At 40.8% G+C, this 144179-nt stretch overlaps 1 protein-coding gene across 2 annotated transcripts; it reads left to right on the top strand.

Moving 5' to 3' along the window:
• The first annotated feature begins 70217 nt into the window (after positions 1–70217).
• LOC134572906 (TSC22 domain family protein 3-like) lies at positions 70218–132212 on the top strand. 2 transcript variants are annotated; one of them, XM_063432202.1, is made up of 3 exons: positions 70218–70850; positions 129852–129903; positions 130901–132212. In XM_063432202.1, the coding sequence occupies exons 1-3, from the start codon at positions 70540–70542 to the stop codon at positions 131147–131149; spliced, it is 612 nt and encodes a 203-aa protein (XP_063288272.1). In that variant the 5' UTR covers positions 70218–70539; the 3' UTR covers positions 131150–132212. The 2 variants fall into 2 exon arrangements, with proteins under 2 accessions (XP_063288272.1, XP_063288273.1); XM_063432203.1 differs by lacking the exon at positions 70218–70850 and adding an exon at positions 128566–129017.
• The last annotated feature ends 11967 nt before the right edge of the window (positions 132213–144179 follow it).

The raw sequence follows: 144179 nt of genomic DNA, 5'->3' as shown, positions 1-144179 counted from the left end.
TCTGGGTGCCTGGTCCAGCTAGGATTAACCCTTTTTTCTATAAACATAGCAGTTTCAGAGAAACTGCTATGTTTATAAATGGGTTAATCCAGCTTCTAGCGTCTGTCTCATTGACAGCCGCTAGAGGGCTTCCGCGCTTCTCATTGTGATTTTCACAGTGAGAAGACGCCAACATCCATAGGAAAGCATTGTGAATGCTTTCCTATGGACTGGCTGAATGCGTGCGCGGCTCCTGCCGCGGATGCGCATTCAGCCGAAGAGGAGGAGAGGAGGTGGAGAGGAGGAGGAGAGCTCCCCGCCCGGCGCTGGAGAAAGAGGTAAATTTAACCCCTTCCTCACCCCAGATCCCGGCGGGAGGGGGTCCCTGAGGGTGGGGGCACCCTCAGGGCACTATAGTGCCTGGAAAACGAGTATATTTTCCTGGCACTATAGTGGTCCTTTAAGTGCTGGATTCTGAGCAGAGTAGGGGTTTACTATGAATAGCTTGTTTTCCCATACTCTTCAATGGGGCAATACAGTGTTATTCCCCAAGTATTACCAACACTCTATGAAGACTATGCTAAAAGATCATACGTAGGTTATTTCTGTGATTAAAAGGGCACTCTAAGCACCATTAACTACTTTACTTATTTTGAGTGGTTATGGTGCCTGAAATACCTGACAACATCCCATTGAATATTGTTAAATCGTTTCAGTGGATTAACAATAAATAAGGGTCGCCCTCCCACTGGGGTTATGGCGGAGTGTAACTCTGCTTTAGCCATACCAATCCATATAAGTGATGGAAGACAATGTTAGGCTCTCCATTGCTGGTCTGGCTAATGTGGCAAATTTAGAAGCATAAGCTCTAGAAGCAGAGAAGGCCAGGTTGCAGGCACCCAGGGACACTCATTTAGTGTTAAAGCATTTGAAAATGGTTAGACACTAAGCAGTGGGATGGCTATTTTTAAATCTGTTGGTTTTGTGTAAATGTCCTGATTGCAATTATATATAGCTGGGGGGCATGGATTGCTTGTGCACTAGGGATGTGCATTTGCAAAAAATTTGGTTCACTTCGGTTCGGAAATTTGGGTAAGTAAAAAAAATTTGGCACTTCTGAAATTCGGGACTTCGGCAATTCGGGACTTCGGCAATTCAGACATTCCTAAGCATCCCTCTCTTGCCACCACAACCATTTACACATCTGTAGGGTTCCCTAACCCTAACCACTAACTCTACCCCTAACCCTACCGCTACCCCTAACCATAACAACCACTTCCACATCTAGGGTTAGGGTTAGGGGTATGGATAGGGTTAGGTGCCCGAACTGCCACCACAATCACTTACACATCTATATGGCTACCAGTGCCAGGAATTAGCTTATTGGTCTAGATCCCTTTCATCATTCACATAATTTTCCCTCCCTCTCTTGATTTGCCACTTTTCATAAACCTGAAGCACTTCGGCACTTCAACAATTCGGTTTAGTTCGGCACTTCGGCAATTCGGTTTGGTTCAGCACTTCCGAAATTCGGCACTTCCGAAATTCGGCAATCCGGACTTTCGAAAGTAGCCAAAGGTCCGGATTGCCAAAATTCGGCCGAATTTACATTCAGAACAAAACAAATTGCACGTCTATTGTGCACAGAACATGTAAAATTTGAATATTAAACAATAAAATAATTTTAGAAGCTGTTCAACCTAAACGTTAAACTGAAAATAGCAAGTGTACGTATTCGGTTTGGATCTAAGAACATGCATTCTACATCTTACAACTATTAGAGTTAAATTAGTGTAATCCTTGCAGCGGATGCAGTGCCAAGCCAAAGGTTTATTAATCACAATGCGTGACTATCCTGTCTGTCAATGTTTTCCCATTGCTCCTCACAGCTTTATTCCTCTTCTTCACGTCTTACCCGTTCTTCCCCACTCCCGATTTTCCCCCCTGACTATATTAGTGATTTTCGATTCTGTTCTCAGGTCACAGCAATAGTCCATTGCTCTCCCCACTGGAAAATCAACTTAAACCCTGGAGTGTTGGGGAATTAGGGACTTCTCTTCCTACCCCCCAACCCCCCAAGTATTTTAAATCTCATTTTCTAGAACTACAACTTCCATGATTCTCTGCATGCCTTTAGAATGACAATGCATCATGGAAGCTGTAGTTTTAAAACATCTGGGGATCTACTTTTTGGGCAACCCTGGTCTACATTATCTTCTCTTTGCTATGGAGATTCTGGGGGTTATATATAGAAATATATGTCATTATAGGTGCTGACTTCCATCATTTGTTCCTGTTAAATATTTTAATACTTATTAGATCCACCACTGTCAAACGATGCCAACATTATTCCTGCTATCTAACAGACAAAATACATATTCGGGCAATGTAATATAAACATAATAAATCTGCTTCAATAGTACATACATTAATTTAATAATAGGCCCTTATAGCAGTTCATATGAAAAATGAAAATAGAACTTTAACACAGGGGATATACCCAGCTTCTATTAATGGTCAACGTTAATGTGATTGACTTAGGCTATTGCAATCATTCACATTTTCCCTTTCATTTACCATGCAGTGAATATTTAATAAATCTAACTTGTGTTGATTTATAGCTGTGCATCCACATCTTTTTCCAACCAGGTCTCGTGTTGTAAAAAAAAATGTCTAATTTAAAAAAGCCCTGTTTGGTAAAATACTATTATATTTAAGGTGGCCATTCTTTATATTTCCAACATAATTTATTTTTAAATTAAATTCAACTTCTATTACAGAGTTTCATTATTCATTATTCCACATCAGAATCACACTTTGTGCGGAAATACGGATAAATGAACATCTTGTTCTGAACATAGGAGAAGAAAAAAATAGATGTCTCTAGGGGATGTTGAAGAAGATTCTTTTGAAGTGGCCTAAAAAAAAACCCATTGCCGTTGCTATGGAAACTGAGTCATTTCACAACCCTGGGAGAGACAGCAATCCGGGAGAGAGAAGCTTTAATGAGTTTTTGTAACGATGTTATCCTTTGTTCCGTGGTTTTTGCTCCTTGTATGACTGTAAAGTCGTGATGGAATGGGAAACAATCGTAGATTCTTCATGAAAATTGATAAAAATAAAAAAATGTAAGCCTCTACAAGGATTAGATTTTCCACTCCTTTTAAAATAGATAAGGTAACGACCCTTGCATGGAGAGGGTTATTATTAGCTCGGAATAAGTTCTTCACTGGCCTTCATACAAAAATGACTGCAGTATAGCCTGACAAATCTAAAGACATTGCGTGACATCTCAGTTATTGCGTGGCACAAATCCCTACTTAAAAAGAATGTTTGCATACAATTAACTTGCTATGCATATTTTCCGATTTGTAAAGGTGTTGTTTTTCTACTTGTTATACACCCAAAGCTCACCTGTTTTCCTTACAATCGGTTTATTGGGTTCAACCCATGAAAACCAATGACATCAGGAGCAAGCCATTCTAGCATCTCGCGGGTGGCTCCCTTCCTATGGAATAGCCTGCCTGCCGCAATCAGACTCTCCCCTAGTCTTGCATCTTTTAAGAAGTGCCTTAAAACCCATCTCTTTAGGAAAGCTTATGGCCTCCAAGACTAACCCCTACCTCACATACCTGTCTCTTGCCCTCTCCTAAAGGGCAGCCCACCTTATTTGATTGCAAATTCCTGTCCTAATGTGTTTTACACCCCACCTCCTATAGAATGTAAGCTCGATTGAGCAGGGTCCTCTTCAACCTATTGTTCCTGTAAGTTTATTTGTAATTGTCCTATTTATAGTTAAATCCCCTCTCATACTATTGTAAAGCGCTACGGAATCTGTTGGCGCTATATAAATGGTAATAATAATAATAATAATAATAATAATAGCATGTTGCTATTTGAAATTAAAGAATAAAGCTCACAGCTTGGGCAGCAAACTATCTAAACCGATCGATTCAAATTTATCTCGAAAGGCATCATTTAAAGAAGATGTATTTCTGTTTTTTTCCCCTTCTCTGCATTTAATAATTGTGTAATTTAGTGAGTTTGGGGATTTTACTGGGAAAATATTTTACTTGACTTTTATCCCTCGTTGCTCCAGTCTCCATGCTGCCGTCCCGCCTAGTTGGATGAGAATATTGAGATCAATGAGCTCTGCCAATCCAATGCTTCCTCATAGAAAAGCATTGGGAGGCTAGTGCGCATGCACCCCTATTACCGGAAATCATCTAGGAATGATGTGTACGTGATTAGCGTCTTGAATGCGCTGTGGTAGTATCATGTTGGGTATTCCGCTCAAAGTCACTTGTATTATCAGTATAACAACCAGTATGCTAGTCACATTCACGTCATTATTGGGTGTCTTCTAGTGTTCCTAGTGAGATGGCTCAGTGGGCTAATGCATCATCAATAGAATCTGTTCACCCTTGGGGGTTGCAGGTTCAAGCCCTTCATCCTTCTGAGGTACCATCAAATTGGGCAATAGTAACATCCCCTGGATGTTGGGCAAAAGTAACATCCCCAGAATGTACTTGGAAACCAGAGTAATCTTTTTTTTTTTTTTTAATTCTTTATTTGTAGAATTTTGGTATTCAAGGGTAGGGATACAGAATGAGAAAAAGGGGGGGGGGGGGGGGGGGAAGGTTAGAGGGTCCATGCGTTATAACATCAAGTGTCAGATCAGCATTCAAAAATTACATAGTTATAATTTCATTGCTGTTTTAGCGTTGTTCCGAGTTGTTTTGGCCATATAGGGCCCCTTCTGTCACTGTGTCAGGATGGTCCTCGGGGGTGGGTGGTGGTTGTCTCGTGGGGGGGTCCTCGTCGGTGTAGGTGTGGTGTGTTGCGTCGTGGGTTCTCCTGTGATTAAAGGGGGGGATTGACTGGTGGGGGAAACCAGAGTAATCTTAATGTACCTTTCCTGGTTAAATACTCATTGTTATTTTATTGAGTACACTACACAGAGCACAAACAGTGTCACTCATTTTCTCTCTATATATATGCTATTTTGTCATGGGGGTTTTATCTGGATCCTGAAACATTGATTTTTGACTTCATACTTATAATTATTGATACCTTATAATTATTGCTTTTACAAAGACCAGTTGGTGTGCCAATTTCTTGTGGATATATATCCAATATATAGCCGGTGAGATAGCTCATACTTGAAAACCAGTATGTAATCTGAATGTACCTTTCCTGGTTAAATACTTTGTTGTTATTATATATATATATATATATATATATATATATATATATATATATATATATATTGGCATTCAAATGTTTGGGGGGTCACTGAGATTTTCCTTATTTTCCATGAAAACACATTGAATGAGTTTGAATGGGAAATATAGTAATTGACAAGGTTAGAAATAATGGATTTTAAGTAAAATAATAATTGTGTTCTTCAAAGTTTGCTTTCTTCATAGAATCCTCCATGTAGAGCAATCACAGCCTTGCAGACTGGCATTCTAGTTGTAAATTTGTTGAGGTCATTTGAAGTTATTTCATCACATGCTTCTTGAAACAACTCTGACAAGGTGGATTGGCTTGAGGGGCACTTCTTATGTACCATATGGTAGAGCTGCTCACACAACAGCTCAATAGGGTTGAGATCTGGTGACTGTGCTGGCCACTCCATTAAAGACAAAATACCAGCTGACTGCTTCTTCCCTTAATAGTTCTTGCATAGTTTGGTCAAGGCATTATGGAATAAGCAGGACAATTCCAATGGGGATTTACAAAAACACTGTATGCTGCAATGTAGTGTGAGCAAGGTTAAATCGCTTCTCTCATCAGGAAACGCGTTTTTAGCCTCATGATAGATACAGAACTGCTCTCAGGCACATACACAGATACATAATGCCAGACACAAACACACAAATACTAGTACACACTGCTAGACACATACATTTATATATGATCTTCCCCCTTTGCCTGCACCTTACCCCCACCCCAGTTAAACTTTCCACTGCACCTGGTTAAACGTATGAGTTAAATGCTATTAGTTCTGTACTCATTTTGCTTTGGGATTCTTCATTGTATCTTTAATATATTATTGTCTTTTGTTACATTGCACCATTTGACAAAAGCAAAAAACACGTGATCAGCCCATTAATGCTGCTCTGAGACTTTGCTGCTTTTGATTTTTTTGTTCCTCTATTTTTCTTTGGATTTATTTTTCTGACATTCTCCTTAAAGGGACACTATAGGCATCCAGACCACTACAGCTCATTGAAGTGATCTGGGTCTAGTGTCCCAGGTCCCCTAACCCTGCAATTGTAATTATTGTAGTTTTTGATAAACTGCAATAAATACCTTGCAGGTTTAACTCCACCTCTAGTGGCTGTCTACCAGACAGCCACTAGAGGGACTTCTGGGTTGTTAGGCGACTTTTGGTCACCTAACTGAAGCTGGACTTCCTCACACTATGCATGAGGAAGTCCAGCGTCACCCAAATATACAATGTTATACAATGTTTTCCTATGGTGGAAGTCCTAATGCAAGCGTAGCGCATGCACATTTGGTCCCCCCGCCGGGTGACGTTGGCAGAGGAGTTGAGGTGGAGCCTGAACCAGCACAGAGTGACATGGGCGCTGGTATCAGGTAGGTGACAGAAGGGGTTTTAAACCCCTTCTACACCATAGGGGCTGCAATGGAAAGGGGGCAATATGGGGAGCTATAGTTTCACTTTAAGCAAAGTTTCATTTCAGCTGCTGATTTATCCACAATCCATCAGTCAAAACTGCAGACATCACGGACAGATGAGAACATAATGGAGTTGCCCAGGTATTGAGATCTGACACAAGGAAGAAAATACAATAAATATAAGCATAGTCAAGTGGGGGGGGGGATACAAAGGGCATAAGCAAAGAAAAACTGAAAGGGAAAAAAACCCACGACAGCGCCACTTTAATGACATATTATACAAATGAAATCATCCATGCAATTATTCTCCTTAATGAATGGGTAATATTGCACGGATCACACATCCATGCTGTCTTGGGAGCCTAAGCTCAGGCAGAACTGAAATATACATCGGTCTTCCCAAGATTAATGAGATTTATACTCCTGAGCAGAACCTACTGCCATTTTAATTGTGCTAGCTGAAATAAAAGACCTCCTGGGACGGTAACTCCCACTAATCTCAGGCAGCACTGGGACACAATGCAAAGCATTAACCCCAACACTACACTTAATATGCTTTACTATACAATGGTATACCATCACTAATCATTACGCCTTCATACACTACGCTATCACAGTGTTGACCAACAATTAAAAATACCCTTAATTCTTGGCAGATACTAAGCCCTAAAACTTGTCCTAGACATTAGAACACTTTGACCTGTCGAGGGTCTAAATATATGTCTGTGCCATTAATAGGCTTTCGTTTTAGACACAGACACAATCCACACTAACAAGCTTTGGTAACATTGGTAACATTTGTCAGAATCAATTTGTTTATACTTTTACATGATAACATTTGCATTTCAAATATGCCTATGTGTTGCACAGATAATACATTAGAGATTGGTACAGGATGATAATCTGACAGCCTGTGTCACATCTCAGAACAAACAGTCTCTCATAGGCTTACTTGGCAAAGCAACACTAATGCTATTGTGAACTTGGTCTGACATCTGATCATTACAGAAGTAGCCACACTTCACATCACCACTTAGTATCAGCAAGTCAGCAGTGAGTTGGGTTTATTAGTATAATATATGTGAATATAATAAAACAGAACATAGCGTAATATAGTTAATAAATATATAATAACCCCTGCTAAAGATTGCACTCATGGGATTTGAAGTTAAATGCGCTCTAATGGTTCCTCCCCTGATATTTGGGGGGCTGGTATCTCCCTCTCAGGATCAGGTGTCACCCAGTTTCAGGAACCATACAGGACTCCAACAGGTGGATCAGTAGAAAAAAAAGATTTATTGATCACAATTTAAAAGTAGTGATTAAAAAGCAATTTTAGTCTTACGCGTTTCGTCCTTTAATGGGACTTCCTCAAAGACCAATATTCAATAAAAACAATAACAATAGTAATGCCTCCAAAAAAGCAGCCCGTGAGTTGGGTTTGTCAGCAATTATCTTGCTTATTGCTTACAGAATTAACATATAAGCTATTTTCCGTATAAACATTTTGTTTTTTGAAAACATTTATTGATATATATTTGAATTATTTTGTTGTTTGTAAAGGTCATTTTATTGCACTTTGGACATCAGTCAGCAAAGTTATTTATGTCCCAAAGACGTCATAGCTTTTTCCAGACATCTCATGAAGGGACATTCTAAGCACCATAACAACCTACGAGTGTCTCCTTGTACAATCAGTGGCTGCATGCATGTGCGGGTTGGTAGTTTGGAAGTACGCTGTGCATGGCTACACTCACAAATGGTGAATGGGGCTGTGAATGAACTGATAGATGCCGCAGTGTGGCTGCTCTCAGTTTATTTTGCAGTTTCAGTGTGGACAACTGGGAAGCAAACTTTCCCTGCACCCAGAACTTCCAACCAGTGGAGTGGGTCTCCATCCAGATTTCTCAGACAGCCCATCTGGGGGAAATCACAGATAGATCTGATAGCTTGATGGATGAATGCCAAGCATCCAGTTTGTTGCACAAGGAATAGGGTCCTCAGTTTTGATTTGACAGATGACCTGAATATTCAGTGGAATTTGTCCTTGATCATATAGTTATGCTCCAGCGACCCTCAATCTGAGGTCAATATTCATAAGGAATAGCCCCTTCCATGCTGGCAAGAAATTATATGCAATTCTGATAAAGATGTCTCAGGTTGGTCAGACCATCTTCTTGGTCTCTTTTGGCATTCTGAAGTTCAAACCTGGATATTGAATGAGACATGAAAAGACAAGCACTAACAGTTGACTGGATATTAAAAGTTTATTACATAATAGATTATTGTTGGGTAAATTTACTGATACTCTCGTACACGTTTAGTGTCACTGACAGTGTATACTAGACTTGTGCATTCGGTTTTGGGCGAATTGCAAATCATTTGAATTTAGTCCGATGAGCTGTTCGGCTGAATTTTGTATCTCTGAAGCCACCTATGGACATGTAAACGATTGAACAACTAGCGTGGTGGATGAGCATGTTCATTTGCTTTAGAATTCAGAGTTCCACCTTTGGCACCAAAAAAGAGAATGATTGATGGGAAAAAGATGAATTTATGGCCAGAGGACAACTACTGAATGTTGATTATAATTAAAGAAGGGCCGTGAAAAAAAAAACCTGTATTTATATATCATATATTTAAGAAATATAATAATATATAAATATAGATTTTTTTTACTGCTCTTCTTTTTCTCAATTATCAGTAAACCAATTTTCAGGAAAATCAGGCTATCGGAGTACTACAAAATATATACCTAAGATTTATTATTATGGATATATATTGCAGTACACTGATTGGCCCACGGACGAGCCAAACCTTCAAGTGAACAAATGCAGTACACTGATTGACCCTATTGACGGATTGGCCCAAAGGAATGAGTGTCAGAGGACTCCTGAATTTAATTAATTTTTTAAAACAAAAATGGTTCGGCCAAACTGAAGAGTACAAGGTTTGGTGGGCGTACCTTTCTTGGTGTTTCTCTCATGATTACTTATAAAACAATATTTGCCCATCCCACATATTGTGACTGGCTGCTTGTATCTCGAAAGAACAGATCTATGATCATTCCTAGATGCTTTGTTTGTTGTCCTGAAAGCTAGATCTTTTATGCTGACTTTGGATTGGATAAGACCAGTGATGTGTCCAGCCACCCGTCCTCGGAGTCTAAATGTATTGTGTTCAGAATTTTGCAGCAGACTGGTTTTCACCTTATGCCTTCAGTAGACTTGCAGTTACTGTCCTGGAGACAGAGGAGCAAAGCATTGAGAATTCTGCCTCCTCTCACCCTACTGTTAGATTGATTCTGACATCTCAGGTGTTATGGCTCAATGACTGTCACAATCACATAATTCATCATGAAAAATGACTGTTGTTTTCACATAGTACTTCATCACTTAGACATCAAACAGTCCTATTATGCATTGACCTAGGCCACATTGACAGGGTTATTTACAAAAGTGAATTAAAAGAAATGCAAAGTGACATTCAATTGTAAATTTAAAAAGTCAGCTATAATTTCATTTCAGCTAATCTGTCCTTATGTTTGAAATTCACGTTAAATTCTCACTTTACTAAATAGCACTGTTAGTGCGACTACTTTACGTATTACTATGTTATATCTGACAGGTAAATTATAATTAATGTACATTTACCTAAGAATGATAAAGGTGATCCTTTTGGAAGCATGCAAATTAGTCAGACATAAATGCTCTACAGTGGAACGCAGAGTGACAAAAATAGTTTTTTAAAACATCTCGTGTCACTTGACCCAAGCCGGAACTAACCTGCTCAATTCTTCAAATCCACAGACATCCACATTGTTTAGTTTCTACACCCACACAAAGCATGCACAAGAAAAGCCACAATGTGACTACACGAATACTCTAAGTAAAACAACAGGGAGCAGCAAAACTCTGTCCTGGATGTGAAATAATAACACAAAAACACATAAATATGATAACAAACGAGTTTGAGTTAGTTAAGACAACTACACTTGAAAAGTAGGACCCGAAACAACATCACACGGAAAAAACAAACAAACCACTAAGCAACCGGGGGTTGCCATTCTCGCTCCGTATATATGCTGATCTCTTATCAACCTAAGAAAGAAAATACCCCCCTCCATACACACATCCCAGTATATAAAGTACAAATAAACATGTATCTATAATATGTTCTTATCTACTTCTATGGAACAGATAATTGGGTCTTTCATGTTCTTTGAAAAATTATGAAAACATTAATATAAAATATTGTTGTATTTATATTTTCTAGTATTGCCAAGCAAAGTCTTGGGATTCAGAAGGTGTAGAAACGGCTTCAGTTTAATATTGCGGTATTATAACAAACTGTGATAACAGACTGCATTCTCAATTGCTGATTGACCCAGGAAACTGTTTTGCTGTATTGTGCCCATATGCTGACATATATTTTTTATATATAATGTACCTAATTGTATGTTAAATTTTATATATACTTCTATGTAAAATAAAATGTAAAAATGTGTGTATTTACTGCTTATTTGTCAAGCAGAATAGTAGTAGTAAAGGATTTAAAGATGTATACGCTGTAGAAACACAGAATTGAATGAAAGTGGCTTCATGACAATGTATTTACGCGTGCGGAGTTTGTTTGGGACAAGGCTGGGCACTTGATGTACAGCACAGCCCAGGCTGATTAAAGGTGTGCGTACACCTAACACATTATTTAATATTCATTTTACAAATAAAATGAACACTGGTAAGTGAAGCATAATCTACACACCCAATCCAAGTCCCTGAGGCATGTTTACATGACACAACTCTAATTTGTTTAATGTTTTAATCTACTTTCCTGCTTCTGTTTGTTTAGGCTAAAAGAACATCACGTTGACCTCAACCCTTTTTTGTTCAGTAGAATTAGGTCTTTCATTTCACATCAAATATTTATATATGTAACTCAATGTAATATGGATAAAATGTAAAAATGTGTGAGAAATTCGGAAATGTTGTTATTTTCCATGTTCTGCATGGCATTTTAAATGTGAATGTCATAATACTGTAATCTCATGCTGCAATTAAAACACATATATTTGTATGCTGTGATGTCCCACGTATATAGTGTTTTGGAAAGTTACATTGTCAAATAAAGTGCTTGACCATTCCATTTTTTTTACGTTGAAATCGACCTATGTTGTCTTTGAGATTGTTTGGCAGCTCAGGAATGAAAATTACCCCGAACTTGGAATACCATTTGCAAAATCCAGGTAGTCAAGGGGTATGTCCATGGGCGTTCACAGAATTTTTTCCAGGGGAGAAAATAAGTGTAATCTTACCCCCCCATCGCCGGCCCTTTAAATGTTGCAGCCGCCTGAGCGCTCTATAAAGAGCGCTCAGGCGGCTGCCGCACTGCCTCACCTCCCCTTCCTGTAGCGTAGCCGAGCTCCTCTCCGGTCCGCGACCCGGCCGGACTGACAGGAAGTGATTACAGGGAGGGAGGGGGGAGAAGAAGAGATTATAGGGAGGGGGGAAAGAAGAGATTACATGGGGGGGAGGGGGGAGAAGAAGAGATTACAGGGAGGGGGGAAAGAAGAGATTACAGGGAGGGAGGGAGAAAGAAGAGATTACAGGGAGGGAGGGGGAAGAAGAGATTAGACGGAGGGAGGCGGGGGGAGAAGAGATTACAGGGAGGGAGGGGAGAAGAGATTACAAGGAGGGAGGGGGAGAAGAGATTACAGGGAGGGAGGGGGGAGAAGAGATTACAGAGAGGGGGAAAGAAGAGATTACAGGGAGGGGGGAGAGATTACAGGGAGGGGGGAAAGAAGAGATTACAGGGAGGGAGGGGGAAGAAGAGATTACAGGGAGGGAGGGGGGAAGAAGAGATTACAGGGGGGAAGAGATTACAGGGAGGGAGGGGGGAGAAAAGAGATTACAGGGAGGGAGGGGGAAGAAGAGATTACAGGGTGGGAGGGGGGAAGAATAAGAGAAGATTACAGGGGGGAGTAGAAGAGATTACAGGGAGGGAGGGGGGGAGAAGAAGAAGAGATTACAGGGAGGGAGAAGAAGAGATTACAGGGGGAGAAGAGGAGAACACGGGGGGAAGAAGAGGAGAAGGGGAGGAGAACACGGGGGATGAGGGGAGATAAGAACACGGGGGGTTGAGAAGAACATGGGGGAGGGAGAGACAACTTAAGGAGGGAGGGGGTGGTGGAGAGACCACTGGAGGAGGGCGGTGAGGAGAGACAGCTAAGGGAGGGTGGGGGGAGAGCAGAGAACACTAAGGGAGGGAGGGTGTGTGTGGAGGATAGACCACTAGGGGAGGGTGGGGGGAGAGTAGAGACCACTAATGGAAAGGGGGCGTGAGAAGAGACCACTTAGGGTGTGGGGGAGACCACTAATGGAAAGAGGGGGGAGTAGATACCACTAATGGAAAGGGGGGGCAGAGGAGAGCAGAGACCACTAAGGGGGAGATGAGAGACCTCTAAGGGGGAGACGAGAGACCACTAATGGAAAGTCGAGGAGAGTAGAGACCAATAAGGGACAGGGGAGGAGAGGAGAGACCACTAAGGGGCAGGGGAGATCTCTAAGGGATGGAAGGCAGAGCTCTATAGGACAGGGGGCAGGACAGGGAGCTCTTTCACACTACGCACACACACACAATGCATCCCTACACACACAGAAACACAACATGCTTCCCTTACACACAGAGAAACACACAATGCATCCATTACACACACACACAATGCAACCCTTACACATAAAGACAATGCATCCTTTGCACACATACACAGAAACACACAATGCATCCCTTACACACACATGCAAACACACATTGCTTCTCTTACACACACAGAAACACAATGCATCTTACACACACTCAACGCACCCCCTTCAGCCACACACACTGCATCCCTTACATACACAAAAACACACTTTGCATCCCTTATGCATACAAACACAGATTCACACAATGCATCCCTTACACACAACGAGAAACACACAATACATCCCTTATACACAAACACACACTGCTTTCTATCCCTTACACAAAAACACACTGCTTCCACTACACACAAACACACTGTATCACCTACACACACTGTATCCCTATACACTACATTCTATAAGCACACACATTAGATCCTCTACCATAACACATCCCCTACACACTCCACTTCTTGTGAGCGAACATATAGGTGGAATAATAAAATATAGGTGGACATATAGGTGGACTTATGGGTGGACCTTATGGGCATACTCACCGTCAGGCTTCCCGTTCTCCCAGAACATTGAATTTTGTGACCACAGTTACAAACAGCCTCCAGAGATCCTGTTCTACACCAGACCAGTGGAGCCAGACTGCAGCCAGAGCCCATCACCATCCTCATCTGGTTGTAAGTAGGCAATCTAGTATATTATTAGTGACACTAATCTCTAATTTACCTCACATTAAAGGGACACTTTAGTCCCCAGAATCACTGCAGCTTAATGAAGTGGTTCTGGTGTCTATAGTTTGTCCCTGCAGGCATTTTAATGTAAACACACACTGTGTGCAGCACAGGCGTTAGTTCATATGGCAGATCATATGGGTAGGGCATTGTGATGTCACTGGGGGGGGCGGCAAATCTTTCTTTGCCTAGGGCGGCAAAAATCCTGTGCACAATATGGACACATACTGACACAAATGTCGATACACAGACACATAGAAGCAAACACTGCCACTCATTTAGATACACAAATACAGACACTGCCACACATGCAGATGCACAAACATATACAAAACACTGCCACACATGCAAATACACAGACAGACACAAACATTGATGTTAAACTTGCTTTGTGTTCATATAAATTGCAAAAAAACTAGAGTTACATCTCAGACTCTACAGGTCTCAGTTAGCATGATAAATGTCAAAGTTCATGACAGTAAAATTAGAAAAAGAGTAAACAAGTATGGTTTGTTTGCAAGGGTTGCCAGGAGTAAGCATCATCTCTATAAAAAGAACACGGCAGCACGATTTGGGTTTGCAAAGTTGCATCTGAACAAATCAGAAGATGTCTGGAACAATGTCCTTTGGACAGATGAGACCAAAGTGGAGATGTTTGGCCATAATGCACAGCCCAACATTTAGTGAATACCAAATACGCATATCAGCACAAACACTTCATACCAACTATCAAGCACGTATTAGAGGGGTGATAATTTGGACTTGTTTTGTAGTCACAGGACCTGGGAACTTTGCAGTCATGAAGTCAACAATGGAATACTCTGTATACCAAAGTATTCTAGTCAAATGTCCCTATAGCTAAAGAATGGTCGTAATTAATTCATGGACAAGGACAACAGAATGGGTGAAAAAGTAGCAAGGTATTGCAATGGCCCAGTCAAAGTCCAGACCTGAAGAGAGTTGTGTGTAAACAAATGCGAGCAAACTGAAACAACGTTGTAAAGAAAAGTGGGCCAAGATTCCTCCACAATAATGATAGAGACTGATAAAGTCATACATAAAATAATTACTTCAAGTTATTGCTGCTAAGGGTTTTTCTACAAGCTATTGAATAATAAGGTGTACTTACACGTTTTAGTTTTTTTTCCTATAAAATTATGTTTCATATTTAAATATTTCATTTGAAATGAAAGCCTTGTTTCTCCTGAACAAAATTATATATAATAAGTGTGGGTGCACGTAATATGAAAGAGGTAAATTATGGTTGAACAAACATATAGCTCAAATTCAAGATCAGAACTTGTACAATTCCCTTTGTCCTTAAGGTGTCCCTGTCCTCTTAGCCCTGCAATGTAAAACACTGCATTTTTGGGGAAACTACAATGTTTACATTGCAGGGTAAAGTCCTCCAGTTAGGGCCAAATTAAAAGCCCATTAGGCCTGACACTGATAATTGAGATAAATAAATGCAAATAAAGTGTATATCTGGAACTACTAATTAAAATAAAATGCTGCTACTAACCACCAAGTGCTGAGTCACTCCACACAAAATCCAGTGTGTGTGTATAAATAAACAACAATAATAGGTGAAAGTGCACAAGAAAGTATGTAAAATGTAATCATCGCTAGTGCTTGTATCACAGTCTAAAATACATACAAAGACAAATTATGGTGTAGTATGTCACTTATTGGAACTTAACACATTTAAAAGTGTATTTGTCCCACTTACATGATGATGAGCCACATATAGTAGGCTCAAACTAGACATGTGCAATTTGTTTCGTTCCGAATGTGAATTCAGACGAATTTCGGGCAATTCGGACATTCGGATGCTTCCGAATTGCCGAATTTCAGAAGTGCCGAACCGAATTGCCGAAGTGCCGAATTTCGGAAGTACCGAAGTGCTTCGGTTCTCTGAAAAGAGGCAAAACAAGAGAGGGAGGGAAAATTACATGAATGATGACAGGGGTAGGGTTAGGGGTAGGATTAGGGTTATGGGTAAGGTTAGGGGTAGGGTTAGGGATAGGATTAGGGAGCCCTACAGATGTTCCAAATTCCAAAGTCCCGAATTGCTGAAGTTCTGAATTTGGGAAGTGCCGAACCGAACCGAAGTGCCGATATGCGAAGTGACGAATTTTACCCAAATTTCCGAACCGAACCAAATTTTTGCCCATGCACATCCCTAGCTCAAACTTTAATGGCTTCTTATCAATCACATATGTTTCCAATACTCCTTCAGCCACTAGAATAAAAAAAAGGATCAGCGCTAATATACCTAACTAAAAGATATATATAAAAATACAAAAAATGAAAGTAGGCGACACACCTTAAAACATAAGGCTCCCTGTTTGACTCTCTCACTGCTTGAATTCTGGAATATTCTTTGTATTCCAAAAAAAAGCAGGTCACCATGGGTGTGGCAGAAGAGGTACTAGTTATTAGTAAAAAAGTTAAAAACAAATGGCAAATAAAATCATAAATCGCACCACACGTTTCTACTGGTAAGTCTTCTTCAAGATACACATTTACTGTGTCCCAAGTCTGTGTTTATATAGGTTCTTTTCTTGTTTTAGCACACATGTTTTTGTATATTTTTGTGTGGCTCCTTCCTGGTTCCTCACTTCTGGTTCTGTCATTGCGTCTCCACGTCCTGACATCATCTCGTATATGTGTGTAGCATCACTTGCTTTATCAATTTTTATTTCAGTTATAATGCAAAGTGTCCATTTTAAGTTCTGGCAAATTAACATTTAACCATTTCAAACCCCGAAGGTCTCTTATATAAACTTCGAGGGACCATTACTACTTATTTAAAACACATCCTATCCAAATGGAGATTCGCAAACAGTAAAAACAGTGCCATTGATGACTATAAGGACATATTAATACCTGGGAAAAGGAGACAAGATGTAGAAGAAAAGAAAATTAATTCAATGAGACCAATAACATTAAAAACATTATTTATTTTTATATATAAATACATATAGATATCTAAAAAATTAATATACATCTATTATTTCATACCTTTAGTTTATAAAAATGAAGTAAATTCAAAACCTATATTAAATCCCATACATCATATTGTGTCTTAGTAAAATAATCTATTATTTTAAATAATGGTCCTATTTCATGGGCATGGGCCTGGACAGGGCCGGATTAAGAGCCCAGTGGGCCTGGTGCTGATAATTATGATGGGCCTAATTACAAAATCTTATTGACCAAAAACACTAAAACAGTCCTACCTCCTAAGCGTCATGTATCTGATGGAGATGATGCTGTAGGGAAACTCATAGGATGCAACTATGAGAAAACACATACCCTTTGCTAATCTCATGCTTTCATCTTTCAAGTAAACCCATACCCCCTAACAGCAGTGTCCAGTAAAGCAGGAAGTCTATGGATGCGGTAAAAGGGTGGGCTACTGACACAAATCTCATAACCAGAACGGCCGAAAGGGCGAACATACACAAAAAGGGGGAATGTCTGTGTCCCTATGTCTCCTAGTCCCTTAGTGTTTGTGTCCTCATGTCTCCCAGTGTCCCCATGTCACTAGGGGACATTGGGAGACATTGGGACATTGAGAGACATTGGGACACTGGGAGACATGGGGACACAGATACTAGGGAACACTGGGAGACCTAGGAAATCTGAGACTCTTGGGGACACTGGGTGACAGACACGAGGGGACACGGGGAGACATGGGGCACTGAGATACTGTGATATATAGGGGACACTGGAGACTTGATAAAAACCTGGGTACAGGTCAAAATGTTGCGGTGTCCAATAAACCTGCTTAAAGCTATCACAGTGAGTGCCTGAGATTTTATTCTTTTATGCTAGGGGACACTGAGACACTACGGGCACAGAGACACTACAGGCACAGAGACATTATGGGCACTGAGAGACATGGGGCACTGAGACACTGATACATAGGGGACACTGATACATAGGGGACATTGGAGACTTGATAAAGACCTGGGTACAGGTCGAAACGTTGCGGTGTCCAATAAACCTGCCTAAATCTATCACAGTGAGTGCCTGAGGTTTTTTCTTTTATACTAGGGGACACTGAGACACTAGGGGACATGGGGACACAGAGACATTGGGAGACTAGGGGACTTTGGGAGTCTAGGGAACACTGAGACACTAGGGACACTGGCACACTACAGACACTGAGAGACACCAGGGACACATGGGGATACTGAGATACTAGGGACACTGGCTGGGAGACATGGGGACACTGCTATGTCTCCTATGTCTCAAAGTCGCCCAGTGTCCCCATGTCTCCCTGTGTCTCCATGCCTCTCAGTGTCCCCATGTCGCCCAGTGTCCCCTAGTGTTTGTATCCCCATGTCTCCCAGTGTCCCTTGGAGTCTGTGTCATCATGTCTCCCAGTGTCCTGATGTCACTAGGACACTAGGGGACACTTAGAGACATGGGGACACTGGGAGACATGGGGCCACTGAGACACTAGGGACAGTGGCTGGGAGACATGGGGACACAGATTAGGGGCCACTGGGAGACATGGGGCCACTGTGTCCCTAGTGTCTCAGGGTCATGGGCGTCCGAATGGGAGGGGTCAAGGGGGGTAACGGGGGGTACTTCCTCCCCCCTTCCCCTCCCCCTCCCCCCCCCCCCCCGATTTTTCAGCTTGTGCTGCTATTTTTCATTTTAGTGTGAGAATACAGTGCAATACCAGCGCTGGCCAGTAGGTGGCGCTGTGAATGGAGAAAGGCAGGAAGCTACAGCTTATCCCTGCCTCTCTCTCATGACTGAAACCGCAGGGGAGCAGCACAGAGGCAGCAGGTAAGTGAGGGATGGGGAGGTAAAGTAGAAGGAGCAGCAAGGAGCAGGAGGGGTCAGCAAGAAGCAGGAGGGGTCAGCATGGAGTAGAAAGGGTCTGCAAGAGGCAGGAGGGGTCAGCAAGGAATAGGAATGGGCAGCAGGAAGGGGTAGGGACGGTCTGCAAGGAGCAGGAGGGGTCACCAATGAGTAGGAAGGGTCTGCAAGGAGCAAGATGGGTCAGCAAGGAGTAGGAAGAGGCAGCAAGGAGTAGGAAGAGGCAGAATGGAGCAGGAAGGGGCAGCAAGGAGCAGGAAGGGGCAGCAAGGAGTAGGACGAGGCAGCAAGGAGTAGGACGAGGCAGCAAGGAGTAGGAAGAGGCAGCAAGGAGTAGGAAGAGGCAGCAAGGAGTAGGAAGAGGGAGCAGGAAGGTTCTGCAAGGAGCAGGAAGGGTCTGCAAGGAGTAGGAAGGGGCAGCATGGAGTAGGAAGAGGCAGCAAGGAGCAGGAGGGGTCAGCAAGGAGTAGAAAGGGTCTGCAAGGGGCAGGAGGGGTCAGCAAGGAGTAGAAAGGGTCTGCAAGGGGAAGGAGGGGTCAGCAAGGAGTAGTAAGGGTCTGCTAGGAGTAGGAAGGGGCAGCAAGGAGAAAGAAGGGGCAGCAAGGAGAAAGAAGGGGCAGAAAGGAGTAGGAAGGGTCTGTAAAAAGCAGGAAGGGTCTGCAAGGAGCAGGAAGGGGCAGCAAGGAGCAGGAAGGGGCAGGAAGAATCAGAAGGGAAACTTTGGACCTTCTCATCTCCCCAGGTAAAAACAAACAATATCAGTGTTAATGTGTTCACTTTTATTTACTGAGTGTCAGGAAACACAGAGGGCTGCTGGGTAGGGGTGCCGATGATTGGCTAGATGGGTCAGCTAGCACTCTAAGCCAATCAGTAGCTCCCCGTTCTTAAAAACGTAAAACATTTTTATGAATCGGGAACTAGCGATTGGCTTAGAGTGTCAGCTGACCACTCTAGCCAATCAGCGGCACCCATGCCCAACGTCAATCTGCACTTCCTGACACTCTGTTTCAGAAGTCGAATACCACTGAGTGACCTGGAGATCTGGAGCTGAAGGAAGCCTTTGGGGTAAACCATTTGAGAGCGGTTTCACCCCTTCAAAGAAAGAGCACCCAGGGGCCTCCTTGCATCACAGCATTTTCATTTAGATAAAGTTGTTATGGTGACCAGAATGTTCCTGTAATTTGATGAAAGGAACACTATAGTGTCAGGAATACAAACATATATTCCTGACACCATAGTTGTGAAAACGCTATTCATCCTTGCTTTATGTGAAAATGACTATGCTCCTTCCCTTTCATGACACTGTCAAAAAGGGGCCAAGCATGGATGTCATTACAATTATGCCCCCCCCCCCCCCCCGGAAAAAATCCTGCGGACGTCCATGCTCAAGGTCCCCATGTTCCCCAGTGTCCCAATGTCTCAGCGTCCCCATGTCTCGGAGCTGCTGTCTGGACTCTCTGTGCAGAGCTGCTCCCCTGCGGATCAGTGAGTAGAGAGAGGCAGGGAGGGAGATGCCATAACTTCTTATCACTGCCTCTCTCCACACAAACAGCGACCCCTACTGGCCGGCGCTGGTATTGCAGAATAATCTATGTTTATACTGAGACAGACATTTGTATTGCTGGTATTACTGCAATACCGGCACCGGCTAGGCAGCCTCAAATACCTATCAAATTCTGAGAAATACTTCTGAGAAATACCTGGCAACCCTAAGAAATACATGAGAAATACCTGGCAACCCTAAGAGTAGTGTGTAAAAAAAAAAAAAAGTAAAATTTTTATTTTTTTTTTTTTTTAAAACCAATGGGCCTATTCCATGGGCCTGGGCCTGGAGCTGCAGCTCCATCAGCCCCTATGTTAATCCGGCCCTGGGCCTGGAGCTTCAGCTGCATCAGCCCTATGCTTATTGGGCCCTGCCTCCACTAGAGGCGTTTCTGCGTCTCAGACCAAGTAAAACTCAGTCACGTGACACGGAAGCCCCATAAGAAAGCATTGACTAAATGCTTTCCTATTTGTTATTTTGAATATGCTTGCGCCATTTGCCGCACATGTGAAATACGTACCCATTGTTTATGAGAAGCATTGGATTGGACAGTGAAGGCGAAAGAGCTCCAAGGTTGGAAACAGGTAAGTAAAACTTGTATTTATTTACATTTTTATGGCACCGGTGGAGGGAACCTGGAAAGGAGCAGACAGAGGGACAGTAGAGAATTAGAAATACTGATTTGTATTGCTAACGCTATAGTGTTCCTGTAACTGAAAGAAAATCTATCAACAATATACATGTGCAATTCGGTTCGGTCCGAATATGAATTCGGATGAATTTCGGGAAATTCTGACATTCGGGTACTTCTGAATGCCCGAATTGCCGAAGTGCCGAATTGCTGAGGTCCCGAAGTTCTGAAATTACCGAATTTCCAAAGTGTCGAAGTGCTGAAGTTCCGAAGTGCTGAAGTGCCAAAGTTCCAAAGTGCCGAAGTTCCGAAGCACAGTATTGCCTAAGTACTAATATACTTACCCAGTGAAAGAAGAAGATTGTTACATTGTATACAATTTAAAATAAAAAGTATACAAACATAGCCAGGATTCAGCTGTAAGCATTTGCAACAATTACAACAATCAAGTAACATTCATTCATATAAAATGTAAGTTACTTAGCCAGTCAGTGTAATGACAGGAATGAATAAGTAGATAACTCCCTAATTCCCACGGTATTAGGGAGCTATCTACTAAAAGGCTGAAAGCCCTAAATTGGTCTTTCAGACAAATTTACTAATACTAAGTAAAGATTACTTAGTATTAGTAAATTCAGCCCCTACTCGCTACCCGCGAGTAGGGGCATGTCTATTAAACAGTGAGCAGCCTGTGGCTGCTCACTGTTTAAAAAAAAAAAAAGGTCCCCCTTCCCGAGCCCCCACCCGCGACGTGGGTTATGAGTCAAATTACACAGCGTGCGAAAATTCCAAAGAACTTTCCCACACTGTGTAAAATGACACAGAGCACTCTGATTTGTGGATTTCAAACCAACCAATCAGAGTGCTGTGACAGGTAAATTTAGAGACTTACCTGTCAGTCTCTTCATTTACCTGTCAGAGCACTCTGATTGGATGGCTTAAACCCACCAATCAGTGTGCTCTGAGCCTAATTGCAGGGCGGGGCAAGGCTTTATAGGCCTTTCCCCGCCCTGCAGAGCTCAGTCTGCGCGGAGCCCTCGCCGGGTGAAGATTATTTATTTTTGTGCTCTTTTTTTTTTTAATTGTGTCGGTTATTATGGATTTTTATTTGGCCTTTTTTGGGGCTGAAAAAATAAGATTTTAGAAGAAAGAAAACATCGAATGGTAAGTTTTTTTTTTTTTTACAGGTACTTAGTTAAAGGTCCCCCCCTCATTATTTTTAGGGTGAGGGGGGTAGGTAGGGAGTTAATCCCCCCTATTGGTATTAAGGGCCCCCACCTGTCGCTCAGGGGTGGGGGCCAGGGGGGAGGACATTAGGTCCCCCCTTATTATTATTTAGGGCCACCACCCACCACTCAGGGTAGGGGCCAGGGGGAAGGACCTTAGGTCCACCCCTTATTAGTATTTAGGGCCTCCACCCGCTGCTCAATGGTGGGGGCCAGGGGGAGGACATTAGGTCCCCCTCCCCTTATTAGTATATAGGGCCCCCACCCACCGCTCAGGGGTGGGGGCCCGGGGGGAGGACATTAGGTTCCCCCCTTATTCCAATTTAGGGCCCCCACCCGCCGCTCAGGGGTGGGGGCCAGGGGGGAGGACATTAGGTCCCCCAACCTTTTTTAGTATTTAGGGCCACCGCTCAGGGGTGGGGGCCAGGGGGGAGGACCCCTATAAGTATTTAAAGCCCCCACCCACTGCTCAGTGCTGGGGGCCAGGGGGGAGGACAATAGGTCCCCTCACCATCATTTTACTTTAGGGCCCCCACCCGCTGCTCAGGGGTGGGGGCCGGGGGGGCAATTGGTCCCCCCTTTAGTTTAAAATTCCCCACTCGCACGTCGCAGGAGGGGGGACCCTATCTTTCAGCCTTTTGGTAGATAACTCTCTAATACCGTGGGAATTACGGAGTTATCTACTAAGCGGCTGCAAGAGAAGTGCCGAAGTCCCGAAATGCCGAAGTTCTGAAGTGTTGAAGTGCCGAAATTGCCGAATTTCCAAAGTGCTGAAGTTCCGAATTGCTGAAGTGCTGAAGTTCCGAAGTTGCCGAAGTTCCGAAGTGTTGAAGTGCCGAATTGCCGAAGTCCCGAATTGCGAAAGTCCCGAATTTCGGAATGCCGAACCAAATTGAAAATTTTCCCCATGCACATGCCTAATCAACAAGGTAAAGGACCTCTTTAAATACAAATTTAGTTGTGGATAAACATATTAAAAATAAAAAGGGAAATTATCACACAATAGTCCTTTTAAGCCATTGAATACAAGATAAATGTGTCAGACCTATATTACGGAAACTTTTCTTTTAGCAACTATCATGACCTTTATGAGTGCAATACTGATTTGACACAGCCGACACAAAAGTTTTAGACAGTTCACATTGTTATCTTACGTCTAATTTTTTTTCTCTCCCTCCAATTACTTGGAAAGGCTGATAGATTCTGTAACCATCAATTTCAAGGACTACTTGAAGAGGCTTCATTGATATAGTGTTATCTAAACCATTAAAAAGAGAAAATGCATAACTGTGAAGTGTATATTGTGGGAAAGTAATGCTTTCGAGTGTTTGTGTAAACATCAGATGCAGTCACATAGGTTTATGGGTATCTGCAGAATTCAAATGGCATATCTACTACATGCCCTGCCATCATGTTTTTGCGATGGCAACGGAGGTAATCTTCAATCTTGCAGGCAGATCACCTGCAAGGGGAAACTCGCTCACTCCTCCCTCCCTCCCTCCTTCCATCCCATCTCCAGTTATACAGTATTGTGGTTTTTTTTTTAATGTAAGATCACTACCTCTCTCTCTTCACACTGCCCCTAAACCAGCCTGAGAATTACACCAATACTTGGAGACCCCAAAATATAGGTTATTTGTTTATTTTTCTAATATTACCAGATGCTCTAAGCACTTCTTCAGTTAGTATATAAGGGAAAAATATGAGGAAATAAACATGGTACATTGCGTGACACATTTGAACAAACATGACCATTATCTAGAAATTAACTGAGCAGAAAATTTAAACCTGAAAAACCTGTTAAAATGAAAAATAGAAGCGCTGTGATATAACGCCGTACATACTCTATCATGATAGATGCTTTGTCGGTACAGTACATATATGAGCTACATTAAAGAGTATTAAAAGAGAGTACTGTGGTGTTACTACTGAACTGTAGTTAGTTTTTTTTTGTAAATATGTTTTTATTATTTGCGAAGATTGTTTAAGTATAACATTGAGACACGCAGGTCTCCACAATTATAGTGTGTATACGATTCGACAGAATGCATTGTGTACAGACAGAAGGGATATCTGAATATTTGCAGGTAAAGTGGCTCGCAGGCCCAGGTATATTTCGGACTCGCAGGTCCTCGTTGGTGTTGCTGGGCATGCATTACCAATACCATGCAGATGTCATGAAGTTTACTGGGTCATATTTCGTTACTAGTATTGTATTTAATCAGATATTGACCCGTTTATCTATGCATTGCGCTTCGGGTCGAAGTCTCTACCTGATCTATTAATGCGAGAAATAGTTTCCGTGTGTCGAGTAGCTGATTGTGTGGGAGGTGCCCTAGTCTCTTTCTCGCTTATTTGCTTGGCTATAGGTGTCATCGCTAATCCTTATGGCAGAGCCTGCAGTTCGCGTGGATCCCTTGTCGTGCCCTTCATGTTGCTGTTACTGGTGTTGTTGATTCTCGTGTGTAGGTTTCTATACTGCATTATAGGTGTGTGCATCATTAATATCTTAAGGAGAGTATGGTGTAGGTCTAATTAATGTTCAATCGTATGCTTTGGATGTGTGTTCTTCCCCTCCAGCTACTCTCCTCCTGACGGTATATGCAGCAAGGCATGTCTCGTGTTCTCTATGGATCGGATAGCCTCCCACGTTACCTTTGAACTGGGTGCTTATCCTTTTTCGGAGGCTAGCATGTCATATGTCTGGTGGTGTGTCTCTCCGTCCCCACCCTCGTTCCCCTGGGCACCAGGATCTGTTCTAGTGAGTGAGAGGATAGGAGGGATGCGAACAGGGTTTTGGTATAATGAGAGGGTGCAGAGAGTGATCTGTATTAAGCGGGGTTCGTGTCTGCTGTTGCCCCGTTAGTGGCTTCGGGAGTGTCCTCGTCTTGCCTGTAACGGGTTATATATAGGAACCATGGCAGCCACATCTCTGTATGTTTTGTTCCGCGTCCTGTCAGGGAGGGAACTGTAGTTAGTTATGTGCTTAGTACTTTACAGATGGTACGGCAAGTACAGTAGGTATACTGTATCTATATACCGTGTGTCCATATTTTATAAAAGTGACACTAAAGCATTCAGAATAAAAACCTGTATTCCTAACATGTTAGTGTCTGTGTCCCTAATTATAGATGTTCACCCCTCTGTGTGCAATAAAATAGTAAAATAAAGTTTTTTACTTACCTTTTTCCAGCACTGAGGCTCCGTCATCCCTGCTTACTTCTTCTCCTTCTGTGATATCACGGAGGTCCAATCCAATGTTCCTCATAGAGGAGAGCGTGCATCCAAGCATTGAATCAATGTTTTTCTATAGTTCCGGTAACCAAGTTTAACTCGATAATTGCAGCGAAAGCACCTCCAGTGGCTGTCAGTGTAAATTCCTGACTTTGTTCCTTAGCTCATCATTAGACACGCAAGCACTATACTCCGGGCTCTGGGATCCTGCTGAGAGATCTGAAACAGTACTCCCTGTATGGCCTGCCGTCGGTGGGCTTGCCTGCTTCATTGGTTATATTTTCTCCTCCTTATTGCAGGTTTTTGAACTTGGTAACTTTTTATAAACCTTGTACTTGCATGAATCTGCTTTGTGCATTTTCTCTGGATTTACTTGGAGCGTGGGTTCATTATCCTACTGTTGGTAATTAGTTTAATGTGGAAGTAAGATGCCTGCACCGTATATCTACAATGTGGATTTGATGTAACTGATTTAATTTTTATCCTTAATTTTCCACAATTTGGAGCTGCGGCACACACGCGTATATTGATTGGCAGGCAGGCTGGCATGCTGTGGAGTGCCAGTAATTTGGGCTGCCCCACCCCTTTTCTGGGCAGGGCCAGTGACGCAGTCACATTACTGGTCTGCGCCCTTTACCCCCTCCCACTAATGTCCTGCTTCTCAGTATGCAGAGAGGAGGTATGTATCATGAATGTGTCAACATTCTTGTACCCAGCTTGAGCTCAAGGATGATGGCAAGCATAAGGCAACAGCAGTTATTTGCCCTGTCAAACTGGTTGACTTTTGTGTGGTAGACCTGTGATCTTGTCCTCCACCTGTCTATTTAATGAAGTGCTGGTGGTGGCTTAACGTGTTCCTGGCATTGGTAGCAGTAACATCAATGGCAAGATTCCTTATAGAAGCCATGTTGGCAATCTGGGCAGCTTTCTTTCTTGTGACTTCAAAGGAAAACCTGATGGAGAATGAGATGGTGCATGTCATACAGACTTTTTTTTATTAATAATAAAAATGTCTCTATGCATGATTTAGAATTGTAAAATGATTATTATGGTGCTTAGAAGATTATGAATGTAGTTGAGTTGCTGGAATTTAGGTGTTTTTTCTATTTGCTTATATATGTTGACTGGGTTAATTATATTTGATATAGCTTGGAGGAAAGACGAGACAGGGGGGAATATGATAGAAACATTTAAATACATAAAGGGAATCAACACAGTAAAGGAGGAGACTATATTTAAAAGAAGAAAAACTACCATACCACAACAAGAGGACATAGTCTTAAATTAGAGGGACAAAGGTTTAAAAATAATATCAGGAAGTATTACTTTACTGAGAGGGTAGTGGATGCATGGAATAGCCTTCCAGCTGAAGTGGTAGAGGTTAACACAGTAAAGGAGTTTAAGCATGCGTGGGATAGGCATAAGGCTATCCTAACTATAAGATAAGGCCAGGGACTAATGAAAGTATTTAGAAAACTGGGCAGACTAGATGGGCTGAATGGTTCTTATCTGCCGTCACATTCTATGTTTCTATATGTCCAATCAGAAACATGATAATACATATTATAATACATATTATTCACTAAAATGAGAATTCAAAGTGAATTTCATTTTTTTTTCAATGTTTCATTTTTATTGCAAACTTGACAAATACATTGCATCATAAGCTGAAAGTGAGACATGACATAGCGTCACAGTATGTGAGAAAGAATATTACATCAAAGAGTTTCTTCAAATGTCATGATAACATATCGACAGAACATTGTAGACAGTGCATTACATGCAATGTACATGCTTATATAATTTTTTACAGATTTTTCGGTATACATTATATAAAGAACAGAAATGCAAAAAAACACATATAAAGCATAAAGAAACATAAGATACGTGAGACACTTAAATAATGCTTAAGTAAGGTAACACCCAGATTCGCAGAATGTGCCTCCTGCCCGTTCTTTATAGAAAAAAGCAGATGGCAACCTAAATGGAAGATTGGATTATGTAAAGTTCTACCAGAGCCTCCTAACCTTGGAGTACAGTTGTCCAATGGGAGGTGAAACAGGTAGGGGGGGGGGGGGAGACCCAGAGGTGGATGTGGGATGGGAACCCATCGAATTCCGTCCTCTATTATGTTAACCTTGCCACTGGTCCAAGAGTCAGGTAAATTTAGCTGTGGTACCCATTATCTTATGACGTTAATAGAAAGATGATTCCATGTTTTGATGGGAATTGATAAGAAGCCTTGGCTTGGGCGCATACCGAACATGCCAAGACATACCCTTAAATTTCTCCGAAAGAAGGCCACTAGAAATCACAGGAAATCAAATAAACGATCGTATGTATACCTGTATGTTCTGCTGTTTTGGTATCATGTAAATGGTTCTCTGCTCAACAGGGACAATTACTTTTCCTCTGGGTGTGTCAGAGGGCCTGTATTTGTGCCCTCTGAATATTTTCCTGTTAAATATAAGACAGAACGGTTATGGTCAGCTACGATTCTCTCAGGAGGTACAATTGGTACTATTGGTGACTCATCTAGGTCATCAGCAGGGCCGGCGCCATAGAGAGTAGGGGGGCGCAAAAATCAGAATCCCCTGCCTCTGGCTGGGGACTTGGATTTCTCAACTCACCTCACTCTCTCTGCATCCAGCACAGAGCAGGAGCTAGGCAGTGAAGTCAGCCGGCCCCCTCTGATGATGTCAGAGGAGAAGGCGTGACTTCCACTGCTCCCAGACTCCCAAGTGGTCTTCAGTGGATCTCCTGCCTCCAGCTCCTGTCTGCAGGGCCGGATTAACATAGGGGCTGATGGAGGTGCAGCTCCAGGCCCAGGTCCTTGGAATAGGCCCATTGATTTAAAAAAAACAAAAATAAAACTTTTTTTTTTACACACTACTCAGGTTTGCCACCTGGCCTGTTTTTATTTGAGGCTGCCTGGCCGGTGCCGATATGGCAGTAATACCGGCAATACAAATGCCAGTATTTTTCTCAGTATAAACAGAGAACAGAGAAGTTACAGCATATACCTGAATCTCTCTACTCACTGATTTGGGGGGAGCAGCTACACAGAACAGAGATTCCAGACAGCAGCTCCCAGTCTGCAGAGACAGCCTACAGCTCAGGGAAGTGAGGGATGGGGTAAAGGCTGCAGGGAGACCTTGGGGACACTGAGACACTAGGGGAAACTGTGAGACAAGGGGACACAGGGAGACCTCTGGGGACGCTGAGACACTAGGGGACACTTTGAGACATGGGGACACTGAGACATGGGGACACAGACACAGATGGGGACACTGAGACATGGGGACACTTGGACCTGGGAATACTGAGACACTAGGGGACGCTGGAAGACATGGGGACACAGGCACTTGGGGACACAGACACACTTGGGGACACTGAGACACTTGGGGACACTTGGAGACATGGGGACACTGAGACACTAGGGACACAATGTGCCCAAGTGTCTCATTGTCCTCATGTCTCCCAGCCAGTGTCCCTGGTGTCTCAGTGTCCCCGTGTCTCCCAGTTTTTCAGTGTCCCTAGTGTCTCAGTGTTCCCATGTCTCCCAGTGTCCCTAGTGTATGTGTGCCCATGTCTCCCAGTGTCCCAAGTGTCTTAGTGTCCCCATGTCTCCCAGTGTCCCCATGTCTCTGTGTCTCCTAGTGACATGGGGACACCTGAAGACATGGGGACACAGACACTAGGGGACACTGGGCAACATGGGGACACTGGGAGACAGGGAGACACTGGGAGAAATCCATATATACAGCAGAATCAAACTGTAAGAAGTTTTTTGGTGATTTTACAGAATTTTCTCTTATGTCACTCCTTGTGATTTACATCATGTGATGTCACGCATACATAATTAGTTATGCAAACTAGTAAGGCCTGTATTTTATATAAAGAAAGGTGGCAAACCTAAATACTTTTCACATACTCTTGCTTAAGTATGGAAACTCAAGAGGGATATATAGAAACAAAACTTGTGTGGACTAGCTGAAATTAAATTAGTTAAGGTAATGCTGACTTTGGTCTCTCTAACACTGTGGCATGTTCCCTTTCTTCTATACTCACTTCATCCACCTTTTCTTTGTCTCAGACTGTATACCAGGAGCTTCTGTCTGCTAGTAAGAAGGTAAGGAGACAAGTAGGCATGTTCGTCCGTTTTGGAAGTTCTGGTTACATGATACGCATTAGTGGCCCACCCTTTTACACTGCTCATTGACTTCCTGCTTCACTAGACACTGCTGTTAGGGGGTCTGTATTTACTTGAAAGATGAAAGCACGAATTAGAGAAAGATAAGCAAATTATAAGAGAATCTGAGTTTTCTTATAGCTGCATCCTATGAGTTTCCCTCCGGCAACATCTCCACCAAATACATTACGCTTGAGAGGTATGACTGTTCTAGTGTTTTTGGTCAATAAAATTCTGTACTTAGGCCCCTCATAATTGTCAGCACCAGGCCAACTGGGCTCTTAATCTGGCACTGCCTGCTTGGCTCTTCCCATCTGACCACCAGGGGTAAGATCCTGATCCTCCCCCTCCCTGGCCCAAGGTAAGCCTCAGGGAGGGGGGATACCTTTTAGATTGTCTTTTTTATAATCAAAATTTGTTGTATTCTTTTTCCTATTTTTTTTTTAAAGCAGCCCCTGTCTCCATTATACTGCCCCTGTCCCTACCATGCTTTCCATTGTTGTCCCCCCATGCAACCCCTGCCCCCCTCTACAGCCCCTGCCTCCATAATACTGCCCCTGTCCCCCCTCTACAGCCCCGGGGCAACAAAACGGGCTGATGGCAGATACACACAGAAAAGGGCTGTGGGAAAGAAGAGGGTTGTATGAGACATATGAGTGAGTGTAAGACAGACCAAAGGGTGGATACAATACACTAAAGGGGAGTAAGAAATTCAAAAGGGGGTTTATGAGACACCGGTGAAGATGCATGTTTGGAGGAGAGGGAAATGGGGTGGCACAATGCATCTTCGCCTGTGTAGCCAAAAATCCTTGCACCGGCCTTGGACATCAGAGTCAGGAGTATCAAATTGCCAGGAAAGAGAATCAGGCTTGATGTTTCTACTACAAGGTCTATATGTAACCACATAGTTATAGTGTTATAAAATAAGAGATCACAGAGCCTGTCTAGAATTCAAACTTTTAGCATCTCTGATATAAGACAATATTTTATGGTCTGTAAGTATCATGACTGGTATATTTGAACCTTCCAGGAGATGTTGCCATTATTTCAGGGTGACAATAATAGCCAACAACTTTCTGTTCCTTTCTGTCTGTGTCAATTTCCTTGAAAATAACCCACCAGGATGTAGAGGAGGCTCAGAAGAGGATCTCTGAGAAAGCCAAGCCCCCACTCCAATTTCAGATGCATCCACTTCCGTACAAAGGGTTTACAAGGATCAGGGAGGACAAGCACATGAGCAGAGGAAAAAACTCATAAGCTTGCTTGCCCTCCTTAGACCATTTGGTATCAACACCGTTCTTGTTTATGTTGGTGATAAGAGCTATTATCTTAGATAATCCCTGAATGAACCTTCGATACTAGTTGGCAAACCCACACATCTTTGGATAGCCTTGATTCCCAAAGGCAGAGGCCATTCTAACACTGCATTAAACTTCTTTGGGTTCATTCAAAACCCCTCGCCATTAATAACATAACCTAAGAAGTATAACTAGTCTGGTCAAATAAACACTTCTCAAGTTTGCAATACAGACCATTCTCAAGGAGTGTTTGAATAACAGTATGTAATTGTATGTGGTGTGTTTCAAGATCAGGTGAGTGTATGGGGATGTCATTATGATAAACAAGGTACTCTCTTAAGAACACTGTAAGTGCATTACATTACCGGAATGGCATGACCAGTTACTCATAGTGACCACTGTGCGTATTAAATGCAGTTTTCCACTCATCCTCCTCTAACCAGTTTATAGGCAACTCTTAAATTAAGTTTAGTAAACCATATGGACCCCTCAAGACAGTCAAACAGTTTGGTGATTGAGTAGAACTGGATACACTTTTTAAAATGTGATTTAAACCATGATAGTCTATGCAGGGTCTTAGATCACCTTTCTTTTTTGATACAAAGAAAACCCCCAAAAATGTAGGTAAAGAAGACTGCCTAATAAATTATTTTTGAATTGCCTCCTGGATGTATTAGTCCATGACTAGATTATCCTTCAGAAAGAGAGGACAAACCCTACCTCTAGGTGGTATAGTACATAAGGTCTATGAGGTGGAAAATAGTCTGCTTCATCCTTATTGAATACCATTTTCAAATTGTATTACTGAGAAGGTACAACAGTAGAAAGGGAAGGAGCAGTAGTTATGTTTATACTTCTTACAGAATTTACTATAGACAGACAAGAGAGGCCCCAGGCTGTTATTTGTTTAGTAACCCAATCAACAGAGGGGTTGTGTTGGTAGAGCCAAGGAAAACCCAGAACAACAGGGGAGGGTGAAAAAGAGATGAGTTGGAGAGTAATCTTCTCGTTATGTAACACATCTAAATGCATAGTGAGGTTTAGGGTTTCATGAGTTATATCAGGAACATGGTCTACTATGTATGGCCATCGGTGTCTCTCTTTCTAGAATAGGAATAGACATTCTAGTAACAAAACCAAATGTCTATGAAATCCTCTGCTGCTCTTGAGTCAATTAGAGCAAGAACCAGAATCCCAATGTAAGGTTAGCGGAAGAGGGATGCGATAAGATTGTTTAGGGGACAAAGAACATACACTCAAGACCAGTCCTCTAAACAGTCTTAGGTGCGGCGGTGTTCTGGCCTGGAAGGACATGAGTGTCTAAGGAAGTGTCCATTCTTTCCACAATACATGCAGAGCCCCTCTTTACGTCTAAAATGCTTCTCTGCATTTGTGAGCTTAGTGAGACCTAACTGCATAGGTTTGGGAAGTTGTTCAGTAGAAGGTTCTGGCAGAGGAAACTTATAAGCCAATTTAAGCATGGGCTTGCATACGTTTTGTTTAGTGGCATTTCTCTCATGTAATCTATTATCAGACATTGAGTAGATAAACCTGAAAAGCGCAAAAGAGGCACAGCTTCTGTAGTGTAGTATTATTTATTAAAAACATTCTAAAAGTCAAAGAAATCATAAAAAATATTAAATAATCATAAAAATACATATACAGTTTCAAGAAAAAGTATGTGAATTGGAATGATATGGATTTCTGCACAAATTGGTCATAAAATGTGATCTGATCATCATCTAAGTCACAATAATAGACAATCACAGTCTGCTTAAACTAATAACACACAAAGAATGAAATGTTGCCATGTTTTTATTGGACACACCATGTAAACATTCACAGTGCAGGTGGAAAAAGTATGTGAACCCTTGGATTTAATAACTGGTTGAACCTCCTTTGGCAGCAATAACTTCAACCAAACATTTCCTGTAGTTGCAGATCAGACGTGGACAACGGTCAGGAGTAATTCTTGACCATTCCTCTTTACAGAACTGTTTCAGTTCAGCAATATTCTTGGGATGTCTGGTGTGAATTGCTTTCTTGAGGTCATGCCACAGCATCTCAATCGGGTTGAGGTCAGGACTCTGACTGGGCCACTTCAGAAGGCGTATTTTCTTCTGTTTCTAAGCCATTCTGTTGTTGATTTACTTCTATGCTTTGGGTCATTGTCCTGTTTCAACACCCATCTGCTGTTGAGCTTCAGCTGGTAGACAGATAGATGGCCTTAAGTTCTCCTGCAAAATGACTTAATAAACTTGGGAATTCATTTTTCCTTCGATGATAGCAATCCGTCCAGGCCCTGACGCAGCAAAGCAGCCCCAAACCATGATGCCCCCACCACCATGCTTCACAGTTGGGATGAGGTTTTGATGTTGGTGTTTTGTACCTCTTTTTCACCACACATAGTGTTGTGTGTTTCTTCCAAACAACTCAACTTTGGTTTCATCTGTCCACAGGATATTTTGCAAGTACTGCTGTGGAACATCCAGGTGCTCTTGTGCAAACTGCAAACGTTAAGCAATGTTTTGTTTGGGCAGCAGTGGCTTCCTCTGTGGTATGCTCCCATGAAATCCATTCTTGTTTAGTGTTTTACGTATTGTAGATTCGCTAACAGGGATGTTAGCATTTGCCAATGACTTTTGTAAGTCTTTAGCTGACACTCTAGGATTCTTCTTCACCTCATTGAGCAGTCTGCGCTGTGCTCTTGCAGTCATCTTTACAGGACGGCCACTCCTAGGGAGAGTAGCAGCAGTGCTGAACTTTCTCCATTTATAGATAATTTTGTCTTACTGAGATACTTTTATAACCCTTTCCAGCTTTATGCAAGTCAACAATTCTTAATCGTAGGTCTTCTGAGAGCTCTTTTGTGTGAGGCATCATTCACATGAGGCAATGCTTCTTGTGAAAAGCAAACCCAGAACTGGTGTGTGTTTTTTATAGCGCAGGGCAGCTGTAACCAACACCTCCAATCTCATCTCATTGATTGGACTCTAGTTGGCTGACATCTCACTCCAATTAGCTCTTGGAGATGTCATTAGTCTACCTGCACTGTGAATGTTTACATGGTGTGTTCATTTTCCACCTGCACTGTGAATGTTTACATGGTGTGTTCAATAAAAACATGGCAACATTTCATTCTTTGTGTGTTATTAGTTTAAGCAGACTGTGATTGTCTATTGTTGTGACTTAGATGATGATCAGATCACATTTTATGACCAATTTGTGCAGAAATCCATATCATTCCAAAGGGTTTACATACTTTTTCTTGCAACTGTAAATGCAGGTGCAAAAAAAAAAAAATAGAATAAAAAAACCCTCCCTCCAGTATAGTGAACTCACAAAGTTAAGTCAATTTGATAGGCATGTAGTGATATCCTGAGATGTTTTCCAATCCATTCAGGATATGGTCGGCTGTGTCCACGGTTTCACTTCTAGCATGAAGCCATTCACATGCCTGGAGTCAGAAGCTTGTAATACGGAATTTGACTTATGCTATCTGTCTGATCAGGGGTGAACACTACCCAGTCTGGAGACGTCGTACTACGGGTGCTCACAGAGTTCAAGTACGAAAATAGCTATAGTGACCATGCGCTCCCACGTGTTTCGTGAGCCTGTGCTCACTTCTTCAGGGAGCATAAACGATCACAGATAAAGGGGATCTCTATATATATATTAATCCCCAAGTAAATACACTTATTATAGTATATATACACTCTATAACACATGTAGTGGGAAGTTTTTATAATTTGTTAACATTTTAGATTGTCTTTAATTAATACTACTACACTATAGAAGCCCTGCCTCTTTTGCACTTTTTAGGTTTATCTACTAAATGTTTAAGTTGGGGAGAGCTGAGGACACTACATCCGAATAGCTGCAAAAGGACCCTGATGCATAATTGGCTTTTAAAAACCTTGAAATGTTGTATTAAGGACGTGAAATAAATATTTTGTTTATATCGAAAGGACTTCGAGAAAAATTCTGTATAGATAACACAGTCTGGTATTTTTGTATTCTGCATTCCATGGGTTTTTACTTTGTGATCTTCTTTCTAATTGTGTTTTGTTTATCCTTATGGTTATTGAATTTGAGAGTGTGGTTTAGGTTATTCCCTAATAGGTTTTGACTATCAGGGTTACTATACACTCCCTGTCAGACATGAATGTGATAAGATCTCCTAAGCTCTCGGGAAGGTCCCTGGCATCGACCTCGTCTTGCAGGGTCTCAGATAATCCCTCCTCAAATGAACAGATCAAAGCACTGTTGTTCCAGTTTTGTTTCTAGTGTGACCAGAAAAGGGGCACTGGGGAACCGAACCTGGGTGACGGTATATGATCTCAAATTTGGGATTTGGAGCTGTGCAGGCAAAGCTGGGAGATAGAATGTATGTTAATACAAGAATTGATTGATATGTATTCAAGTGCTTTTCAAATATTTAGTGTATTTTTATTACACACAAAGGCAGTGACGGCTGGTGAAGTTTTGGGATGGTGGGACGCCAGACTTTCCCCCCAGAATTTTACTCCTCCCTATACAGTAAAGAGATAAAATACAGAGAGCTTAGCATACAATAAAGGTACAAAATTAAAGCCCTGCACTCAAACTCCCACAAACTGCACTCAAACTCCCAGTACTCCCCGGCGGCAGGAATGACCATAGTACACATAAATCACAATATATACAATGAAAACCAAAGAAAAAAGTTACTTGCGCACTATCCCACATCCCTATGCACATTTAAATAACTGGAGGTTTTTGGTATCCCTCAAACGGCCATTTAAGTGTAAGCTCACCTGCCACATCAAAGCAAAACCGCATAGGTGAGTCCTACACTAACAATTCACCTTGCTACTTTTAGCTAAAAAGGTAAAATCACAAATTAGACAGTTGGGTATTTTTTTGAAACCCTGCCCAGCCCAATGTTCCCTGTGAAGGGTTAATAGGCGTGTAGGGCTTAGAAAAATACCCCTGTGTGTCACATTAGAAATGTTGCCTTTTAGCTGAAAGCAGAAAGGTTAATTGTTAGAGTAGGACTCACCATGGAGGTTTTGCCTCAACGTGGCAAAAACTTACACTTGAATGGCCGTTGAAGTGATACAAGAAAACCTCCAATTATTGAAATGTGCATAAAGACTTGGGATATGTGCAAGTAACTCTTTTCTTAGTTCTTTTTTTTTTTTTTTTTTTTTATTGCATGTATTGGGGCTGATATGAGTATAGTCAATGCTGCCACCCAGGAGCAGTGAGAGTTTAAGCGCAGGGCTTAATATTGTATTTGCTTTAGTATTACACAGCCATGTTACAGTGCTGCCACCCATCCCATGTGTTCCCTATTAAGGGCTAATACATGTGTAGGGGTCTAGAAAAATACAGTGAGCTGAGCACAATAAGGAGACACCAACACAGTGTACACAGGGTTAAAGCAGCAGGATACTGATCGACTCTTTATTACCTTTGCAGCTTGTAATATAATTAATCTGCAGTGGTTATATGGAGCCTAAAGTAGCTTACATGGTTAACAAAATCAACAATCATTACAGATTAAAACAGATTGAAATCAGATCAGTCCTCAGAGTCACAGCCCCAGTCATGCAGTTTGAAGCTGTAGCGGTACTTACTTGATCCACGGGTCGGCTGGGTCCTCCACTCCTGCATCCACCTAAGCCGCGCGCAGCTTGATCATTCCACATGCAGAGTGGCCTGTGTGCTCCGACCATAATGCTTATGTCGCTAGCACACTTTTAAAGCCCGGTTATACATTATTTCTGTCACGGCTAGTAATGAGGTCCAGCACGCAGAAACTATGTAAACATATACATAAGTAAGAAAAGGAAAATAACAGGATAGAGCGTAAACCGGACCTTAGAATGGCCGGACTAATACGCTAGAGACAGAGAATGGTCAAAGGGAAAGCCGAGGTCAAGGAAGCCAGAAAATACTCAATACCGATTAAACAAGCCAAGTCAGGGAAACCAGAGATCAGAATAACCAGGGAAACGCCAAGGATCAGGATACCAGGAAATCAGAAACACAAAAATAGCACTTTCAGGAAACCAGGAAACTGAAACCACGACAGGGCAAAGTACTGGGAAAAGCTAGAGGTTTAAATACCCCTCTCTAGGCTGTGATTGGTCAGAGGGCGACCTCTGACCCCAAAACGTGCGTGTGCGTTGACGTCGTGACGTCACGCACACGTTAGTATAATTCTCGGGGGCGGGGCTATCCATAGACGCGACCACGTGGTCGGCGCCATATTGGATTCGGGCGTGATGCCCGGAAGAACTAAGTGCGCGGTTCCCGGCTCGCCGACGAGCAGGTAAGCTCGTGTAGTCGGTGCGGTCGTGCCGGTCGGGCACGACCGTGAGGCTCGGCGGGCCGGTGACCGCAACAGTACCCCCCACTCGAAGACTGCGCACCGGGCGGGAAGGACCCGGCTTAAGAGGAAAGCGGTTGTGAAATGACCGGATAAGACGGGGCGCATGGACCCGGTCAGCAGGAACCCAACAACGTTCCTCGGGACCATAACCCTTCCAGTCAACGAGATAGGACAAGACACCTCTGGATAATTCGGAGTCCATGATAGAACGGACTTCGTATTCTTCTTGATCACCCACTACCAAGGGCGGAGGAGGAGTGGATACCCTGGTGTAGCGATTGCAAGTAAGGGGCTTGAGCAGAGACACATGGAAAGTATTCGCTATTCTCATATGAGCCGGTAGTGCCAAAGAATAGGTCACTGGATTAATACGTTGGGTAACTCGAAAGGGACCTATGTATCGAGGGGCAAATTTCATGGACGGGACCTTAAGCTTGATATGTTTTGTGGAGAGCCACACCCTGTCACCTGGAAGATAGACAGGATTAGCGCCCCTTTTTTTTGTCAGCTTGGACCTTTGCTCGTAATGAGGCTTTTTGCAGAGCTGAATGGACGGAATCCCAGGTATCATGAATCGATTCTAAATGGGTGTTCAAAGCAGGGATTTCTGTGTCTGAGAATGCAGAAGGAAAAACAGCGGGGTAATAACCGTGATTTAAAAAGAATGGACTATGATTAGAAGATTCATGAGTGGCGTTGTTCCTGGCGAACTCAGCCATGGGTAAGAGCTCATACCAGTTAGATTGATTGGCATTTATAAAGCAACGTAAATAGGCTTCTAAAGACTGATTCGCCCTCTCTGCTGCTCCATTTGTTTGAGGGTGATATGCTGACGAAAAGGAGAGTTCGACGCCCAATTGTTTGCAAAAGGAACGCCAAAACCTAGAAACAAACTGGGTACCTCTGCCAGATACTATGCTTTTGGGTACACCGTGCAACCGAAAGATCTCTCTCAAGAATATTTGAACTAGATCTTGAGCAGATGGTAATTTTTTAAGTGGGACAAAATGTGCCATCTTCGTGAATCTATCAATAACCATAAGGACTGTATTAAACCCGTTTGAACTGGGTAGATCCACAATGAAATCCATGGCCAAGTGGGTCCATGGAGCACTAGGTATGGGCAGTGGTTGTAACAGTCCAGGAGGTGACCTAGGAGGAACTTTAGAAACGGCACATATTTGACATGCCCCAACATAATCTTTGATATCGTTTCTAAGAGCAGGCCACCAAAACCTCCTAGAGATGGCAGAGAGAGTTTTATGGACTCCAGGATGGCCCGCTGTGAGGTTGTCATGGAACATATCTAATACCTTTTTTCGAAACTGAGGTGACACATACAGTTTGTCCGGAGGTTTTCCCACAGGTGCCTGAGTTTGATCTGCTATTATGGCACAGAAGAGTGGAGAAGACACTTCGGAAACTGTAGTGGCAATGAGGCATTCGGGAGGTATAATAGGATATATCACCTGTTCCGGAACTTCATCTGTCTCAAACTGCCTAGAAAGTGCATCTGCCTTGGTGTTTTTAGTACCAGGCCTGTACGTAATTACGAAATTGAATCGGGAGAGGAACAATGACCACCTAGCCTGACGAGAGGACAATCTCTTAGCGTCCTCAATATAAGCCAAATTCTTATGATCAGTAAAGATCAAAAGTGGCTCTTTGGAACCTTCCAAGAGATGCCTCCATTCCTTAAGGGCAAGTACAATGGCCAAAAGTTCCCTATTCCCTATGTCATAATTCTTCTCTGCAGGTGTGAGTTTGCGAGAGTAAAATCCACAGGGATGTAAAGGCGTATCAGGACTTTCTCTTTGAGACAGAATGGCTCCAACTCCTGTTTCTGACGCATCCACCTCTAGGATAAATGGTTTGGTTGGATCAGGATGGGTCAGGACAGGTGCTGAGGAAAATAAAGATTTTAACCGTTCAAATGCCTCTTTTGCTTCTTTGGGCCAAGATATACAATTTGCTCCTTTCTTGGTTAAATTTGTTATAGGGGCAATGACGGAGGAAAATCCCTTTATGAATTTGCGGTAGTAATTCGCAAAACCTATAAAGCGTTGAGTAGCTTTAAGGCCCTTGGGTAATGGCCACTGTAAGACTGCCTCCAGTTTGCGGGAACCATCTGGAAACCAGACGGAGATATAACGTATCCAAGGAATTGTATCTCCGTTTGGTCAAACTGGCATTTCTCCAGTTTACAGTAAAGGCCGTTCTGTAACAGGGTTTTCAGTACAATTCTCACATGTTCGTGATGTGTCTCTAGGTCTGGGGAATAGATGAGAATGTCGTCCAAGTACACTAGAACGACAATGTGAAGGTACTCTCTTAGGACATCGTTAATAAAATCCTGGAATACCGCTGGAGCGTTACATAATCCAAACGGCATAACCAGGTATTCGTAATGTCCCATTCTGGTGTTAAATGCGGTCATCCATTCGTGACCGTCCTTAATCCTGACTAGATTGTATGCACTTCGGAGATCGAGCTTAGTAAAGACTCGAGCTCCCTTCAATCTGTCAAACAGCTCTGATATAAGGGGAATAGGGTAGGCATTTTTTATGGTAATCCTATTCAAACCCCTATAATCGATACAGGGGCGTAGATCTCCTTCTTTTTTAGAGACAAAGAAGAACCCAGCCCCGGCTGGTGAGGAGGATCTACGTATATGACCCTTTCTGAGAGCATCCTTAATATATTCCTCCAAACAAAGATTTTCCTGGGGGGACAAGGCATAAACTCCTCCCTTGGGAGGCATAGTCCCTGGTAATAAGTTTATAGTACAGTCATAAGGTCTATGAGGAGGTAATCCTTCTGACTGGACCTTGTTAAATACTTCTTTCAAATCCATATACTGCGGTGGAATTTGTGTGGTCAAGGGAGGTGCACTAGGAACATTAATGGTACCAATAGGTTGTGGGATTTGCTTAAAGCAAACACCTTTGCATCTCTCACCCCAACTCACAATCTCTCCTTCAATCCAATCCAAACGTGGATTGTGTTTCAGTAGCCAAGGGAAACCGAGTATTATTGGAACTGTAGGTGAAGATATGATTTGAAAGGTCATTTCTTCAGAGTGGGGAATACCCACTGAAACAGTGATTGGCAGAGTTTCGTGTGTAATGAAAGGCTGGGTAAGAGGCCTTCCATCAATGGCCTCGACTGCTATAGGTTTCTCTTTTTGTCTTAAGGGCAGGAGATGTTTTGCAGAGAATTCTTTGTCTAGGAAATTCTCCGCTGCCCCAGAGTCAATCATAGCCTCACACTGAACAGTAGTGTTCTTGAAAGATAAGGTTACTTTGACAAGGAAACGGTTCTTAGTCAATTTAGGGGACATATACATCACACCTAAGGTCGGTCCCCGTACGTGCCTTAGGTGTGCAAGTTTTCCGGCCGAACCGGGCATGACGATCTTAGATGTCCCTTCTTGCCACAATACATACATAACCCCTCGTTACGTCTGTGTTGTCTCTCTGCCTCAGTGAGTTTAGCGCTACCCAATTGCATGGGTTCAGGTTCTGGAAGAGGCGTTTGGCTACTCACCACTGGGTTAGAGAAACGAGGAGCTATGGATAAATTGGAACGTCTGTTACGTTGTTTGTTTTTCTCTCTCTCTCTGAGCCGGTTATCAATGTCTATCATGTAGGCAATAAACTCATTAAGATTAACCGGGAGGTCTCTAGCTGCGGTCTCATCTTGTATACTCTCAGCTAGACCTTCAGAGAAAGCAGCCACCAGACCACTATTGGTCCAATCAACCTCAGACGCCAATGTCCTGAATTCTATGGCATAATCGGCTACAGAACGACTGCCTTGCTTGATTCTCATAAGGGCTTTGGCAGCGTTCTTCTCCCTGCCTTTAGGTTCAAACATAGCCTTAAAAGCCGTAAGAAACGTACTGTAATCACGGGCTACTGCGTCACCACTTTCCCATAAGGGGTTAGCCCAGGTCAAGGCTTTTCCAGTTAATTGGTTCATCAGATAGCCTATTTTAGATCTACCTGTTGGGAATGAACCTGGGGAGGCCTCAAAGTGGTATTCAATTTGGTTTAAAAAACCTCTGAAATCCTTAGAATCACCTCCATAACGAGGGGGTGGTGACAGGGTTATGGACGGTGGTTTATGTGGCACGGGAACCACTACAGGTGGCGGAACCACAGGTGGTACAGGAGGGACCTCTAAATAGGCAGTCCTCTGGAGCAAGGTCTGAAATGCCTGGGCAAATTGGTCTAACCTGTGGTCCATATCCTCCACCCTATTTTCACAGGCGATCATATGTTTGCATAGTTCTGCAGGATCCATGCCCCTGTCGTAATGTCACGGCTAGTAATGAGGTCCAGCACGCAGAAACTATGTAAACATATACATAAGTAAGAAAAGGAAAATAACAGGATAGAGCGTAAACCGGACCTTAGAATGGCCGGACTAATACGCTAGAGACAGAGAATGGTCAAAGGGAAAGCCGAGGTCAAGGAAGCCAGAAAATACTCAATACCGATTAAACAAGCCAAGTCAGGGAAACCAGAGATCAGAATAACCAGGGAAACGTCAAGGATCAGGATACCAGGAAATCAGAAACACGAAAACAGGAAACCAGGAAACTGAAACCACGACAGGGCAAAGTACTGGGAAAAGCTAGGGGTTTAAATACCCCTCTCTAGGCTGTGATTGGTCAGAGGGCGACCTCTGACCCCAAAGCGTGCGTGTGCGTTGACGTCGTGACGTCACGCACACGTTAGTATAATTCTCGGGGGCGGGGCTATCCATAGACGCGACCACGTGGTCGGCGCCATATTGGATTCGGGCGTGATGCCCGGAAGAACTAAGTGCGCGGTTCCCGGCTTGCCGACGAGCAGGTAAGCTCGTGTAGTCGGTGCGGTCGTGCCGGTCGGGCACGACCGTGAGGCTCGGCGGGCCGGTGACCGCAACAATTTCTTTGTTTTGTATCCATTCTTTCTTGAACTCTGCATGTTGGTGTATTATACCGGGATATGACAATAGGGCCATGGACCCTTCAGATTTAGAACAGCAAATGGCTTCGTATGAGGCGAGCTTTGAAGAGCAAGTTCACCGTATGGATCAGATGTGGTCCAGAACCGCTTGTCTGGTTCCTGAGACACAGGTGCCTCAACCCGTATCTCCTATTCCAGAGGCGTCGAATCAAAATAATGTGTCCGTGCACCTGACCCCACCTCCTAGGGATTGAGGAGATGCAAAAACTTGTAGGGGGCTTCTCAATCAAGTGGAGTTCCACTTTGAGATGTATCCCTGATCCTTTTCCACAGATAGGTCTAAGGTGGGGTTCCTCATGCATCAGCTCACTGATAAGGCGCTTGTGTGGGCTATCCCACACAAGCGCCTTATCTGGTTTACAATTTTAAAGGTTTCCTTAAAGCTTTTCGTAGGACCTTTGACACTGCCAGCAGGGTAAAGAATGCAGCTAAAGCTTTAACAGGGATCAGTTGCTGACTATGCTATCCAGTTCCATAAATTGGCTTCTCAGGTATATTGGACAAATAATGGACTAGTAATAGCATTTATGGACGGGTTGTCTGAAACTATATTGAATGAGGTAGCTTCCAGAGAACTCCCTGTGGCACTGGAGGATTTTATCAACTACCTCATCCATATAGATAACAGAAAACAAGATAGACATTATACCAAGAGTAGTAACAGTCGCCTTACTGTCTGCATTATGCCTAAAGTTGCCAATCTTGAGTTTCTCCTCATGCCAGAGGCAGAACCCATGCAGTAAGGGATTACCGAGCTTTCTGAAGTAGAGAAGCTGTATAGGAGAAAAAAGGGACTCTGTCTTTACTGCGGTAAAAAAGGCTACATGCAAAGAGAGTGTCCCATACCTCCGTAAAACTCCTGCACCTAAGATCCGCTTTGGGTGTGATATCAGAGTCCCCTCACTTGCCTCTAAATATTTTGTCCCTTCCTATTTCCTTACGTTATGACAATTCTGCTGATATAGCTTTGGTCAACTGCTTTGGTCGACTCACGTGTGGCTGAGAACTTAATCGAACCCACCTTTCTTAAAAACACAGCATACCCTTAATGAAGAAAAACAAACCTTGGCCGTTGAGGGCATAGATGGTAGACCGTTATGTTCCCCAGTGATTACTCATGAAACGGTACCCATACTTAGGTCTATAGGGTTATTACATAACGAAAATGTTCAGTTCCAGGTAATTTCTTCTCCTTCTTCACAGATTGTACTGGAGTACCCATGGTTGCTTCTACACAACCCTACTATTAATTGGGAGCCAGGTTAGACTGAATCATGGAATACCAAATGTCATGACTCTTTTATCACCAAAGTTACTCTTTTGAATTCTATTAATGTGCCTACAGTTCCTCCTTTATCTACTGTTATACCTCTTTAGACATGTCCTTGAGAGCGGTGTTTGACAAAAGAGAAGCTGATAAGTTCCCACCCAATAGACTGTATGATTGTACAACAGATTTGCTACCTGGTACTATACTCCCAAGGGGAGAGTGTATCCTTTGTCTCCTATAGAAAGGGTTTATTAGATGATCCTCTTCTCCAGCTGTGGAAGGCTTCTTTTTTGTGTCTAAGAAAGAGGGTGATTTAAGACCATGTATCGACTACATGTATCGTCTAAACAAGATAAAAAATGCCTATCCCATTCCATTAATAATGTTCGATATTGTTTATATTTTGGTATTGACCTTGGCTTTGTTTCTGACTCTGCATTTATCTTTAACCCTTTCCTGTGTTGTTTGCCTATCTGACTGATTATCGTTTACCTGACTCTGGCTAGGTCTAATTTTGCTGTCTCTCTGTTACCCTGACCTTGGCTCGTTACTGACAACGCTTTTTCTTTGTCTACGTTAAGAATGGTCATTCTAAGGCCCGGCTGTATGCTATTTCATGTTTTTTTTTCTCTTGCTGTCCTGAATACTGAGTGTTGGGATATTACACCATGACAGAAGCTTCACAACTTTTCAACTAGCCACAGCATGAGTGTCTCAGCTGTAGAGTGACTGCACAATTTGAAGAAGATGATGGGTATGTGCAGAAGAAATCATTAAAGCTATTAGAGACAGGCAGCACACTGCTCTGTGTCATAAATGTCCCCTTCTCCTTGATACTTCTGGACTTCCCTGGTTTTATTTATATGTATGATATATTTGAGTACATTTCTTGCTTAATTAGCCCTCAGGCAGTCACTAGGGATATTGGGGGAGAGAAAAATATACTATTATACATTTACATTTGGCAGGGGCAAGGGGCTGCTGCTGTGCGCTCTCTGTGCCAATTCCAAGATGGCTTCTTGCTTCTATCTCCTGTGTAACCCCACCCCTTGTGCTATCAGCCAATGATGGCCCCTGAATAGAGAGGTGAGTAGCATGCCTCCACTCATGGGCAGGTAGCTCTGCTGCCCGAATGGCAACTCAATGTAATACTTGAAATTCATTCTCGAAGGACACTAGGCATGTGCAAAGCCTGCTGAAAAAGGGCTTAAACCAGCTCCATTTTGACATGACTAGATGCTCTCAAATAAGCTTTTCCAAACAGTTACCAATAAGGGAGGGGGTAGGAGGAAAAAGAATCACAGTGTTTGTAAACACTAATATTTTTTTCCCCACATAAAAACTGGTGGGGCTCTGCTCCAAGTGCCTCTATGGGTGATCATCCACTGCTTAAAGGTGAGATGTATAATTTATCCAGCATTAGTCTGTACTCAACTCTAACAGGGTTAGTTACTAAATTGAGAAGTCAAAGTGAATTCAAAGTGAATTGCAAACGCAAGGCCAGAGTAGCCAAATTAAAGTATAGCTAACCAAGACTTTTTCCTGTTTGGGTATTTTATTCTAACATTTGAAAATTCACTTTGATTTCTCATTTTAGTAAATAACCATGTACAATTCCAATTTTAAAAGTAGTTCAGTATTTATACATTTTACCCATAGGCTTACTTGCATCACTTATCATTTGCAGAGGAAGATTTTGCTATGTTTTGTGGCTTTCAGTCCTGAAAATAACTAAAAATAAATCTTAAAAAGCACGAGATGCTTGTAGTAGGATCCTATGTAGAAGTGGTAAAAACCACTGTGCAGGGATATATGTGTACTGAGTTTGAACACCTGATAGTTTACTACAGCTCAAATGACACCAAGGCATCCAAATGCCAGCCTGTGGATCATAAGATTTGAAGTTCTGCAATGTCATAGATTCCCTAACCCTAAAATATTCCAAACACTTGTACATGGTAATTCAAGATGGTAATAGCAATCTCTAACATATTTCTATTATTAGTCTAGAACACTATGTTTTTTGGAGTGTAAAAATGTGGAGGGATTTCCCTAAAGCAATCTTCATAATAACACATTAGAATGAAGGAAAACTGGGCACAAAGAAGCATGCCATAAAACAAGCCCTCACCGAGAAAGTACAAGTACAAAACCTTTGAAAAGCAACCAGTAGAGAAGAGATACTTCTTTCTACCGACGCCGAAGAAGCATTTAACCAGGTAGATTGGCTCTACCTTACGTCCACTCTCCAACACATGGGGTTTGCCCTGCATATGCTCTCTTGGATACAATCCCTCTACACCACCTCTGCGGCCCAAAACCGCGTTAACGGTGCGCTCACGACCCTTTTTTCCCATCCAGAACAGTACGCGCCAGGATTGTCCTCTGTTCCCCTCCTTTTTGCCCTCTCTCTAGAGCAGTGGGACGGGGATCTTACAGGGTTCACTTTGGGACAACGGAACACCGTGTCACTGACTACGTAGACGATATGCTCTTTTTTCTTGAACAGCCACCGATTTCCCTACCCAATCCCATGGTAGCCTTTAAGCGGTTTCTAACCTGAAACTTAATATGGACAAATTGGAGGCACTGCATGCACGTAGAAATACCTAAAAAATGCTAGCACTGCGGGACGAGAGAGAGTACCAGACTCCACATCTGGTGGTCATGTCCCCCGATTGTTCCTTTTTGGAAGATACACACCAAAATCCAAGGCATTATAGACACCACCCTATCATTTCAACCTCTGACCATGCTCTTACATCATAGCTCACTACCACTACAAATATACAAAAAGTCACTGACATTCCATTTGCTAATCGCATAGACTCTATCATTAGGCACTGACGACCACCCTGTAACCAAGCCTGGTTATTACATTTCTGCTTCTGTAAACAACACAAACCAAGGACCGCTCAAAGAAATAACATGTTGTCAACCCAAACACTTACCATAATATCTTCACCTTAAGACGTACGAACGCAATTCACGACTGTCTATTTATAAAGGTTTATATGACAAAAAAAAAGGAAGGAAAAGAAAGAATGAGAAAAGGGAAAGAGAAGAAAAGGCTGGCTTCCTATAAAGTTGATGTAACTAACACGTACTTCATATGCTTTGTTTGTATTTAAAGTTTACCCTGTTGCCTATTCTGCCAAAACCAAGTATTTCCTTGTCCCAGTTATTTTCCCTGCTTTCGGTAGATTGTTCTACGGAACACCGACCACCCCCGGCTCATTTAACTTCAAAGAAAACCACAAATTTAAGTGCTCTCGCCGTATAACCAAGCAACACGTGCGCTGGAAAATGGTGACCATCTTGTCTCCCGAAAGCAGGCAGTAGTACTAGGTCGTTGAGTGTCTGGAACTCTAAGTTAGACACTCGACCCCGCGAACAACAGTAATTTTTGTACGAAAGCCTCCTTCATTTGGAGACAAGCCAGGAAAACGCTGTTCGGTAGGATTGTTCGCACGAACCAGGTGAACGATCGTTACCTATGAGCCAGGGGAACCGTTCTTCTTTTTGTTAATTTTGGAACTCCCAAAAGTTTACTCCGGAGGCGATTTGGCTGTATTAGTGGGATCTGAGCGCTATTTGGATATGTTGGGTGCTCAGATTCAGGCTATCCGAGGATATAAGACTTGTGGGGGTTCCTATGTGTGTTTTATGTATTTTGGGGTATTTTATGTTTTATTTTCTGTACATCTAGTGCCTGGGAGATATTAGTTTAAGTACACTCAATTATCTCCCAGACACAGAGACTCCTGGGTGTGTTTTACTATGTTTTTGCTGGAGACCCCATCTGGCCATGATAAAACATTACTGTTGTAACCTTCATCAAGTCTCTACTGAAGTTTGGGTATGTGAACGAAGAAGCGGTTGATTTTAACCACGATCTATTGGGATTTCGGGAGAGTACAAACTAGCGTACTATGCGAATGGGCTATAATCACTCAAGCCTCTAGCAGTTCGGGAGTGTGCGAACGAACGTACTATGCAAAGTACAAGGGGTTTGTTACACCTATATTCCATATCAACGTCTTCCTTTCTTTTCACAACGTAAGAAACTGGAATTGAGATGTTGAGAAACCTTGGAATACTGAAACAAAAATAAAGATGGTAAAAATAAAAAGGTTGAAAAATGTTCTGGAGACAAGGCATGTAAGGGGAAACATTCCGAATCCTAAGGTTCTTATTATGAAACCTGATTTTATAATAACCCACTGGGTTGAGGTGGATTAACTTCTAACCATTACTTATGCTGGTGCAAGATATTTCTTGGAGTAAATTATTACTCACATTAATATTACATATAATATGATATTACAGTGCTGTGATTCTGGACACTGCCATGTGAGGTGTCACATTAAATAGATATTTGTAAACTAAAGTTATTTTCCTACATTTGTATCAAGGCGGGCTGTGTAATTAAACATAAAACTTTGGGCTGAGTGGCATTTACAGTTAATTGTGGAACTCCTTTTAAAACGTGTAAAAGCATTTCAATTCATGTGCATGAAGGTGTTCAGGTCAACCATAATAATCCTGGTTAATACTCCAGGCATGTTATTATATCTCCTTAGAGGATTGCCACAGAACCAATTTTATAACTTGTAAACTCATCCTAAGTCAGTTTAAATATAGGGTTAAATCAGTATACAGTCACGTTGATATGCTTGTCAAATATTGTCTTGGTTCCAATTATTATCTTATGTAAGAGGTGCCAAATGAGCAGTATCACTCCACTCAGTAATTCTTTCTTTGAATATTTTTGTATTTTATGTCCTGCTACTTTTTCTGCATCTAATTGAATCAGCAGTGAAAGAATACTCCAAACACCATAATCCTGTACCACATCTAACTTCTCCTGCAGGAGAAACCGGATGTCTCCCTTGAGCTAATCACAATGCTAGGTTTTGGAACCACCCAGGTAAGTTGTCAGAGCATTCTAAAATGGTTTGACAAATTACACCGAATGTCTTCTTTCTTTTATTTCTTCTTATCTTTAGCCCCCAAAAAGGCCAAAATAAAATCCATAATTCCCAATGCAAATAATGAGAAAAAAAACACAGATTTACAAAAAAGAGACACAATAAAATACATCCATTTAATCAATTTTAATGTCCCAACCCAATGCCCAGAAGGGAAACTATGGCCACACCACACCCATTGTTTCCGAAGTCCCATTGGATAGAGCAGTGTCGGGACTAACGTAGAGAGGGCCCTGGTGCAAAAATGTGTTTGCCCCCCATCATAAGGTTGGCTAAAAGGTAGATCACCAATTGTTGAACAACTCCCACATCATTTCCCATGCTTGCAGGGTTGTATGTAGCACTGAGCAGTGTTTGTGTATTTTAATGTAAGCATGTTTTTGTATGGAGTATGTTTATGTGAATGTAGGGGTGTGTTTGTATGTAGTGTAGTGTATGTAGCGTTTGAATGCAAGCATGCATTTATGTGTAGTGTTGTTTTTTAAAATGTAGGGTTTTGTTTATATATCATTTTATATGTGTATTTAGTGTTAACTTTTGAATGCAGGGTTGTATTTGTGTGTATTGTTGAAGTATGAATGCAGAGATGTGTACACATATACACATACACTGCCACACGTACTGTGATACAAATACATACACAGATACACACTGACACACATGCAGATACACAGACACACACTGAAACACATTCAGATACACAGATATACACACAGATACACACACAGACATACATGCAGATATACAGACAAACATATACACACACTGACACATATACAGATACATAGATAAACAAACTGATACACATACAGATACAGACACACAGACAGCACTGTATCTACTGCGAGGTTGACAAGGCATTTTCCTTGGGCGGCACTTTCAGGGGGCGGCAAAAAAAGCCGCTCCCTAAGCGCCCTGGCAGATGCCTTGTCAGCTTCTTGTCCTAAGGGGCCAAAAATTGTCCAACTGGCTACCCCAGGGCCCTCCGAGGCTAGCAAGCGGCAAGCGCTGATAATTGAGGTGGGCGACGAGGCAGAATTCTCCCCTGAGCTCTCCCCTGCTAAGCTCCCCTGCTCACACCACAGTGATGCCGGAGCAGGAAAATTACGTCACTCCGGCCCTGGCATCACTAACAGGCACGCAAGGGAGCTGAGCAGGAGTATCAGAGCTCCCTCGCCGCCTGCACGCCAGCTGCTCAGCCCAGCAGCCCCACTGGACCCCAGGAACCACACGCCAGCCGCTCAGCCCAGCAGCCCCACTGGACCTCAGGCAAATAGAGAAAGGTAGGGAGACTGGGTGGAGTGGAATTTAAAAAAATAAATAAATTGTGTGTGTGTATGTGTGTTTGTCAGTGAGAGTGTATGTGTACTTGTCAGTGAGAGTGTATGTGTGTTTGTCAGTGAGTGTGTATGTGTTTTATTAGTGAGAGTGTATGTGTGTTTTTCAGTGAGAGTATGTGTGCTTGTCAGTGAGTGTGTATGTGTGTTTGTCATTAAGAGTGTATGTGTGCTTGTCAGTGAGTGTGTATGTGTGTTTGTCAGTGAGTGTTTATGTGTGCTTGTCAGTGAGTTTGTATGTGTTTTTGTTTTTTTTTTTAATATAATTTTTATTATTATTATAATTTTTTTTCCATACAAAAATAGACATTAATTGTGCTTGGTTACATAAAACATAGTATTCAGAATTCAGTCGAAAAAGACAGACTTAGTACGGTAAATACAAACAAATACATTACATCAACTTACATGCCGAATGGAGAGCAGAGGGAGATCTACTAATTGGTCACAAGATTTCAGAGTCACACTAGAATCCTATACCGGTTTTCCACTCTTTAATCACCAAATGTAACCTGGTTATTCTATCACTCAGGGGCAAACCTAATCACCACATTCACTTTATAGCATTTCTCTGCAAAAGGTGCTATAATCTTTGGCTTTCAAATCTTTACCATAGAACTTATCTAATTGGGATTCCATCCCCAGTTGGTACTTAACTTGAGATAGTTTATCTAAAGAAAAGGGCAGTGAGTTTTTCCAATTCCTAGCTTTATTATTTTTACAGCTATCATAAAATGAATATAGACAGTAGAATCTTTCTGAGATAAGGAATCAATATTTAAATGTAGAATAGCAGTTTCTGGGCATTTAGGAATAGGCTTAGAGATCAATTTTTCAATAATAACAAAAGTTTCCTGCCAGAAGTTTCTTACATTCTCACATTCCCACCAAATGTGTATGTAAGAGCCCAATTGTTGCTTACATCTCCAGCATAAGGGTGAAGTCGAGCTATACATATTAGCTAACCTGGTAAGGACAAAGTACCATCTATTTATTACTTTATATAGTGTTTCCAGTAAATTCAAACAGTGAATATTTTTGGCTGTTTTAGATATAACCGTACACCAATCTTCCCTATTAATTCTTATTTTTAATTCTTTCTCCCATTTTTGCACGGAAGTAATAACAGGAGGTGCATCTAGTTTTAGAAGCATTTCTAAAGCAGAGACTCTGTTGGGGGGGTAGTGTATGTGTATGGGGGGCAGTGTATGTTTATGGGGGGGCAGTGTGTGTATTGGGGGCAGTGTGTGTATAGGGGGCAGTGTATGTGTATGGGGGGCAGTGTATGTGTATGGGGGGACAGTGTGTGTATGGGGGCAGTGTGTGGATGGGGGGCAGTGTATGTGTATGGGGGGCACTGTATGTGTGTGGGGGGCAGTGTGTGTATGGGGGGCAGTGTGTGTATGGGGGGCAGTGTATGTATGGGGGCAGTGTATGTGTGTGGGGGGGGGCAGTGTATGTGTGTGGGGGGCAGTGTGTGTATGGGGGCAGTGTATGTGTGTGTGGGCAGTGTATGTGTTTGGGGGTGCAGTGTGTGTATGGGGGTGCAGTGTATGTGTATGGGGGGCAGTGAATGTGGGGAAGTGTGTGTATGGGGGCAGTGTGTGTGTGGGCAGTTTATGGGGGGCAATGTGTGAATGTTAGCAGGGTAAGGGGGCTTTTTGATAAAAATAAATAAATAAATAATGTATAAAATAAAATAAATGTATGTGTCCCCCCCCCCCCACGCTTCTTACCTTTACTGGGAGGAGGGGGGACATATTTCGATCCCTGGTGGTCCCAGTGGGAATCCCTGGTGGTCCAGTGGTCAGAGTGAACTCTAGCCCGCGCTCCTTGCTTGTCAGTGAGTGTTTATGTGTGCTTGTCAGCGAGTTTGTATGTGTTTTATTAGTGAGAGTGTATGTGTGTTTTTCAGTGAGAGTGTATGTGTGCTTGTCAGTGAGTGTGTATGTGTATTTGTCAGTGAGTGTGTATGTGTGCTTGTCAGTGAGAGTGTGTATGTGTTTGTATGTGTGTCTGTCAAAGAGTGTGTGTGTTTGTCAGTGAGAGTGTATATGTGTTTGTCAGTGAGAGTGTATGTGTGTTTGTCAGTGAGAGTTTATATGTGTTTGTCAGTGAGAGTGTATGTGTGTTTGTCAGTGAGTGTTTATATGTGTTTGTCAGAGAGTGTGTATGTGTGTGTCCATCAGTGAATGTGAGTGTGTGAAAGTAAGTGTGTGTGTTTCAGTGAAAGGGTGTGTTGGTTAAACAGTGTGTGTGCCAATGACTGTGTATCAGTCAGTGAGTGTATGTCAGTGTATGCATCAGTGAGGGCATGTGTCTGTCAGTTCAAAGAGAAATTTAGATATGGGGGGAGGGGAGGGTGTCTAGGGCAGCACAAAACTAAAATACACCACTGCACACAGATACACAAACCAGTGGCGGATCCAGAGACTGATCTCGGGAGGGGCACTTTTATATTATTTAAAGAAATAATACATGCACAATAACCCCTACAGCTCTGTGTAGTGGTTATGGTGCCGGGACCCCCTCCCAGAGTAAGTAGTCAAACCGTTTAAGAACAGTTTGACAACTTACAGTGTATGTGTGTGTGGGGGCAGTGTGTGTATGGGTGGGCAGTGTATGTGTGTGGGGGGCAGTGTATGTGTGTGTGGGGGCAGTGTATGTGTATGGGGGCAGTGTATGTGTGTGGGGGGCAGTGTGTGTATGGGCCAGTGTGTGTATGAGGGCAGTGTAAGTGTATGGGGGGCAGTGTGTGTATGGGGGAACAGTGTGTGTATGGGGGGCAGTGTGTGTATGGGGGCAATGTATGTGTATGGGGCAGTGTATGTGTATGGGGGGCAGTGTGTATGGGGGCCAGTGTGTGTATGGGGGGGCAGTGTGTGTATGGGGGACAGCGTGTGTTTGGGGGCAGTGTATGTGTATGGGGGGGGCAGTGTATGTATATGGGGGGCAGTGTGTGTGTATGGGGGCAGTGTATGTGTGTATTGGGGGCAGTGTATGTGTGTATGGGGGCAGTGTAAGTGTATGGGGGCAGTGTATGTGTCTGGGGGGCAGTGTATGTGTGTGGGGGCAATGTGTGTGTGGGGGGGGCAGTGTATGTATGTGGGGGGGCAGTGTGTGTATGGGGGGGCAGTGTATGTGTATGGGGGCAGTGTATGTGTATGGGGGGACAGTGTGTGTATTGGGGCAGTGTATGTGTATGGGGGCAGTGTATGTGTATGGGGGGACAGTGTGTGTATGGGGCAGTGTGTGTATGGGCGGCAGTGTATGTGTAGGGGGGGCAGTGTATGTGTGGGGGGGGCAGTGTATGTGTGTGGCGGCAGTATATGTGTGTGGGGGCAGTGTGTGTATGGGGGGGGCAGTGTGTGTATGGGGGTGCGGTGTATGTGTATGGGGGGCAGTGTGTGTATGGGGGGCAGTATGTGTGTGGGCAGTTTATGGGGGGCAATGTGTGAATGTGTGGTTAGCAGGGTAAGGGGGCTTTTTGATAAAAATAAATAAATAAATAATGTATAAAATTAAATAAATATATTCCCCCCCCCTTCTTACTGGGAGGAGGGGGGACATATTTCAATCCCTGGTGGTCCCAGTGGGAATCCCTGGTGGTCCAGTGGTCAGAGTGAACTCTAGCCCGCGCTCCTCGGCTAGAGTTCACTCTCGCGAGATTTGGAGCGTTGCCGTGGTAACCGCGGCAACGTTCCGTGCTCGCAAGAGAAGGACCCGGAGGAGCTGCAGGCTGAACTCCCGGGTCCTGTCTCCCTCCCTCCCCCCGATGGCTGCCAGCACGGTGCCTGCGGACCCGGGAGGGAGATCTGTGATCTCTTCTCCAGTCCGCAGGCACAGTGCAGGGCTGGCACTTGGACAATGCCAGCCCTGCACTAGCCGGCAGGGGAGAATCTTGGGGGGACAATTGCCCCGTTGCCCCCCCCCCTGGATCCGCCAGTGACACACACTGACACCCATGCAGATAGACAGACACACATTGCAGAAAACACTGACACACATGCAGAAAACACACACAGAGATACACACACTGGCACACATGCAGATACACATACTGACAACATACAGATACACAGATACACACATGGAAAACATACAGATGCACACACTGATGACAGACAGATACATAGGTACACACATGGAAAAGTAGGTGGAGTGGAGTTGGTTCTCAGGTAGGATGATATTAATATACACTTCCATGAAGGACAAAAAATATCACATTATAGGGAAACAATATGTCATTCAGGACCACGCAAGGTGCTACTCGAAAGGCGTGATATACGCCTTAAAATGTCCATGTAATTTACTGTATATAGGCAGACCAATTCGACCATTAAACGTTCAAATTGCGTAAACATATATGCAACAAAAGAAAAGGCCTTGAGACCCACAGTGTCTCCCAACATTTTAAAATAGCACATAACCAAGATCCGAACGATCTATTTTTCTGTGTTTTAAGAGTAGTAAAAAAAGATTGTCGAGGAGGTGATTTTATTAACAAATTAGGAAAAGAGGAAATGAGATCTTGAATTTCAATACTCTTATTCCGTATGGATTAAATTCAGATTTCGTGCTATGTCACTTTCTATGAAAACACAGCGACTATAACATCTGGCTTTTTATTAGATCATAATCCATACCACTTTTTCATGATTAATTACTTATTCCCCCATATTTTTAGTAACTTTTTATAAAAACATTTTTTTAAATTTATTATTCATATCATTTTTTTGATCAATACCACTTTTTATGATTAATTATATATTCCTCCACATTTTTTATAATTTTTTTACAGAAACATTTGTTATGATTATTCACACCATCTTTCTCAATTCCACATTTTTTGCAAAAACAGAATATTCAAGGATATAATCTTTCAATATAGGGTAATAACTGCTTGATCCAAGGATAAATCTGACTGCCATTCTGGGGTCAAGAAGGATTTTTTTTCCTAGCTTGTTTCAAAATTGTGCTTCAAACTGGTTTTTTTTTGTTTTTGGATCAACAGCAAAAAACAAATGTGAGGAAGGCTGAACTTGATGGACGCAAGTCTCTTTTCAGCTATGTAACTATTTAACTATAAGGAATTTTTCCTTTCTATTTCTATTTATTGTTATCGATCTATCACAAGTTTAGACAATATAGGTGTTTTTTAACTTTTACAAATATTCCATTTATACACTAAAGGTCTGTCTTATATATGTAATTCATATTTTTATCAATCAATTTAAGAAGGCGAAAGTATATTTGTTTTTAACATTTTGAAGTTTTACTATATTCAATATTGAATTCTTGAAAGACCCTAAATCAGATGCATTCTAATAATTTTCGCCTTTTATGTCCCAAATATGTGCGATATGTGTACGGAGAGAACCGCAATGTAAAAAGCTTTCATGGACAATAAAACTGATTGAAGACGTGGAACACGGACTAACAAGGAACACAGCATCAAAGGAGGATGCGCGTAGCCGCGTCATCAGATAGAGACGGAAATGATTTTGAACACAGCCAGGAGACCTCAATGGACAATCAAAAGGGAGGTATATATACTGACCACCGGAGAAAGCTACATGCAACTGAGGAAGCCTTTTAATAGGCGAAACGGGTTTTCAGATTTGGACTCATTTTATATTTTTCATTTACTTTCATTGTGTTTTACTTTTATCTTATTTTTATTCTGTACCAATAAAGTATCTACATATACTGCTACCTATGCTCAGTGGAGTTATTGGACGAGAAAGGAGACAAGGACAACACCAAGCAAGGGAGTGGGATCCCTACTAATACTCCCACCTGCCTACCTATTGAGCCTCATACATTGGCTCCACCTTTATGAGTACTATACCAAAAGATTACTGAATCTGCTTATATATCTGTATCAGATTGTATTGCACTAGGCTTTGGCAATGTTCTTTCTTTTTACAGTGTATATTAATACCATCCTACCTGAGAAACAACTACATTCTACCTACTTTTCCATGTATGTACAGTTCCTATGTTTGTGTGAATAGAGAGGTGATCACACAGGTGTATAGAGTGTGTTGGCAATTCTGGGTTACTCACTAAGACGTTGTATTTATTTTTTGTGGTACATAGGTACACACACTGATACACACACACACACAGAGACATACAGACCACACACAAACATACAGATACACACAATGACACACAGACAGATACACACACACACACACACACACAATGACACACATGCTGGTCAAAATGTACACTTTTATAGCCACCCTCCAGATTCATACCTTTTTGGGTGCAGGAGGTTGCCTGGGGTCCAGTCGGCAGGCTGAGGCAGTTGGCAGTTAGAGGCTGGCTTTTCCGGTTCTTGCCCCCTCCGCTCTGCCTAGTGCGCTTTTCCGTGCATCTTCACGTCTTTCTGTGAGAAATTGAGATGCTCTTACTTCCTCCTATGTTGCAGATAAGAGGGGGCCAGTCGCACAGTTAAAGGGCCACAGCGCCTGACCAGACCCCTGTTGACACATGCCCACCAGTGATCCTAAGTGCATGGGCCACACAATGTGCCCCCATAGTGTATGGTCCCCCAGTGCAGCTACACTGGCTGCAAAGTCAGTAGTTTCATCACTGGTATGGAGCCTTTCTAGCTACATAAGTATGCTATTGGTACTATAACCACTACATGGAAAATCGATAAAGAGATCTAAAAAGAAATAAGAGCAAAACTAATATGGAGCCTAAAGGTGTTGACATCGTATAGTATCGTCTGTTGGCATTTATAGGACCACTAGATATGAGTATTGAATAGGGGATAGGGGAAACATAGGGTGAGGGCTCAGAAACAGAACCTTCGTTAGTAGAGTAATGTTTCTAAGCCCACACCCTATGTTTCCCCTATCCTCTTCCATATCCCTGAGCTAAGGCACCTAGTGGTCCTATACATGCCAACAGATGATACTATATGATGTCAACACCTTTAGGCTCCATATTAGTTTTGCTCTTTTATCATTTTAGATCTCTTTATCGATTTTTCATGAAGTGGTTATAGTACCAATAGTATACTTATGTTTGTATGGTACTAATGGACTATACCTTATGAGATATAATTTATGGATGGCTTTATCGATTATTTTCTGTGTAGGGCTGACATTTTGGAACAGATTATCAATGCTGGAATCGGACCTATAACATGGTCAGACCATGCCCCAATTTTTCTAGAAATAAAAAATAACTCTGAATATAAAAATAGGAACAACTGGAGATTAAATGAGACTCTTCTTAGGTCAGAAACCAACATTGAGAATATGCATTGCTAGGCCAGAGAATTTTTCAAATTAAACGATAATCACCAGGTTCGCAACTTCACCCTCTGGTGTACCTTTAAATCCTACATGAGAGGCTGGCTTATAAAATTGGGCACCTATGCTAAAAAACAGAAAGGGAAAGATCTGAATGCTCTATATATTGAATTGGTAAAGCTTGAGAGGTCTCATAAGATCTGTTTAGATCAAGGGATTTTGAGAGAAATCAAGGTTATTAGACAGAAGATCTTAGAAAGAACACAAGAAAATAAATAAGTCATTGTCAGCTCTTAAACAAGGTTGGTACCATGGAATTAATAAATCAGGTAGAATTCTTACTAATGAATTAAAGACCAGGAATAAACTTCAAACTATTAAGAAAATAGTGGTAGGAATCACTAAATTTCTATCTCCAACACAAATTTGGAGAATATTACAAAAAATTGTATAATCTGAATTCCATTGCCCCCTCTATTCCGGAAATACAGCAATTTCTGGCTAAATTAAAATTACCTCATATTTCTGGAAAAAAATTATTTAGTTAAACAGTCCTCTCTCTCACTAGGAGATAAGCAATACTATCCGAGCATTAAAGTCTGCTAAATCTCCGGGCCTGGGCTGGTTTTCATCAGTTTTTTATCAGAAGCTTAATGACCTAATTTCACCCTTTTTTAATAGAACCTTCCTAGAGTTCAAAACAATTCCATCTGAGATACTTCAGGCATCCATTATACCAATTCCGAAACCAGACAAAGACCCTGCACAAACTTGCAACTACATGCCAATCTCACTTATCAATTTAGACATAAAGGTGCACTCAAAAATTATGGCCAACAGGCTCAAGGGGGTTATTTCAAATATTATCCATCTCGACTAGTCTGGTTTCTTGGGGAGCAGGAGCACGTCTGACAATATTAGGAAAATCCTGAACGTTATTCATTATGCAGGTCAGGAAAATTCTCCCTGGTAGCCCTTGATGGCGAGAAAGCCTTTGACAGTGTTGGGTGGAGGTATTTAGAGGAGGTCTTGGGCTTCTTTGGCAATGGGGGAACCTTTAAAGATCACACAATGACTCTATATGGGGACCCGCAAGCTAACGTGTCAGGGTTTATGTTTCAATTTGACTGATTCCCGATTCGTAACGGGACTCGGTAGGGCTGCCCATTAGCCCCACTACTCTACGTTCTTTCTATTGAACCACTTGCAGAAGCTACCAGACAGAAAGCACAAATCAAAGGTATAACTGTTAATACATCTGAGATCAAGATCACACTTTATGCTGATGACGTGCTCTTGTTCCTTATGGATCCTATCGGTTCATTACCATAAGTGTTTAATTTGGTCGAGGAGTTTGGTAAGATCTCAGGATATAAAGTAATTATTAAAAATACACAAATCCTGACTAAAGGTCTGGGCAGACCTAGGATGGATTTTTTCAAGGATAACTTGAAGCTATATTGGGAGGCGAGGAGTATAAACTATCTGGGGATAATGGATCTCTCAGAAATAAACAGGCTTAACTACTTGGCACTGGCAACACAATTTTAAAAAAAAAATGGCTTCGAAGGGAATTGAGATATCATGGTTAGGTAGAAATGAGATAATCAACTCCTATTTACTGCCGAGACTTTTATATCTATTTAGGAAAATCCCGCTGATGGTAGACTCCTAGACGTTTAGCAGTTTTCAGAAACAGTTTTGGCAGGATATTTGACCTAAAATACCCTTGGGAATATTGCAGAGAGGAAGAAAGCAGGGCGGGTTGTCTTTTCTGGACGCCCAAAGGTCATATTTAACAAGTACGATGGTACATTTTGCCGTTTGTGACAACTTCTCCTCTTCTAGACCAATATGGATAGTTAGACCTAGAAAAAACAGGATTAAACAAGGTAGAACCATTTTATCTTATATATTGTTATATGGAGCTTGTGAAGTGAGATCTGATAATCCGAACAATAAAGCAGTACTCTCCACAGTAAAGTACATAAAGAAAAATGTTGTCACTGAAAAAATATCCCGTTGTGCTCCTTTAGAATGCTTACAATATTATATAGAAGATCTAAATATCCTAGAATGGCATAAATGTGGCCTAAGGGACTTCTCTGAGTTATTAGGAGGTGAGATAATTTCCCAATTGTTTTTTCTTATAGACTAAACATAATCTCCCCTCTAGAGAGATTTTAAATTATTTGAGAATTAAATCTTTTTTTAAATGGTAAATCATTAGCTGGGATAACACCGCTGGACCAGTTCCTGGAACAGCATTTTAGTAACAAACACCTCCAGGTTATCTAGGTTTATGTTCAACCAGCGGTCTAAGGAGAAAGTCCCAGCTATGATGAAATGGGAGCAGGAACTCCAATTTTCTAGCTCTCTGGATGAATGATTGCAGGGCCTCAGCCTGGCGAAAAGAAATATCCATTCAGTAAACATACTGGATGTTTACTATAAACTCCTTTACCGCTGGTATCAGGTTCCTACACGATTAGCTCGAATTGACCTCTATGATTCCCCAGATTGCTGGCATTGTGGTAAGGCACTAGGCTCTCTTCCCCACATCTGGTGGCAATGTGAAGAGCTTGGTGCCTTAAAAGAGATCCTGTCCAAACTTGTAAATTTTATCTTTAAGAGGAAAATCGTGTTAACAGCACATATGCTTCTGTTTCATATGGGCTTTCCTCCCAGCAACAGAATTGTCAAAAATCTATTGGTACATGTATTTATGGCAACAAAACTAATAATCGCCAGAAACTGGGGAAACATAGGTCCTCTGAACTAGTTAGAAGTATGTTCCCAGTTGAATTTACAGCACATAATGGAGGTTGCTTTTCACTCAGACACATTGTCTATAAAGAGATATGGGAACTTTGGTTTAAATTCAATGGTCTTTGCGTTAGTTAGCCAAGGGTACTTATCGACCAGTCATATCCTGTTCGACTGCTCTGCTAGGAGAGTGAAGTTGTGAGTTGGGCACATTTGGAAGCTCTTAGAATGTATACATATATTCACTACATAATTTATCCTTACTTAAACCAATTTACCTATATAGAATGCTCCCCTCCAGTTAAGACTCGATTTACAATATTACTCAGATAGACTCCTTACTGACCTCTATAAAGAGAGAAGGGCTCCCTGGCCTAACATGTAACGTACTCCGTGACTGTTCGCTGCTTTCCCCTACCCTATATGTCGCCCGGTGCCTGTTTGGGATGAATGGAGTATGTTTCAAATCACTAGATTGAACTGGGTTAAGTTGGGTTTGATGAGACTGAACACACATGTATAATACTGCGAATAAAACTTTTCTCACTCTGTGAATGTCTCACATTTCCTTCTATATATTTAACTCAAATTGTTACTCCCACCTTTGACCCAGACTCTCATTTTATATGTACTGTGTTTTACATTGGAATTTTGTATAAACATTATTATCTGTAAAATGTTTGACAAGATAAAACTTTTGCAAAAAAATAAATTAAAAAAATTGGTGGCAGTGATGGTAATGGTTGTAATGTTTTGCAACTACATTGATTGTAGTGGTTTTACTCTGCTAAGCTGAGTTTTGTGATGTGGCTACAGCTCAGGGTGGGAGTGGAGAAGATTACAGGGAGGGAGGGGGGAGTGGAAAAGATTACAGGGAGGGAGGGGGGGTGGAGAAGATTGGAGGGAGGGGGAGAAGAGAAGATTACAGGGAGGGGGCGTGGAGAAGATTACAGGGTGGGAGGGGGGAGAAGAAGAGAAGATTACAGAGAGGGAGAAGAAGAGAAGATTACAGGGGGGGGAGAAGAAGAGAAGATTACCGGGAGGGGGGAGAAGAGAAAATTACAGGGGAGGGGGAAAAGAGAAGATTAGGGGGGGAGATGAAGAGATTACAGGGAGGGAAGGGGGGGGGGAAGAAGAGACAATTACAGGGGGGAGGAGAGAAGATTACAGGGAGGGGGGAGAAGAAGAGAAGATTACAGGGACGGGGAGAAGAAGAGGAGAACACAGGAAGGGGGGGGAAGAAGTGGAGAACACAGGGAGGGGAGTAGAAGAGGAGAACACAGGGAGGGGGGAAGAAGAGGAGAACACCAGGGAGAAGAAGAGGAGAACACGGAGAACACAGGGAGGGGGGTGAGGAGAACGTGGGGGAGGGAGAGACGCCTAAAGGAGGGAGGGGGTGGTGGAGAGACCACTAGGGGAGGGAGGTGAGGAGAGACCGCTAAGGGAGGGAGGGTTGAGGTGGGGGGAGAGGAGAGACCACTAATGGAAAGGGGGGGCAGAGGAGAGCAGAGGCCACTAAGGGGGAGACGAGAGACCACCATTATTAGTGACACTAATCTCTAATGTACCTCACATTAAAGGGACACTATAGTCCCCAGAACCACTGTAGCTTAATAAAGTGGTTCTGGTGTCTATAGTTTGTCCCTGCAGGCTTTTTAATGTAAACACACACTGTGTGCAGCACTGGCATTAGTTCATATGGCAGATCATATGGGTGGGGCATTGTGATGTCAGTGGGAGGGGGGGCAAATCTTTCTTTTGCCTAGGGCGGCAAAAATCCTTGCACCGGCCCTGCTACAGCTTCTACCTCCACAGACACAAAGTGCCTTTAAATTTAAATCTTTTTCTAAATTTCTAAAAGAAAATTATTAGTATTGGTAATGGTTGTAATGTTTTGCAATTACATTTATTGTAGTAGTTTCACTATGCCAAGCTGAGTCTTGTGGTGTGGCTATGCCTTCTACTTCCAAAGACACAAAGTGCCTTCAAATTTAAATCTTTTTCTACATTTCTAAAAGAAATTTAAAATGTGGGAGGCAGAAGTACCAGGTGCCAAAACCCCATCTTGAAAGCAAGAAGATTCTAAACTTAAACAAGCTATGTTGTAATCAGATGGGGTATTCTGTTAAACTTGATAATGGACAACAGTGCTAGCAAAGAGCAAATACATCTTAAAGACAATTATGAGCAAATTCGAACCACAGATCTGACCGAAACCATTGATTTTTAGGACTGATTTTTTTTTTTTTTCCAAAGATTTATTAGCTTTGGAGAGAAGTACTGTGTAATGTGGAGTTGTTTTGTTTTTACATTATGAGTAATTATCCTAACCAAAGATCTCATGACTTAATTGTGATATTTAAGGGAAGTAGAGGTAAGGAGTGCGAACATTGTATTCTATCATTGTTGCTATAGTGTCTGTTACAATAATAGATGGGATTGCTACACTAGCTGATCATAATGTTTCTTGCATTGCAAAGCAACTCATCTGAAGTAGAACAATTATGCAACCTTAATTGCATTCTAATCCATCTCGTCACATACTAAATTACAAAACTGTCGGAAACATTCCGTACTGAAATGAAACTTTACGGAACCTCTTATAGACAAATGATTAACTCATTACAGCGCATGTAAATAATAAATATTCATGGTACTTCACAGAACAATAATTTGTGTTTTCCTCATATTTTGCCTTTTATTAACAACCTAGTCAACATATGCTAATAGCATCTTGTCACTTTAATTAGATTACCAAACGGTGGTGTTTTTGTTTATTACTGCAGATAATAGTACACTGATGAATGGTAGAGCTTCTTATACACTGTTTTATATGCTGACAAACGTTGCTCTAATAAAGGAAATGAGAATGAGTCTTTTAAAAACAGATGGGATACATGACATTAGCTTATTTTTTTTAGAAAGCAGAACTGAAACGACCATGCACACTTCAGCTTATCAGGGGTAGGCAACCTTCAGCATTCCAGATGTTTTGGACTACATCTCCCCTGCTGCTTTGTCAGCATTTTGACTGTTAGAGCAATATGGGAGATTTAGTACACGACACCAGAAGTTTTGAAGATTGCCTACTCCGCATATTGCCCAGTCCCCTTGTGTTATGTACACAATTATTTATTTGTGATACTGAGTATTTCTGTTTTTATTTTATTACTTATTTTGCAAAAATACCCCATACATGACAGTCAACTTAATGGCACTTTATGCTCTGCTCTCTTTGAACTTGGGTAACCAAACCAAAGTGTTCTGGGTGCCATGTGCCTCTCCCCCCTTTTTAGCCCTGCAGATGAAAACATTGCCATTCAGCGAGAAACACTGTGTTTACATTGCAGGGTCAATATGACAGCCTCTAGAGACAATTCTGTAAAATAGAAAAGTAAAACTCTTTAGTCAGATGGTCTTAGGAGATCATATAATTGGCACATGCGTGGCAAAACACTGAGTGTTGGAGGTTTCCACCTACAAGAAGGGCTAGATTTCACATTAGTCAGATTAAGTTGCAGGTGCCTGTCCTGTTGGAGACGCCTATTTACACTTATATTGCTTTTTTTTTTTTTAAGCTTAGGTGGTCTGGCGGGAGGAGATACGTACGAGGAGCCCTGACCAGTGTCCTCTGTAGTCCAGTCAGCATTCTATACTTCATAGCAGAGCAGCAGGAACTGTTATAGAGCGTTAAAATTCAGTGCTGTCCTAGCTCCAGTGTCTGTGTATGAGGCTAGACAGGAAGTGTAAGGGACCATTTCTCTTCTGTCCAATAACAGCCTCTCATACAGGAAGTGCGTTTCAGTATGAGAAGTGCAGCAATGAGTTATTTACACCGTACAATAGCTCTTACAGTTCTGTCAATCATAAGAGGATGAGTACTTAAATAACCCTTCAAACTCCAAATGCCTACACTCAACTTTTTTTCCATAGCTCTAAATTTAACCCCTCCCAAAACCTGAAACAAAACAAAATGTCTCCCAAATCATATTAACTCCCACACATTAGACATGTATTCTTTAGATGAAATATCTATAAATGAAATAATTTTAGGATGTTTTGAAAACACTTCTTTTCACATGATGGTTCTGTAAAGAGAATTCACTTGTTCCGTGTCTTCTCTCTGGACAGAAAACATGCTCTCTGCTCTTTCACATGGTTGTCCACAGCTGAATAAATCAGAACACCAGCAGGGTTTGCAGGAGCTCTGATTCATTAAAGACCCCAGGAAAAGATGCAAAGAGCAGAGACTGAAGCCTGTGTTTACAACTTAGACATAATCGAGTTCTAGTATATCCCTAATGGTAAAATGTTTTGTTATTCATTAAAGTCTGAACTGTAACAAAATAAAAGCTGGATGCAAAATGTAGGCTGAAGAAGGAAAACTGTGATAATAACTGATTTGAAGAATTTTTCTACATAATTTATTTTTGCCAAAATTTGAACATCCAGATAGCATTTCGCAGTTTAATAAAAACACTCCACCATATTTATTTGGGAAAAAAATGCATAAGAAAAGACGCAGAAAGTTATGTATAACATACATAAACACAGTATTTCATAAGTAGGGCAAAAGATGGATGTAGGTAAACAAAAGAACTATGAATATATATATATAGGGAAAAGAAAGTTGGACCCAAAGAAGCATTAATATTGCACTATAAGGGACTTATGTAGGTTAACAGTTTGGGACCCCATCTTCATATAGGGTTTAAAGAATGGGGCCAAACTTGGCCAACGATCTTCATGACTCCTAGGTCCTTGTCTAGCACCTGGGTGCCATATGATTAATCAGATTGTGGTAGAACAACACAGAGTATTGCATATTCTGATATTGACATTGGCTTATATTTGACTTTGTGTATTTTTGGTATCCAGACCTGGCTTTTTTATTGGCATTGTGTATTTCTGGAATCCTGACCCGGCTTGTTTATCCATATATCCATATTTCTATAATCCCGGCCTTTGCTATTTCAGACGCTATCTTTTTTAACGTTATGTTCCGGCCACTTCTTATAACTTAGGATACGGCCCTGTGCTACAAAAAGGATGATCTTTTCTGTAAATGGTGGCTCCATTTCTTTAGGTTTAGAGATGTAGCAATGGAGCTGCCCCTCATAAAGTTAAATATGTTTTGTAGATATAATATATCCAAAGAGGGCTTTAAATCTGAAAATTCAGATATGGGTAAATATGCCTTATAGCATATATCAGCTACAGAGAGGAATATGTGATGTTATGTCAGAGATGCCCTGTACAATCTGGAAAGCAAATATTTCGATTTCAGATACATGTAAATTCTGTAGGTTAAATATTCAGATATTGCACACAAGATTTGTAAAACAACAGAAATAGAGAAGGAATTCGAAGGCAATGATACTGTCAGAGATTCTGTAGCATAGTAAAAGGTCAACAGAACCATATCTAGTGTGTTTGCCATTGGTCTTCTAGAGAAATCATGAAAAATTGTCATTTTTAAACAAGTACCGGTGACCAGTCTATCAAAAGGATAGAGAAAGCACTGTCTATAATACTTAAAGGGATACTCTAGGGCCCAGACCTCTTCTGCCCATTGGAGTGGTCTGGGTGCCAACTCGCACTACACTTAACCCTGCAAATGTAATTATTGCAGTTTTCATAAACTGCAATATTTGCCTTGCAGGGTTAAGTCCTCCTCTAGTGGCTGTCTATAAGACAGCCACTAGAGGAACTTCCGTGTTCATAGAACGCGAAAAGTGTTTTAAGAAACGCTGGACGTCTTCACGAGGACCTCCAGCGTCACCAAAATCCCCATAGGAAAGCATTGAATAATGCTTTCCTATGGGGAGGTCTAATTAGGAGAGTAGGCAGAGCCTGACCAGCACCGAGAGACATCGGCGCTGGACTTCGGTAAGTCACTGAAGGGGTTTTAACCCCTCCAGCAACTTGGGTTGGGGGGTGAGAAGGAGGGTCCTGCAGTGACACGAAAACGAATATGTTTTCCTGGAACTGGAGAATCCCTTTAAGGGAAGCAGTACTCTTTGCTTGCAGTCAGAATGGAAATGAGAATTCTGAAGGGTCAGTCCAAAAATCAAGGATGTGAAACAAAAATGAGCAGGGTTATACGAGGTGGACTACATTCCAAGAGTATTTTTTACTGTCTCCCCCATATATATTGAATTAAGCTCATCCTAAACTAGCTCTATATCATGCCTTAAGTCGAACCCTAAACCCAAATACATTTTATAAATCACATTGTGACACCAAATCTTTGAATGAATTCAGAATATTACATAAACATTTATAAATGCTTTGTTGTGTTAACCCTTCCCTTCATTGCATTTAAACCCTGCACCCACAGCAATACCCTCATGCTGTGTTATATAATAAATGCTAATTATGGTGCATTAGAGTGACTCTAATATGTTATTAGATGTGTTATTTTTCACTTAATATTACAGGAGACAAAGAGTTAACACAGAAATGTAGCCAAAATTAGACCAGGGCTTTTCAGGGGCTTAAGTGGGTCATCAGACCCTCCTAGCATCGCCCCTAATAACATGGATGTTCTGTAACAAGCACAATTTTTTCCAAAATGTTTTGCAAGGATAATTTCTATATTTTGTTAAAGTACAGTGCTGCAGAAAATGTTGGTTCTTTATATATAAATGGTATAATAATAATAATGTTAATTCTATCCATCCAAAGAATGTACTTATAAGGGTCACCATCACCATAAGTGTCCAGTGTCATGTGTCAGGTGTAATTTGTGGAAAATATGGAGTCCAAGGTTAAGGTTTCATAAATTCCCAGATATTTAATGAAGACCAGCAATGGAAGGCGAATTAGGTTTGCAGAGGATGTATGAATGCTGAGGGAAAATGTTATACAAAAAAAAAAAAAAAACATTTTTGATTATCTATGTGGATCTTAAAGTGAACTTGTTGTGATACACACATCTTAATAAAATCAAACAACATAATATACATCTACACATTGTTCTTGCAGAATTGCCTGCAAATGCATGGATTTCAAGAAAAATGATGGTCCGTTTTCTTACCTGTCAAACAATTCTTGGCATAGAGTACATGGGGGGTGTTGATTTGGCTGATCAGCTGATGCAGCCATATCTTATTTTATGAAAAATCAAAGCATGGTATAAAAAGGTGGCTATCTATCAGATGCAAATAGCAACCCACAACTAATTTTAGCTTTTTTTAAAAAATCATCCAGGGAAAACTACCTTTCTCCAATTTCAGTTGAAAATAATTTCTTTAACAATTTATGGAGATGGACAAGTTCCAACAATGGTGCAAGCTGAGTCCAGACATTTCATTTTTAAGTTACCGCCAACTGCTAGAAAAAAAACCAACCCAGAAACGTTGCCGGGTCTGTTTTAAAAACGGGAAAAGGACAGACACCCCTTTTCACTGTCCTGATTGCCCTTCAAACCCAGGACTGTGTGTAGGAACATGTTTCAAGCTGTACCACACAGAACAGTTGTAAGAATTTTTATTTTATTTTTTGTTTCTTTGTAAAGCAGACATTTTTTGTTAGTCAGTTTCCTTCCCCCAAATCTCCAGTTAGATTCTATTTGCAGGAGTCAGTTTAAAGATTGCTGCTAAATGTACATTTGCTACCTGCACATTTGGCCTAACAAGTTTTCTGGCAGTAACACATAACCAGCTGGCCAAAACCAGATGACGTGTGCATAAAAACCAGAATAAAAAAATTACCACTACACTTTCTTTGGGGGGAAAAATGGTTGGGGGAAAGAAGTCAAAACACCCCATCCTCTATAACCTTTGATGTCTACTTTATAAAAATATATACTGTCATGATGGTAACATTAACTGGGGGGTGCAAAAATATGTCAAACTGAAGATAGACCAAGCATACCTATATATCAAGTTGAAAAACTGACATGTACAAGTTCTGATTGTTGCCTTTTGGCCCCCAAACAACCCAGCAACCCTATACATGGGGGGTATCACTGTACTCAGGAGATGTTGCTGAACATATTGGGCAGTGTTTGGCAGTGACACATAACAGGATCTGTTAATTCATGCCTAAAGTACAATGTGTGTGGGGAAAAAACTGAAAAAAATGTACTAACTCAATGTTTGACAAAGCCTGGTGGTAGAATTAGTGCATGGAAAGTGTAAAAATACCACCATGTGAAATATCCTAGGGTGTCTACTTTTTAAAAATATATGGTTTGATGGGGGTAAAATACATTGGCCGGCTTCAAATATGTCCCAAATAGGACATGCATGCAGGTTGACTACATGTCAAAATTCCAAGCTGGGAAACTGATATGCGCACCTGCAAAATGTGGCCTTTTAGCCCCCAAACAACCCAATACACCTATACATGGGGGGTATCCCTGTACTCGGGAGATGTTACTGAACACATATTGGGGTGTTGTTTGGCAGTGGCACATAACAGGATCTGATAATTCATGCCTAAAGTACAAGGTGTGTGAAAAAAACTGAAAAAAATTACTAACTCAATGTTTGACAAAGCCTGGTGGTGGTAGAATTAGTGCATGGAAAGTGTAAAAATACCACCATGTGAAATACCCTAGGGTGTCTACTTTTCAAAAATATATGGTTTGATGGGCGTAAAATACATTGGCCGGCTTCAAAATTGTCCCAAATAGGACATGCATGCAGGTTGACTACATGTCAAAACTCCAAGCTGGGAAACTGATATGCGCACCTGCAAAATGTGGCCTTTTAGCCCCCAAACAACCCAACACACCTATACATGGGGGGTATCCCTGTACTCGGGAGATGTTGCTGAACACATATTGGGGTGTTGTTTGGCAGTGACACATAACAGGATCTGTTAATTCATGCCTAAAGTACAATGTGTTTGAAAAAAACTGAAAACAATTTACTAACTCAATGTTTGACAAAGCCTGGTGGTAGAATTAGTGCATGGAAAGTGTAAAAATACCACCATGTGAAATACCCTAGGGTGTCTACTTTTCAAAAATATATGGTTTGATGGGGGCAAAATACATTGGCCGGCTTCAAAAATTTTCCAAATAGGACATGCATGCAGGTTGACTACATGTAAAAATTCCAAGCTGGGAAACTGATATGCGCACCTGCCAAATGTGGCCTTTTAGCACCCCGACAACCCAACACACCTATACATGGGGGGTATCCCTGTACTCGGGAGATGTTGCTGAACACATATTGGGGTGTTGTTTGGTAGTGACACCTAACAGAATCTGTGAATTTATACCTGAATTGCAATTTATGTGAAAAAAAATAAAAAAAAAATAAACTACCTATGCAAAGTTTGACAAAGGTTTGTGGTAAAATGGCTGCATAGAAAGTATCAAAATATTCTTAGATGAATACCCTGGGTTATCTAGTTTAAGAAAAATATATACATGTGGGGTGTTTTTTTGAGATTTATGACATAACAGTGTTACAATGTCACTATTGATACATTTGAAAAATGTACGTTTTGAAACAGCAATTTCCTACTTGTACTTATAGCCCTATAACTTGCAAATAAAAGAAAAAAACACGTAAACATTGGGTGTTTTTAAACTCAGGACAACATTTTTAATCTATTTAGCAGTTTGTTTCATTCGATTTTGTAGATGAGTAAAAGATTTTTTAAGTAAAAGTAAAAAAAAATAGTTTTTTTTTTAATTTTTCACCATATTGTATTATTATTATTTTAATTAAATTATATGACATGATAAAAATAATAGTATGTAAAGAAAGCCCTTTTTGTCTTGAAAAAAACAATATATAATTTGTATCGGAACAGTAAATGAGAGAGCGGAAAATTACAGCTAAACACAAACACCACAAAAGTGTTAAAATAGCTCTGGTCCTTAACGTACAAACATCGCAAAAACAGTCCGGTCCTGAAGGGGTTAATATTGTTGTCGTAAAGCTTTACAGAAAGCAAAACATTGTCTGCTTCTCTTGTTAGCTAAAACTGTTGTTTACAGACTGACAGAAGTCAGCAGCACATTCTGTCCTGGGAGGGGTTTCCTTCTGAAACAAAACTTTTTACTGCACGCAGTAAGCCTGACTACCAAAGATCATAACGCGTTCATCTCTTTTTTTGTGCCAGTGCATTACTACACACTTTTATTCCTGCTGTCGTGTCCCCTCCTGCACTCACTTATGCTCTGTTACATAAAGTCATGTCACAGTAGCACAGCCTCTGGGAGAGTAGGAGGGACTGAAGTTCAACCTCGCAACTGGGATGTGCTAGCTATAGAGGCAGAATCTCTCCCCGGTTTCAGCAGAGAGGTGTGCACATAAAACAGCACAACAGATAACAAGTGCTGGAGTCTTTTTTTCCCCTCTCTAAGCAGTACAACATTGCAGAAAAATTCAGAGAACACAAGTGTCTATAGATATCATTTTTTTTTTAAAAATCTGTTTTAGAAGTCAGATTGCAAAGAAAGTGGGTTATCGACACCACACTGTACTAGGAGTCCTAGTGAATCTTTTAAGGTGCTGAATAACTTAAATGAGCATGTCAGAAGAAGACGGCTGCCGGTCTCCGGTTGGCCTGGACTGTTGTAGCTGCTGTCTTGACCTGGCCAACAAAAGTGAGGTGGAAGAAAGCAATGGAGAGAATAACAACATAATTGTCAGCAATTTCCGTCAGCTGCGAGAGAAGCTAGTCTTTGAGAATCTAAATGCAGATAAGTTAAACACCATCATGAGACAGGACTCTATGGAACCTGTTGTGAATGACCCCTGCTACCTCCTAAATGAGGGCATCTGCAACAGCAACATAGACCAGACCATGCTGTCCATCCTCTTGTTCTTCCACAGGTGGGTCAAATGTCTTACAATCTATTTGATAGGTATAATGATTAGAGCTTTAATTAATGGTATTAGACTAGGTTGTATTGTTCTAGCATTTCCAGCACAAACAGACCAAGAAGACGAAATAACGAGTTGAAGAGAAGAGGCTTTTATTTCATTCTATGTTTTAATTCAAATGAGGTTGTTCACTAAAGTGTGAAGTGTCAGGAATGCAATTGAATGAAAAATTTGCAACCAATACACACACTCCTTACTTACCTAACGAGTTCCGTTCCTACGACCCGGTTATAGAAAGAATTGGTCGGTAAGTGAGGAGTTAAGGGATTACCTGTTCTCGTGCGAGTATGTCTATGTTCAAGGAAGCTTCCCAAACATAGACATGCGCAACAGAGCAGGGAATCCCCACGACGGCTCGCACTTATGCCTGGTTGTAAGTGCGAGCCGTCGTAAAACAGGTAGTTCGCTAAATGAGGACCACCTGTATAGCCAAGCTGAAAACATAGCTGACTCTAAGAAAATGTCCATTAAAGGGACACTGTAGGCACTTTAACAATGTAATTTTTTGAATATTACTTCCTGACACTCATACTGTAACTACCGTGATGTGACGCGTGCATGCGCAGATGTCAATGCACCACTATTAGGAGCCTTGGATTGGCCGTCGTCTAGGATGTACGCCTACAGGATAATGCAAACCGTGGGGGATGTCAGTGCTGCACCGAGGGAGACTCAGCGCTGGAGAAAAGGTGAGTAATTTTTTTTCTTTTTAACTCATTCATTTTTATTTATTTTACACAATAGGGGGTTAATTGATTATGGGATCGGGGCTGTAGTGTTAAGAATACAGATCGGTATTCCTAACATAACACTATACCTTTAAAGTCGTCAATATGGTTTAGACAGAACTTTGACATGTGTAATCAATCAATGGGACAGAAGTCAAGGGGAAAACAATGTTTTAAGATCAATAGTTATATGAGAAAGGAAATTGCAACAAAGCATTAGTATTCTCAGATACAAACAGAGAGATGTGAGGGAGATCATTCTTGAAAAGCATAACAATGACCTTGTTAACTACTCCATGTTTGATAAAAAAGATTTTGGGCAGAGTCAGCTGGAAATATTCATTGGAGAATATTCAACAAGAAGTGACTACTTAAAGAGCTACATTAAATGGCTTATCTGTATGCTGCTAGTTTAAGAAAAAAACACACACAGGATTATTTACTAAAGTAGCTGAACTGAAAGCACAGTTGACTGAGAGAATTTTTCCAGTTCAGCTATTTTGACCTTAAATGTAAAATTCACTTTGAATTTTCACTTTAGCAACTAACGCTGTCAGATTATAAAGAAAAAAACAAGTATGTACTTTTCACGAACAGCATCATAAATACTAAGATCACCTTTAGAAAAGATCTGTACAAACAAAGCCAGCAAGCAATCTTTCTTCCTCTTTTAGTCATGACATATATCCTCCTCCAGTCCGGTAACTATCTGGCTGCTCTGGTAACCCCGCTTGCTCAAGCCTATGTCTATTATCAGAAGGGAGACAAAATATCATTGCACAGAGCTATTAGGCAAGGAGAAAACGGGAACATTGACAAGGTTCACACAATCACCTCCCCTTGACTGGGTCTGCCTTTAACAAATAGTCAAATTACCCTTAGTAGAGAGGACAACCCCTTGCAGGGTTATTGGCTAGAATGTAAAATGTTTTGAATTCCAAGGAAATGTAAAATTTTTACCCTAAATGAATGAGCTGAAAACATCGCTGACTTGGAGAATTTTTCTAGTTCTGCTAGTTTAGTCTAAATGTGAAACACTGTCATAGTTGCATACCAATGCGTATGGCAATTTGGACATTCATACATATGGTAATTGCATTAAATTGATGCTAATTTGTCCTGACAATATGAAAACAGGAAAAAGTATTTAAAAATAATAAAGAGTAAAAATGTTTAAATTATAACATTATAACGTTTATTATTAGTACTGAATTTATGATTCACTCTGTATAGATAGTTGGGTGGATAATATATGTAGTCTGCTAGAAACAGCAGACTACAAACTACAGAAAATAGTGCTCCAATATTGGCATTCTCTGTGAATGATAGTGAACTGAATTGCATCAAATGCATCCCATCTTGGCTCAAGTGAGGATAATTAAGCCTTCTTCAAGTGGCATATATAAGGCACTGTGTTGACTGCTTTAAGGAAAGGATATGAAGGACTGATAAAGTAATAATTATGGGATGGTTGTTGATAATGTTTTTATATGTTCTTGGTGTAAATATGGGTGTCCAACCTTGAACCTCCAGCTTGAAGGGCCAAGGTTGGACAGGTCTAAATGATGTATGAATGTAGCATGAACATTTATATCCCACAGGAATGACACAAAATATTTAACTATCTTTAATAAGCTTTCGTTAAAAGGACATTCCAGACCCCAGAAAAAAATAGAATTTGACACGATTATAATTTAACCCTGCTACACCCTCCTGACTGTCAATCACACAACTGGTTCTGTTACTTTCTGGTCTGTTTAGCTCAATGAAGTTAAACTTAAGAGGCAGCAAGAGCTCTGAGTACCTGCCTCACAAAGACTTCTCATTGAGCTGCATTCAGAAGTCTGTGATTTGACAGATACAGACAGTCTGGGCGGGGCTAGAAGGGGAGGGCTTGCAAAGGCTTCAGACAATAGATATGCTGCTTTTTCCAGCTGTTTTTAGATGTAATCCCAATGCAAACATGCATAATAAAATGCATGCATGTTTTTAGTGATTTTGCAAGTGTTGTCCACAAACGAATGAGTGGCTTCCCAGAGACTGTTTGTAGTGAGTTAGCGGAAGGCAGCATAGGCTGCGCTCTTCATTTAGAATTTATTAAACCTGCTCGTACTTCACTACCTTCTCTGCTAATATGTTTAATTCCTGCATTGGATTTTTGCAGTTTAATATCTCTCCAGAGAAAATTTTAGCTCCTTTACCTGAACCAGAAACTTTGGTTCTTATGCACATCTTTACAGACATTCAGATAATTTAATGACGTTATAGTAGAGTGGTTCACACACTAAACCTGGAATTGTGTGTGAACCAAGAAGAGAATTGCACATTCTAAGTCAAAATGACCAATCTGAAAAAATAGCTTTGTTGTAGCTATTCCAACCTAAATTAGAAATTCACCATCAATTATATCCACATATTCCTTTTTAATAAATACATCTACAGAGTTACTTGTAGTATGTTTTATAATGTTTATATATTATCATTTCAGATGCTAACCCAGTTATCTTTATACTTTGAATCATCTTGTATTTGTACTTACTATTATATTATTCTTATTATATATGTTTTTAATTCATTATTTTCTTATTTTTTGTAACACTGTGGAAAATATTACATTACAAGAGAATAGCATTTATACATAAATTATATTTCAATTCATAGTTTTTTATTTCAAAATAACTTTTTTATTTCTAAACAATCTTCTCCACAAATCTGTCGTAACACGATTACTTTATCTACACCCTAAGAAATCTATTATCATGAAACCACCAAAAAAACAACACTTTACACATGATTTTAGTAAAAAAAAATATATTATTTTTCTCCCATTTCTTCACATCACCTTTCCGTTAGTGCTCAGAGGGAGGCTTCTACTGAAATAAAAGTTTGAACACTATCTACGTGTATAAATTACTATCAATATTATCACAGCGAAATAGAACTGTGATATTCTGGACTTTAACACTTAGTAGATGAGAGAGCAGTTCAGCACTGATATCACTAGTAAGAAAACAAAATGTTCCTCTTGTTTATGGGACTTGGGCAGAGCACAACTTGTCAACAATAAAAGGCTCAGCACCCTGTCTTAAGTGTCATTCGTGGCATGTGAAATATGGTCACAAGCATTTACTGTCCTTGTCACGAAAGGTTAATCAAGGACCTTCAACATTACTGAGTGAGTTGTACAATTGAAAGGCTGAGCTCAAACTTGACATTTTAAATTACTATTCTAATTTATGCTTTGGAATAGACTGTCTGTGGATTAGGAAGATTCCTGCACTGATCTAGCACTTTATGATAGTTAATGGTTCTTCTGGAACGTGGAATTTCAGATGTCCAACTGTGTTCTTTTTAGCTGTGCGACTAATTATGGCTTTAGAATGACAGTGGAGACACAAACCATAACAAGACAATGTGGTATACCAAGGAACAAACAAAACAATCCGCAGAGGCTCTATCATAATATCACAAACTTTCCAATTCTTTGGTTTATTAGTAAGCATATATTTCTAAAACAGTGGAATTAAGTGTATGGCTAGGTGAAGGAAGAGTTGTTCAGACATGTCTAAAGATTTCTACGAGAGATTTTAATACTAAACACGAGCTTATATTCATGCACGTGTACAGGTTATGAAATCCGTTTTCTACCCTCTGGGGACTGTAGTAGAAATGCTTACTCTCAAATTCCTCTGAGTAATATTTTTGAGCACTGTTTATACAATTATTTGTAAGTTAGTTATAATTTCTTTTCAATTTATAATCTTCATTCAAAAAAATGGTATACATCAGATGTACAGACAAAAAAATTATAGTAACATTTTTGAATAGTCATTTGTTGTAACCATACAATTTAAATGCAACCCATACATTATGCCACAAGCAATGAGTTTACAACTCTAGGTATTCAAAAAAGAAATATATGTGCAGAAGACGGCGCTCAACATTTTATGTTGATTTTCAAAAATCAGTAAAATGTGTTCCTTACGAAGTCAATGGGATCTTAACCCAGGACAGGAATTCAAAGTTTGGAAACGATCAGCAAATAGTAAAATTGTAGACCATTATGAGGATGGGCATATTCCCAGATATTTGTTTACAACTTTCTTTTTTCATAAATGAATATGACATTTTCAGGTAAGTCAACAACAAGTTGTGATGCCAAGGGGTGGTGGATTGGAGAGTGGCATATCCCACACAGCCAAGTGGACCTAATTGGGGGCCAAGCATTAAATGTATGAAAGAAATTAAAAGTAATAGAGGGAGGAGAGGACAGAGATAGAGAATGGAAGGAAGCAGTAAATAGTAACATGAGGGGCAGTATCACCCCAGTTATTGTTGCAATAAGATATTGGATCTGCTGTGAATAGTTCACATATTGTTGGGTGTTTTTGAAAACAATGTCTGTGTATAGACCCCATCTGATGTGAATAGTTGGTTCTAACATACTTTCTGAGGTAATTTTGCTTAGCTTTGAACTGTCAGCTGTTGTTATTGTTGAGTCTAGTGGGGAGGGTATTTGAGGGCCCTGTTTGTAGCTCTCCAGACCCTCCCACAGATTATTATATGTGATATTGAATACCTTGATATATTATTGAATAACTACTAGTCTACTCCTTGGAAAAAGACGCTGCATAGAAATTGCAGAATTACACAAAATATACCCAGGACACTTAATCTTGATGTCCTGAGTGCAGTGGCCCTGTTAGTTGTATCCCTCAATGTAAAACAATGTCATTCTGTATAAAAACACATTTACGTGTTAGAAGAAAATTTCATCTTGACAGCCACCAGATGCTCTTTATCCTCCAGAATCAAGTGAGACTTTGGTTGGAGCGTCACCAAAATGTAGGTTGTTATAATTAATAAAATGTCCCTTGCAGCACAATTGCACAAACATATTGCCTGTCACTGATTTATTTTAGAATTTTCTGTACAGGGAGAAGTGGAAAAAATGTGCAACTAGTGAAAGAATAAAATCAGGATTTTTTTTTTCAGTATGCTTTGTCAAATGTATTCCTGCACTTTTAGTGCTCGGCATAATTAACTTTATCTAAAATAAGTGAGAAGTCCAAACCATCTGTGTATTTCAATAAAACATCAATAAGACACTTTTCAAGAAATGTTTTCAAACTTTTACATACTAAGGATGTTTATAATAGTGATTCAAATCTACAACCTGTGACTTAATAAATCTATGATTAAAACAGTAATAACTGTAACAGCTTAATTTTACAATAACAAAATATATATATTTATATAAAAACCAGCTAAGTTTACAATATTCTCTCTTTTTAGGACATGTCTATGGTAAAACAGGCACAATGGTCCACTTTGGGGGCAAGGAGAGGTCCACTAGAATTGTGGGGCTTCTGCTTCCAGATGTAGTCTGACATCAGGTGACAGGCTAAGATTCTGCGCTGTGAAGGATGCAGTCAGTGGCAGAACTAATTAGAGAGGGTCCTAGTGCAAAACATTTTTTGGGCCTCCCTTTAGAGCAAGGCCAAAAAGTAAATCCTCAACTGTCATGCAAATCCCACAATGCTTTGCCAACTGGGGATCTACTATTTGGTTATCCTTGCCACAGTTATAGCTCATTTAAAAAGCTTCTCAAACTTGTAAGATATCACTTAATTTCTTACATGCAGCATTAACATGTATACGTTTTACACATTTGTGTAGTATTTATATTTTTTTATACATCGGGACAGCACTTATCATGTGCTGCTCATAAATAAAGCGTCCACAGGAGAGAACTAAAGTGTCCAAATACATTTTATTTCTTATCTCTACCCTTTGACACCACCAGGTCACCTTGGGGGGATTCTTAGCAAAATATCCAAACACCCATCAAGTGCCAGAATCACTTTAGGGTTGAGCAACCAATGTCAATTAAGTTTGCTTTATGATAAGTGTTATCTCCAGTGCTAATTTAAAGTGCATAATATCTTAGTGGCCTATTAAGTAAACACTGATTTACAGTGAATTTGCAAAACTAATACCAACAAATGTTACTTGGTATATCTTCAACTCTGCCGAACTGCTATTTTTTTTTTTACTAGTTTGTTATTTTAATTCAGTGCTAATTCACCACAAAAAAAAAAAAAAAACATAATCATGCTGCAAGGTCACTAATAGGATGAATTACATTGAACTGTGCTGTAAATGACTACTGTGCAGTTGCCCTGTAGTTGAAGAGTTGAAGGGATACTACAGGCACTAATACAAATTTAGTGCATTTGCTATATCTTGGTGTCATTACATGCTTTTTTGGTTTCTCTGTCTGTTTTTTATTTTTTTTCATGCTTCAATCTTTATAGTTTTGGCATAAAAACTATAAAGGTTTGGCAGAATGCGGCACCATAGACCTACCTCTTTAGCCACATCACCTCACTCTGTAAAAAAATACTAAATTATATCATATAGTAAGGATATCACTACCTGTTTATAGTTTCCCTAGCTGCAGCCAAAGTGTGATTTAAGAACAGCTCACTTAGTACTGTCATTGGCTGAGTTTTGAGCATGCATTTGATAAGAAAGTTTTTCTGGCATGGCTAAAGAGGCAGGTTTATGGTGCTGCATTCTGCTAAACATTTATTACCGATTTTGAGCATGCAAAAAAACATGTTAATGAGAGCAAAATCTATCAAACACATTGAATTTGTATTGGTGCCCAGGGTGTCCTGTAGCACCATTTTATCTGTTTGAATTTATTTTAGTGTCTGGAGTCCCAAGGCACTATTCCTCTACCATTCCCAAGCAGTTTAACACTTAAGAAGGATTAATGGCCACCCATAGCCCCTAGGCCTTACTGGAGGCATGGCTAAAGTAGAGATTACATGCCAATAGGTGCTCTGATAGGCTAAAAGCAATCATCTGACACTCTCAGCCAATCACAGCTGCCCATTGCTGCTCAGGCTAATAATACCTCGTTAGCCCAAGCAACACAGAAAGGATAGGCTGCTGGAGACTCTTATTTAGCATGAAAACAAAAAAAACATTAAGATGAAAAAGTACATGTTAATATATTTTCTTTTTTGCTTTCTTGGAAGAGTATCCTTAGGCAAAAATAAAATGAAAAATAAACAAACTGTGGTTTTTCAGAGGCATGTGCAATGCCACAGTTCATAAGCATGTGATTGCAGAAAAAAAAAAGCCCATCAAAACTATAACAAAACTGCACGCTTATATAGGCTAAACGTTACTCTGGTTACTCAATAACATCTAACTCATTGAAATCTGTGGGAAAATTGGTATTTAGTAACCAGAAGCATGCTTATCTCTTATCTTATCTCTTATAACAAACTGTAGACTTCAAAGTAGAATTTGATAATTTTTTTCAACTCATCTTTTTTGCCTGAAGTTTGTAATGTGGCTTTAATTTCACCAAAATGTACTATTTCCTAAAAAGCACTTATGTTCCAAAATGTGTGGTAATATGGCTACTCCAAGCATCCTGATCACTTCAGTGTTTTGAAATGGTCGAATTTCGCCTCCATCGCGTAGAGCGTCCACAGGAAAGTATTGAGAAGCATTGACGTCGGACGGGGAGGAGAGGTCACCAGCGCCGAGGGAGCCAGGCGCTGGATTAAGGTATGTGGCTGAAGGGGTTTTAACCTCTTCAGCGCCACGGGAGGGGGACCCTAAGGGTGGGGGCACTGTCAGGGCACTATAGTGTCAGGAAAACCGCTTTGTTTTCCTGACACTATAGTGATCCTTTAAACTATTGACATTGATTGTGGTTTTATTTTGTCAGTGAGATAAATTATATCAATTTACCAAGAGTCAAAAATAATTGTAATCAGTCACTCAGTAATCAGGAACCAGTTCATAATAAAATATCTGTTTTTATGACATCTGTGTAGAAAATAAATGAACCTGATCCATTAGTTCAAGGTCAGTACTGTTTTATAACATTTGATGTTGTTGGAAGTGTATTCCTTTATACCTTCATACGTGCAAACTGGCCACACGCACGTAAAATGTATTCAAGGTTTGTCCACCTGATGCTTCAAACCTTTTTGTTTATCTCCAGCATATTCATTAGTAATATTATCTGAAGAAGTCTATACCCTACCTACAGTTAAACAGCAAAAATCCAACTAATAGTACCGTATATACTCGAGTATAAGTCAACCCGAATATAAGCCGAGGCACCTAATTTTACCCAAAAAAACTGGGAAAACTTATTGACTCGAGTATAAGCCTAGGGTGGGAAATGCAGCAGCTACTGGTTAATTTCTAAATAAAATTACATCCCAATACAATTATATTAATTGAATATTTATTTATTGTGTGTGTATATAATGAATGCAGTGTGTGTGTGTGTGTGTGTTTGTGTAGTGTGTGTGTATAATGAATGCAGAATGTGTGTGTATGTGTGTGTGTGTGTATGTGTGTGTGTGTGTGTATATATAATGAAATTCACTTTGAGATTTTTTTTCATTCAGAACCATTTCTACTTTGGTGAATACCTCTGTATTTCTATACTTTGAGAAACATTGATAACACTAAGGTGTTTAATCACTAAACAAACCTTTTTAGTAAAATCACACAATAACAACAAATGTGCTGCAATTGCAGTAAGCTGTTCCAGATTTATTGTTTTAATTTATAATTTTCTTTTTCACAGTAACTCCCTCGGCACCCTGCCTGATATTGTTTCTGGCAAGCTGAGTGGTTGTCAATGTCAGACATTGAGTGAATGAGAACTAAAACCCCAGACAATGTTGGGGGCAACAACTACCCTTTTAGGAAATCACTAGTCCAACCTGTCACTTATGCATAGGAAAACCAAACCTCTCCTTTTAACTAAGAATGCTCATAAAAAAAAATACATTCTTCAAAACAGCCTTTATCTTTTATGTTTTAATTCAACCATGCAATGTAAACCAATATTCTCAGATTTATACTTGAGGTTCCTGGTTTGCTCTCATGTCTAGGCAAGAGAAGATGCTTAAGAAAACCCAGGGGGGGAGGTGGAGAGGGGGAGAGGCGGGGGAGGCGGCAGCAAGCGCTTACCTTTGCAGCAGCTCCGGTCATCTCCCCAGTGTAAATCTCGCGGTCTGCGTGCCGCACGGAACGTTGCCACGGTAACCCGTGGCAACGCTCTGACGGCCACGGGTCTCGCAAGATTTACACTGGGGAGATGACCGGAGCTGCTGCAAAGGTAAGTTATAGCTCGTTGCCAGCCGCCAACAGGACCGCCGGGCTTGTAATAAGCCCGGCGGTCCTGGTCTGTGTTATGGCAATGTAAGTTGCCATAACTTACATTGCCATAATACATTGACTCGAGTATAAGCCGAGTGGGGGTTTTTCAGCACAAAAAATGTGCAGAAAAACTCGGCTTATACTTGAGTATATACGGTAATTCAATCAACTGAGGCCCATAATATAAATAATAGGTAAGATATAATCTATAATATATAACATTCAGAGTCTCTAACATTTGTCATGCTATATAATGTTGTGTGTTTAATTATTCCACATTTTTAGTAAACTTTTTTAGGTGGGATTATTCACTAAAGTGTAATTTGTTGTGAATTTAATTTTATACTATTACAGAACTGGAAACATAATTGACTTGCAGTAGTTTGACCATTTGACTATTGTGGTTTAATACGTCACATTTATTTTAAATTAATTGTGATTGCAAAACTTTGATTTCACAAAGTTAGTGAATGATCTTGTGTCTCTCTCCGCAAAACTCTGCCTCTATTTCTTAGTATTATCGAATTTCTCTATTACACCAGATAGCTTGTCAATACCCCTTCGCTGTACTTTTTATATATATAAAGATGAATGTAGTTACAGACAAAGCTTATATGAAGATAAATATTTTGTGTCACTTAATGGGTCTCAATTTTGTCCAACTTGCAGCACTAATCGACTGGGGACGGAATTGATACTAATTCCAATAAATTTTCTAAATGCCTGTGAGATCCCCAAATGTGCTCCTGACAAAAAGCTGCACACGAGAGTACTCCCATTATAACAAAACACATTTTATTAACGTCATTATACACGTTAATGTCAATGCGATTACATTTTTGGCTTTTCGCTGCTGATGTAAATATTATTGCTGCTCAGCTTTTACTTAGCTAATTTCTTACATTTATTAAACCTACTAAATGACAGTGCCTGTCTGTGTATGCGTGTCTGTGAATAAATATCAGGCCTGCAGGGGTTCCGTCAGAAAGAAGGCATTCCTTGAGCATGGAACACTCAAAATGGCCTTTTGTTCTCTTGTTTGGCTTCTGCACAACAGACAAAACATCCAGTGACCCTGTGATACATTTATACCTACAGAATAAAGAATCCTGCCAAATAAATAATTTATTCATACAGTAACAACCACGACACACTGACACGCACACAGACACAGACAGGTATCAATAGATAATAGCGTGTTTGGCATTAGCAGGGGAGAGGTATTCTTAGGCATTAGCCTGGAGCAAGCAATTCATGAATTGGAATGTGCAGAACACTATTTAGAATATGCTGCTCAACTGGTAGAATATTCAGAGTCATCATCCGAGGAGATGAGCTTGGCTTTCAACATGTCATGCAACCATTATCCCGTGAGGAGGCAGATGAAAACTCTGTGAAGATGATATCTTTACAGTCTGTTACCTGTAACAAACAAAGCTCTTTTTTCAGAAAACACTGATTATCATGTACATCTACACGTGTGCTTTTAACCCGCTCATGACATTTTAAATGCAAGGCCCAAATAGCGGAAGTAGAAAATAATTTCAAGTCAGTTATGCTTCTAGTTCGGCTACTTTGATCTTAAATTTGGAATTCACTTTGAATTTCTGATAATTCTCACTTCAATAAAGAACCTTGTTTGTGTGCCAAAGTGATTTAGAGAATATAGTGTTGATGTTTGGACTAAGGGCATGGTATGGTGTTTCTTTTAGGAGGAGCTTAAGTTATTATATGCAGGAGGGGCCATAAATGTACCCAGGAGCGGACTGAGAGCCTTTGGGGCCCCCGGGCAAAATTAGATCCCAGGCCCTTTGAATGCACAAATATATGTGCATTAAATAAATGTTAAAGGATCACTATAGTGTCAGGAAAACAAAGCGGTTTTCCTGACACTATAGTGCCCTAAGGGTGCCCCCACCCTCAGGGTCCCCCTCACGTGGCTAGTCACATCCTCCCTCTCTCTGTTACTAGTCACCCCCTCCCTCACTCTGTCACTAGAGTGAGGGGGTGACTAGTGACAGAGTGAGGGAGGGAGGGGGTGACAAAGTGACAGAGGGAGGGATGGGGTGACTAGTGACAGAGGGAGGGGTGGGGTGACTAGTGACAGAGGGAGGGAGGGGTGACTAATGACAGAGGGAGGGGGTAACACAATTACAGAGGGAGGGGGTGACACAATGACAGAGGGATGGAGGGGGTGACACAGGGAGGGGTGACTAGTGACACAGTGACAGAGGGAGGGTGGGGGTGACACAGGGAGTGATTAGTGACACAGTGATGGAGGGAGGGGTGACAAGTGGCAGTGAGGGAGGTGGTGACACAGTGACGGTTGACTAGTGACAGAGGGAGGGGGTGACTAGTGACAGGGAGGGAGGGGTGACTAGTTACAGAGGGAGGGAGTGACTAGTGACAGAGGGAGGGGGTGACACAGTGACAGAGGGAGGGGTGACTAGTGTTAGATGGAGGGGGTGACTAGTGACAGAGGGAGGGAAGGGTGACAGTGACAGAGAGAGGGGGTGACTAGTGACAGAGGGAGGGAGGGCTGACTAGTGACAGAGGGAGGGGTGACTAGTGACAGAGGGAGGGTGGGGGTGACACAGTGACAGAGGGAGGGGGTGACAGACACATTGACAGAGGGAGGGGGTGACAAGAGGGAGGGGGTGACACATTGACAGAGGGAGGGGGTGAATAGTGACAGGGAGGGGGGTGACAGTGACAAAGAGAGGTTGGTGACAGTGACAGAGGGAGGGGGGGTGACAGTGACAGAGGGAGGGGGTGACTAGTGACAGAGGGAGGGGGTGACAGTGACAGAGGGAGGGAGGGGTGACTAGTGACAGAGGGAGGGGGTGACTAGTGACAGAGAAAGGGGGTGAGTAGTGACAGAGTGGGGGGGTGACTAGTGACAGACGGAGGGAGGGGTGACAGTGACAGAGAGAGGGGGTGACAGTGACAGAGGGAGGGGGTGACACATTGACAGAGGGAGGGGGATGACTAGTGGCAGAGGGAGGGGGGGGACTAGTGGCAGAGGGAGGGGGTGACAGACACATTGATAGAGGGAGGGGGTGACAGTGACAGGGGGTGACACATTGACAGAGGGAGGGGGTGTCTAGTGACAGAGGGAGGGTGGTGACAGTGACAAAGAGAGGGTGGTGACAGTGACAGAGGGAGGGGGTGACAGAGGGAGGGGGTGACAGTGACAGAGGGGGGGGTGACAGTGACAGAGGGAGGGGGTGACAGTGGGAGGGGGGTGACACATTGACAGAGAGAGGGAGGGTGAGTAGTGACACAGTGGGGGGGAGGTAAGGGGGGTAAGTAGTGCCTACCTTTCTTTCTGCTCCCTCTGGTCTCCCTGGCTGCTGCTCCTTCCCCTGCTGATCGGGCTCTGTGTGAGAGGAGAATACAGGAAGTGAGGTCACTTCCTGGCCCCGCCTCTCCTCATCATACATAGCCGCACGGGACAGGGAGAAGGAGACCTGGCAGAGAGCTGGTGAAGCTGCCAGGTCTCACGTGAGGGTAAGGGGGGCGAGATTTAAAGAGCGGTAGGTTGCTGGGGCCCTGCGCTGCATCAGGGGCCCCAGCAACATATTAAAGGAAATTATTTTTTATTTGTTTTTGCCATTCCAGTTGGAGAGATCTCTGATCTCTCCAGCTGGAGCATGGCTGTGCGGCCGGGCCCCTGGCTGCCTCGGGCCCTCGGTCCATGACCGATGTGCCCGATTGGTCAGTCCGCCCCTGAATGTACCTTTGGGCTGAACCCCCTTGTCTTTTTGCCACCGAGCAACTGCACTGCCTAAGGTTTGACTTGTAAGCATAAAAGTAACTTATAGAGTCCATCAAACTCTTGGGACCTTACTCTCTAAACAGCAAACAGCTGTGTTTACAACTGCCATGCACTTGGATGGTGTGGATTTGAGTCCCATTTTGGCCTATATCTTATATCAATGCTGGATAGCCAAGCTCAAGAATTAGCTAAAAAAAATAGCATTTCTCCACAACTCTCTGTTTGGTGAATAAACCAGACTGTTAAATTAGTACATGTCACTGCAGTATTTTTATGTAAGCATTTTGGCTACGCAAGTGTTATTTTGGTCCTATTAACTGATGAACTACCTTTAAATCTTTGATTCATTAAGTACTTCACTGAGTGTATAGGTCAGTGTATGTACTGTGAGTGTATGTGTCAGTATCTATGTACATATACGTCAGTGTCTGCACTGTTAGTGTGTGCATGGGTGAGTGTTTGTGTGTATGGATCTGTATCAGTATCTGTGTGTGAGTGAGTGTGTTGTGTCAGTGTGTGTGTCGGTGCATATGTGTGTATGGGTCAGTATTTGTGTGTCCGTGTAGGTCAAAAGTGCGGGTGTGGGCTTTGAGTGCCATGGAGTAAATAAAGTTTCCGCAGAGGAGGGTATTGGGGGGTACAAATAAAACACTTGCCTCATGACCTTGCTAAACATCTGGAGGAAGAGACATGATTATCATTTCGTGGGGCTATCCACAAAGGTCTGACCTTGTTTTGAAAAAAGTAATCTCAGGTCATTTCAAGACAGCTGTTAAAATTATGTTTGTAAAAAAAAAGCTCCCTTGGCCGCTGGGATTGAGTGCGGTCCCCACCATCTACTTTGTGTAAAAAAAAAGTTTTGACTTTCCCTACCTTTTTGGAGTATTTGCAACCCTAGTTGATCAATCATCAGTCATACAGACCAATGATCAATCTGTAATCATACATACCAGAAGATGATTGCAGCATTATGGGAATGTCAGAGCCCCATAGTCCACATGTTATTAATGTAAGGATAGAAGATAGTAATTCTCCAGCTCTCAATAATAACACATACAGTGTTATTATTGCCACAATACTAATATTTCCTTCCCCCACCCACTCACAACATGCATGGTTTTAGAATTATCTTAAATACACGGATATACACCTATTAGCACAATCATTTATACACGTTAGTACTGATGCAGTAATGCAGATGTCGGTGAAGTGCAGTTAAGACTAGATAAACTTCGTGGTGTCTTGTTGTGTCTGTATTCAGCATCATGTTACAGAACATTACATACCACATATCGGCTTTCAACACCTTGTAAATCTTGGTTTTCACACAGCACCATGCCTCCTTTAGATATAATAAAGGATGAGGAGTTTTACAAGGCAGAACCCAAACTGGTGGATCCCAGAATAGAACGCAGGACAATTTCATACTGGGAATTTCCATGAGTACACTTGTCACCGAAACAGACTGCAGCAGATGATTTAAAAAAAAAAATCAAATTTCCAGGACTAGCAACACTTTATTGCCATACTTTATTGCACACAGATTGTCCCTTGGTTAAGATCTATGTTATTTTCTACTTGATACTGGACCTGTAACCTGAAGTTACAGTGTCATGTATGGCAAAACGCTGTGCTGCACCAATCTGCATCTCCTCATAGAGAAGCATTGAAGCAATGAATCGCTACGTGCAATGTTCAGTCGAGTGGTGCTACAACGTGTTTAGAAATTAGTCTGTACAAATAGATATGTGGGTCTCTTACTCCAAATTACATTCTCTGTTGCATACTTATTAATAAATTGTGGTCGCCTAAAATGCTGTGAAGTAGCCTTGTCCCAGACCACACCTAAAATAAAAACGACCCTCTCTAGCCATTATAAATGCTGTTAGTTCTGTTTCTAAGTATATAAATTGCATTTATTCATAAAACTTAATTTTTTTTCTGAGGAGTTCAAATTAAAGTCGATCACAAATGTGTGGAGGGTCAGCTTCAGGTAGGTTATATAATGTAACCAGCACATCATATTAGTGATATTAGCCAACACATGTACAGAGAACATATTTACTTGATGGGTGATTATGAGAGAATCTATTCACCGTGCTTCAAACAATGGAACATCAGAGGAATTTACACTTCAGCTGTTCTAACCTGTTTGTTTATTCATAAAAGGCAATTTTGCTTATCTGTACCATATCTGTACTTCCATTTGGCTGCATTTTGGTTGTCTTTAGAAACAAAGGAATTTCCATGTAACTTAGTTGATGTAAATATTCACAAACTGAATTCCAACCACATTTTACTTATTCAGTTCATCCCCTGATACAGACCAGTGGTGAAGCACCAGTAACTGTTGGTCACCTAGTGCTACCTGCAATTACCCTTTCCAATATAACGGTATCTCAACCCTAAATCCCCCCAAACCCTTTTCTTATCATAAGATGATTTTATTGTACTAGTGAAATGTTGACATTTGGAAACATTTCACTTGTACTTGGGTCACAATATGGTTGAGGTATTTTCCAAGAATCTTAATACAGCAATAAGATTTATTTGGAAATAGCAGTGATCCATTCAGCTCAATTCAATTAGAATTTCGGACAACTATCATTATTATTAATTCTAAAGCGCCAACAAATTCCTCAGCGCAGTACTATAGGTGGACTAACAGACATGTATTTGTAACAAGAACAGCAACAGAGGGGGTTCAGGGCTCCGCTCAAAAGCGCTTAGATTAGTAAATAACCTTAGAGGAATTCTGTCAACTGAAATCTAGAGAATTAACCCAAATTAAAGTAAAAACTGTTTAATAAATAGAGCCCTGTCTCTCCTTAGTGAGATGTGTGCACACCAACAATCTAAGTAAATGCTCATAATGTGCATTTGACTTAATAAAATGTTGACATGTTCAGATGCATGGGACAGGGAAGTGCCACATACTTCAGGGGTTAATCCATACAAATCCAGAGATTACTTTAGAGACAGGGCTCCATTATTGAACTGTAGAGGTGTGCAGTTCCCATATCAAGCATTATCACCATTGGAAGAGGTTGCAAGTGATATAATATCTGCAGGAATTTAAAGAAAAGAGTCGTCTAAATCTTTGGAGAGCAATATATGAAGCTGGGTGAGCCATTAATAATACCATCAGAGCATTATTTTTTCAGAAACAAATTTATATTATGCTCACAATAGGTTAAACACAAATCTCAAGGGGTGATTTTTCTGTGTAACTCTCATAGATACAACTCATGGGTCCCTAGGAAAATAGATGCTAGCTGGACAGACTAGATCAAATGAGGGGCACTTGCACCTTTAAAATGTGTCCAGGTTATGATACTCCTGCGATGCTCACTTTCTTCTTGAATGGTAAGAATAATTGGGTGTTTGCGGCTGGAGTAAAGTGAACCTATTATTGTCACATATCCAGGCTATCTACTGATCTATATCCCTTTAAATGTGAATTTGGCAGGCAAACACAACAGGATATCCCTACAGCCGAGAACTGAACTCTGACAAACATCACAAACAAATTCCTTAAAGTACTTCCTGGGAATACAGCGAGTTTCCCTGGCAACCTTTCTGGCCTTTTTTTCCCCAAAAAAATATTTTGTGTAGAAAGCTGTCAGGCTGGGGAAGCAGGATAGTGCCCAAATAACTGTACCTATTATGGTTAAGGAACTTAATGAATTGGAAAGGGAATATTAATGATCAGATGGACATAGTAGAAGCAGGTTGTTTTTATACAACATTTTATCAATAATAAATATATAGGTTATATTAAAGTATTCATATTTAAAGTAAAACTAAAAATATGAGCTTTTTAGAGGAGAAAGAGAAGGTTTTTTTTTTAGGCAAATCAACCTTCTGTTTATATGCCAAGCCTGTTGAACAAGTACGAGATTAGTCTTCATAATGAGCAAATATGAATAGAACACTGAATTAAGTGGAGGTCATTTCAGGTGCCCAGATACCTATCACATGTTCTGTGAATGGCACACCACTAAAAGGATAGGATTTACTAAGCTATAGTGTTATGTTTTGTTGTTCAAGCAGGGTATGTATCTCATTCAGATCAGGAGAATTTATAGTCAGCTTAAGTTAAAAAAGAAGAAGCCCTTGAGATTCTCTGCATGAATAGGCAGACACGCCTGCTTGCGGCCAACAAAGATAAAGCAGAACTTGGCATTGAACAAACTTTACAAGCAGCACAGTATAACACTCTAATCAACCATACATTTGTTTGCATTCAAAAGAGTGGCATTCTCTAATAGCTAAGTAGTGGAAAATATTTACTGACTTAAAAAAAAAGGCAAATCAGCCTGATTCACTCAACTTCCCAATCCTAGATGTTAATGAATGTAGAAAATGTTTGAATTTGTACCCACCCATACTGTATTGGGTGTGGGTATAGAGGAGAACATTTGACTGATAGCTGCTGGCTAGCAAGTAGTTCATTATGGCTGTTATACTTGCCATACCTCCCAACATTTCCATTTTCGATGCGACAGTCATAAATTTGGGTATTTTTGTCATTTCATCCTTGGCTTGATCTGTAGTGTCTCACTTCTTGGGATACCAGAAATAAAATCCTCCATAAGCAAACCATTAGACATGCTCTCACTATGTAGACCAAGGGTATTTAATATAGCCCATACTACAGCCCCGCAACAGCACCTGGTGCATGGACTACCCTGAGCTGGGCCTCTGATCAGCCTAGCATACACGGTTTTGAGGAGACTCGTCCTTTTATGGGATCTCCCAGCTGAATCCCCCGTGACATGCAAAGCATCACTGGTACTATAGCTACTTGTTCCATGTGCCTCATTCATTCTTCCCAATAAGATATGGTTTGCCTGCTAAAGCATAATGTTGACAGTAGACATTTTAATTGTATAGGTTTTTAGGTGGGAATCGAGGGACATTGTAAATTTGCCTGATGTCCCAAATTAAGCAATTGAACCAGATCAGTTTCTGTTGCTGTAAATGTAAACGTTATATAAGGGATAACAATCTACATTTTTTCCAATATGAGTAATACAGCTACATGTAGTAATTAAATAAGTATGCATTTGCAGACTTTTTTCAAAGGATTAACCTAAATTAAGTCTCGTTAGCCATGTCTGTGCTCGCTGGGTGATGCAACAATGCATCTTTTTTTGTTTTGTTTGAATTCTGATAAATCTTTCTTGCCCTTGAATGATCCAGCTTTACTGATTTTGTATGGTTGTATATTTTTAAGGTTATACACATTTATAAAAGAAATATCTACTGATAATAAAAGTGAATGCCGAGAAGGGGTAAATTATTTTTCATAAAGTAACTCTGATATCTAGGAAAATTCTACATTTAGCCACAAGATTATTCAATAAATTCAGAATTGTCAAGAATTAAAAGTGAATATAAAATTTTAGACCAAAATAGCTGAAATTGAACATTTCTCCAATAAGAGATGTTTTAAGCTTGATCATATTACAATTTAAAATTTACTTTAGATTCACTCACAATTCCTGACAATTTGAACGCACAATAACAGTAGCATTATTTCCGCACTACCCAACAGTATGAAGAAATAATATATGCTTGAGAAAACATGGTGGGTCTGGCAACATTAGGAGACATTCAAAGGAAGCTGATTACCTAGAGAGACCTGATAAAAAGTTAATTAGAGAAACATATTTATTCATCAGATTGTAGTCAACTGGTAAAAAGTTTCATTGTCTGTAGGATACCTAGATCATTTTACTGTCTGTATCACATTATTGTTGAAGAACATCTATTGCTCATTGTAGGGGCTCTATCTATATCCCACTTAATTAGCCTTTTTGATTTGCTTGATCTACTGAAGCATTTAGATACTAACATTTATCGACATGAGAAATATAGATTTGGATATAACACAGCTAACGTGTATCTTTTTGTAGCTATAGCCTATAGTTGGTAGTTGTGATTTAGCCTGATAGCTTCTGGTGCCCTTGAAGGCACGATCAGGGCGGTTTAGACATATTCTAGTTTTAGTATGCCAGTAGGTGCCCTCGAAGGCACGATCAGGGCGGTTTAGACATATTCTAGTTTTAGTATGCCAGTAGGTGCCCTTGAAGGCACGATCAGGGCGGTTTAGACATATTCTAGTTTTAGTATGACAGTAGGTGCCCTTGAAGGCACGATCAGGGCGGTTTAGACATATTCTAGTTTTAGTATGCCAGTAGGTGCCCTTGAAGGCACGATCAGGGCGGTTTAGACATATTCTAGTTTTAGTATGCCAGTAGGTGCCCTTGAAGGCACGATCAGGGCGGTTTAGACATATTCTAGTTTTAGTATGCCAGTAGGTGCCCTTGAAGGCATGATCAGGGCGGTTTAGACATATTCTAGTTTTAGTATGCCAGTAGGTGCCCTTGAAGGCATGATCAGGGCGGTTTAGACATATTCTAGTTTTAGTATGCCAGTAGGTGCCCTTGAAGGCACGATCAGGGCGGTTTAGACATATTCTAGTTTTAGTATGCCAGTAGGGGCCCTTGAAGGCACGATCAGGGCGGTTTAGACATATTCTAGTTTTAGAATGCCAGTAGGTGCCCTTGAAGGCACGATCAGGGCGGTTTAGACATATTCTAGTTTTAGTATGACAGTAGGTGCCCTTGAAGGCACGATCAGGGCGGTTTAGACATATTCTAGTTTTAGTATGCCAGTAGGTGCCCTTGAAGGCACGATCAGGGCGGTTTAGACATATTCTAGTTTTAGTATGCCAGTAGGTGCCCTTGAAGGCACGATCAGGGCGGTTTAGACATATTCTAGTTTTAGTATGCCAGTAGGGGCCCTTGAAGGCACGATCAGGGCGGTTTAGACATATTCTAGTTTTAGAATGCCAGTAGGTGCCCTTGAAGGCACGATCAGGGCGGTTTAGACATATTCTAGTTTTAGTATGCCAGTAGGTGCCCTTGAAGGCACGATCAGGGCGGTTTAGACATATTCTAGTTTTAGTATGGCAGTAGGTGCCCTTGAAGGCACGATCAGGGCGGTTTAGACATATTCTAGTTTTAGTATGCCAGTAGGGGCCCTTGAAGGCACGATCAGGGCGGTTTAGACATATTCTAGTTTTAGAATGCCAGTAGGTGCCCTTGAAGGCACGATCAGGGCGGTTTAGACATATTCTAGTTTTTGTATGCCAGTAGGTGCCCTTGAAGGCACGATCAGGGCGGTTTAGACATATTCTAGTTTTAGTATGCCAGTAGGTGCCCTCGAAGGCACGATCAGGGCGGTTTAGACATATTCTAGTTTTAGTATGGCAGTAGGTGCCCTTGAAGGCACGATCAGGGCGGTTTAGACATATTCTAGTTTTAGTATGCCAGTAGGTGCCCTTGAAGGCACGATCAGGGCGGTTTAGACATATTCTAGTTTTAGTATGCCAGTAGGTGCCCTCGAAGGCACGATCAGGGCGGTTTAGACATATTCTAGTTTTAGTATGCCAGTAGGTGCCCTTGAAGGCATGATCAGGGCAGTTTAGACATATTCTAGTTTTAGTATGCCAGTAGGTGCCCTTGAAGGCATGATCAGGGCAGTTTAGACATATTCTAATTTTAGTATGCCAGTAGGTGCCCTTGAAGGCATGATCAGGGCGGTTTAGACATATTCTAGTTTTAGTATGCCAGTAGGTGCCCTCGAAGGCACGATCAGGGCGGTTTAGACATATTCTAGTTTTAGTATGCCAGTAGGTGCCCTTGAAGGCATGATCAGGGCAGTTTAGACATATTCTAGTTTTAGTATGCCAGTAGGTGCCCTTGAAGGCACGATCAGGGCGGTTTAGACATATTCTAGTTTTTGTATGCCAGTAGGTGCCCTTGAAGGCACGATCAGGGCGGTTTAGACATATTCTAGTTTTAGTATGGCAGTAGGTGCCCTCGAAGGCACAGTGTAGGGATAATCTGGATCTCTTCTTAATACTTTGTTTTTTTTCCATATAGTAGCTGCTTTTTGGGCTGTTTTCAGACTTGTGCAACTCTTACAACCATGTCTAAGTTTTTAGTAACCCCTGACACGTGTTATTCATAGTGACACTTTGTTGCTGATTTTACACTTTGAAAACATTGCTTCAATTATCTAGCGCCCAGTTGGCAGTTGATGATTAAAGCTTGTATAAAGACCAGCAAACCTGCAAGGTTTAGATGTCCTACAAAAATGTATTATCACTCAGCTTTTAACATTGATCCATTTTATCTTTTCTTTCAGGTATTACTAATACAATTTATGTTTTATTTATATCTAAATGTTCAGAGGAAAACTTTCTTAAAACATGTATTCCTGACATTATAGGGTATAAAACCAAATTGTAGGTCCTCTTCCCCTTTGCACCCCCTTAAAAATAAAGAACTTCCCTTATTTCCAGAGCTGCATGAATTTGGTCCTTTCCTGACTCCGGCCCTTACTCTGCCTCCTTGGCTGAGATCATCAGATTTGATGACCTCAGTCAATCCAATGCTTTCCCATAGGAAAGCATTGTGAGGCTATTGCACATGATCTGCAAAATGCAATCAATGCATCTCTTGAGCAGTCCTGATCCAGAAAGCACCTCTAGTGGCCGCTTGAGTGAGTGCCAATAGAGGTGTTCCTAAGAAGCAACATAAACACTGCCTTTTCCTCGAAAAGGCAGTGTTTACATTAAAAAAGCCTGCAGGGACTGACTATAGACACCAGAACAACTGCATAAACCTGCCGTTGTTCTGGTGACTGTAGTGTCCCTTTTAATACTCCGCATTCAAAAAGCTAAAATAACCAAGCAGTGACTATACCTGGGCTAAGGAATGTCTGCAAAGTTTGCAAATGAATTCCAATGTCACCAACATTAGCTGTTTAGTTACTTTTAGTAATTTAATGTTTTACTTTATTTTCTGCATTGGGGGAATAATATGAAAATCCATAAAGATAAAGGGCACAATGGTGCTAATTATAGTATATTGTCTGGTGCAGCTAAAATTACCCAAGTGTAATGTCACCGTTTACACTTAACAATTGTGATAAAGTGAAAAGAAAGAAAATGTGATTTGCGCACACAGAAACAAATATCTTGTTTACCTTATATTTATTAACATTCTAATAATCAAACCATAGGTAGTTCTTTGAAACCTATATTTAAATTAATTTAAAAAACACACATAGTGTAAACTGTATATGTGGGATAATATAAATGTTAAAATATGCCTTCAAACTCACAATTTTCAGAGCCTATTAAAAGTTGGCTTGGTACTTATGGTGCTTTTTATCTCAACCGTGAGATATATAATAGAAATGCAGAGTAGACGCCCTCAGGAACCCGGTACTGTTGGTTTTACAGGAAACTCCAGAGTCCAGGGTGGACTTGTTTTTGCTGCTTGACTGGTACACAACTATTTAATACTATCAAGTTTTTACTCGATACATATATGTATATTGCGTGAGAAAGCAAATCCAAACAAAAAACAAGTAAGAAAACTAGCGTTGGGGGGGTGGGGCCCGACCTCCATGCTGACCGGTCGCGGGCTGGAGAGGCTCCTGACAGATTTGGTTTCTTGTGGCACAAAACCCAAGCAACACAGCAATACCAGCGACCGAAGGTTGTCACGGGTATCCGGCAGTTGCCGGAGCCACCGCAATCCCCGAGATCGGGAGTTTTGGAGCCCCTGTGGGCGACATGAGGCTTTGGGGTCGGCGGCCTATGAGGGTGAAGAGCGGGGCGGACGGCCGCCGTCCTGTTTGCAAGCCTGGCTGCCGTGCAACGGCCGTGCGATGCGCCTCGCGGGTCCCGCTCCCCCCCCACATGGACCGGGGGGATTATCCCGGTCCTCACCGGAGGAAAATATCACCACTTCTGGTTTCAAAATGATTTTTTTCTTCAAACACGTGGCACAGCTATGGGGACCAAGTTTGCCCCAAGTTACGCCAATTTATTCATGTCCTTTTGGGAGAATACGTTTGTGTACCAGGGACATGAATTTGGGGCAAACTTGGTCCTCTACAAGAGATATATAGATGATGTTTTTATGATATGGAAGGGTACAGAGAGGGATTTTACTATTTTTTTTGACTACCTCAATCTAAACAATTGGGGGATCAGACTAACTAAGAATATTAGCTCGACTTCTATAGACTTTTTAGACCTTAATATTTTTATTCTGAACAACCAAGTTAAAACCAAAACTTTTTTTAAACAGGTCGATATTAACAGTTTTATTGATATTAAGAGTTGCCATTATGACCCCTGGCTACAGAACATACCAAAAGGACAATTTTTACGCCTGAAACGCAATTGTACGGAACAAAAGGATTTTAATGAACAATCTCAATTTTTAAAAAAACAGTTCCTGCAAAAGGGTTATAAGGAAGAGATACTTGAGGAAAACCTTAGAAGTATAGATACTGTTGATAGGACTGACTTGTTGAAATATAAAGAAAAGAAAGAGGTGATAAAATCAAATCAAATTCCCTTCATTTTTAATTATTCCAGCAATATTGGCCTTTTAAAAAAGACTATTGGCAAAAACTGGCACATTCTTAATCAAGAGCACGATATTAAGGAATTTTTAGGAGAAAAACCAAAATTCATTTTCAGAGGTGCCAGAAATTTAAAGCAAATTTTAACATCTAGTTTTATCAAAAGTGAAGAAAAGCAAACATTTATAGAGGACTGGTCTAAAAAACAAAAAGGCTTTTTCCATTGTGGAAACTGCAACGCCTGTAAAAATACTAAAGTCAGCAAAAGAAAGAAAGAGACGTTTTTATCAAACATAACAAAAAAACAATATTCTGTACGTTCCTTCATCTCCTGTGAATCCAAAAATGTTATTTATTTATTACAATGTCCCTGTGGTTTGCAATATATAGGGAAAACCTCCAGATTATTAAAAATTCGTATAAACGAACATATCAGAAATATAAAAAAAGGCTTTCCCAACCACAGCGTGTCAAAACATTTTTTAGAAGCCCATCAATCAAACCCAAAAGATCTAGAATTTATGGCTATTCAAAAAGTTTTAACAAATTGGAGAGGGGGTAATGTTGCTTTAAATCTTAGCAGAAAAGAAAGCTCCTGGATTTTTGATATGCAAACCTTACACCCAAGAGGTTTGAATTTAGATTTTGATATAGGTCCGATTTTATAAAACTGTTGCCTGTTTTAGTAAGAAGTAATTTTTTAGATATTATATCTTTTTATATCTTTTTATGTATATTTTATTTTGAATATATGTAATAACATCTTAATTCCTTTATTTCTCTTTCTCCCACCTTTTATTGAGCTAAAACTGATACTTTGTACTGGACTTTGGACTTTCTTGAAATATCTCCTGTATGTTGCACATTTCCCTACCCTTGTACGTTTTTTTGCCCACACGAAAATGACGTTTTGAATACACTATATTAAATACCCGAAAACGGAAGTGACGTATCGGCACGAGCCGGCGGATGTGACGTATCGGCAATAAGACTGGTAATCACGTGAGCGGATACGAGCCTGTGGAACGCACGGCCATGATGAGAAGGTCGATTCTCACTGACTGAAGCCGGATGTAACGCCATATTGGATGGGAACTAGCACCGGATTTTCCTTATATGGACATGGAGGGTGGGAATTTTATTGTATACACATATGTTCGCAATATTTTAATTAGGTATGTAACATATAAGCAGAAACTGTTGATGCAACAGTATTGCACCTGAGGAAGACCAAGAGAGTGGTCGAAACGCGTTGTGCTTATTTATTTATTGTTTTAACTGTTAATAAACATTTGATTACCAACTTTTCCTGGTTCCTGATTATATCCAGACGAAATTTGCTGTCCGTTTCTGGTGGGACCTACCTGCACAAATCACTTTACAGATCACCTGATGTGCCTTTAAAGTAGAGAGCCGACTGATATGGCTCTCTAAAGTGTGAGTGCTTCTATTTATTTTCTCTAAGAAATATTGGGATTTTATATATTGCCCTATGTAAGCTGTTTATCTTGCAGAGTACATCAAACATCCGAATATCCAAAGTGTGCGCAAAAACCCCTTTTCTATTGTTAAAATATCACCTTACACCGGCCCAACATCTAGCCTACCTGACACTGTGCATCACGCGCCTGAGCACCAAAAGGGCGGCAACGCGGCCAATACCGAGCAACACAGCTTCGCCTGCCCGCATACAGGAACAACAGCCTGCTGAGAATAACTCCTACCTACAACTCACAAGCCTGAACACAAGTGATGGCCCATCTTGGAAGCCCATATCTACCTACTCATGGAGGAGGCTTGGCTGCCGCGATTGCCTTCCTGGACCTCAAGATCAGCTTGTATAGGCACCACTGATGGCCACAAGGAACCAGCGGCGGCATGGTACCCAGCACACACAGCACGGAGGGGCTTCTAATCACTGGCGAGAGGCATGAACGGACCACACACCGGATCTGCCTGTGGGGACACCCCAGAGATATCAGGCTGCCGGACCAGATGACCCACCTTGCAGGGCACCAGTGAACTTTACCAGAAACCTCAGCTTACCTGGCTGACTGTATGTTATATGTTATGTTGCAATCCATATTTGCTGGGAGTCCTGGGAGTCTACCAGATTACTCTAATTTAATTTCCTCTAAAACTTGTGTACTACTCAACATGTCTGTCAGAACACACTACGTTTTACACCTTTTCTTCCAGATCAGACCTTTTCTTGCATTTTACAATATAAAAACGTGCTGTCTAACTGAATGCCATGACTATGATTCTTAACCCTGTTATTTAACTGCTTGGAAGTGCTGTCGTGGCCTACAAAGCTTTGTTGTTATCACTTGCACAATATAAATAAAGAATAAAAAAAAAAAAAGAAAACTAGCGTTGTGTAACAATATCTTAAAACAGAGTCTTGCAGGGTTATTTGGTAACGTTTGAATTGCTGGGAATTAAAAGGGGATTTAAAATTTTTGGGCCAAAAGAGCTGATATTGAAGAATTCTCTGTCATCTTTGTTTTGAGTTTCACTACTTTGAGTTAGAATTGTAAATTCCCCTTGCATTCACAACAATTCGCACTTTAGTATATAATCCTGATCATGTTATACGATTGGATGTTTAAGAAGCTAATATCAATGAAAAATAGGTACCTACTAGACCTTTCATTCCCCAGGGGGGATTCAAAGCGCTTTGTGAATCCTTTTGTGTTCTACTGAATGAGACACTGAAGAATGACAGGACAAGATGAGCCAATTTGTTCTCATTTGCGTTTTTTATCTTCTGCGTTGACATTTTAAAAGAGATGTGACTTCAGACAGCACACTTTTGCCCTCAGAGCGATTGGAATCTTGAACATGTTAATTGGAGACCCAGTGTTTAAACATGACAGCTATTACTGACCCCAGGTCTGAAACGCCTGGAGCACAATAACAAACTTAGACATTGTCAGTGTGTGACGAAATGTCAAACTGGCTGACCTACAGTTACAGAGATCACGTCCCATACAAATAGGGCCTGACTCTTCTTTCAGTGAAAAATTAGAATCAATCAGCAAGGTACAAAGACAAATGATAAAGGGGCCTATTCACTAAACAGCGACCTGACGAAGTTAAAATACTGAAGATGGATAAAATCTTCTGTTTAGCAATAATTGATTTGGGTTTTTTTCACACCAATGTGTGACTTAGTTTTACAAATCACACTATCAAGGTATTTCACCAAAACAGGGCATTATGGAGAATTGAATGCGACAAATCATCTGGTTCTAGAACTTTTCCAGTTGGTTGTTTTGTCTTACATCAAGACACATTATACAATAGTAATTATCTAAAGGAACATTAAATGTAAAGTCTTCAGGTATTCTTTTTAAAAATGTCTTTATTATTTTTCTAGTATTTATTAAAATGTATTAAAAACTGCTACATACTCCCTAGAACACCCATCCTGTTAGCAGGGTTTTGCTGTCAGGAATGGGGTGCTGCTGAATTCAATGAGGAAACCAGCTACTAGTTAAAAGTAATGTCCGATTGGCAAGTTTAGTCTACTGAGTCAGCAATCTACCACAGACACCAAAATGTAACTTTCAAGGGACACTTCATGCACCATAACCACTACAACGTATTCTAGTTGATATAGCGCAAGGAATCTGTGGGGGGGTTTATTCTATTTTCAATTTGTTTTTTTTGTTTTTTATAATAGTAATGATTGGGCAATAAGGTAGTAACTACAAAGCTTAATTTTACACATTGAGAACGTTGTTTCAATTATATTTATATTAGCAACAAGTTGGCTGTTGATGATCAAAGCATGTATAAACACCAACACGAGAGTTATTCTCACTCTGCTGTGTCTCCCACAGCGCTGCCACAACTGTATGATGTCATCCTGGAGGCCTGACTTCAGGATGATGGTCCAATCCAATGCTCCTCATAGAGCAGCACAGGGGATCTTAGGATAATTATTACCGTGTAATAGTCCCGACTCTCATACCCAAAGGACACGGAGGTACAGCTTGAAGCCACGCTTCCAAGCCTTTTAATTAGTTAAAACATTTAATTTGGGGCCACTAAGAAGGGAGGAAAAACTGTAGGCACTATAACAACTTCATTTACATGGAGTTGTTATAGTGAATACCGTTTTCCTTTAGTAATATGTTAAGAACAGTACACCACTGCACACACAGAAGAAAATGCAGAAATCCAGGAAGCAAACATGTAACATGTCAACATGATTACAAACAATACAACAGTACTCATTTATAGCACCGCAGTAAACACAAACGTTACAGCAGTATACCACAAGCTAAAAGCACTAGGCACTGTCAGTTCCAGAATGATCCAGAAACTAATACTACAATTGTGAAGAGCATTCCTTTGGAAGTGGGTTTATCTGTGAACAAGATTTTAATAGAGTTGAAGTGGAATTCTATCTCACTCCCACATGCCTGAGAATGTTTCAAAAATTACACGAATGAACAACACAATGTCATGACAAAACATCAACAAAACGTGGCTCAATGTTCTGGAGTCTATTTATGTATCAAATGTTTTTAGATTATTTACTTATTTAATGCTTTTTTGTAGCAGCATCCAAGTGCCCATTTGTTTCAAAATGATAGCACTTAGTAACAGAGGCAAGAACGCACAGGGATTTGTTAACGAACAAAAGTATCAGTTATTCAATTTCATAAATGTATAGGCTTGGCCTGCAGTTGTGGGAGGGGCATGTTACCCTATTTAACCCCTTAAGGACACATGACATGTCTGACACGTCATGATTCCCTTTTATTCCAGAAGTTTGGTCCTTAAGGGGTTAAACCCCCGTACTCACCTTCCTCCGTCCCATACGTTTTTTAGTGACTTGCATGTCCCCACCCTCCACTCCCTCTATCTATACTTTCATTACACCTCATGGGTGGGCCCTCTTTTATTACAGGCCTACCATGACGTCGGTTCCGGCACACCTCAACCGACTTATTTCCCCTTTAATTCCTATACGGCCTTATTTTGACCCTCACACAATAACACTTTAATCACAATAAACATAACAGTATTTATTCACTTATTGAGCTGATAACTTTGAAATGTCCAAGCCCCCCCAAAAAACAACCAGGTTGATTTCAAATGCATCACTGTTCACACGTTCCTTAAAGTTATCCACTAAAACAGGAATAGTCAAGAATTTACCTGTATTTATCTGTAGACAAATACAGCTAAACTGCAAATCTGTGGTGGTTATGGTGCTTTGAGAGTTCCTTTAAAAAGCACCAGATTTAACACTTCTCTATGAAATGCACTGGATCGTCAGAGCATAGCAATTGATGTCTATGTGCCGTAGATTTGAAATGATGCAGCTGATTGGACCAGAGATCATCAGTACTGATGACCTAAGTGGATAGGGTGCTGCAAGGAGATTACTGCAAGGTTTATTTTCTTTTTTTATTTATTTAAAGGGAGTACCTAAATCTAAACATACTAAGGAACAGTCAATTACTAAAATAGATATAATTATGTTTAATAATGCTAGTGTTGCTTTAAATTGTGGCACCTCCCCGTGCTTATAAATATGAAGGCGAAAGTGTACTGCCTACAATTACATTGTATTTAAAGTACAAATAGAAAAGTTGATTACTAAAGCAAACAAGAATAAATTGCTCAATATAGTTTTCTCATTTTCTAGCATGCCAGATGATAAAGTGCTATTACTGGAATAGATAGTAATGAATTATCAGATATGTGTGTGCCTTTTTCAGGAACCAGTGATATCTATAGACTACAATAATGGACTTTTCGGTTGTTTGTATTCTAAGGGTTCAAAGGTTCTAAGACTTGATTAAAACCTTAATATCAATTGGTTAATATCAGTTGAACATTTCATATTGCGCTATCGAAAAATCTAAGATTAATAGGAGGAGTATGCTTAGAAGGCTTAACAAAGTTGCTATGACTTAGAAGATGTACTGTAAAAAAATACTACAATAGGTGAATAAATTAAATATATAGCTTAGCAATATAACATCTCTTAGAAATACTCTCATTGACTGTGTTGGAATTTCACTGAAATTACAACGCAGTCAAACGATAGTGAGTTGCTTGTCATATGTATATTCCCTATGTTTGACAAAACTTGACAAAATGCAGAATTACTGTAGCAAGTTTTGTCATATCCACTACTAGTGATGGTTGTGAGGAAAAAGGTATTATCAATGGAGACTCCATAGACCTAAGCATTTTACTGTTGCTTATGTGCAAGAGTACAATAATGTGTGGGATCCTGGCATATAAAGGGCCAGGAGTTGAAGAGAACCCACTGGATGAAGATCCAAGAGATAGCTGCAGGTAAGTAAAACTCACCTTCCCTTGGACCTATGCTCCACAACATTGAAAGTGGAGCAATAACCATCGAGGATCTTTGCAAAATAGGTGAAGACCCCATTTTGTGACAGAGCCGCTGTAATGTAGGCATCTTAAACTCTGTACCCCAGGTGTTGATGGCATAAAATTCCCAGAATTCTAGGAATGTAATTGCTGGCCAGAGAATCATGGGAGTTGTAGTTCAGTAACATCTAAGAGGCCAGAGTTTGAGATGCCTGACTTAAGATGTAAGCAACAGGTCGAGTATTGCTCATTACTCATTAGAATATAGCAGAAAGTATAGCAGAAACCAGAGCTTTGCATATCTAAGGTTAGAGGGTGGAAAACAATAACACAATTTGTGGCACAGATTACAACGGCACTGAATATAAGCAATTATTTCTTGTCCACACCCAATGTTTTTCTCACCTCGGAGAAACTAATAAAGCAAACTAGTTTTGTGTTTGAAAGCTGTTGTAACCAGTTCAAAGCACATTCAGCTGTTATGAAACTCAATGAACAGGGTTTGTTTCTCGCGTATTTCCAAATTCTCTCTATTTAAATGTCTATTACATTGCTACTTATTCTGCATTAGAACATTAAATGTTAGAGTATTAGAATGTCGAGTTTTTAGCAAGTCAGTGAAAGAATCGGATGAGTGAAGCAGATATATGGAAATAAATAAACTATGGCATCTCTTGAAATGCCAGAGCAGCATATAAATAGAGCGAATTTGCTGAGTCTCTGACCCCCTGCTGCCTTTCAAAGGTTACCATGCTGGAGTGGTATATGGTCTGTGTCAGAACATTACAAGAGGATCCTCAGTTGACTTTTACTGGCACAGCCCAGCGGTTCACACAGATGATGGCATAGATAGCATTATAACACAGACAGGACAGTGGACACACTAACAGTACAGCAATACACACAGTCAGTGCAATAGTAAACACAATCAGTGCAAAAGTATACACAAACAACAATACATACACCTACTACAACAGAACACATAAACAGCACAGCAGTATGTGCAAACAATACAACCGTGTACACGGATAGTGCACACAAACAGCAAAGTAGCATATACCGAGAGATGGTGCATCTGTACACACAGATAGTGCAATAATAACAGGCCTCAATAGCTTGATAGTATTGTGTACTTAATGCACTGCAATGGCATGTTCATGGAATTGAGTGTCAGTGGGTGTGTGAATGCAGGGCGTATTAAACCCAGCAGCCAGGGCCATCATTAATAATAGTTGGACTCTAGGCAAGCATTTGCTAGGGCTCCCTGGGCCCTGCATCCTAACTCCCTGCAATACAATCACACCCACCATTGCAACACAGTGGTGGAACTAAAGTAGAGAGGGCCCTGGTTCAAGACTTTCTTGGGGCCAAATGGGAGATCCCCATCTGTCATGCAACTCTAGCAATGCTTTGACAGCTGGGGCTCTACCATTTCCCCATGCTTGCACGATTGTATTTAGCTGAGCAGTGTTTGTGTGTTTGATTGCAAGCATTTTTTTGTATGGAGTATGTTTGTGTGGATGTAGGAGTGTGTTTGTATGGTGTTTGTATGCAAGTATGCATTTATGTGTGATGTTCGTTTATGAATGCAGGGGTGTGTTTATATTTAATTTTGGTGTTTAACACCGAGGTGTGTTTGTATGTAGTGTCAACATCAATGTAGGGATGTATTTGTGTGTAGTGTTGGTGTTTGAATGCAGATATGTATACACAAACACTGCCACACACACACTGTGATACACATACTCTCATTCAAATGCAGATATACAGACACACACACTGTGATACACATACTCTCATTCAAATGCAGATATACAGACACACACTGACACAGATACATACACAGATACACAAATTGACACTCATGCATTTACACAGACACAAAGGTACACACACTGACACACATGCAGATACACACACTGATTACAGATACACACAATGACAACATACAGATACACTGGCACACAAACAGATACACAGATACACACACTGACACCTACACACACACACACTAACTATATATAGATACACAGATACACACAATAACAACATACAGATACACACACTGACACACATACAGAGACACATGCAGATACACAGATACAGGCACTGACAGGGTTAGGAAGTTAGTGAGAAAGTGTTAGAGGGTTAGAGAGACAGGGTTAGGGAGGTTAGTGTGCCAGGGTTAGGGAGGTTAGTATGGCAGGGTTAGGAAGGTTAGGGGGGTTAGTGAGACAGGGTTAGGAAGTTAGTGAGACAGGGTTAGAAAGTTAGTGAGAAAGTGTTAGAGGGTTAGAGAGACAGGGTTAGGGAGGTTAGTGTGCCAGGGTTAGGGAGGTTAGTATGGCAGGGTTAGGAAGGTATGGGGGGTTAGTTAGACATGGTTGGGAAATTAGTGAGACAGGGTTAGGGGGTTAGAGAGACAGGGATAGGGTGACTAGTAAGACAAGATTAGGGGGTTAGTGAGACAGGGTTAGGGGGTTAGTATGATAGAGTGAGGGGAAAACACACAGACTTAAAATATATTTTGCTTTGCCCCCCTCCTGCTTATTTTCTGTGCAGGCAGGGGAGGCAATAATTAATTTCATGGTGGTCCAGTGTGCTGCTGGTTCACTCCATGGTGGTCCAGTGTGCTGCTAGTTAACTCCCTGGTGGTCCAGTGTGCTGCTTGGGCCGCTGCGCAGTTCCCGCGCAGTGTGATGATGTCAGAGCGCAGGCTGGGAACCCAGCGCCTGTGCTCTGACACTCACAGTGCGCCGGAACCTCCTGGTAGTAGGGCAGCCCCAGCAGCACACTGGAGTTCACTAGACCATCAGGGAGTTCACTAGACCACCAGGGAGTCGATTTGTAACAGCTGGCAGGGAGATCTTTTGATCTTCCAGCTAGCTCAAGGAAGGGGGCTCAACCAGAGCCGGAGAATATTGCATCCAGCTCTGGCATCGCCCCCCCACTCATGGCGCCTTATAATTCAGGCTATAGGCGGATTCAGCACAGCCTCTGATAGCCCGAATTAATTGGTGATCCTAAAATAAATTGTTGTGGATTGAGGGAAAACAGGGCAGCTGCTTTGGGCCCCCCCGGGAGTAACTGGGCCCGGGGCAGCTGCCCCATTTTCCCCGCGTCAGCGGCCTTGGGTAAACGTTCTCTAGTGATTCCACACATTATTACAGTGCAAGCTCCCGAAGCGCTGTTTTTGAACTAGCTGAAGCAAGGCTGTGGCTGCACTCTATTTAAAGCCTCCGGAGAGGCTCTCTTTCCCTACACCTCCCATCTATTAGTGCTTTATCCTAGACATAGCTCACTGTGGCTCAATTTACACTTGCCTTTATCAATGGGGCAAGTGGACATTTTGAGCCCTGCAACCTTGTATTCAAACAATACATGTGAACATACAGCCATATGGTTGAGTGGTTCATACAGACAGGGCTGTCGTGTATACAAACAACACAGCACTATATAAAGAATAACAGTAGTACATCTAAATAATGCAGCTAGACATGCAGATGGTGCAGCAGTACACACTTAGTACAGTATCGTCCTCTTACAGTACAGCATTATGTCACACTCATAGAACCTAAATCACAGACAGTACAACAATACACAACACAGCCATATAACAAACGCTACACTACTGCAAAACAATAGCATTTAACCAGCAGTTCAGCATTCCACACAGCACATACAAAAACAGTATAGCAATATTTTTATCAGTTGTCCTCTGGATGAGACAAAATTAAATGCAGTTAACACTAATACATAGATGATTATGACAAGTATAAGCCTGCATTGTATACTTATAAGAATAGCGATGTAGGTTCTACAATACACAGGACACCACAGCAGCACACAATAATAATAAAATATACAGATACTATGGTGAGTAAATATAAAAGATCCAGGAGTTGTGTTACACAGCATTACTATAAGATCTCTTAAAGCAGGGGACAACTGAACATGGAAAGGCGATTAGTGCATGCAGTAGATTGATACAGGTTTTAACATTCCGTTTTTTCATATTGTATTTAATGCGTTAATGCATAATGACGTCTGAAAGAGTATTCAATAAGCAGTGAATTGAAGTGAATTTACAAAACAAATTAAAATATGGTGGCCCAAAACATTTCACAACTCCACTATTTCTTTTAATATGTTACTTTGGCCAAAATTTTGCAAATTAACTGTCAAATCATTGTTTTGCTGGAAGATCTACTAGCAGCTTAAAAAATTACTCCAATCACCATGACTACTTCAGGATTCTTGAAGTGTTTATGGTGTAAGGACCCTGTATGTGCAATGTTTCTGTATGCATAGATGTTTAGGTTTTGACGCCTCCCCCGCCCCAAAAAAGATCTCCGATGCTTGCTTAATAATTTGAAGTGTACTCAGCCAATCAGAAAATACTTCTCTTAGTCTCTTATTACCATCACAAAATGCAACCAAGAAAATCATAAAAAAATATCTAAAACGGGGGGAAAATGTACCAAATGGGCACCTTAGCAGACAGGCCTGTGGAGTAGGAAAAAAACGTCTGTCGTTTCAAACTTGTAAGACTATTATTTTTCCTTTAAATGCATTTTGTTGAGGTTTTTAAGGCAAATTAACATCCTATATACAGACAACCAACAAGATACCCATTGAATTTAATGGTCTAGTTCCTGCAATAAAATTGTGCGTTTTTTTTTGTTTGTTTTTTTGTTGTTGTTTTTGTGTTTGTTTTGTTTTTACAAGGTTCTATGCAATCATTTTGACCTCGAGTACTTTTAAATCTGCTGTTTTACACACTTCTTGGGATATCAGTAAATCACTCCCTGTAAACTCCTAGCAGCTGCTGAAATGCAGCATTCATATCAAACAGCGCTGGCAGAACGCCAGGCGTTATATAACAAAATTCACCTGCAAGGGAAAACATTACCCTGGAAATAGATGCATTTTATTGTATGAGGTTCCCTGCCCATGTGCTGACAGATGATCCTCTGAATGTAATGTCTGAAAGGTTTATCAAATACTGATGTTAGGGAGTTTCTCTCTATAAGCAAACAGATAAAATTGTTAAGATCCAGCTAGTATAACACGAAAGCAAGAAACCCAAGCGGTTATCAACTTGTCTGAACTGGTACTGTTGGCATGTGGTGGGCAGTGAATGTTTTGGCTATGTTGTGATATTAATGCCCAATGTTGGAACAACAACTCCACATGTAACTGAGAATAAATTAACCCCGTCATGAGAAGGGGATAAGGAAATGCCATTATATAATAACATACATGGTAGAGCATGGTGTTTATGCAGACTGTCACTTTTCCAGAAGTGCATGGTACAGATGTGCACTAGAGATTATGTTATATTGTTACAAATGCCACTATTTATGCACATGCACAGTGCCCTAGTACGGCGGTACATAAACACAGGGAATTCTATCAGGATTCCAAATTTTACACTCATTAAGTAGCCATTGGCAAGTAGAAATTCAGCCCTGGTGAGTGTGTTATGGACCCCACAAGTTTCCAGAGTCAAGTAACGTTTACACCTGTATAGTAGCGTAGGACTTGAAAGTTTGAGCCCTAAATCTATGGTGCTCCTGTGGATGTACTATTGCTATTTTGCGTTGCTGGTCAGAGAAAAAGGATAACAGAGAAAGATCTTACGACCACAGGCTGAGGTCCTAAATGGGGACAGTCACATCTGATGTATCAGTGGGGACATATGTTTCATTCATGCATTCATATTTTTTTAATGAAAATTATCATTTGTTTGTACTATTCAAAAATACAACTGGGTTCCATTCATCTATAAGATAAGAGAGGAAAAAAAACTAGTAAGACTATTTGACCTACAAGCTATGGGTAACATTTGCCCTGACATCACTGTATTAAGAGCTAACATCAGCCACATATTGTTACTGTCAGTTTGTTAAGCTGGGTCACACCAGAACAGGTTAGGTGGCAGCATGCTTTAAGCCGGATGCCAGTCTGCTCAGACATAGACTGTATCAGACTTACTGGGGGACGTAACTCCGTCACCATGTGCCATTAGCACAGACAATGAAATAAACAGAATTATATATTGCACCAATTAAAACTCGTAATGCAAGTGGTCCAAAAACAAAACAATGAAACTCATGTGAAAAAAAACTAACAAAAAACAAACACGTATTGACTATAAATACTAACAGGTGGAAAAGGACAATTAAGCATTATTTTAAGCTCTAACCCCTCACTATACACGCAGTCACCTAGCAGTTATTAGCTCTTTCAGAACTGCCGCCATGTTTTTCTTGTTTTGAGATTGTAGTTGGCTCTAAATTCACGATCCGGAAACAATACTTGAATCTGCTTGGTGTGTAAGAAGTGGCAATGGGGGATCTTACACACCAAGCAGATTAAAGTACTGCTCTAATGTAGACATTTCCCCCCTGAACTTGTCTTGTCTATGTGTTTATTTTTCAGACTTTTTCATCTTGGTTACATGTGGACACTTTTATAACTAATGTTATTCGTCTAATACAAAAAATAGCACCGCTGTCTGGCTACATCTCTCTAGCTGTCTGCCTATCTGTCTGTCTGTCTATCTATCTATCTATCTATCTATCTATCTATCTATCTATCTATCTGTCTGTCTGTCTGTCTGTCTGTCTGACTGTCTGTCTGTTTGTTTTATCCACTTAATACAAAATAAAATGTCATACATTACATAAGAGAGAGCTTACCCTGAATACACTCACCGTAAACCTTTCTATAGGCTATTAAGTGAAAAAGTCACTAAATCTAATCAATCGTATTTTCATGGCCAGACATGGTCCGCCAAGCAGTTCTTTTAATTCTTTCAGGTTTTTTTTTTTTTTTTGTTCCTTAAACTGTCCCTGTATGATTCAGCCACTTTGTCCTCCTGTTTATTTGTGTTGTCTTCTCACTGTACAAAGGCCCAAGAGGAGAAGGGAGGGCTCTGGACAGAGGTTGTTCTAGTCTGGGCGTAACTGGGATGCCAGACATTAAGAACTGGGAGTTCTGCCAAGAGTTTTATCAAAGGAAGCAGATCGGCCGGCAGCTGGAGATGGGAGCTTGCCAGCTGTCTTTCTCTCTCATATTTCTTCATAGTTTCTTTACTTTCATTCGTTTTTTCCCCAATCTCCCCACACATTTACATTTTTCTCTACCTGTTTCTTGATCAGCTATTTTATATTCCTATCTGCTCAAATTAGTTCTTACATTGTCCGTACCCTACTCCCACAGTGTTCTGGCCTTAGAATGTTCTCTCTTTTGGAACCCTGTGTCTTGTAACCATTTTTTTCCAGGCTCTTGTCCTTTAATAAACATTCTTCTTGCCTTTATCATTCAGACTGTGCCTTAAAATAGCATTAGCAGGTCCAGCTGTTTAGTGCATTTTTCTCTGGCAGTGAAAGTGTTACAGTGCTTTCGTAAACTGCGTTTGTTTGCACTTTAGGCCTGCAGCAGCTGTCAACTGCATAGAGACACACAGGGTTATTCACTACACTGGGAATAGGCAGGAACTGATCAGGCAAATGCAAATTATGGGTCAAAGTAGCCAAATTGACAAAATAACAGAGCAGGAGTTTTTCCTTTTTTTTTAAAGGGACTCTATAGTCATCAGAATAGCTACAGCTTAATCTAGTTGTTCTGGTGAGTATAGTCCTTCACTGCAGCTTTTTTCATGTAAACACTAACTCTAACTGTCTGTTAATTTCTTGCTTTCGTTGTATACTAGCTGGAACCATGTCCCTTCTTGCCCTTGTTCATGTCAGCTCCTGTCACCTATCTGCCTTCCTCTCACCATCCCCCTGTCCACATATCCCTTCCTTTACCCACCCAAACTTGGTGGTTAAACCATCAGAGAAAAGGCAGTGTTTACATTGCTCCCTAGGGATACCTCCAGTGTCAGTCACTCAGAAGGCTACTAGAAGTACTTCCTTGGTCAATGCTGCACAATGTGCACCACTGACAATCTGCAAAGCATGGAGACACTGAGCTTTTCTCAAAGATATTAATATAGATTTTCTTTAAATCAGTGTGGCCTAAAACGTACTGTCCCTTTTCAGTTTTGCACAATTCTTTGTTTAGTGAATAACAGAGGTTACCTCACTCACTTGTTGAAGTAACATTTTACATTCTGATTTTAAAGTTCCATTTGCCTCATAAAATATATTGCATTATCACAATTCCACTTAAACCTGTTTAGCACATAATATTTACACATCCAACCTCTAACGATTATCTGCTCAATTTATTACATTTAATATTTATTAACTGTACTAGATTCGTAAACAGGAGGTTTAGGATGGAGGGTGGAATGGCAGTTCACGGGGTGAATGGACACACAATTTGCAGTATTTAGGCCAAAATAGTTGTCTAAGCTAAAATGGGCATATTTTCCCCCAGCATTTACGTAGAATATGCTTATCATTAATTATTCAGCAAAGTTCACATCCTCTAAACTGATGTTTTTTTTTGTTTAACGTTAACACTACATATAGACCGTTTCATACTTTCTGCTGAATATTAATATACTTTTAACACCCTTTCCTATTTCCTGTGATTATGTAACAGACTGTATGTCTGGGCAAAAATAGAACATAATAAAATCCAAGGACTGCTTTAAAATATCTTTACATGTTTCTCTACTAAGACATGGTATAGGACACTTCATCCAAATAGGTGAATTGATACTTTATTTATCAGCTTGTTTAATATAAGGGGACTTTAACGATTGCGTCTGATAAAAAAAAAAGAAATCATGAAATTATCCTGATTTTCAAACAAACATTTTCAAATTTATTTTACAATTTAGTAGTTACACCCAACATGCATGCATTTAATTATGCATTTTCCATTGAGTTGCTATTTAAAAACAACTTGCAAAAGCTGCAGATATCTTGTCTGCAGCTTTTGCAAGTCGTCTCCTTCTTCAAAATGTTGGACTTTCTGTAGCTGTTCAATCACAGATTTCCCAATTCAGCCCAATGCAAATTCTTTACTGTCTGCCTCTTGAGTTTAGCTCCACAGAGCTAAGCTACCAGGAAGTAACAGAACCAATTGTCTGATTGACAGCCAGGGTATGTAACAAGGTTAATTTATTTAAAAAAAATCTATTGAAATCTGCACTTTTTGTAAAATGAAAAAAGAGGACACACTCTTGGAACATAAAGCACTTCATCAAGCTAGTGCTTTAGGGGTCTGGAGTGTCCCTTTAATAAAACTTAACCTTCAGCTCCATCATAGTGTCTCCCACATCTAAAAGGAAGCTGAGAGACAACAGAAGAATATAATACACCAGTTATCCCATACATTATTCAGTTTATATGATACACCAGGAATCTGTGAAAGCCCTTTATTTATTTTATAAAATATATTGTTATTGCCAATTTAATGAATATCAGATTTGTGAAGAGAAGGAGTGGGGTGAGGAGGAAGAGGAGGAAGAGGAGGGGTGACTGTGGTGCATCGTTGCCATGTAGGTTGACAAAGAAGTAGGCAGACTTTGTGAAATATGGTACTCAGACATTTTAACCTCACGTAAAGCGTATTGTTCTTTCATCTTCTCTCTTTTTTGTTACATACTGTGAGTGATTCATCAATTCCAAATATATACCACCATTTGGCATGCCCTACGTTGCAAACCCACGTCCCTTTGACATATCCAAAATGGCTGCAGTCTTCTGTTAGTTTACTAATAAACTATAAGTCAATGTGGTGGTTTTGGTGCTATGACCCTATCTGTGTGCAGCCTCTCTGCTTTTTGTCAAACCACTTTCAAACAATTTGACAAAATCAAAAGCACACTCCTTGTACTTGTGATACCAGAAGAGGGAAATTTCACGTCCTTGTTCCCTTTTCTTGAACAGCATTCAGTGAGTGGCTGAGAGTGCTCTATCATAGAAGGATTTGTCAAACACAAATTAATGTAGCCATTCAGGCTATATCAACATGGGCCAACTTGTCATGGCCAGATTGACTGCCACGCTAAACACCATTTCTGCTTGCCTGCATGAAATTTGGTATGTGTTCCATTGTGGCAATTCATTATGGAGACCGATGAGTATGGAAAAGTAAGAATAAAAAGGGCAAACTTTGATTAAACCCAACACATAGAATATGTACAGCATCTATTAAATTATAAAATAATGTAATGGGAAATATATTTGAGGTGGTTAAACCGTTTGAAAACCGTTTAACCCCTTGTGGTAAGGGTGCCTCCAGGGCCCTCTTGGCACCATAACAGCCTACTTTAGAAGTTGTTTTGGTTCCTGGAAGGCCTCTTTAATCCACGTGTTTTGTTATAATTAAATGCTTGTCTGTTTCCTATTGTACAGCGCTGTAGAATATATTGTTTATATACAGATAATTGTAATTGTACTAGAGAACACAGGAATAGCACTAGAAGTAGATTAAAGGGGCGTCGGGAGATGATATGAGAGCAAAGATCAGGTAGGGAGGGAGTTTCCAAATAAGTGGTTATGATCCAGGGACCAGGCTTGAAAGTTGAAGGACTTATCTAGAGCTGAGTGTTCCCGATTAAACTCTTTAAAATATCATAAAAACAGATACAATATCCCAACGAACAAAAAGCATCTGTTGCACAATTTGTTTTCTTAGTTTTTTGGTTTAAAAAGAGAGGATTATGATTTATCAATAGAAATCCAAATGCGAGGTCACTTGTTAACTGGGATACAATTGCCACTTGACTTTGTTTTGAAGTTTAGCTCAGAATTGTTTCATTTAAGTGTTTTCTTCTTTGTTAGAAACACTTGTGAGACAATGTTATCAGCATTCAAGAACAGTCTGTACAAAAGTCTCAAGTTATGATAAGTTTAGTGTTTTAATATAGATTATGATATCACCTGCATACATGTTTTTTTATGCCATGGGTACATCATTTCTAATTTTAGAGAGTAAATACTGTTGGCAACAGACACATTTGGAAGAGAACCAATTTACGGGATTATTTACTTTAATTCAAAGTGAATTCCAAATTTAAGGCCAGAGTAGTCAAACTGAAAGCATAGCAGGCAGAGATAATTATTCCAATTTGGCTACTTTGACCTTAAATTCGAACTTCACTTTTAATTTACTTTGAATTATCATCTTAGTGAATAACCCAGTTATTGAATGATCTGACATTTTAAGTTTGCTTCTTAAAATATTATGATTAACCATTGCAAGATCTTTAAAACATCTGGAAAAATAGCTTGAATAAATTTATGTTGATCCATGCCAGTTTGAAAGTTGCTTTCCAGTTTACTCTTAGTTCAGTAATTCTAAGCAGTATTTTTTTCATAACTAAAAATATATTGAATTTATCTCAAATGGCATTAAAGCAACCTAGTCAAACCAACTAAGTGACAGACACTTCCTGTATTTGTAATAATGTATGTTTGTGTGTGTGTTTGTGTGTGGGTGGGTGTGTGTGTATTTGTTTGCGTTTCTGTGTGAGGTTTTGTGTCTGTTTATGTTTTTCTGTGTTTGTGCATATTTGTATGTATTTGTGTGTGTTTCTGTGTGAGGTTTTGTGTTTCTGTGTGTTTTTCTGTGTTTGTGCATGTTTGTATGTGTTTCTGTGTGTTTATGAAGGTTTTGTATGGATTGTAATTGTTAGACGCAAATTCCTGAAATGCGGAGAGCTATAGCAAAGTCACTTCCTCTTCCTGCTGTTCATATCAGCAGTGTATTTATAAAGCCTTCACACAGGATAGAGGAGTCTTGATAACATGTTTTCATACTCTACTCTCAACACTCCGGTGACCTCTAATTATTCATACTCTGCAAGTCAGCCTTGCTTCCAGTTCAGCTTTACATTTGAAATTCAGTTTGAATTCACTTTGAATTATGGACAATTGTCACTTTAGTAAATAATACTATTGGTCTGGTGCATATAGAAATGAAACATGGACAGCATAAACAGACAGATCCACAGATTGATACATTGAAATATATTATATAACTAGCTAAATGATCTAAAACAAGCATTTTAAACTCTGCCCACAAGATGTTGCTGAACTACAAATATTCCCAATTATTATCTGGCCATCTATTGCATTCAAAGCACTCTGGGATTTATTGATCATCAACATCCGTGGTGATCCCTGAGTTTTAGATCCCTGAATTTAAATTTAAAACAGAGACATCTTTCTTGTGGATTGTTGATTATCGCAAAATATAGCTTATGGTAGAGGTCTGAGAGAATTGAGGAGAGACAGCCTTGGCAATCTTTGTATGAGATATGACTGCATAGGATGCAATTTGAGATGGAACCACATTCAGAAGCTTCTTGTACTGTTCATACATTTGCTTCCAGGCCCATAGCAATGCAGCTGATCTTGCACTATTCTCGCACAAGATCACTGTGGTCCAATTAGCCTTTTGCTGACCTCAGGTGTCAAGACTTCAGTCAGTGCTCATTTAAAGAAGGGTGAACTGAAATGGGACATTAGATTTGGGAGTGAGATGCTATTCATGTGTGTGCCTGCATATAAAAGAACGTGTTTGTACCATTGTGTATTCTGGTTGAATTAAGAGTGTTTATGTATACATTGTCAGACACTTTGTGGTTGAAATATCTCACAATATGTATATTAGAAGATATTTATCAAAGTGTTGTCTTACGAAAAGTTTAAATTGGTAAGATTCACCAACAGAATGGGCCTGCTGGTTCTAGGGGTTTCCATTGTGATTGCCCCACTTTTAGTACTTTGCACCAATTTGCAGAAAACAATAAATCTGGCTTATGCTTGTTTAAGCAAAAGCATGTCATTACGTTTTTATAAGAGATGTGCATCCATTGACAAGTGTGTGTTTCTATGAATGAAACTCTGTTTACTTTTTTCCTTCTCTTTTATTTTTTATAAATTAGAAATGTAAAACAGTGTCTGGGGAACTCAAGAAACTATATATTTAAAATTCCTAATATATTTGACCCCTTATGGGCATATGTAAATCTGTCCGTACCCACATGCTGAGACACACTGCACTGTTAGCTACCTGGCACATAGGATTAGTTAAGATAATGCACAGCTATTTTAGGAATATACTTAGTCAGTTAGTTTCAGCATTTAGAAAAAAATACTCAAATCATGGACTATTCCAGATAAATTTTGACACTCTTGCATTAAGACACAGACTTGTTAAAAAACAATCAAACCGGAGGGGCGGGGCCTGACCGCAATGGAGGATAGACGTGTCTCGGACGAGCTCCTCCACACTCTCACTAAAAAAGGCTTTTTAACAGCCAGATTGCCCTGGAAAAGGGCAACACCAAGAGAGGTCTAAGCTGCCTGACTCACCTGAGATGTGGTGAGGTGGTTGGTGGCTCCCTGAAAATCTGCAAGCCCCGTTGGGGCAAAAGCGGCCTACTACATGCCGGACAGAAACAGCGGCCAATATGCTGAGCCAGCGTTGCACACAAAGCCTTCCTTTTATGCAGGTGCCCCATTACCCCCCTCCCACCCCCCGGGACCGGTGGGGGTGATCCCGAAAAGCAATCCAAACCGGACAGGTCAGCAAGCTGAAGCCGCAAGCATAAGACAGGTCGACCGAGGCCTAGCCAAAATGGCGGCGGCCACGCGACCCCAAAGCCCCAACGCCGATGATATCCTCACCCGGCTGGATCAGCACTTTCAAGACTTCTGGATAAAACTCGAGCTCATGATGTACCAACAAACACCACCACAGCTATGTACTCACCCACACAGTGGCCCACAACAACCCGCAACTCCAGAGGCTCCCATAAGGTGGCGGATTGGGGGGCGCACCTCCCCAAAGTGCAGAAAAGGGAGACCACAGCCACGGAGGCGCTTAACCTGCCGACCCTGCCGGGAAACCGCGGGAATGCGTCCACAAGGACAAAAATCAACTACACGGTATCAGCCACTGGCAGCCCTGCATGAACTGCCCCCACATGGAAGCTCACAGCCCAGCAGGGGTATCGGCTGACTGACCACTTGACTATGCTGGCACACGAGGCTGGCAGCCAGGACATGGCTGAGTTGCATATTTCTTAGTTTTATCAGTTGATGTTTACCTGTTCCTGTTAGTTCAAGCGTTTGCTCCCTTCTCACCACTCAATCTCACATACGTAACTTACATCTGTCCCACACTATTTTAGCTAGACATTGAGCCTCCCAAGCCAGGCCTCGCTATAACTCATAAATGCAAACCCAGCACTGTGATTATCTATGCATAAACGAGGCTTCACTGTTAAAATGCTTTAATCATTTATTTTATGTAACTGCCTCTCCAGAGACAACCTATTAATGTTAAGAAGGCAATGGGCCACGCGGAACTCTCTCACAACATGTCAGATAATTAACGCAACTAACCCCTTCTGTATATGCTCTGACTACCACTACACTGCTAATTAACCTCCTCTATCTGTAAAACAGAAGCAACGTAATAATTTATCATGTATGTTCTAGCGGTCATTATTTAGTTTGCCTATGTTTAGTTTATGTCTCAGCCTTTAATACAACTGACTTTACCAGTATTGTCGTTCCGCGCCATAAACATAATTGATAGCCTATCTGACACTCATTAGGTTTAGCTTGTTCATTTATATATAAAAATGTGCAAAAATACATGCCACTACCTAGCATGCATGCAACTGTATGATTACGCTGTTGTGGCGTCTTGACAAAGCTATGTACACACCTGCACAATAAAAATAAAGAATAAAAAACAAAAAAACAAAAAAAAAAAAAACAATCAAACCATAGAATATGCATTCAGCAACTGCCATATATATAAATATATTAAGGCAATATTTAGTTTCAAGCTTCTGCCTGGCTCACAATTTCTTTACTAAAGAGAACATGGTATTTTTATGCTCTTGCTGTATGGCTAATTAATCCTTCATGTGATTTCACGAGTCATGATTGTGGATTATTTAACGAGCATTTAAGAAATCAAAAATGACAGGGGATCCTCTAGAGGGAGCATATGAATGCAAGATTTATACGAGCTCATATTTATGGACGTTTGGGTTAAAGACAAGAGGTTTAAGCACTCATGCCACCCTTTTAAAAATCCCCCACTTACTTCCAAAAGAGAAACAAATAAATTATTCATCAAATTGTGAGAGAAAATCCCTGTGTTAATGTTTAATGTATAAACAGAACCTTTAAGAATTTGTGCCTTACATTTGAAGAAGTGCTCTAAATATTGGCTGAGATAGAACAGATGATAGAATAGTCAGCCTTTCTATAATAACCTCATTCTTCCTTGTTGCCTTCTTTCCATGGCTTAGACAGCACTATGTGGTTTTGTTACCCATCCTCTGTTCTGTGTCCTTTGTCTTCCTTCCTGAAATGCCCCTTCCATTCTGTATTTCTAAACTCTGGGCTTAAAAGTATTCTGTCATTTTTTTGAATACCCAACAGGGTTATGCTGGGCCCCTCTGATTGGCTAAGAGTGTCACCTGATTGTGTTCCTGTATTGGGCTGTGCTTAATTTAGGAGAGACAACAAGGTTCTCCTGTAGGAGCAACCAGATGGGGCCCGGGCACCCAGCAGACCCACGTAAGTTGCCAAACAATTTTAAATGATTTGACTATTTACTCTGAGAGGCTGACAGGGCACACTATTGGTACCACCAGTGGGCTGAAGTGGCCATGGTTCTCGGTGTGTTTATATAAGTTAACAAAAGGCTAGTTTCTGATTAAATTCCATTGAAATGTTGTATTATTGATACATATGAATAAAAATTTGTAAAAATATTAGTACAATAAGTAGAATTGTAAAAACAGTGCAGAGCATTGAAAACAAAGTTGCTAAATTTAGGCTAAAAAAAAATCAAAACTCTAATGTGACTATAGATGAGTAAGTAATTTTTTTTTAACATTCTAAATCATTACCTTTGTTGCCTGTGTTTTGCTCTTTTGTTTTCAATTCTTTACAGAATGGTATTTATTTATTTTTAAAAACAGATTCTGCAGCACTGTACAAATGGGCACAAAGGCAGTATAATATACAGAAACGGTATACATGCGGTAAAGTGGGCCTTTCCAATGAGCTAAGATCTAGCTATAAAAGCGAGATACCCCATGAGCTTACAATCTAAAGGCTACAATGGGGAGTTGACACAAGAGGTAGCAGGGGGACTTTGAAGGTGATGGCCAGAAGAATAGCATTAACAAGTAAAGAAATATCAATAGAATGCTTTACTAATGCAATGAAGCAAAAACAAACCAAAAACTAGTATGCATAATTAAACATGTAATAAATACGATCCAAACAATGGAAACATTCTAAGTTGTTTGCTTTGTTGAATTTTGCTTTTAATCTATCGAAATGTTTCATCGTATTTGGTTGTAAACACAGACAGGGATGCTCGGCAGTCCAGCTGCGGTGAACTCCAATCCCCCTGATTCTCAGGCTACAAACAGTATGTGATCGTCCATACAAAAAAATATATATATATATATACATAGCACTGACTGATGATAGTCTAAGGCAAAGGAAAATAATCCTCTGCCCGAAGAGGTGGTTTTGTCAGAGTCTATACAGATGTTTAAACAGCAATTGGGTAAATACTTGCAAAAACACAATATACAGGAATATCATTTTTAATTTGTGGGCTAATAGCTTCTTGATCCAAGGACAGATCTGACTGCCATTCAGGGGCCAACGGGATTTTTATTTTTTTTCCTATTTTGTTGTAAAATTAAAAAGTGCTTCGAACTGTATTTTTTTTTTGCCTTCTTTTGGTTATATACGAAAGAAGAAAGGACCACAGGCACTCCAAATTGAAACCGTATGTAGATTTATTAGGAAAAAATGCAACGCCAAGCAAGGTTTCGACCAACAAAGGTCTTTTTCAAAGGTCCTTTGTTGGTCGAAACCTTGCTTGGCGTTGCATTTTTTCCTAATAAATCTGCATACGGTTTCAATTTGGAGTGCCTGTGGTCCTTTCTTCTTTTGTGTATAATTCTGGGATTGCTGGTCCTGATCCGGAGCACCCTTGGCCGCTGGGATTGAGTGCGGTTCCCACCATCTACTTTGCGTTCTTTTGGATATATGGCAAAACAGGTATGAGAAAGGCAGAACTCGATGGACAAATGTCTCTTTTCAGCCTATAACTATGGAACTATGTAAATTCTTTCAAATCTTTTTTGAAGACTAATTAACTGGATGAAATGAATCAGTAATTATTTTGCTACTAGGCTGCTCTCTTATTCTGCTTTAATATACATCACATATGCCGCAGACAGGTGTGTATACAAATGTATGCCAAACTATTACATAATGAGCATGAGTGTTTTTAAATAAGGTCACGCACTGACATGTAATTAGAGCAGTTTCTGAATGCAGTCACTTGTCAGTGGAATTTTAATCTCTAACCAGACTATTATTTTAAGTACTTATCCGATCAATATAATAATGTATCTGTCAGACTGTCGCCTGCAACTAGCTTTGCAGCTTCTCACTACATTCCCACCTGTCTCATTTAATCGATACCCACCTAGCTACCTGTCTGGTCTGTACTAAACAGATAGGTGGATATCGGTACCATGCTCCCACCAAACACTTCTGCCATTCTTCATTGTTACTGGGGCCCAAGAGTTTCTAAGTACAATATGTTTTTCTGTATACACATCATTTCATCATTTTAGTGGCTGCACATGTTCATGCTATATGTATGTAGAATGTATATGCTGCAGGATTCCTGATTGACTTATCACCTGATTTACTACCTGCAGCATTTGACTTCTACATACTGCAAGACAGAACTTTCCCCACGCAGACCATCAATTTGTGTATCTACGCACTGCAATCAGGGTGGATATGGCACTCGTGGCCCTCAGATTTTGCAGTATCCCTCACTGAACCAGACTACTCTCTTTTCTTGTCCATACTACCCTAGTGTCCCAATCTATAACATTCAGTCTCTATATAACAATTCCTATTTTGTCTATTCTACTCTCTTGCATTACTGTAATATTTTTTTTGCATATTCTCCGTATCGGTTATCTTGTACTAGTAATCCCATTGTACAGCGCTACGGAATTTGTTGGCGCTATATAAATAATAAAATAATAATAATAATAATAGTAATCCAGTTGCTGCGGACCGCTCCTAACGTCCAGTAATCCCGATTGCTGACCAGGCTTTTTTTTTCTAATTACATTTCAGATCTTGGTAGTTGGAGATTTTTGTAGCATTCTAATCTGTTTCCACCATCTCATAGTCTGTCACCTCTCTACTGTTATGGTTAGTATATTAAAGTGTGCAGTCCAACAAACGGAAGCCTGAGTCACAAAATTTTGTGCTGATTTCAAAACAATTCCAACTTAGCTACAGCCTCAGCTGTGCTTCCATTCGGTTCTTGATTCACAACAATGCCTTGTTTAGCGATGAAACCTTCCTGATTGTAACATAAGATAAGAACCAGTTGGACAAACCAATCTGGATCTATCAGGTTAGTAAGTAGTTCTAGCAGTTCTTCTGTTTGTCTCTGAACTTCAGAAGTGACTAATATGTTAAATTAGAATTAACTGATTAGCTGACTGTGTTGTGCATATTTAAGTAAGCAAGAATGTGTAAGAAATAATTAAATTCTAATACTATAAATTGGGTCAGGTTTAAGCAGACTATAGATGGCAGCAGAACCAAGTGATGCTCTTCATTCTTGTGTCATTTACACAGGTTTAGGGGGTATTGGATCTGCAAATAGGAATCTCAAAGAACGATTTTCTTTGTTTATATTTCTGTGTTTATTACCACAAATATGTTGTTGTTTTTTAACTTAATCTCAAGCGATATTTTTTACTATGGCAGTTCACTAGCTTTAGAATGATCTGTAGTTCCTCTCATTGTAACATTCGAAAGTTCTAAATGTTGAGAATTCTGGAGAATAGACAAAAGTCACAAATGTTAGTCCAAAATAGCCAATTTCAAAACAATTTCAAAATGTTGTCTCCAACTCAGCTTTATTGGCAAAAGATTTCTAAATTACAATTCTCAGGTTAGGGAATTGCTAAAGTAGGGATAGTACTATTCTATTAAAGGTGACAGTTATACTGTATATCGATATCTGCTTGGGAAATAGTATATTGGCTGCTTAACATAGCATGCAAATCAAAGTATGGTAAAGCTGTTAAACTGAGCAACAAGAGGTATCAGAGAAATTATAGTGAGTACACATGAAAAATAATTTGAAAAAATATCTGTGGGGGCGGGGCCTGACTGCCAAGATGGCCGGACGCACTCTCTGATAGCTCCGGCACCAGCGAGCGCAAAACTCACTAATCCTGTTCTACCGAGGAATGGCAGCAGTGCATAGTGCCCGGAAATCGGTGCAGGAGCCTGTACGGAACATGCCGGTACCTGTCTCGCATCAAAACGCGAAACGAGCGCTTGAACCGGCCATGAGGCCTAAACAGGAGCGGAGCCTAAAGCCTGGGGGAGGCGGCCAATCGCCCGGCAAGGGAGCCGCTTCTAAGCATGAACCAAACGCTGCCCTGCTACCCCCCCCTCTGGACCGGCGGGGGATATCCCGGTCCACGCTGGGGGTGCCCACCCCCGCAAAGCTACGCAAACAAGCACCAAAGACGGCGGTGAAACGAAACTGCCAGGGCCCAGGCAAGATGGCGCCACTGGCACGACCAGCAACGCATCGCACCCGTCTGAAGCCACCCAAGCATACCTTAAAGTTCTTCGAACAATTCTGCGCGAGCCTCTGGACGAAGCTCAGTGCCAACGGTCATGCCTTCCGGCGAGCGAGGAGACTGGCGGCGGCATGGATTCGCCCAGCAACCCGGCGACACCTGTGTGGATCCCCGCCAGGCACCGCTGGGGCGGCCTCCCGACGGCATCGACAAACACGAGGGAGGGAAAAAGCAACATGTCCCGCGGGCGACAGCGTTCACTCCCGCTCACACCGGGGCGAGACCAGCCAGCATACCCAAGCTGTCTACCGCACGGAGACTTCCAACCTCCACGCTAACCTCACCAGCCCCCGAACCCCAGCCTGCGACAACAAGACTCACCAGAACGGTGAACATCACCCAGGGACCTCGGGAAGGGCCCGGCGAGAGGAACGACCAAAAGCCTTAACCACTGGTGCGCTGGCACCCGAGCAGCCCCGCCACGACAGCCGTTCAGGACGCGACCAAACAAGGAGCTCCCACTGCACGCCCACAGCACCCCGGAGAACACTTACCAAAGAGTCCATACTGCCCAGCAAGCAGATGACCAAAGCAGCTCCCAGTCATGGACACAGCAAGTATCCACTACTGAGGCCTGACACAGGCATAGGCTGACAATCTCCCTACAGGCAAGCCATAGCCCCCATTTGGCTTGCACTATTTACTTTTATTTTTACTACAAGATTTTTTTTTTAATTTTTTTTTTTTTTTTTTTAGTCACACTGGCGATGTTACGTAACCTGTCCCACGTATTGCCACCTGGTGGACTCATGCCTCATGTATCTGAGGATGTAGTGACACATCTTGTTTATTTTTATCACCAGCTTAAAATCTCTGCTCCATGATTCATAACTCTCAATGTTTATTATACCTCGTCTGTTATTACTACAACCTTACCTACTGTTGGTAACCATATTGTTATTACTTAAACACAAAGTTATGTTTAGCTCACATACTTAATACACCCACTTGTTAGACTGACTAATTGTCCTAGCCGTGTGGGCACTATACGACAGAGAAGCAATGTTTTGAATTACCTATATAATTAATCTTCTGTTATTTTATGTTATTTTTACTTGCCTACAAATGTCTATAACTATGCATAGCGTTCAAATAGTATTTGCGGATCCAAACCACGGTGGCTACTTTTGCAGTCGATACGAATATATCCCTCTTACCAACTGACAACATCAGAAGACAGTAAAGAGTGACCCGCACACATGACCATAGACCGTCTTGGATGGCAGTTTAGACACACTGTTTAACTTAAGCGACCACCTAAACTAATCACGCTAGCATATTTAACTGTCTAGCGATCTGTACCCACACTACATACACGATAGACTAGAGCAGCATAAGGATACTCGACCAACTGCCTAAGGCAGATATACAGGGAGTGCAGAATTATTAGGCAAGTTGTATTTTTGAGGATTAATTTTATTATTGAACAACAACCATGTTCTCAATGAACCCAAAAAACTCATTAATATCAAAGCTGAATATTTTTGGAAGTAGTTTTTAGTTTGTTTTTAGTTATAGCTATTTTAGGGGGATATCTGTGTGTGCAGGTGACTATTACTGTGCATAATTATTAGGCAACTTAACAAAAAACAAATATATACCCATTTCAATTATTTATTTTTACCAGTGAAACCAATATAACATCTCAACATTCACAAATATACATTTCTGACATTCAAAAATATAACAAAAACAAATCAGTGACCAATATAGCCACCTTTCTTTGCAAGGACACTCAAAAGCCTGCCATCCATGGATTCTGTCAGTGTTTTGATCTGTTCACCATCAACATTGCGTGCAGCAGCAACCACAGCCTCCCAGACACTGTTCAGAGAGGTGTACTGTTTTCCCTCCTTGTAAATCTCACATTTGATGATGGACCACAGGTTCTCAATGGGGTTCAGATCAGGTGAACAAGGAGGCCATGTCATTAGATTTTCTTCTTTTATACCCTTTCTTGCCAGCCACGCTGTGGAGTACTTGGACGCGTGTGATGGAGCATTGTCCTGCATGAAAATCATGTTTTTCTTGAAGGATGCAGACTTCTTCCTATACCACTGCTTGAAGAAGGTGTCTTCCAGAAACTGGGAGTTAAGCTTGACTCCATCCTCAACCCGAAAAGGCCCCACAAGCTCATCTTTGATGATACCAGCCCAAACCAGTACTCCACCTCCACCTTGCTGGCGCCTGAGTCGGACTTGAGCTCTCTGCCCTTTACCAATCCATCCATCTGGCCCATCAAGACTCACTCTCATTTCATCAGTCCATAAAACCTTAGAAAAATCAGTCTTGAGATATTTCTTGGCCCAGTCTTGACGTTTCAGCTTGTGTGTCTTGTTCAGTGGTGGTCGACTTTCAGCCTTTCTTACCTTGGCCATGTCTCTGAGTATTGCACACCTTGTACTTTTGGGCACTCCAGTGATGTTGCAGCTCTGAAATATGGCCAAACTGGTGGCAAGTGGCATCTTGGCAGCTGCACGCTTGACTTTTGTCAGTTCATGGGCAGTTATTTTGCGCCTTGGTTTTTCCACACGCTTCTTGCGACCCTGTTGACTATTTTGAATGAAACGCTTGATTGTTCGATGATCACGCTTCAGAAGCTTTGCAATTTTAAGAGTGCTGCTTCCCTCTGCAAGATATTTCACTATTTTTAACTTTTCTGAGCCTTTCAAGTCCTTCTTTTGACCCATTTTGCCAAAGGAAAGGAGGTTGCCTAATAATTATGCACACCTGATATAGGGTGTTGATGTCATTAGACCACACCCCTTCTCATTACAGAGATGCACATCACCTAATATGCTTAATTGGTAGTAGGCTTTCGAGCCTATACAGCTTGGAGTAAGACAACATGCATAAAGAGGATGATGTGGTCAAAATACTCATTTGCCTAATAATTCTGCACGCAGTGTAGAACGCACTATGTCATCGAGATACAGCTTGATATACGCAGCTAACTGTTAAGCATCAATTACTCATTTTTATTTCACTTTACGTCCATTACCAGAGCCTGCATTACTATGTTTATTATTCAAGTGTTATACTATTATCTATAATGAAGCCTGTTTCTTTAACTTAAAAAAGAAAAAAGTGCAACTGTCTCTCATGCCAGGACACTGTATACGAATGTTTGAACGCATTAAGCTAGTAGATGCTGTTGTGGCGCTACCAGCCTGTATGTTATTTCTGTGTTGCACACTAAAATAAAGAATTAAAAAAAAAAAAAAAGAAAAAATATCTGTGAGTAGTTGCATTACCACTATGCACCAGTAGAGGTCATATAGCTATTCATGACCTCATAAGAAAAAGTCAGATTATGGCCTATTTTGATGAGTACTGCCTTTTTGGTTACACGATATTCTGCTTAATTTCAAAATATTTACTTAGATTATAAAGAAAGAAAATCCTCTGGCATTAAATTTAATGTTTAGCAATCATTTTATCAAGCTTTGTTTAATTCATATGATTAGCATCAGTACATCATTTGGAGTGACAACATGGCAGGTTCACTGTGCACACATTATTATTATTATTATTATTATTTTATTATTATTTATATAGCACCATCAGATTCCGTAGCGCTGTACAATGGGACACATGCTCTAGCATGCCTTTACCAAACTAACACCGAAAGTAACATTTACAATTCCACCTGAGACACAGCTATTATTACGCGTTATTGCATGCACAAGCACATTTATGTAGAGATTTATTCAATAAACACAGATTGATAGTGAATTTACAAACAGAACATTGCAAAACTTAGGGTGAAATCTCCAAGCTGGGACATGCAGAGTTGGAGATTTTTTCCAAACTAGCAATTTTTGTTTACATTTAGTGATTAAATATTAAGTGAATAAACCCCTTCATAAACTGACCTTAATACTCCACAATTCCTGATAGTGTGGCCGAATCCCATTAAGTATTATTCTCTAATCCTTGCATTGTAGAGAATTGATAAGTGAATTGTGAATTTGCAGAAATCCTCAATTCTCTTGTTAATTCGTCACAATTCACCTTTCACTAAATCAACCCCAGCAATTTTGAACCCTTATCACGTGACTGTGGGGATGTATTATGTTATGAAAGAAACACTCCATTCGTTTTTATTTATTTTTTACAATTTTTTTTTTACTACTTGAAAACAATATTATATATTATATGAAAATAATAGTATGCAAAGCTGCAGATCTGCTATCTACAGCCTTTTCAAGCCCTCACATCTTTATATATACCAGTCAGAAGCTCCTTATTACCGGGACGATGAGTGTGCATACAGGCTTTTCTATGCTGCTTAACACGCTTTAGTACATTAAGTCATTGAGAAGGGGGAAGCCAGACACTTGCTAGTTTATTGATCCTATCGCTTCGTTAGATTTGTGGCGCTAACACAAAATGAAGAAATCTTCCCCGGTTGTCTGATTGATAGCCAGAGGTTGTATCTGTGACCAATTACATTTTTATAATATTTTTTTAAATTGGCGATTTTTTAAAGTGTCACAATCATGACAAACTCCAGATGCATAAAGCCCTTCAGCAAGCTTAAGTGCTTTCTGTGTCTGAAGTGTTCCTTTAAGTTAAACACTTTTGAACAAATGTTCCTTGGAAAGGTATTTGAACTGGGACTATTATTTAAACAGGTCAAATTATAACTGGAATGCAACTTTACCCGAATTGTGAATAGCTGAGTATTTTAATATCCTCCAAAATCCCAACAGGATTATTCACTAAAGTAGGATTTGTTGAGACGTCAAGGTGGATTTAAAGTGAATTTCAAACTAGCTGAATAGGGATAAATTTTCAGATCAACTATTCTGGCCTAAAAAATGTCAGTCACTTTAAGGGTTATTCACTAAAAAGTATAATTTTAAAATTTTAGGCCACAAATACTGAATTGTATAAATTCTCAGCTGCATTACAGCAATCTCAGCCTTAAATGTGAAATTCATTTTTAATTTCCAGCAATTGACAACGTAGTGAATAACTTTGCAAGAGTTAAAGGACCACTATAGGCACCCAGACCACTTCAGCTTAATGAAGTGGTCTGGGTGCCAGGTCCAGCTAGGGTTAACTCATTTTTTTTTATAAACATAGCAGTTTCAGAGAAACTGCTATGTTTATTAATGGGTTAAACCTTCCCCCTAATCCTCTAGTGGCTGTCTCATTGACAGCCGCTAGAGGCGCTTGCGTGATTCTCACTGAGAAAATCACAGTGAGAGCACGCAAGCGTCCATAGGAAAGCATTGTAAATGCTTTCCTATGCGACCGGCTGAATGCGCGCGCAGCTCTTGCCGCGCGTGCGCATTCAGCCGACGGAGAGGAGGCAGAGAGGAGGATGAGAGCTCCCCGCCCAGCGCTGGAAAAAGGTAAGTTTTACCCCTTTTCCCCTTTCCAGAGCCGGGCGGGAGGGGGACCCTGAGGGTGGGGGTACCCTCAGGGCACTCTAGTGCCAGGAAAACGAGTATGTTTTCCTGGCACTACAGTGGTCCTTTAAGCTTGTCTATTTCTAGCGTTAGTAGTGAACAGTATTTTTGCTCAAATGGAAATTTTTCAATCATAATAATAAAGCTATTTAATAAGTTAAGATAACAAAAATATGTTTGCGCAAGCCTTAGAGAAATCACGTTGAGTTGTCATTAGAATTGGCCACACCTTTTTAAATAGCACAAGATTAGTGTGAAAACAAAATGTGTCGTGTTTGTTTAGAAAGTTGTAATCATTTTGGGTCTGATATTGTTTTGGCTATAGTATACCATACTGTAGGAGAACATAATGTTCTTACAGTGTAAACATGAGATACAGTGTTTTGGTTTGTGTGAGAATGTGATTGAGTCTGGCCACTAGGGGGCGTCCTACACAAGTATATTTCTAAAGAAGAACCTTGCAGGTTGCAAAGGCTGTGAACTGCCAGGCTAACAGGGTATGGGGGGAGGGGATAGGATAGTTATGCAATGCTACACATTGGGGAGTAAAGGGTACAATTTGTTTCTGTACTGCAGGTAGTTATTATTAATATTTGTTAACATGGCATAAATATTCCTGCATATGTGCAGTATGATTTTCAATACAGCTACAAGTGTCTCCATATAATTAATGTCCAATTTAATCTATTTTTGTAATATTATAGCCCCTTGGTATGGAATGTTTTCAAATACTAGTTTCCCCTGATTTTTGATGTGCGTTCATGGTTTAGTTTTGTTTATTAAAGTGAGTTTTAGTACATTTTCAAGTGGTTTGCAATCTATCCACCCAAATATCCATGGAAGAAAAACTAAACATGTTTCGAACTGACTGTTTAGTGAATTAAGCACTTAATGATCAATCACCTTCTAACAGATTCAATTTCCAGAGAGGAACCCATACTCTCTCTATCCTTGATCAATGCCAGTAAATAAAATAAATAATGTTTTCAAAATACAATTTAAATGCTCCTGACAAAAACAAACAAAAAACAAAAAACAAAAAAAACAATGAGAATTCATGAATCACAACCGCACATCAAGTTTACTGATTATATGGTTAAACCCAAATATTGGTTTTGTATATATACACAATGTATCACATATAACTATAATTTATTGCACCAGGCATTTCATGCAACAGTTTTGTTATGCAGTCTGTCTCCAAATAGGGGCAATGTGTAATGTAGTATTAATGATAATCCCAAGGAAGTAGTGTCACTGCATTCTGACAACAATTCCCACAATCCCTAGCTCCCTAAACAATGAACTGCGCTGAATTGAAAACTGAATTTGCAAAAAATATCCAGGCCTAAACGGTTCCCTAAATACCTGTTTAGTTTTTTTTAAAAAGTTTGCAAATTTAATGTTCAGAATTTTCAATCCACCTCAGCTAACTGTTTAGTGAGTAAACCCCTGCAGTCTAAGGCCATTAGAACCCCTGTGGCCCTTTGTATAGCAAACCTTTACATATTTAAATATACATGCTTCCTTGCAAAAGGGCACTGGCTGTAAATCAACAAATCTCCATTTTCAGACTAGTGAATACATTTGCAGATGAATAGAATAATAGGGCTTTACTAAACTCTGTTTTGTAGTGAATTATAATATTCATTGCATAATGTATTTAAATAAAGTAAGCCAGCTGTGACTATTGACGAGATGGACATTTTCACCTATGAGCTATTTCACCTTAAAGTTATTATCCTCATTTTATTATTTATATAGCGCCAGCAAATTCCGTAGCGCTGTACAATTTGGACTGCACTGTGCTACAAGTTAGAGTTCTTCAACGTGTCACCCCTCTGTAAATGTTACAAACAACTCTTTGGTTGATGCAGTATTTTTGAGGGGCTGCTGTTAGCAAAACCGGGGTTCATGGCAAGTAAAAAAAATGCATTTGCAGTCTGATTTTTCAATAACGCACGAAGGCTGACATTTACTTCTGCACCATTTTTTTGTGTTGTTTTCTTTTAGCAAAACACAATAATGAAAAATATTTGGCAGAATGTTTGTTCTGTACACTGGCTGTGGGCTAGCAGACAGGAGTTGTTTTTTAGCTTTGTGGTTTTGGGAGGGGGAGCTTGCGATGTTAACCAATTTTGCATATCTAGGGTGACACCATATGATGTCAGCATTTGCTATTTAAGAAGGTGGAGCTCTGAAATAGCATTCAGTCTGTTGCTTGTTGCATCAGCAGTCGTATAAGCCTAGGCTCAGTGCAAGCTTCTCATACAAACACCTCAGCATCCACTGTAAAGGATCTATCCACCTGCAGGATATTTTATTTGGGGGCAAATTTTACAAAAAGCAAAAAAAAAAAAACTTTGCAAAAATGAGCACAGAAATGTTCAAAGTTCCCATGGAGGTGGCTGTTTATGAACTGCATAATTTCTCCATCTCGTTTTTCTCCTCCCTTTTGGGAGCTGATGTGGTATCTGTTAAACTGGATAACAGGTAAATATTTGAGTCATTTAATATTGAATTTACTGAGATATATTTCTGTAATGACTGCTGGGGAGTAGTTATAATGGTGCAATTATTTACTGTATACTATTTCTGTTCAGTAATCTAATCCAGGTGTAGAATTGTATTCTGTGTATTTTTTATTTAATGAGCTATACATTTCTACATATATACAGTTCAATAGCCAAGCTGGGAGTGAATGCATGTTTTTAAGAAAAAAACACATTCAGATGGTTACACTTGCACATATGCATACCGTATTTGTTTTATTATTTAAATTGTATCTGTCACTTTGTAGTTTTATAAATTGTCTAAATATTGGGTAAACTGAATTTATTGATTAAATCTATATATACGCAATCTGGCGCCAGTAAATCATATATTGGTTTTAACTCCTGGTTATGCATAAAGAATTTCTGCAGACTATTTGATCATTGGTATTTTGTAATTAATACTATCTGCAGGGTGCAATGTATATAATATCCTACGGCATCTTTGCAGTTCTTCGATGGATGGATTCTGGTTAGATCAGGATTATCCTGGTTTAGACTGGAACAGCCTTGTCTGTTTCCTCCTCTGTGTTTGTCAGTGAATTGCAAGCGACTTGCTTTGTCTTGTGCTATTGAGCTGGTTTAACCCCCCCCTCCCCCTGTATCTTCAGGGCAGTGCACATGCAGGAGAGTTAGTCAGCGGTTTTAATTCATAGACTGTAACCACAATCAAAATTAAATAAACTTATTAAATCAGAAACTTGAGATGAAGTGTATATCAGCTCGTAACACTCTGCCGTTGCATTTAACAAATATCTGTTTTTGTTTTCTGCAGTGCATCAGGAGCCAGCGTGGTCGCAATTGACAACAAAATCGAGCAAGCCATGGTAAATATCGCCACTATATCTTTTGCATTTTTGCACACAAATAATTGACAGGCCCATTACATATCTGACTTCTTAGTATGTGAAATTAGTATGCATTTTGCATAAAACACAGCAAAATGTACATTTAAATTGAAACGGCGAATAGTACAGTACATTCAGAAAAATAAAATCATAAAAATACAGCAATCGGGAAAATAAAATAAAATGCCCTGTATTTTGACTATAGCTGAGCTTGCATAATTCTAAAGGAAGGGGAGCCTTTGTCCAAGCGTACAGCCAGAGTACAAACAACCCTGGTGTTTTGCATACTACGTGTGCAGCAACCCCCCCTCACCCCCCTTCCCTATGGATATAGCTTATGGCAGGCTTGTTGCTAAGAAGATTTCCCTGCTGAGGCTCTGAATCTCATTGGATGGAAGGGGACTGCAATGTAACTTGCAGAGTGCCAGGTTAAGGATGAAGGAATCCCATCCTGTCCTATGGAATGGCAATTGCTGCAGAGCTGACAAAGAATTCTATTCATTATTTAATTCTATTCATTCCATGTCAGCTAGATTAAAGAATCATTAAAAACACACGTACAACTTAAAAGCCATTAATTTGTTAATGAAGTCATTAACTGGTGGTGTTGCAAGTGTACGACACCAAATTCAATTACCAGTCTATTTACCATTTTATTTCTTAGCTTTTTATATTATTGTTTGTCTCGTTAATTTTAAGTGTCCCTTACTCCTGACTACCCAACTCATTTCATAAAATGTAACTACTTTCATTTCTTAATGGACAACCATAAATATATATAAAAATATATATTTTTCAATGTACTAGTACAATAAGAACGTTATTCTGTAATGTGGCTAATGCAGAAATAATAAGCTTGAATATGGAGTCATGTGTTAATATACATTCCACAGATGTTATCTTTATTAATTCATTTTCCAGGACAGTGAGATCACATTGATTTATGGATGGTTTTTTTTCTTCTTTTTTTCCTCAGGATCTGGTAAAAAATCATCTCATGTATGCAGTTCGGGAAGAGGTAGAGGTTCTAAAAGAACAAATTAAGGAACTGGTTGAGAAGAATTCTCAACTTGAGAAAGAAAATTGTCTACTCAAGAACCTGGCCAGCCCTGAACAGATGAAGAAGTTCCAGTCCAGACTACCTTCTGATGAAACAACAGGAATGTCAAGTCTAGCTTTCCTCCACACATCATCCCAACCACGCTCAGCCGGCTCTGCAGTTTAAGTGGCTCTGCCTTTGGAGTGGGCAGAGCCACTGAACTTTTACTACTTGTCTCCTTTGATAAATGAGAAAAAAATTTCATTTTTTTCCCCCTCTCTTTAAAGTGTCATTTTGGCCTGGAGGGTCGTTGACTAGCCTCAACTGGCATAAAGAGATGCATCAGGGCTAGTGAGGGCCTCCTCACGCATCTTTTCTTAAATGGAAGAGTGAGAGAAGCCATTCATGAACTGTTTAAGAAGAGTTCAAGCCAGAGAGGGCTTGTTCAATATGGGACTGGCCTCTCCTGGCTTCAGGCTTTTGATTCATGGCCGAGGTGACAGCAGCTATTGCTGAAGAAGACCACAGAATGCTGTAGTCAGAGTTCACCATCTGCGGAATACAAAGTCGATAAGAGGATCTCTATATAGAACTCACAACAAACTGTTCCAATGTGGAAAAACAAGTTACTTCCAGGAACAAGAAGAAGGTGTAGGACAGTTGCTCCATTTAATTGCATTACTAAGCACTGTTTGATGCAGCACTTGGAAATGGAGATCTGTTTTTTTTTCTTTCCTTTTTTTTTTTGTTTGTAGCAACTATCTGCTGTCAAGAATTATGATTCTGCTGGACTCTTAAGATCGTCAGAATATGAGGACTCGATAGCTAATGTTCAACCTTTTTTTATGTAGTTACTATGGTATCCGAAGACTTGGAAAAATGCTACATTTAACATGGACAGTGTTTTCATTTATGTTGACGTCTGTCTTTTTATACCTGTCTACAATACGTCTTTTTATTTTTTTTATCTGTCTGTCTGATTTTCAACTGTCTCAATGCCAGAGCACAATGGCTGACAAGGGGCCTCCAGATAAAGCTCACACAAGACACTTTAAACTCCGGGAAATATAATAGACTATGGACTATTTGCTGCAATATTAATGACTTGTGGACTAAATATGCCAATGATTACCTTATAAGGCTCGTTGGCTAATATCTCCTGCTGTTTGTTTTACTGTCAGAGTGAATTACGGCTATGTACATAACCTAACTAAACCTGCAATAAACCATTTTTTATATACATATATAATGGGTTTATTTCTATATTATGGTCTGTACATTTCTGGGTTAATTCATACAATGTTCTAACAGGTATGGTAATAAGTCACAAGAAGCCTTTCCTAATGCATTAATAAGTTAAAATAAAAATTCTGTTAAATTCAGCCGTGTTGGCAGAGGTCATAACATGCATATTCTACATCCCAAATCCCTGAAAGTATCCAGTGCCAAACATTCTATTAAATCTAGAGGCAAGACCCAGTTCATAATTCACAAAACTGCTATTGTTACCTTAATAACCCCTATCCCACCCCATTGTCAATGCTGTTTCCCATTAACCCTTTTGTGTCTGACACTTACAGGGCTATTCAGTAATGTGAGAATTCAAAGTGAATTTCAAATTAAATGTAAAAATAACCGATCTGGAAGCATAGCTGACTTAGAGAATGTTTCCAGTTCAGTTAGTTTAACTTTGAATTAGAAATTTACTGTGAAGCCTCGCTGTAGTGAATAACCCTGATACTGTTAAAAAAAGTATTACATACCTGCAACACCTAGCAATAGAAACTAACACATTAGGAAAACACCACTGTCAGGGGTAGGCATCCTTTGGCACTCCAGATATTGTGGACTGCATTTCCCCTGATGCTTTGCCAGCATTATGGGAGATAGAGTCCACAACATCTGGAGTGCTGAAGGTTGCCTATCCCCTGCACTAGATAGACACAAACATTATTATTTCTAAAGCACCAACATATTCTGCAGAGCTGTAGAATGGGTGGACAAACAGACAAGTATTTGTAACCTGACGAATTGGACGCACAGGAACAGATGGGGCTGAGGACACTGCTCAAATGAGCTTACATTCTGGAGGGCTGTTGGATAAAGTGACACACAAGGTAAGGAAAGGGTACAAAAGCAGGTTGTTAGAATAATTTTCAATGAGGGCTTATTCTTTTTGTTTTTTTGGGGGGGATGACACAGTTGCAGGATATGAAGCAAGGACTGGGGAGGGAAGGAGATTAACTGTTTAATTGATATGCTTTCTTGAAGAAGTGATCACAGTGAACAGATTTCTATGTATAAAAACTGGCTGGCAACATGGTGAAAAGTACTGAGTTACAAAAAAGAACAGTTCTTATATAGTACTCCCTGGCAGAGTGCTGTATTATTGCTCCTATTTCTTATCTATATCAGGGGTAGGCAATCTTCAGCACTCCAGATGTTGTGGACTACATCTCCCCTGATGCTTTGCCAGCATTATGCCTGTGAGAGCATTATGGGATATGTAGTCCACCACATCTGGAGGGCCAAACATTGACAACCCCTGTTCTATATGGTTTATGTTGACTGTTTGCCAAGAAAGAACACTAAGGTATGTTCACTAAATTTTCCATCTCAACTATAGTCACAGCTTGCCTATTCTAGCCTAACTCTTCCAATTCAGTTTACTAGAAATTGCTGTTTAGCGAATACACTCCAGAGGGGAAATTGTAAAAAAAAAAAAATAAGACTGTTCTTGTTTTAACCCTTTGAAGAATAATGCAAATCAGGTAGCCTCACAGCTGTTGTTGTACTATAACACCTATGATGCATCATATATGTTGCTCTACAACAGGGGTGCCCAAAAGACAGATTCTCACATGTTGTAGAACTACAACTCCCTTTGATGCTTTGTTATTCTAAAGGCATTCTAAAAGCATGTAAAGCATGATGGGAGCTGTAGTTCTAAAACATCAGGCACCCCTGCTCTACAACAAGAGGCTACATTTTGTTCACCACTTCATTCAGTCATAGGCAGGTATTGATTAAGAAGAACATGATTGAAATGAGCCAAGTGTAGACAGCAAGATCAGTTACACCAGTTTCAGGAAACAAGATGTTATCATAAAATCTGTTTGTATCCCTGTTGCCGAGACAACTAGAGTTAACACCCACATTTAGACAAACAAAAACAAGCATTATCACTGGCTGACGTTTACCTTTGTACTGAACACATAGATATTAAAGCATTGCAAAACCCAGCTATTGATAAATAACTGTTAAAAGAACACACACAATTTAAGGAGTTCATTTACAATTCTGTGATTTAAAAAAAAATATTTTTATTCTTACACAATACACTAGGATATATCAATCAGCGATTTGATCTTCCTAAAATGCACACAAAATATATAAATAATTTTTCTGATTTTTGGGATCTTCTGATAGTCGCATTCACCAGACTTTCCTGGGTGCAAAATGCAAGGCCAAAGACTCTGACCTTGCAGTTAAAATTAGAGATTTTTATTTTTATCTTTTGTCCAGCTGAACCATTATTCAGGAAATAGACACATTTTCAGTAACAAAATTGCAGCAGAACATATATATTTGAGGTCAAAATAGCAGGACTGAAAAAATCCTGTAATTTGGCTATGCTTTCTATTCAGTTTCTCTGGCCTTACATTTGAAATTTATTTTGAATTCACCTTGAATTCTTACTTTAGTGAATAATCCTGCTAGCGGCACAGCGACACTGGTAACATTACAAGACACTAATTAAAATGCATTTAAGCAAAGCCTACAGCACAGGAATTCAAGTCATTCCATATCTGCAGGTTTCCCTGGTAAGAAGCACGCAAGTCTGGATCAACTTGAAAGGCGTTTATTGACTTACCTGGGCTATAACAAACTAAAGACTCCCTGTTGGCGTGGCGATCTATGCTGACTTAGGCTGACAAAGCAATAATGAGATTTTAAGATCTTGCATAACTTAATAGTTATATACTTTAAAAAAATGAGTTATATACTACAACTTCTAACAGTATTTACTCCCTAACCCCTTAAGGACCAAACTTCTGGAATAAAAGGGAATCATGACATATCACACATGTCATGTGTCCTTAAGGGGTTAAGCACTTGTCCCATTTGATCTGTCAGTATAGGTACACTGCAATTAGGACCAGCTGACCGATGGGAGACACACATTTTGATAAATGGTTAAATCTTTCCTACCAGCAGGGATTAGTCAGCATTGACTCATAATGTGACTTCGACTTCTAGCAGGACAAAACTGGATGAAAATTACGACCAGGGCCAGTTTTACAGACAATATCTTCGTAGGTTATGGTGTCATGCATAATTCCATCACATATAAAGACTAGTCGCTGATATTTTCCATCTAATAATCGGTGTAAATAGATAAATGCAAATCTTACAGGGACACTCTTAGCACAAGTTCATCTTAATGTGGTGGTTTGGTGGAGAGGACAGCCTCTGCATTCTTGGAACTGTAAACACACACTTTTTGAGCAAAGGTTTTACATTTGTTTACATTTGTCCCTAAGTCCTCCTCTGGTGGTAGTGCTTAGACAGCCTCTTTCGATTACAGTCCTTCCATCTTGTCTGAAGTTTAGGGTCTTCATGAAGATGCCAAAGTACCCCATAGAAAAAATGTAAAATATTTAGAAGAAACTCTGTTGTATTTGTAATATTGAAATGCATCTTTATATCTGACCCATACAGAAATAACCTCTATATTTCGTGTTTCTTCTTCATCCCAGACCTGGTTTGTTTTATCTATTCCAAGTCTTTTTTTTTTTTTTAATTCTTTATTTTTGGTGCGCAGAGATTACACATAATGAACTTGCATCGCCACAATAGCGGGGCAAACCATGCATTTCAGAGAAGTTATAACAGTGGGATAGCAGTTATATAACATGCACACATTTTAGTTTTATTTGAGTATATCTCGCTAGTCAGGTACGTCTAGAAAACTCAAATTATGTTAAGTCACGCTGCAGCCTTAACGATTCAAAGGTATAGAACATAAAGGGTAAAATATATGAACAAACAGTAAATGGTTTCATTTGCTAACGAGTTATATCTATGATTGGTGTATTCGAGTGCTAGAAGCGGAGTTCTGAGTAATATGAGCCTCATTGCCCTTGCATAGTAATGGAGGGAGACAGATAGAGTAATATAGTAAATGTGGGCATTTAGGAGACTAGCTTTGCTGGCCACATTGAATCACTCTCAGTAAGCCTGCTCATGGTAAACTAAGATAACAGGGGAACTTGCGTCACCACAATAGCGGGGCAAACCATGCATTTCAGAGAAGTTATAACAGTGGGATAGCAGTTATATAACATGCACACATTTAAGTTTTAGTTGAGTATATCTCGCTAGTCAGGTACGTCTAGAAAACTCAAATTATGTTAAGTCACGCTGCAGCCTTAACGATTCAAAGGTATAGAACATAAAGGGTAAAATATATGAACAAACAGTAAATGGTTTCATTTGCTAACGAGTTATATCTATGATTGGTGTATTCGAGTGCTAGAAGCGGAGTTCTGAGTAATATGAGCCTCATTGCCCTTGCATAGTAATGGAGGGAGACAGATAGAGTAATATAGTAAATGTGGGCAATTAGGAGACTAGCTTTGCTGGCCACTTTGAATCACTCTCAGTATGCCTGCTCATGGTAAACTAAAATAACAGGGGAGCGTTAGCATAAAGACATGTCTCGTTTGAACTTGTAGTCCTCTGCATTATGACAGTCGAGGAGTTATGTTGCCTTCCGTGAGCAGGGGAGTATTGAAGGTAACAAGTCCCCTAGAGTCCCGTGCTTCAGCCTACGCCTTGTATGGGCCTCTCCCAGGCTTGTACTATGCTGGTCAGCTTCGGGAACTTGTGGGTGAGACTTGGGGTCGTGTCCATATCTGTGTATTTCCAGCTCCCATGTCTTCCCCTCGCTTGTGCCTTGTCTGCGATTGAGTAGTATAGCCTTGTAACGGATCTGGGTCCATCGGGCCATCTCTGTGTCGGTGAGCCGCACTGCGGTGGGTGGCTAGTCTGGCGGTACGATTTGGGAGCTTGGGGTCGTTGTGCAGTGTGCCGGCGGCGGGATAAAACGCCAGGTTTGTACTGGCGCCTTGCTCGGGTGGGTGTGGGTGCTGGGCGGCTGTGTGGATGTCGTTTCGCTTCATTGGAGTAGGTGCATGATGTGCTTTTTGTAGGAGTGGGAGGCAGTGGTGAAGCAGTTTGAAGCAGCTTACCCTCCAGCTTCCTCCAAAATGCATCGAAGTGGCTTTGTATTCGCACGAGGATATCGTGCGAGGAGTCGCTTGCGTTGTCGGCACGTGTTGTGTCCGCCATGTGTGGGGCTTGTTTGGGAGCAGGGGAGTGGATGGTTATGCCCGAGCCTCTTGGCGCCTTTTCCAGCCTTGTCTGTCGCTTGCCTCTGTGTAGCTGGTGAACTGCTCTGGGGGGCTGAGGCCAGGGATCATAGTGGCGGCGCCGGGCAGCAGGGCGGATCAACTTAGCCACTGCTCTCACCGCTTGATTGTGAGTCATTCCCCGTTTGCACATTGTCGTCCAGAAGCTTGTACACAGCCTGTCAAATGCCTCCAGTGCCTGCTTTGGCGGTCGGGAGCTTGTTCTGTTTGGGTTGGGCCTTTGCCTGGCCGCCATCTTGGCTGCGTATCGCCGTGGTAATATCCCTGCATGCTGCATGGTCAGTAAGCCCGTCAGTGGGCTCAGAGTAGCCAGTGGGGACCGGGATAACCCCCACCGGTCCAAAGGGGGGGGGGTAAGGTGCTTGCTGCGTCGCTTGGAAGCTCCGAGGTCAGGGTGAACGGGCGCTATGCCCAGGTAGCAGCTCAGGTAGGCCGCACCCGGTTTTCAGTGCCCCTGGTCCCTACGGGCGTCGGTCGGGGTGGTATGCCCCACTTCTGTGGTGCACCCCCGACGTGGGTGCTTCTTCGGGCCTCGAGGCCGGCGTTATTCGTTTTTTTAATTCCATTTTTTTTCCATACTTGTCAGCCCACCAGACATTTTCTTTTTGTATTTCTCTTTAATCCAGCATTTATCCACAACATTTTTCCATCAGTCTGATTCCACCATATAAGTAAAACTTTTTTTAAGCCTTTGCGGTCATATGTCAGAATATATCTGATAAAATATTTTACCTCTTGCAATCCAATGTCTGATTTCCCTGGAGAGTACTGACAATTCTTCATGCCAGGTGTCATGAAAGTGAGTGACGTGCGCATTGGACTACAAGAGGTAAAATATTTTGTCAGATATATTCCGACAAAGGACTGCAAAGGGTTAAAGCTATTTTTAACATCTTTTTTGGGGGGGAGGAGGGAGGACCTGACAAATAATGCACAATGGAGAGCAGGGCCAGATTTGCCATGGCTTTGGGGTAGCAGGAAGGATAGGGGCGCCAGTGCCAGTGGGGCTGAAGGCGACAGTGGAAAGTTCCCCAACTGGCACCTGCAGCAGGGCTGGTGCTTGAATAAAGGGAGGTTCTCCTTTGCCTGTACTATATCAGAGCCGTAGGTTACCGTGGCAATGCTCGGCCAGAATGTCAACAGGAAGGAGCTGTCTGCATACACTGGAGATACAGATATGCTGCATCTCCCACCGGACCACTAGGGAGCCAGATTCCCCAGTCCCTAGCCCAAGATCATCCCACTGTAGCCCCTGTCTCCCCAGTATAGCTCTTATCACTGCACTACAGCCCCTGACCCCACAGTATAGCCTGTATCTCCCCACTACAGCCCCTGTCACCCCACTATACCCATGATGTCCTGATGAAAGTCCACAGAGGTGGACTGAAACGTTGATTTCTGGAATAAAAGGCTTTTTAACTTTTTGTTTACATTGAGAGACCCTGAGTGCTGGCATCCATTGGAACTGTATGTGTTGTGCTGCTGAGCACCGGGCAATATCCACAGGAGAGCTGGAGTGCAACTCCCATCATTTTTTGTTTGTATATATATATATATATAATTAATCCCTTGTGTCTCTCACTCAGTTGCTCCCCGTCTTGTCAATGCCTCGGTGCAACCTCCGGCCTTTTGTATAGAATACCTTGATGGAGAGCACTCACAGGACTCATAATAGTGAAGAAGATGCTTTTATTTCAGCAATCAATTCATACATCAAACTTGTCAGTGTCGACGTTTCAGTCCAACCAGACTTTCTTCAAGACAAACAATAAGTGATACCATGGCAGTTTATATACAGGTAAACATGGAGATCATTGGAGGGTGAACGAGAGTGCAAACAAGATTATAGACTGTAAGCTCATTTGAGCAGGGTCCTCTTCAACCTATCGTTCCTGTAAGTTTTCTTGTAATTGTTCTATTTATAGGTAAATCCCCCCTCTCATAATATTGTATAGCTCTATGCAATCTGTTGGCGCTATATAAATGGCGAGAATAATAATTATAGGTGATGTCATAAGTGACGTGTGCAGAATCAAAATACGTCATTGAATAAACTAACCCTATGAGGTATGAACACAGGGTAAAAAAATTGAAAACAAAGAGCACGGAAGAAAAAGATATATATAACATTTAATACATATTTACACTACTTACAAAATACAGGGGTGGTCATGGGGGCAATCTCGGAGTGGTGCATAGATAGAAATATATAGAAATAAAAAGACATGTTGAAGATAAAAATCAATACATTAGATATACCACCCGAGATAGAATCCCATGGCCCAGGAGTATATGTCCCATAAGGGAGGATCTTCTTCTTCGAATACATAGAAAAACTCAAATACCGAGGTACTAAACATACTGGTAATGAAGGAAATTGCATAGTTGTATAAACACGACAACTGGTATATACAAATATCTAATATTATCAAAGAGAAACTCCTGGGAGATTATCTACTCAGAATAATACATACTAACAACATAGATCGTAAAAAGATATATATGACTGCGTATACAAAACAAATGAAACAAATGTAACACTCTCTCTCATGAGTTATCTTCAACAGTATAACGGGTTCTTCTCGTTAAGTCCATGGGGGGATAAAGTGTCTAAGGTATGTATCCAAAATGCCTCTCTTTGTAATAGTCTAGTTATCTCTGTTGCAGCTCGTGTTGACATAGGTACATGATCTATTCCCATGAAGAGGGTAACGGGTGTCCTGCTTCTAAAAAATGTCGAGCAACAGGAGTATTGGCTGAGTTTTTACATATATATATATATATATATATATATATAGAGAGAGAGAGAGAGCGAAAGAGAGCAGGGAGTGCATTGAGGATACTCCTTGGTGCAGCTAGGAGAGTAAATCCAGCCCTGATAGGGGGGAGTGTCCCTTTAAGTTAGTGAACCTTCATTGAACTAACAATATACATTCTAAGTGTTGTGTTGTATCTCTGGCAACTTATCTCATAAGGCTCCAGTAGCAATAAATATTCCTGAGCCTCAGAGACCACTCTCCACTCCAAAACCCTTTTTACATTGACCTGTTTTTAGCACCAAGGTCCCTCGGTGCTGGATCGGTCGTCTCCTCCAGCGACGTCACCCTGATGGGGGAATCTAATTCGCAGGCACTGTGAGCACCCCACATGGATTAGAGCTTCCCCCATAAGAAAGCATTGAATCAATGCTTTCCTATGGGGATTTTGAAGAAGTTGGACGTCCTCATGCAAAGCGAGAGGATGTCCAATGTTGTCTATGGAGTTAAACTCTGTTAGAACGCAGGTATTGCTTCCATCTGTCCGGTAGACAGCCACTTGAGGTGGAATAACCTGGCAATGTATACATTGTAGTTTCTCTAAAAGCGCAATGTTTTACATTGCAGGTTTAAGGGAACAGGGGCTCTTCACCCAGACCACTTCAATGAGATGAAGGGGTCTGGATACCTATACTGTCCCTTTAATTGCTGTACTATTTCAGATATTTTCTAGACACCAAAAAGATTTTACTGAGTGCTTCATGGACACAGTTGACCTCACTGGTGTTAATTAAAGGTAGCCAAATAAAACCATAAAACCTGTAATCAACTAAATCACCTCTGCTGCTATGCTTTCTGAGTGTCCTGTGTTTTTCATTAGCTTTAATTATAGCCCGCACCCCAGTCAAGCTAGAATTTAAAAGGGGTTCTAGACATATGGCCTCCCCGTCAAGGCACAGCCATGTTGCTAGTCAAGACAGCTAAAGATTGGATCCACCTTGGAGGACATTATAGTCTGGTAGAAACACTTGAGACAGACTAGCTACAGGCTGGACTCAAATAATCCATGTAACCTTGTTACGTTGTAAATTCTAATCCATTTCATGCAGTATTACACCCTCAATAAACAGATCATGTGATTCCCTAAAGCATGTGCCTTATCTAAGGCAGCAATTACAACAGACAGGCGTATCACTCCTCGTCATGTCCAGCCAGTGTACAACTTCACCACTTGAAGATGAAGAGACCAACGTGACATCCGTGCACAACCAAAATCAACACGACTGGCTGAGCAATGAGCCTGACAATAGCAGAAACTCCACTGCCTCCTATTGTTTATCATTAATATACAGACACTGTACACATTTACATTATGAATGGCTATTCCTGTGCACATTGCTTTGGAAACATGTTCGTGATTAATCTCATTTTAGTAACGTTGTGGGAAGCAGACGATGACTCAGGCAGTGCACTGATGATCTATCTATATAAAGACTTTTCCAGGCTTGCTTTGTTTATTATTAAGTTTCCATAGTTACCAAATACTATGGTTTACTGCTTCTCTAACCCCCACCTTTTGCTCCAGAGGCACAGTTACCGAGATCATAAGGACAGTAGGCGAGGGATGCTGTGTCAGCTCATCTGGGCAGATAATAGCTGTGCTTTAGAACTCTTTGTGTGTCAGAGGGGTGATCCACACATTGCAAGGCCATGAAATGGTCACTCCTCTGGCATTTGAAGATTAAAAGCTAAGCATCCCTGCACTGGTATTGCTCCGGAATCCCCATTCAGACATTGATGCAAAGGAAGATGTTGTTTTCCAACCTGCTTCTCACAATAGTTTTTTGTTTTTTTCATTAGTTTTATTTCATTAATTGTTTCATTGATTTTGATCATTTGTGTGATTACTGTGTTAACTTTATGGGATGTGTCCATATTTATTATTTCAAACTCCCATCACGCTCATCACATTTGTTGAGATAAAGTTTTAGAAATTGCAATAACTAATTGTTCCATGTATTGGGGCCATTTTAACACACACACACAAACAAACATACTCATATGTTTTAATGGATTGTGATAATAAAATGTGATTGCCAGCGTGAACATTTCACGCCTTCATTTCATGCATGAAATGTTTTGTTTATGATGGTAAATTAGTTATTGCTTGGTCAGACAATAGTTTCCCATATGTTGCAATGCTGTGACTCCCATGAGCCTTTGTCAGATTTAAGACTAACAATGATTGATGGGAGTTCAACAACAAATGACAAATGGCAAGGTTAGGCAACCTTCACCACTCCAGATTTTGTGGACTGCATCTTCAATAATGTTCTTTAGCCAGAATTCTGGCAAATGTAGTCCACAACATCTGGAACGCCCTCCTATTATGACTTGTATTTGCTTTAAATGATAGGTGTATGCAGGGCCGGCCTTAGGGGTGTGCGAGCTGTGCGGCCGCACAGGGTGCCATGGAGCAGGGGGCGCCCTGCGGCCGCACAGCTCACACATGGCAGAAAAAAAAGGGGGGGGCGCTCTGAAGATTTGTCGCACAGGGCGCCTAAAGGCCTAAGGCCGGCCCTGGGTGTATGAAGGTTAAATGTACTTTCTCTAATCCTTACAAAAGTCATGACCAACCGCATAAACCCCCTACTACAAGCCCTAATCCATCCCGACCAAGTAGGCTTCACCCCCCACAGACAAGCGGCAGACAATACCAGAAGGGCCATAGACCTCATTTGGTACACCACTCACAAACACACCCCCACGGCAATAATCTCCCTAGACGCCGAGAAGGCATTTGACCGCCTCCTATGGCCCTTCCTCTACCAGACCCTATCCCACTTCGGATTTCCCACACAATTCATCGCCTTCCTAGAAGCAGCCTACGCACACTCACAGGGTTCCCTCCTCCTCCCTAGCATTGCCCCCCCCACATTCACCATCTCTAACGGGACGAGACAGGGGTGCCCACTATCACCTATACTATTTGCCCTATCCCTAGAACCCTTACTGGAAGCAATACGATCTGACTCAGACATTGGAGGAATCACCATAAGAGACCAGACCTACAAGGCATCCGCCTATGCGGACGACATCCTCCTTACCCTCACAAACCCAAGCACCTCCATCGACCACCTTATGACACTGATCCACTCCTACTCTCGCATATCCGGCTACAAACTGAACGTCACAAAATCCGATCTAATGCCGATACACATACCCCCACATGAACTAACCAACATCAAGGACCAATTCCCATTATGCATCCGCCCAACGGCCATCGACTACCTAGGCATAAAGCTCACCGCCGACATCTCCGCCATGTATCAAACTAACTACACACCCATACTTAAACGGGCACACGCAGACCTGCAGACATGGGCCCCACTAGGGATCTCGTGGCTGGGCCGAGTTGCCTCAATCAAAATGAACCTCCTACCACGGTTGCTGTACATCTTCCAGACACTACCCATAGCAGTTAGAATAGCAGACATAAAATATTTACAGAAAGCGGTAAACAATTTCATATGGAACCACCGAAGGCCCAGAGTAAGGCGTGAAGCACTATACGTCCCTAAGCGATCAGGCGGCCTAGGATTACCCAACTTTATGCATTACCTATACGCTGCCCACTTATCCCAAATCCAAATGTGGCATCTCCCGCCCATGGAGAAAAGATGGGTGGACATTGAACACTCAATCTTTGGTCATGACCACCCCTCCCAATACATGTGGACCCCCAGACAGCACCGACCACTGCCCCCCCCAACCGCACCCACCATAACACACTCACTCGACCTCTGGGACAAAGTACTCCTGAAATACGATCTCTCCTCGGAACTCTCCCCAATGACCCCGATTCTTAGGAATAAACTCTTCCCCCCGGGACTCACAGCCCAACACTTCGCCCAATTCGAGAGGAGAGGAATTGCCAGACTAAGCCACCTATACACGAACAACCAGCCCATCACCTACGAGAACCTACCCGAACCCACCACACTCACCACGTTTGACTACTTCCGC

Source organism: Pelobates fuscus, chromosome 9, assembly GCF_036172605.1.
Source record: "Pelobates fuscus isolate aPelFus1 chromosome 9, aPelFus1.pri, whole genome shotgun sequence".
Taxonomy (NCBI): Eukaryota; Metazoa; Chordata; class Amphibia; order Anura; family Pelobatidae; genus Pelobates; species Pelobates fuscus.
Note: the sequence above shows the minus strand (reverse complement) of the source record. Positions and strands in the feature narration are given on the sequence as shown.

Excerpts from the sequence above, each read along its gene's own strand:
- LOC134572906 (XM_063432202.1), top strand. The coding sequence starts at position 70,540 with ATGAGCATGTCAGAAGAAGACGGCTGCCGGTCTCCGGTTGGCCTGGAC. Across the intron at positions 70,851-129,851 it reads ATCCTCTTGTTCTTCCACAG|TGCATCAGGAGCCAGCGTGG; the intron begins GTGGGTCAAATG and ends TGTTTTCTGCAG. Across the intron at positions 129,904-130,900 it reads ACAAAATCGAGCAAGCCATG|GATCTGGTAAAAAATCATCT; the intron begins GTAAATATCGCC and ends TTTTTTCCTCAG.